Here is a 136,148-nt window from a genome sequence, read left to right as displayed (position 1 = left end):
AATTACTACTGAGGTTTATCTCTGAGTACAATGCGCAGTTACACGCCACAACAGCGTACATACATAGATGAACATACCGTAGATTAAACAGTGGCCTGGAAGGTTTTGCACAATTTTAGTTTTTTAAACGTAATATGCTATGCAGACATGTCTAAACGACATCTATTTGTTTGTAAACGATCTGGCTTGAGACATCCTGATATCGTTGACATGTAGAGTTTGAACATAAGAATAAAAATTAAAAATGAAACAAAAAGAGAGAAAAAAAAGAAACCAACATGGTATAAACATTTGCAACAGCCTGTGATGCTGTGTTATGATGACCATTGTGTTTGAATAATCAGGCATAAACTATAGCACGAACAAGCTATTTGTTAAACTAGCATATGTTTGTCTCTTCCATTGCTTTTTTGTCATTCACCATAAGTAATTTCCACAAGTTTGCCGTATAACATTATACATTCCAGTCATGTCATCTAACGGGATATTGTCCACAGGACAGTGGCTTGGTGAATGCTTGAAAAGTGTAACCATATATTTCAATAAAAAGATGTGGTGCCTAAAGAGATTAGTTCCCAGTATGGTCATGAGAGAGGTATTCGAATGTGCTAATTGTGAGGGTACCATGGCCACATGGGGGGACCCCCTGTTCGGATCAGCGTTATCAGCGATTAAGTGTGGCACTTATGTAAGGAAGGGGGGAGGGGGGAATGTTACTGTGTTGGAGGTAATTCTGGTCAGCCTGTGGCTACATGCAAGTGGGGCCTGTAGGTGTTGCAGGGATAGCTTTTGGGTAAGGCGGTCCGGGCCAACTGGTCGGATAAGTGTTGGGTTCAAGTTACTATGTGCTGAAGGGTTAAATTCGGCTGGTAGATAATAGCCATGAGCGATGTGCTAATTTAAGGGCTGGGATAGGTATATAATAGATTTGTGGATCTCGGTGTCGGGGGTGGTAAACCTGGCGGATGTCCAAGGGAGGTATGACTGCAGTTCTCATCCCTTCAGGTCGCCCCTCTTGCAGCTTGTTGGCGCTGGAACATGCGGGGGATGAATTCCGTCACAGAGGAGGGATCCATCTGCAACAAGTCCCTGCCATCCGTCCTCGGTGGCGTGGTCAGGCCTAGTTGTTGTAGTTTGGAGTCCAGCTCCTGCAGCGTCTTCACCCGGTGCGAAGTGCCTTGGTGCGAGAAGGTGAGTATTCTTGGGAGGCCCCATTTGTATTGGACATTCTTTTGCCGCAAGATTTGCAGGAGTGGCTGAAGGGCTCTGCGCCATGCGATGGTGCTTCGGGTTAGGTCTGGGAAGAACGAGAGTGTGGAGCCCTGAAACAGGAGTGGGGTCTGTCCTCTTAATGCTGTGAGGAGGATGGCCCTGTCCTGGAGGGATTGGAAGCGGATGATCAGGTCGGTGTGGGCCGCCGGCGGTGCTGTGCTCGGTTTCGGTAACCGGAACATGCCGTCCAACCTTATCGCCTTTGCTTGCTTTGGTGGTAACAGCGTGTTGAGCAGGCGCCGAATGAAGTGCGGCAAGTCAGGTAGGTTAACCGTGTCTGGTACCCCACGGATCTTCAAGTTTTACCGCCATTGCTGATCTTCGGTGGTGTCAATTCTGTCTGTGGTGGCCTTTTGTTGTGCCTGAATTTTAGCCATTTGCTTCTTCAGTAAGGTAATTCTGGAGTCCTGGGTGGTCGAGATGGTCTCCAGCTGCGTTATTCGTGAGGTGGCGCCTTCAATGGCATCTTTGATGAAGGCCATGTCAGCCGCAATATTCGTCCGCAGCTCTGCCAGCAGGCCTTTTAGTTGTTCTACCGTGACTGGTTCACCCGTGTGGGGTGTCTTGGTGTTGAGCCTCTTTGGTATTTGGACCGTTGCTCCCTCACCCAGGTCGGAAGACATTCCGTCTGAGAAGCAGGAGGATTCATCCTCTCCCGCCGCCATTTTGTCCCATGGTATTTTCTGGCTGCCCCTTAGCATTTCTCCGATGTCGTGGCTCACCAGATTCTTGTCCGCTCTCGTTTTTTTTTATTTTTTCGTCCCATTACTTTATCCTAGGCTGTTTAGCCAATTTTCAGCTAGTTGGCTGCCTGTTTTTCACCGTTAATCCACCTTTTTCAGGCTGTAAAGTACGGAGCTCCCAGGAGCACGTCTGTCCTGTTGCACTGCTGGCTCCACCCCGAGTACCACTCTCTTTAAAGACCCAATCTGCGATGATGCACTGTATCCAATTACCATGTTTAGTAGTGTATGTCCGTCTATCAAGAGAGGGCTTTGATGTTATTCAAGCAGAATTCTGCTTTCTACATTTTTTTAACAGGTAAAGGGTGTCCAACCATGGCCCTCCCAAGCTGTTGTTTGACTACCATTCCCATCATTTACTTCTAGAGTATATGGTGTGGACTTTGACTAGTGTAGAGAGCAGGTAGATGCAAATGCTGACCATTAAATTGCAGGTTTGTATTGGTAACACAGATGGCATCAATATGATAAAAGATTTTTTTTAATTTTATTTTTAACCTGTATACAAGGACTTGTAAAAATAAAAATGGCAGAGTTGAGAGAAGGTGGCATTTATAGACATGTATCGATTCTGTACAGTTCTAATTTTCTATGCTTTTATTGTCAGACCTTGCTTCCCCCCTACTAGTCTAAAGCATTTTATTCACTAAATTGTGAATTGAAAATCATATTCCAATTTTTAAGCCAAAATAGTCATCAGAAAAAGTTAAATTGGAGATTTATTTTTCATTGTAGCTATATTAAGCCCATTATAAAAGGAAAAAAAATGGGTTTTAGTTCACCACAATTTACGGTTTATAAACATGTAATGGTTTTTTTTTTGGGTTTTTTTATTATAATTTTTTTTAATTATACACAACCACATCACCATTATCCATGGTTAGTTGTCAAAGAGATACTTTCTCCATTTACTATATTAAAGGGACACTGTAGGCACCCAGACCTCTTCAGTTAATTGAAGTGGTTTGGGTGCTGTGACCTTTTTGCACTTAGTGCTGCAATGTAAAATATTGCAGTTTCAGAGAACTGCAATTTTTAATTGCAGCTCTAAGTCTGCCCCCAGTGGCTGTCTGCCCCCAGTGGCTGTTTACCAGACAGCCACTGGGGGCGCTTCCGGAAGCCAAACTGACTTTTGGTCCGTTATCTGACGCGGGACGTCCTCATGGACCTCCCGCGTCAGATCTTCTCCATGGGAAAGCATTGCTGCACATTCGCTGATGTCGGCGGGCAGGAGCGTGGGTAGAGCCAGACCCGGCACTGAGGGACATCGGCGCTGGATTTCAAGTAAGTGGCTGAAGGGCTTAATTCATGCAAGATGGGGGAGGAGGCACGAGAGAGGGACCTATTAAAGCTATACCAGTTTTCCTGACACTATAGGATCCCTTTAAAGACCCAAAACTGAGATTTTGTGGCTGGGATTCTAGATGGGAACGGACTGTGGCACTTTTTATCGATATTAAATCCATTTCTTAGAACAGGAGAATTTTTTAAGAAGCACAGAAACTAGCCATTTGACTGTAGATATGGACCTTTCTGTTCTCCTTAATGACATTTAGCTTTGTGAAGCATGGTTAATTAATGAAGCACTCTCAGCACCCAAACTACAACCAGCAAAAATTATACTCTGCTTATACTATGAGCAGTACATACATCTACATATTAATGCACATATATTAATATACATGTATAATACTCTACCAAAATGTAAAGGAAAAAACATGCATTCCCAACGCAACAGTGACCTGTAACCATTTAGTAGTCCAACCATGAAAATGCAGTGATGCTTACCTTTTCTCCCTTGTCGCCCTGCCCTCTCTATGGCTGAGATCATCAATCTTAATAATTTCAGCCAATCCGTTGCTTCCCAATAGGAAAGCATTGGGAGGCTATTGCGCATGCACTGTAAAATGCTGTACTGTACTCCAGGTGGTGTTCAATGCTCTAGACAAAAACATGCCTCCATTGTGTCCTAAATCACTAGACAATTTTGCCTGCTGTACATTAATTCTTAACTGCCAATGCTTAACTGCTCTCTTTTTTCACAGTGAAAATGCTTAGATCATTTAAAGAAACACTTTACTAAAGAGTGTAAGTAATCAAACTATTATAGCACAGTTTGGCTTCTGACAGGAGGTCACCCGGGCACTGCTCCCCACCTCCACTGCAGCTACAAGAGCTTTTGCTAGCTCTCCTAAGCCAAGTCTTGCAATGCGGGGCTAGCTGATTGGCTGAGATCACTCTCGGCCTAATGCGCTAATGTCTTCCTTTAGCTGTAGTGGAGGCAGGGAACAACAACCAGTCATCCCAGGTAAGAAGTATGTAGTGGTTATGGTACTTTAAAACAACGTGCATTAACCAGCTAAACTTTAAAATGGACTGTAACACATGACATTTCAGCGCCTTTAGCATACGAAGGTTCTCTCCGCAGTTACTTACTTGCTAATTGGGGATTCACAGAGGAAAAGTAAGCACAATATTGCAATAACCTGCTTTAGCTCACTAGACATTGGATTGCTAACAGAACACTAGAATAATGTAGCTTGATGTTACTCACTATAGACTGGATTATTTTACTCCAACAGTTCTGTCATTGCTATTCAATTATCAGAGGTGTGCTTCTATCTCACAATACAATGTAGCCATACGTAGGATTTACTGTACACATTGTCTACATGTGGCAAACGGCAACAGGCCCATTTGTTGAGAAAGGGACATGTATGTAGGGATCACCTAGTTTTCCCGGAAACACACTTTATATTGTTCAACAGTGCATGATAAATGCTGCCATGCAAAAATTAGGTTTTATCCACTAAACTAAAGCTGAAATGTTTTCCAAATCCTCTATTTTTGCTTAGGTTTTGCTATTTGGGTTTCAGTTCTCTATATTCCCAGATTTTATAAAAGGAAATTTAAAAAAAACAATCCATTAATCCATAGATTTGATCCCGAGTAAATCGCCTTGATTAGTCTACGTTACCTCCAGAAACTCCTACATTATACGTACTTCAGGACAGCACTTTTCATGCACTGACCATTGGTATTAAGCTCTGAGCGTGTCTTGGAAAACCTTTGTGTACATTTTCACATCCCAATTTTTTACATTTTTTTTTTTTTTTACTGAATTATTATCTTCAGAGTCTTGCAAATCGAACTTATGCAGTTTTTTTTTTTTTTTAGGGGGGGAGGGGGTATTTATTAATTATAATTATTATTAAGCAACGGAATGCTGGTTTCAGCCTGATGGGTTTGTCTGATGCAATCATGAAAATCTAATAACTACTGCTTGTTGCTGTTACATTAAAATAATACTTTACTGACTCTTAAACTGATTGTGGTTTAAATTCCTGCTTAGACTGCACGTCCTCTTTAATTCTAATAGAATGATATGCTTTATAATAAAAATAAATCTGTATTCTATATTTTGTACATTATTTGTTATTTTGATATGATTGCTTATTGTATCACAGAATATATTATGATCAATTATATTGTATTATGTATTAGATCAAAATGCACACATGCTTTAAATTTGCAAGCTGTTATGTTTTACTTGAATTTTGTTTTTTGAACATTCTACCGGAATGTTAGGAGATACACCTGTGCCTTTTTATGGTCCTTCACCTACACTTCTGCCACATTATCTTCATCAGCCTGTATTCTGTCAATGTAGTGGTTATGGTTCCAATAGGCTATAGGCGCTTCCTTGCAGTTGAACAGTTTGTAAGTTATGAAACCAAATCCAGGAGTCCTTGAGGCACCCAGTGATTTACATTTAAAATACTGATAAAGCTGACATCGATAATGTGGAAGAGGAACTTCTGGAGGTAGTGGAGGCCAGGCTTGCACGTTCCTCTAGAACTCCAGTTTTGGTAATACTGCTCAAAAACAGTTTAACCAAGAACATGGGATGGTACCATATCCACTACACCAGCATGTAGTAGTTAAGGTACCTAGACTTCTCCTCTAATTAGTTCCTCCATAATGGCCAATAAATGTAGTCAGTGTATTAGATTTAATATTAAAATTTAAAAAAATGCTTAATTTACTTTATTATTTTAAGTTCATCTGAAAATGAGATTTATACCTACCCATTCACAAACTAAAAATGAACTGTTGGTTGTACCATTTTATTTATTTTTTTCCCTTAAAATTCTCCTTGGTTTTAATTTATGTTGTATGCGTGGCTGTCCTGGCAAATGTTGGCACACACAATGCAAACTAACTGCTCCTTAGCCGTACACCCCCATAAGGGCTTCAGTAGCATTCACTGGAATAAGGAAATGAGGGAGTGTACCTTCCAGAGAATTTATACATTTTATATGCTCCAGGAAGGATAATCATGAGTCAACGAGGAATAGAAAAATAAACTACTCTCACGTCTTATTACATACTACAGGGCAACACTTTTACATGCTATAAAATCCAAAGGCAAAAAAATTACTTGTGCATTATCCAAAATCTCTATTCACATTTAAATGACTGGAGGTCATTCAGTATCACTCCAATGGCCATTCAAGTATAAGCTCACCTGCCATGTCAAGGCAAAACATCTTAAATGCGTTCTACACTGAGTCCACTTTGCTGGTTTCAGCAAGAAGATAACATTTCTAATGAGGTGGCAAGTGAGCTTACACTCAAATGGCCATTGGAGTGATACAAAAAAACAAAGCGAAAAAAAAAAACGCATGCCACGTGTGAATCAGTTTGAAGTATTTCTTTACATTGCTCTTATACGGGAAAATATACATTCCGTAAGCAATGATGGTATGTCTCATCTCCAGAGCTCTTCATTTTTGTGCCCTCCTATTGTATAAGATTTAAGTAATATTTGTGGTTGTTTGACTGGGTAGAAACAACCCCAACCCTCACCCTCCGTAATGGGAACACCCTCTTTTACCATATGGGTTTCTCAAAACACTACCTCCAATTAGCCTTACTGGCTTTCAAACCTTCCCGATTGCTTAGTGTTGCATCACTACCACCATATTAGCCTGTAGTAAAGAAGTCACTCCCATGAAGCAACAGCGACTGGGGTAAGAGAGTCCAGAAAAAAGAGCAGTAATAGAAAACTGAGGAGACCTACAAAAAGACAAGGAGAGAGATCAGACATAGAAAAAAACTGTGTGTGCCAAAAAGTCCACAGTGAAGGAGGCCTGTCCTAACGAATCTAATAGAAAGGACCCCCGTCACCTGAGAACAATATACAAGCACCCTGCACACTGGGTAGACCTTGGTATCCAACCTCCAAGACATGTAATTCAACACGAGCTACCCAACCACCGAAAGACTCCCCACAACCCACCGATGATTAAATCATAAGATGACAGAGGTCGAAAAAAGACGTGTCCTTCAAGTTCAGGCTTTCTCTTGTCTCTTTTTCTTGTTGATCCAAAAAGGGCAAAAAAAAACAGTTTGAAGTGCTTTCCAATTTTGCAACAAACAAAATAAATTCCTTCTTGAACCAACAATGGCTGTCAGATCTCTCCTTGAATCATGAAGAGGTTACCCAGCATATCAAAAATGATATCCCTGAATACTATTTATTAAGATGCATTAAAACACAAATTACAAGCATTATATATGGTAATGTATATGTAGATATACTGACCAGTTGCGTATTGTAAAAGAGAAAACGTCACGTGATCCTAAAGAGAAAACAAAATGTTTCCCCTATCCCAAGAAAATCACCCCCACCCCTCCAATCTGTAGATATTGCAACATAAACCTCATTTACACCCGAAGAACAGTGTACCATCCCAAACATAAAGTAGACTGGAGAAAGCAGACAATAATTTGAACACTAGTAAGGAAACACGAGCATAGTGTATTCCGATATGTCAAAGTATTTAGCTACAAACCATTATACTGCCCACCTCCTCCCCAACCACTTCACCACCCTATCTGAAAGGCAAAACACCTAAACAATATCCCTCTTACCCCTGTCCCACAGCCAAAATTGCTTGCTTTCACTCCCTGGATATGGGGGGATACACCCCCCCCCCCCATATAATTAACACATTTTCTCCTTCTGTTACTCTTATTTTATTTCATCATCCCCAGCACACCCACCCATCAGTCTCCCTCCAAATGTTGCACGAAATCTAATGGGATCCGGTCCCTACGGGGATCTCTCTGCTCATATGTAACGAAGCATTCATATTCCAGAGTTTGAACTCCATATTCCAACGAGGTTAAAGATGGACATCCTTTTTCCTAATTCCCCGATGCAAAAGTGTTGATCCTTATTTTAAATATATTAATTAATTGTAGTATTTTTCCTGATGAGTCACCAACAGGGAGGAAGCACCTACCTACCGAGCTCCAACTCCTTTTTTGTTTTCTCATTCTCTCTCTACCTATTTATCCATAAATCCCCCTCTGGTTGTTGCTCTAAACCCATTTTTTTTTTACTAATTGCCCGTCTCTTGTCTTTTCTCCTGGCCCCTTAGTCTTCTTATAATTTCAAAACAGTTTCAACGTCAGAAGTGTACTCGAACCTTTTATTTATGTATCAGCCAAACACCCACACGTTCTTTTCCTTTAAAACCTCATAGAGATTTGGAACTTACCCATTATAATTCGATTATATACAAGGAAAGGTTAAAGGATCTTAACATGTATAGCTTGGAGGAAAGACAAGACAGGGGGATATGATAGAAAAATGTAAATACATAAAGGGGGGGGGGGGCCTGACAGCCAAGATGGCCGGTTGTGCTCTCTGAGAGCTCCTGCACCAGCTGGCACATAAACGCGAATCCCATCAAAACTAATAATGCCAACAGCACACGATGCCCAGAGAGTGATGCAGGACCACAAGAGGAACAGACAGATACACGTCTGGCACCGATACGCACTGAAACCATCTGAACCGGCCACGTGGCCTACTCTGGAGCAGAGCCTGAAGCCTGGGGGAGACGGACGATCTCCTGACACGGGATCCGCTCACAAGCGAGAAACTAACACAGCCCTGCTACCCCCCCTACCCCCCTCTGGACCGGCGGGGGTCATCCCAGTCCTCGCTGGGGGCAATTACCCCCACAACACAGCCTGAAACCCAGCGGTATCAATGTGCCCCTGGGTCTGCTGCTATGACAGCACTCAAGCAACCCGGGGAGAGCACGGAGACAATGAACACAAGCCTTACCGACAAAGCTGACTACAAAGCACGGCTGGACGAAATCTTCGCAGCATTCTGGCTCAAGCTAGAAAGGCACCTGCAACCACACGCAGAAATTAAACATGGCATCCCCTCACCACCACAGCCACGAGGAAGGCACAAAACGGCCGCTCCAAAACAATTGCGACGCACACAAGGCCAACGAAACCGCCCAACCCAGCATAACCGACAGCGATTCCACTTCCCCGCTCGGAACAACAAATCTCCTTCTGGGCAGGGAGGCATACCGGAACAAAATCTGACCCACTGTCCACACACCCAAAGGGGCTTCGGGAGAGCGAGGCTCCGGAGGGCCCATGGTCCCACCACGTATGGTATAGGGACCCGAGGACACAGGGAAGGGCTTCCTGCAACACCCCGGGCTGGAGGATCTGAGCAGGTGCAGCCCCAACGCAACAATTTCCCGGGACCGACCAAAGAGCTTTGAAATAGACAGCGGATGCCACACGGCAATAACACCAGCATAGCCGGCAAGAGGGGTTGGTTAAACGAGGGTGAGATACACGGCCCGCGGCACGAACAGGGCACAGGGACATTCTGTGTATTGCCAAACCGAGCAGCAGGACACAGCTTACAACGAGACAGCTCTCCGCAAGTGGTTCATCAATATGTGACTGTAATAATTATATGCCAGTGGTAACCAGACCAATCCGACATGAAACATATATGACTCACTGCCTAGCTGACATGTTCACCTGAATCAGCGTAGCATTCCCTCATAGAGGTTACATGCCTGAATTGCTTACTATTTATTTTTTTTTTTTAAATGCTCGGTGGTGCAAGGTAGGCTAGCTGAGGGGTGACGCTTAAATATCTCGACTTAAGGCTGCAGACAAAAAGCCCAACAACACTAGCCTGACTGCTTGCTTACTATAGTGCCGCAGCATGCTTCCACACTATACCACACACCTGTGTTATTTTCATTGTCATGCAATGTCTCAACCCACTCTTGCTTGTGACTGTGATTTTTATCAATATGCAGCAGTTAAATAATCATAACGCAATAGCTTGTTATAAACTACCCTAAGGATTGGCAGAGGCACACCAGTTGACTCATGGTTTAACCTACTCGGTATTATACTGTTGGAATATTAAGATTAGTTCACGCACTGTTAATTTAGCATGTTACATACTGGATCTTAGAATCCATAGCCTGAATTTCCATGCTACAGTTTAAACTTAAAAAATAAGGCATTGTTACCCTTGAAATGATACGTAATGAGGGCTCATAAGCCGCAGATATGTCTATTCTGCACAGCTACGTTTACGCATATTTTGTTAGTTACCTTGAAATCGCATGTTTACTACCTACATAGTGTATCAGCAGGTTGCTTTGCACTGAATAGCTACCTAACAAGTTTCCAAACCTGCGGCACTCAGACGATTCCAACGTATTAACTAGTGTCCAGGTGAATAGCATGACTGTATTTGCACTGTATCTACATTGACTGCAGGGCTCCAAACGTGGCTGCAGTATTATGGTAGTAACTTAGCATAACCGTTGTTTGCTTACCTTCAAAATGCTTTATATATGTTTTCGTTAATCGACTTCACAAACAAAAAATGTGTCATTACTAAACAAGGAAATGTATCCACCTAATGCTAACGATGTATTAACCCCATCCTGTGAACAAACCGTACATTATCCTTTTCTCTCTTCTGTATCCCATCTCATATGCCGCAATAAAACAAAGATTGACAACAACAACAAACAAAAAAAATACATAAAGGGAATCAACACTGTAAAGGAGGAGACTATATTTAATAGAAGAAAAACTACCACAACAAGAGGACATAGTCTTAAATTAGAGGGGCAAAGGTTTAAAAATAATATCAGGAAGTATTACTTTGCAGAGAGGGTAGTGGATGCATGGAATAGGCTTCCAGCTGAAGTGGTAGAGGTTAAAGGGAAACTCCAGTGCCAGGAAAACAATCCGTTTTCCTGGCACTGGAGGGTCCCTCTCCCCCCCACCGCCCAATCCCCAGTTGCTGAAGGGGTGAAAACCCCTTCAGTCACTTACCAGGGGCAGCGACAGGTCCCACGTCGCTGCTTCCTCCTCCCCCGCCGCTCCTCCTTCTGGTTACGTCGGCCGGTGGGCGAGACTGATCTCGCCCGCCGGCCGAGGAGACCTAATGCGCATGCGCGGCAATGCCGCGCATGCGCATTAGCGCACCCCATAGGAAAGCATTGAAAATGAATTTCAATGCTTCCCTATGGGGAATAGAGCGACGCTGGAGGTCCTCACACAGCGTGAGGACGTCCAGCGACGCTCTAGCACAGAAAACCTGTGCTATGAAGCAGGAAGTGTCCTCTAGTGGCTGTCTAATAGACAGCCACTAGGGGAGGACTTAACCCTGCAAGGTAAATATTGCAGTTTTAAAAAAACTGCAATAATTACAGTTGCAGGGTTAAGGGTAGTGGGAGTTGGCACCCAGACCACTCCAATGAGCTGAAGTGGTCTGGGTGCCTGGAGTGTCCCTTTAACACTGAGGGGGTTTAAGCATGCATGAGATAGGCATAAGGCTATCCTAACTATAAGATAAGGCCAGGAACTAATGAAAGTATTTAGAAAATTGGGTAGACTAGATGGGCCGAATTGATCTTATCTACCGTCACATTCTATGTTTCTATATTATGTTCTCTATCATCTTGACTGCATACTGTCTATATTGTCTTATACCTTATATTCCTTTTGCATTTTTCTACCAGTTTGTGCTAACTATGTTTCTGTGTTACTCGACATGTGATGATACAAAAAGACAAAACAAAGACACTACTAAATGAAGAACCTCTGGAAAGTCCTGACCATAGGCAGCCTACATCTCGGAAGAAAATGATAAACTGTCGTCTTGACAGTTCTGTTCACAGTCAGTATTAACCTCTCTTTCCTGGCTAATCATGGCAGCATCACTTATGGCTAGTTCCACCCTCAGCCAGAGCAGGACAGCTAATAACTAATTAAAAAAAGAGACTGCTCTAACACATGACTTATATGTTTGTTTTAATAATGGATACTATTCAACATGGAAGATCAGTTGGCCCTGAAATTGATACGGTGTGTTAAAGCAGGTAATACTGTTACATCTCTGCACTGTAATCTAACCTTCATATTTCCAGGCAGACCTCCTAGTGTTACTTAACACGACCTGAGGCAGGGTAGCAGTATATGGTGGGATCTAATATCTGAAGGCCATTGTGGTTTATTAATGTCTGGAGAAGACCTCCGCCTCTTGGTCCCAAAAAATTTAAACCGTGAACCAGATTTACATGGCAGGTGTCCCTCCCACCTCTGAATACAGTTCTCTGTTGCTTGCGACAACCTGGAGGACCTACAAGATGGCATAAAACATGCAATTACTAAAAAAAAGTATATCAAAACATTAGATAATGTATGTTTATATTAACGTAAAGTGATATGGGCTCATATTTTTTAGAGAAAAGGGGAAATGTCACCTTTTGTGTCCTTGTACACATGCTGATAACAAACATACCTTACCTTAGGGTGCATTAAGGATGTCTCCAATTTGTCTGCTAGTTTACCTTGACAATAGTAAAGTATATCTGTTTGTCAAACTCGTTTTCCTGATGCTATATAACCCTTAGTTCCCCCCTCCTGCTGGGCTGAAGGGGTTAAAACCCCTTCAACCACTTACCTTAATCCAGCGCCGGGGTCCCTCGACGCTGGTGACCTCTCCTCTCCCTCCGACGTCAGCTCCCGGGTGGAGTGTTTATTAAAAACACCCATAGGAAAGCATTTCTCAATGCTTTCCTATGGACATTCTGCACACTGAATGCGATTTTCGCATCCAGCGTCGCAGAAGCACCTCTAGCGGCTGTCAGGAAGACAGCCACAAGAGGCTGGATTAACCCTGCAATGTAAACATAGCAGTTTCTCTGAAGCTGCTATGTTTACATCTGAAGGGTTAAAACCTGGGGGACCTGGCACCCAGACCACTTCATTGAGCTGAAGTGGTCTGGGTGACTATAGTGGTCCTTTAAATTTAAGGCCAAAGTAAATGAACTGGGAGTATAACTGACTTGGTGAATTTTTCCAATATGGCTATTTTCGACTTAAATTTGAAAAGTTACTTTGAATTTACGTTGCATTCCCAGCAATTCTCAGCTTAGTGACTAACCCAGGTCTATACTCACAGGGTTAATAACTAAAGTGAGAATGCAAAATAAATTCAAAGTGAATCTAAAATTTAAGGTCAAAGTAGCCGAGATGGAAACATTGTCTAAGGCAGCTGTGCTTTCAATTCGGCTACTCTGGCCTTGAATTTTAAATTCACTTTAACCCCTTAAGGACACATGACATGTGAGACATGTCATGATTCCCTTTTATTCCAGAAGTTTGGTCCTTAAGGGGTTAAATCCCCAGGTTAGTAAGTAACCATGTAAGCATATTATTCACCGACGTGGTTATTTACTGGAGTGAGAATTGTCGTAGATTCAAAATGAATTCAAAGTGAAGTTTAACATTTAGGCCTAGACAGACGAATTAGAAACATTCTCCTAGTCAATCCTGTACTCAGTTTCGGCTATTTTGGCCTGACATTTAAAATTCACAGTGAATTCCCAGAATTCTCACTATGGCGAATAACCTTATGAAGATTGAATTTTTGGCAATTTTAAATAAATTCAAAACTTAAAATCTAGCCCAAAATAATTAAACTAGAAAAATTCTCCAAGTCAGCAATATTTCCCCCCGTTTACCTGTCTTGACCTAAACTTTTAACCCCTTAAGGACACATGACGTGTGTGACATGTCATGATTCCCTTTTATTCCAGAGGTTTGGTCCTTAAGGGGTTAAATTCATTTTTAATTTATTTGAAATTCCCAACAATTCACCCTTTAGTAAACACCCCTGATAATATACATATATATATTTTTTTAATTTATATTTCTTTACTGACAATATTTTCACATTTAATAAAAATATGAATAAAACTGCGTATATTTTGTACATAAATAGGCGATAGTGTAATTTTAGTGTCTATAATCTTACATAAATAGTGACAAATGTTCGGGTTAGTAACATAGTGGTTAGACTAGAAACAGACATTTATTCATACTTCATACATACTATGGGACCTTGGGAGAGAAGGAGATTAAAGATTTTTATGTGTCGAGTATTCCAATTTGTATTGCTTAGTAGTTTAGGTCATTTTTTTTCCAGAGTTGCCGGTAGCTTTTGAATGTTTCCACTATATCTAATAGTGTTTAACCCCTTAATGACCAAACTTCTGGAATAAAAGGGAATCATGACATGTCACACATGTCATGGGTCCTTAAGGGGTTAAGATGGAACGTTTATGGGTCTGACAAAATGTAATGAACATGCCCTTCCCCCTGGACTCTCAGAAGATTATCTAATTAAGATCATGCTAGTGAAACCTGTAGACTTGACCTGTTCAACATTCTGCTGCTCTCTGTGCGGTGATGTGATGGTAAGACTCCAACTTGAGTGAAACTGATTTGTGATCATACATGTGACCCTTTAGATTTGTAAATGCACATTTGTAATCCTTTCCATTTAAAGTCATGCTTCCTTAAATTTTGCGATTTTTGTATCCTCGGTCATTGAACACTTTGAATTCTGTAAGAGCATTCTCAATTCTAAACGTCTGTCTAAAAGACCTGGCCCCATCACATATTGCTGAGTTTGTTCTGCTGGGTGTAGGTAGGTAGATGCAGCAGTACAGGTGTGTGAGATACTTGATACCACTTTATAGTACGGCTCAAATTTATTTAGCAAATTCTTCTTTTATAGAATGTGTATATAGGCTTGATATTGTAGAGTGACGTATAGGTATTGTAACGTTTTTGGTAATGATTCAAAGGACCACTCTAGTGCCAGGAAAACATACTTGTTTTCCTGGCACTAGAGTGCCCTGAGGGTGCCCCCACCCTCAGGGACCCACTCCCGCCGGGCTCTGGAAAGGGGAAAGTGTTTAACCTTTTTCCAGCGGTGGGCAGAGAGCTCTCCTCCTCCGATCCTCCTCTTCTCCTCCCCGTTGGATGAATGTGCACGCGCGGCACGAGCTGCGCGCGCATTCAGCCGGTCACATAGGAAAGCATTCATAATGCTTTCCTATGGACGCTTGCGTGCTCTCACTGTGATTTTCACAGTGAGAATCACGCAAGCGCCTCTAGCGGCTGTCAATGAGACAGCCACTAGAGGAAATAGGGGAAGGCTTAACCCATTCACAAACATAGCAGTTTCTCTGAAACTGCTATGTTTATGAAAAAATGGGTTAACCCTAGAAGGACCTGGCACCCAGACCACTTCATTAAGCTGAAGTGGTCTGGGTGCCTAGAGTGGTCCTTTAATGTATCTGGGTGGTAATCCGTACCCGTGACTTTTAAAGCAATTCAATAACTGTGCCATATTAATCCAATCACAAAAAGTTGGAGAAGGTAGACACATACTGAATGGGTTATAAAATCTAAAATAAATAGTTACAGTTTGTTTGCATGACAACATACCAGTTTCCTTGCAATGTATAGTCCTCTAACTTGGATAACCAGAAGAAATAGTGCTATGGCGGACATGTCTGATCTACCATGTTTTTTTTTTCCCTGGACAAATGTCAAACGGTGGTTAGTACATGAAAGGTACTTCCCAGCAGTCTGTAAACCGCATATACCGAAGGAATGAGTATTATTATGTTAATTAATGTGGAAGCCCAAAGCATCTGCACCTATTTGAAGGTGGTTATTCATTAAAAGGACATTTCAGACCCCTAAGGCACTTTAGCTTGCTGAAAAAGATTTACGTGTGAAGTGTGTCCGATTTTATTTCATTTTGCAAAAAGTAAAGCTTTCAATAGAAATTGACCATTATATAAGAAGTTAACCTGGTTACAATCTCTTGCCTTTCCAAGCAGCCAGCCAGTAATGTTTCTTCCTGGTTTGTTTAGCTCAGTAGAGAAATTGCCCAGAGCAGCTGCCTTACAGAGACTTCAAAATGAAGAAGAAAAAACAGCCCTGGAAATATGCAGATATACAAGTGGAAAGAAAGACTTGGCTTGCTAGAGTGCTTTAGGGGCAATCTGTGTGCCCCCCAATTCTAAAACTGGCAATTTCAAGAAAGGTCTTCACTTCTGTTTATAAATTTGGGAACACCCCCTTGCAGTCAAACTAGTAGCCAAATAAGGAGCTGTCTGCTCAACAGCTCCTTAATTTGGCATCCTTAAATATGGCAATCCAACATTAGGGTACCAATTTAGGGAGTTATCTATTAAACGGATGAGAGATCAAAATGAAAATAAGCAATTTTCTTAATTTTGATATTTCAGCAGCTTAGTAGATAGCTGCCTAACTTGCTACCAGTATGTGGGAATGCCATATGTAAAAATGTCAAATTAGGGCGCTGTTTACTAAACCCATACACACATATAATAACAGACATGCTCAGCCTCCTTACCTGTGCCTGGGCTGGGAGAGCTGAAATAGATCCACTCGCTTGGGTTTAATGGGGCTACAGGGTTCACTGTGCTCTTCCTGCGCAGCCCCCATACTCACCTTGTAGTGATGCCGATGCTGGAGTGACTTAATATACCGGCTCCTGGCACACTTCAGGGTGTGCGAGGGAACTATGCAGGAGGAACACAGTAAGTACATAACTCCCTCACTGCCCATTCATCCCCCCTACCTGCCAAGTGACAGCTACCAAAAGGTGGGCAGTGGTGGTCGCTTGGTTGCCATAGGCTTCTGCCAGTCCTGCTTGGGACTGGCTGCCCATGTCTTTAACTCCAAGACTTAGTAATGCTATTTGTAATTTTATTAAAGACACGGAGGCTCCTATTATGCTTCTCTTTCTTTTATTTTCCCTCAGCAGCGAAGAGAGAAATGAGTGAAAAGAGAAAAAATATATCATTAACATATATACATATTCAACATAATCCACAGTGCTACATAGGGAACCTCCCCCTTTCAGTATATAAGGTGTAGCACTCTCTTCCTCTTCCTCTTTCTTCGCTGCTCCCTCAGACCAGCTAAGTACATTTATTGACTATATCATTATACTGTCATCTATACCTACTCTGCCTGCAGTTTTATCTGCAAGGTTTGGTTTCTAGGTTTTATTCATTCCTTATACTGTTTCTTCTTTTCTGACCCGACCCGTTTTCACCCGGGTCCCTGGGCTCCTCTGGGCCCCTGACTATCCCCCCACCCCACCCTTGCCGTTTTCGGCAATCATTATATCCCGCCTACCTTACTCCACGGCGGTTTTTCACACCTTCTCGGTTCCGCCGCGGGCGCGTTCTGCGCATGCGCGGACACTCGCGGCGGCCATTTTCTTGGTTTCCCGTCGCCGATACTGCCGGCGGCCATTTTAAGCCTCATTACTCGGCGTGTTTTTGCTCCGAGGAGGCTGCTTGACCCCGCTCCTGCTCTTACCGGGTATTTTTTTCTCTCCTGCTCTGTCCTTTGTGCGTGGGTTAAGCAATCCAGCACCTCTGTCCTTTAGCCTACACTAACTGCTAGCCTGTTACCATGCAGTCTGCCTGTGGTGATTTGAATCCCCACCCTGTCCCACTTAAGGGTACCACAGCATCTGATTCCCAGGCCGACTCCAACCTTATAGGTTCAGAGGAATTCCAATCCCTCTTGGACACTACTATGTCCACCTCTATTAACAAGGCTATCTCCTCGGCCATGGGAGCTATGTCATCCAGTATCTCCCTATCTATTTCTCAGGCCCTTAGACAGGCCCTTCCCACCCAGTCGGACACAGGGCCCTCTCCCAACTCCCCTGATGAGATTAGCCCAGGGCGCAAGGCATCTGCCAAGCGCAAACATACCGCTGACCCTCCCCACACCCAGGTACAGCCTGGTTTGAATGACACGCCTCAGGCTGTCGATGATGGCGCGCAACAACCGCGCAGTAGAGCTACTGGCCGGGCTACGGCGGCCAGGGTATGGAAACGGGCACGTGCCCATGATTTATTGTCCGATTCGGACGAGGACGGGGACGAGGAGTCAGACGACCAATTCTCGGATCCCTACGGGGACGAGGTTTCAGGGGACGATGACCTGCCAGGGTCACAATTCCCTTCCAGACAAACCAAGGCCAAAACCCCTTCGGGGACCCATGATGCAGAGCTAACCTCTGACCAGAAAGATGCCCTGGTCTTTGACCCAGACGACCTCAGGCACCCTCGCTCCGCGGAATGGGAGCCCGCGACCCATATAGCCCGATACCTGGCCCTTAGGGTGCGGAAATCCCTCTCACAGGAGGGCCGGAACAAGCTGAGGGCAGAATGCCCACGCCCGATCATACCCGATGCGGTAGCCAAGACCCCTGAGGTAGACCCCCAGATTGTGCAGTTTCTGGGCAAGTCGGGTTGGAAACCCAAAAAAGGCCTGGACTACTCCATGCGGAACTGCCAGGATAAGTTCCTGGACACCCTGGGCCCGGTCACCAAATTGTACGAGCTGCTAGAGACGGCTCAGTCGACTGGGGCTCCAGTAGACTTTGAGGTGGCGTTCGGCTGGCTCCAGCGCCTGATCTGCATGATTGGCAACGCCAATACGGCCATGTCAACTGAGCGCAGGAAAGCCATCCTGCTTAAGATTGAGCCCAAGCTCGCAAGCATGGCCTCTAATGAGCCCGGTGCCTCCGCCAACGGCCTTCTATTTGGAGAATCCTTTGTAAAGGACCTAGGGTCTTACGTAAAGACATTCACGGCCTTGGACAAGGCCCAATCCTCCATTAAGAGGGTTTTTAGCCCAAAGGTTTTTGGCGGGGCCGGTAGAGGTAGGAGCCGTCTACCCGGCCGCAACCCCCGGGGTTTCTCTAGACCCGACAGAGGCTCCTTCAACCATCAGAGACCGACCCAGGAACGGTCCTTCACCCCATTTTTCCCCTCGCGAGGACGGGCTTGGCATACCCGAGGCAGTCGAGGAGTACCCACGGCAAAACGCCCTTATGGTGAGTACCATGTTTCCCCTTTCTTCCCGTATACCGGTAGGGGGCAGGCTGACCCGGTTCGCCCGGGCATGGTCACGTGTCACGTCAGACAGTTGGGTATTACAGGCAATAAGGGGCTACCAACTAGAACTAACCGCTCCCCCCATTCAGCCATCGCCCCCAAGGGCGATTCACATGCCATCTGCACACTTAGATCTCATCTCTACGGAGATCAGGGAATTACAGGCCAAGAAAGCCATAGAAGAGGTCCCTCTAGACACACCGGGTTTCGTAAGCAACCTTTTTCTAGTGCCCAAAAAGGGAGGCGGGGTGCGCCCGGTTATCAACCTGCGGCCCCTGAATGCCTTCATACAATACAGGCACTTCAAGATGGAGGGCATTCACTGCCTCAGAGACCTACTCCTACCCGGAGATTGGATGGTCAAACTAGATTTACAAGATGCTTACCTAACGATCCCAATAGCCTCGGTTCACAGGAACCTACTCCAGTTCTGCTGGGAAGGCAAGAAGTGGCGTTTCACATGCCTACCTTTCGGCCTGTCCTCCGCCCCGTGGTGTTTCACGAAGGTCCTAAAACCGGTGGTGGCCTTCCTCCGATTACACGGAGTCCGCCTTATCATTTACCTGGACGACATCTTAATACTCTCCGGGACTCGATCCCTCTTACTAGAACACTTAGGCTGGGCCCTACACCTCATACAGAACCTAGGCTTCCTTGTAAATTGGAAGAAGTCGGTTCTGATTCCCTCTCAACAAATGGAATTCCTCGGATTCCGTATCGACTCTGTACTACAGGTTCTCTGCCTCCCAACAGAGAAGATGTCCAACATCAAGAGGGAAATAAAGAAACTGATGCAAAGGCCGGACATATCCCTACGCCAATTGGCGCGGGTAATCGGCCTGTTAGCGGCCTCTATCCAGGCGATTTTCCCAGGCCCGCTACACTACAGAGCCTTACAACGGCTGAAAGCGGCCTGCCTGAGAAGTGGCCACTCGTACGAATCTCACATTTCCCTGGACACAGAGTCGAGGGAGGAACTGAACTGGTGGCTAACCCACATGGAAGCTTGGAACGGCCGAGCGATCTTCGGGTCCACCCCAGACCTGGTGATCGAATCGGACGCCAGCTTACATGGCTGGGGCGCGCGCTGCGGCAATATATCCACAGGAGGCAGGTGGTCCACGGAGGAGTCCTTCTTACACATAAACTCTCTGGAACTGCTGGCGGCCTCGTTCGCCATTCGCAGTCTGTCTCCCAGAGGCATCTCATGCTCGATCCTCCTCAAGCTGGACAATGTCTCAGCCGTAAGATACATAAATCATCTAGGGGGAACCAGGTCTCGCATCCTAGCGGTTTTGGCCAGAGACTTCTGGAACTACTGCTTACAAAACAGCGTGTCCGTTACCGCGGAACACATCCCGGGCCTAGACAACTACACCGCGGACTGGAACTCCCGCTACCTGAGGGACTCGGGAGATTGGAAACTGCTACCGAAATTATTCCGCAGAATCTCGTCCCTGTGGGGACCTTTGAGCATGGATCTGTTTGCATCCAGACTCAACACACAACTACCGAAGTTCTGCAGCTGGAGACCAGACCCGGAGGCAGTAGCGACAGACGCTTTCCTCCAAGATTGGTCCGAGGGCAGGGCCTACGCCTTCCCTCCGTTCAATCTGATAGCTCGTTGCCTGGCGCACCTCCGGCGCTTCAAGAGCTCATTGGTACTGATAACCCCGTGCTGGAGATCTCAACCTTGGTTCCCACATCTGCTGGAGATGGCAATAGACCACCCACGGCTACTGCCGGAACATCCATCACTACTGACCAACCCAGATGGGGAAAACCACCCCCTGGTGGAACAGGGCCTTCTCCGCCTCATGGCGTGGCTCCTTTCCGGGGACCCTGGGAGATCACGGAGGTTTCGAACACGACTGTGCGGCTCCTGGCAAACGCATGGGCACCTGGTACACGACAAGCCTATGCTGCAGCATGGAGACAGTGGGCCAATTGGTGCTTGGGACGATCATTGGATCCGGTATCAGCCCCTGTGAAATCGGTACTAGATTTCCTTACGCACCTGTTCGAATCAGGCAAAGCCTTCCGCACGGTCAACGTTTTCCGCTCGGCCATCTCGGCCGGACACGACCAGGTGGACGGCCTCCCACTGGGTCAGAACCCTCTGGTTTGTCGTTTGCTTAAGGGAGTTCGTTTCTCACGGCCCCCCACATCCAGATACGGGTCCTTCTGGGACGTCACCTGTGTGTTCAAGCTCTTAGATGGCTGGCCCACTAACGTAGATCTCTCTCTTAAGCAACTGTCAGCAAAACTACTGATGCTGTTTTGCCTTCTATCCTGCAAAAGGGTATCAGACGTGAGAGCCTTGGACTGGCGAGCACGTTCATTCACCCCGGAGGGGGTGTCATTCGATATTTCACGAAGAACGAAGTCGGCCACCAAACAGGTCTGCTATCCACGGATACCGGGTTTACCTAACTTATGCCCAATAGCGTGCCTAAAAGAATACGAATCTCGCACCTCTGCACTGCGCCCGTCCAATGACGGGCCCCTGTTCATCTCCCTGAAAAAACCCCACCTGCCGGTATCCACACCGACGCTGGCAAGATGGATTAAATGGATACTAGCTACGGCCGGAATAGACGTCTCTGTTTTCTCATCTCACTCGGTTAGAGGCGCCATGGCCTCTAAAGCTTCGGCGGCCGGTTGCCGCTTGGAAGACATTCTGAAGGCTGCAGATTGGTCTACGGAATCCACATTCAGGAATTTTTACTTTAGACCGATACAACATTTTTCAGATAAAGTCATTGCTCAGCTTTAAACAAGCATAATAGGAGCCTCCGTGTCTTTAATAAAATTCCTAGATTTTACTAGTAGCATGACGTAAAGTCATGATTTTATTAATGACACGGAGGCGAGTATTATTCCCTCCCTCCCTCCCTGGGTTGGAGTTGGTGATATGTTCTCCTGCTACACCCTGTCTTTAGTTTACATTAACTTTTAATCGATCATGATTATCACACACTTTATGTTATGTCTAGTTAATATGACATTTATTCCTTTTCAGTAGTCTAGATTACTATATATAATGGATATATTACACCCAGTTGCAAGTTGGGATTTTACCATATTTCTCCTCTCCTTTTTAGCATGATTCCAAATACTCATGGAACTTAAAGGAGCTTCACAGTTGACTCCGCATTCCCAGGAAGATATGTTCAGCTTCCCGAGTTTACAGTTCGAATGCAAGTTCTGGTTCGGTTTACGGGTCTTCGGATCACGACGAAAGAGGAAGAGGAAGAGAGTGCTACACCTTATATACTGAAAGGGGGAGGTTCCCTATGTAGCACTGTGGATTATGTTGAATATGTATATATGTTAATGATATATTTTTTTCTCTTTTCACTCATTTCTCTCTTCGCTGCTGAGGGAAAATAAAAGAAAGAGAAGCATAATACTCGCCTCCGTGTCATTAATAAAATCATGACTTTACGTCATGCTACTAGTAAAATCTAGGAATTTTTATTCAATACAATTTCTGAGTGTTTTATGCATATATACCGGTATATTAATGCATATGTATATTAATATTTCTGTATAAATTAGAAGCATAATGGTTACACAAATTATGTATATAATTATTAAGTAAAACTATTTGAATTTATTTAACCTTTTTTATTCACACTGATCTCTCCACATAGACACTGACCAATGGACGAGAACAACACAGACACACATAAAGTGACACATACACACATAGACACATATACAATGAGACACACACACACACACACACACACACACTACAGATGCTCTCTCTGCACAGTCTAATTACCTGCTGCTGCCCAGGGCTGTCATTAAGTCTGTAGCTTGGGTGAGGATTTTCACTGTCTTTCTCCTGCTGCATTCAATGATTGTCAGCTGCCTGGACAAGAGGCGTCATTTTAGTAGCGTTATGTGTCACGGTTGAAGCCGAATCACATGCAGCATCACTAAGGGAGCTGGAGTGACGGTGTACATCACTAACAGCTCAGCATCTAACTGCCAGACATCTGGATGACCTACGTACCATGGCAAACATTGACGCTGTTCAGAATGTTGAACACATTGGTGCGCTGTAACCATTTCTGTGCCCTTTCCTCTTATTCTACATCTTCAGATTACAGCCCCACGTCTTGGTGCAGACAACTACAATATACTATCTGTGAGTTTAGTGGTAACCTGTGCATTGCATTCATCAGGTGAGACAATTCTAGTTGAAATGCTTCATACCAAAGTTTACTTGTTCCACACCACCAAAATTTATATATTTATATACCTTTTTGTTTTTTATTTTACATTTAGGTCAATTTAAAGTGTCTGGGTGCTGTGTCCCTTTTGCACCTAGTGCTGCAATGTTAAAAATTGCAGTTCCAGAGAAACGGCAATGTTTACATTGCAGCTTTAAGTCTGCCCCCAGTAGCCACTAGAGGGCCCTACTGAATTGAATCGGACATTTTTTGTCCGGTACCTGACGCTGGACCTCCTCACGCTCTGCATGAGGACTTCCAGCGTCAGATTTTTTTCCCCTTAGGAAAGCATTGATTCAATGCTTTACTGTGGAGGAGGCCAAGTGCGTGTGTGGCACTAGCTGCACATGGGCATTACGTTTTCCTATTGCCAGAGCAGAGGAAATAAAGTAAGTGAAAAAATATTCTTTTAACCCTGTAATCACTGGGTTGGGGGGGGGGGGGGGGGGAGGGGGCTGACAATAGCTTTAGGGCAGAGGGACACTATACCGTTTTGTATTCCTAACGCAACAGTGTTCCTTTTTAAGTTGCGCAAGTAATCCATATATCTGTACACTAATATACTGCACATTGTAATGAAACATGTATATAAGTAAATATTAGCATGAATATAGATAGGGGAGAGTACAAAACTATCAATGAAAATAAAATAAACATCTAAGGTGACGGAGGGGAAGCTCTGTTCTAATCAGCACTCTCTAAAAACTAAAATTATTAGACAGCTGAGCTGTGTAACCATTCACCAACAATGTTCCATGTATATAGATAACTGACTGGGCTGCCCCGTGTTTTAGTTATAAAGAAAAATTTGTAATTTTTTTTTTTTTTTGGCCACTCAGTTTATTTTGTACACTTTTCATGATAGTGTGTTATGATTGAGAGGTACTTACACTTGTGTGGGAGCAGCTTCTGTATTTGCATTTTGCACATAAAAAATAAAATAAAATAAAATGTGTTTTATTTGTTTTATAAGTAAAGAAAAAAAAAAGCAGGGGTACATAAAGCAAAATGGAGGGTGGGATACAGGTAAAAATCCAGCAGAAGATTACATATCCGCAAAATAATACCATCCATGTCATTAAAATGACCCCATAGTATGGGCCGACTGAACACTTGAACCCTTTATAGTGACAGGAGCATGCAATTTCAATTGGTAGGGTCAGGTATAGTGCTAGAGCGAGGGGGATGAGCCTCATCGCATGTATGTATCTGGGCCTCAATAGTCATACCCTGAGGTGCCCATTTTCAGTGTTGCTTGTACATTAAATAATTTCTGTAATTAATATGACATTATTTGGTGGTGGTGGTGGGGCATCACCCAGATATTCTGGCGTCTTCAAGGAACGAATGTGATATATATGGGGTGGTGGGAGGGTCAGGGTAAAGTCAACTTGGATAGGAGGGTGTGTTACATTAGATAGATACAAGTATGCACATCTGTGTTCATCTGGTATCCATAGTGTAGAAATAAGATAGGTGTGAGTCACCTGTTCAGTACAATCCCAACATTGTTTTGTTTTCCCTCATATAGCAGAAATTTCCCCAGTCAACATTAGGGTGCTTCATATGAAGTAAGCTTACAGTACCTATAACACTTGTATTACAGCCAAGGTCATCAGCCCGTGGCGATATAGTTTGTGTTGTAGCTAGGTGGAGCTGGGTTGTTGGACAGGGTTGTGGTTGCCCATTGGTACTAGCCATGGGCTCCATATCATGTGCAGCAGTTTTGCCTTATTGTGTGAATCAGTAGACAGTTTTTCATACATATAATGTTGGCATATTTTAGCATCAAGTTCTGCTTTGGAGGGGCAATGTGTTTGTTTCCACCTTATCGCTATTACATTTCTGGCAGCTAGAATAATAATTGCTGATACCTTTTTTTTTTTTTTTGCTGCTAGGGACACATGGTCCCTGTGGTGGGTGGTATAGGGCAGTCAGTAAGAGTTTTGGAAATGATGTGTGTACATTCTCCCATAGGGGCTGTATATCTGGGCAATCCATCATATATGCATCATGTTGCTGTCATCTAACATTGGGGTAGATGTTGTTTATTCGGTAAGGTGTAAGATACCAGAGAAACGCCGATTTTTTTTTTTTTTTTTTTTTTTTTATTGGTTTCTATATGTGAGTAGCATGTTGTCAACCCCTTAAGTGTGTTTAAGGACTGCAGTCATTGTTCAGTGATGATGTTTGTCATTCCATCTTATCTTTTTCCCATTGACTAATGTTAGAGAATGTTTCTGAGAGTCTAATAACATAGTAATGTAGCACAAAGACAGAGCTTTAGGTTTTTTTTGGGTTATGGCAGCATCTATTGTGCAAGAGTGAATGATGGATGCTGACTGTGTTTGTTGCCTCACGGTCTGGGAGAACCCAGGCGTTGATGATGCTTTTAAGTTGTAGGTATGATAATATAAACGAGTTAGGCAGCTGAAGGTCTTTGACATGAAGAATGCCCAGGGCCTTAGGGACAACCATGGGGAAATCGATTTTAGCATTATGAGAGGATCAAGGGGTTCAAATTTGGATGTTGAGTTTTTAGATTTGTGGGCTTCATCCCAGGTCCTCAATGTAAGTAAGGTGGTGGGAAAGATTTCCGTCCATTTCAGTCTTATCTATCTCTGGGTCCATAGGGCATCTCAGGGAATCTCTTTGGGTCATGGCATTCTCCATGCCTACCCATTGGATGACACCTTTTGGGTTATGGAGTTTTATTTCTGACTCTAATGGGGACACTTTGCAGTAGGTTAACAATTTTGGGAACCCCAGACCTTCCTCTTGTGGTGGTTGTCACGAACGCACCCTACTTCAAAAGTGTGCGTGATGTACTTGTGATGGTGAAAGGGTTAAAGTACGCTATTTGTCTGCACTAGACTGGAAATAATGACAAAATTCCTCTTAACACCACCCACACTTAGGCATAAATATATAACTATTACTATTTTAACGCTACCACCACCAAGACAATTTATAAATGGGGTACCTTGGCCCTCCGGGTAAATCAATAATAAAAACCCACCAAATATTATTTAGCACAATATCTATGTAATTGCACAATACTAATTAGTCTCTTCAGGTAATGTGATTCTTAACCAGACAAAGGCAGAACTTAATAAATGAATGTTTATTATGAGCAAAAAATAGTCACAGTGCATACAAAAAAATAGACGATAAACAAATTATTTACACCAACAATAGATAAAAACAAAACAGAAGTCCTAATTACTCACTTTTTCAAAGTAAAACTTCTGCCCAGGGGGTCTCTGGCAAGGAAGGATGATGGTGACTCACTCAAAATTAGATCTTGGCCCCAAGCAAGTACACCCACTCCCCTTCAAATCATTGGATATATGCCCTGTGGATCATCAAGTGTTGCCCAGGGGTGGAGTTAAGGTGTACCTATAGAAATAATACGTGACCACCTCCTTTGTTCCAGACCAACGTGAATCCAGATGGAAACATTTGGCTGCTGATATGCGGTCCACCATTTGTGTTAAATGGAGCAGGTGTTCCTCCCAAGTATCACTGAATACCGCAATATCATCCAGATATGCTACCGCATGCCCCTCCTGTCCCTCTAGCAGTAGTTTTTTGTGTTTTCCCTCATAGGAGAGTCGAGTGACACATATTGATAGCTACTAACGGAGTGTATAACTCCCCCTGGAGGAGTACGCCTCTCTCTTAGTGTTGCATGTGTGAGCAGAGGGTATGCTAGTAAGTACCAGGTGAGAGGGGAGATCTGTGTTAGCTAGACATTAACATTGTAAGCAACAGCTAGTTGTGCAGATCTATGTTTAGAGGGATGTAGAGAGATCTTTGATTGGCGTGTTGAAGGCAGGTAGCTCATAACAGTTAAACCAATATTACGATAAAAATGAAAAAAACGTAAAAATTATTAAAATATGCATCTATGAATAGCCTCTAGTGAGAAAACTGTGGTCTGCGGTCATGTCCCTTGTAGGACAGGTAAGTCCAGGGATTATCTCTGCATTTCAGGTCTTCTCCCCTGGAGGTGTTGGACGCCGGGATTGTTGGGGAACGATTTCTGCCACTGTTGAGAGGTCCAGTCGAGACAGACCTGATGCTTCCATCTGGGGGGCTTCAGCAATTCCCATTTTACGTAGGTGGGTCTCCAGCTCTGAAAAGTTGCGTGCTCAGTTTATTTATTATTATTACTGCTATTTATAAAGCGTCAACAGATTCCGCAGCGCTGTATAATTAGTGGAAAACGTACAATATACACAGACAAATACAAGAGGTAAGAGAGCCCTGCCCGTAAGCTGATATCTAGCCATTGGAGCTCTTTTATACAAAGTGCTTGGCTAGGTGGCCCGTGAGCTTACAATCTAAAGGATACCAAGGGGATTTGAGACAGGAGGTAGCAGGGGAAGTTGTGAGGTGATGGCTGAACGAGTAAACAGAGAAGCAGCTATTGGTAAGATGTTAGGGGAATGAAGAGGTAATTGGGTGAGAATCTCAAACAGCTGGAGGAGCATGCTATATATTTAGGGGGAGTCTGGGTGGGCGGGAAGAGGGGTGGGAAGTGGGGGGAAAAATGCAGTCTTTCACTGAGTTGAGTGAGGCCTGAAGAACAGAGAATGGGAATGAACAGTTTTATATGGAGGTATTTACAACTGGAGAGGGGTAGAGTATCCATGTGTTCTATACTATTGAAAAGTTTAGCAACCAAATTCTATCACCCATGACTGGTGTATAGTCGCCATATGGGCAGTCAGAATCTAGGACAAACCCCCCACATACCTACTCCCAATAACACGCTGACACTAAGGTATATGGGTCAAATTGTCCACAGCTTTATTAAAACAATCTCACTTTAATAACGATAACAATAATAACGATCATAATAATGATAATAATAAATTAACATATCAACATGGGTTCCTTCTTTTAATATAAAAGGCAATGACCCCACATAAATAACACACATATATATATATTTTCAACATTACTCCAACATAAATAAACTCAAAGTGCCAAACATAAATTAACCATGGCAGGGGTATACCCGGATACCCCTACGCCACCAGATTCTGAGCCACCTCCAGGACTCGAAACCTACCAACCACCAATGACCACAATGTTCCCTGTCTATCACGTTCTTCCTGGGGAGCCTCTTTCCTCTTCTTCGGCTCCCTATCCCGCCACAAGCTCAGACCTTGACCCCTTAAGCTGTCTGAGCTCCGCCACCCAAAAGAAACAGCGCCTTCTGCATCCCCTCCTGCCAACCTTCAGTAGGTCCCAACCCACAGCAGAAAGATGCACGCCATCCGCATGGTAGTATCCCGGCAACCTGCCTTCTAGTTCCCCGTGCCATACCACAACGCCCCCCAATTTTCTCACGAAGCTTGCCATCAAGCTGTTAACCTTATCCCTGCACCTGTCAATGGCCCCCGGGTCCCTTGCATGTCGCCAACGCCGTCTCTGCACCATCTCCGACCATACCAGCATAACCCTGGGAAACAGATCCATCAGCTTATTGAGGTCCTGCTTCATCCATTTTACCAATCTCCGCTGTGGTATAAGGCCCAGATCGTTGCCGCCCGCATGAAGGACCAGTAGGTCAGGCCCCTTCCCGCCCGCTATCATTCCGAACATTGCCCTGCATACTTCCCCCCCCCCCCCCAACAAAATCCCCTATACCTGAACCATCTCACAGCCAACTGGTCCTTCGGAAAGCCCAGCTGCTGGCCCAGAGCTCGAGCTGCAGCCCTCCTTGCGGCCCAGAAGACAAAGGAATGGCCCACGATCCATGTGACAAAATTGTCAGTACCCGGTCCCCCCACCATAGTCCCCCCCGGCTCGCCTTATAAATCCAACAAACCCAAACGTACATAAGATCGGAACCGATTTGATTCCCACCTATCGGTCTGTTTCACCAGGTCGACCCCCCAGCCCCAGGCGCGTTGCCTCCGTGGCCGCCCCGATGCGGAAGGAGTGTGTCTCGCAGCTACTAGCCCGCAGCCCCGACTTGTCCAGGCCCAAGCGGAAGACCTTAGTGAACTAAAAACGAGAAAGTGAGGAGCCGTCTGCGTGCACCAATAAAGGCCCCCCAATTGTCTGTCTCAGAGCCAAAAACTGCGTCACCGCATCCACCGGGCACAATGCCAAACCTGGCAGGGCGCCCAAAGTTACGTCGCGGCCCACACCCTTAATGTCCGTCTTCGACCTAGCCAGCTGTACCATCAGCCTCCCCTCCAGCACGCAAACTCCCGACACCTGTAGGCCACCCGATGCCGCCCGCGTGGCACTCACCAGTTCTCGTATGCGGAAAGCCCCAAAGAAAGCCAACAGAAACGCTGCTTGAAACAAAGCCACCTCGAAACCGTCAAAACAGATGTTGGGCAGCACCCATATTAGGTCGCCCGACACCCGTACCGACACGGGGCTCCTACTATCCTGTGTCCTACGACCCTTCCTGTACCCCTTAAGCGCTTGCCTAATGACAAAAGCCTTGGTAAGATCCTCTTTCCCATGCAGCTTGAACCAAAAGGCCATCGCCGCCATGGTCCTGTCAACCACCGCCGGGGACTCGCCCGACGACCCTAGGTCCATCCCTTCCCAGGAACGTTCCCATGTACTCCAGACCTTACTGTAGGCGGCCCAAGTGGCCGGTGCCAGCGAAGCCTTCGCAAGTCCGCCAAGCAGGACGCTCCCAGTTGCCACATCTCGTCTGGGCACTCCTGGCCCACATCATGCGCCTCCGGAGCCACCGTCCGAAATCGGGACCACTGAAAACGAGAGAGAGCGTCAGCCACTTCGTTCAAATACCCTGGCACATGGCGCGCATGAAAGACTATATTACGAGACATGCACAGCAAGATGAAGCGCCGCAGGAGCCTCACCACTGGTTTAGATGCTGCCGGCTGATTGTTGACGGCGTGCACCAGTGCCATATTGTCAGAGAAAAAGACCACCTTGCGGTCCAGAAGCCCCTCACCCCACAGGGCTAACGCGACCACCAACGGGAACAATTCCAGGAAGCCAAGGTTACGCATGAGGGGGCTCTGCCCCCACACCTCCGGCCACCTTTCTGCGCACCACCTCCCTCCGAAGTACGCCCCAAAACCCACGCTACCTGACGCATCGGTGCTCAGCTCCAGTTCGGCTGCCGACACGCCCCCCTGCCGGAAGAACACCGTCCCGTTAAAATCCCGTAAAAAGGCGTCCCATATCTCCAAATCAGCGCGCATGTGCGACGACACCCGGATGAAGTGTTGCGGGGAACGCACCCCCGCTGTAGCCGCTGCCAGGCTGCGGCTAAACACCTTGACCATTTGTATGACCCTGCAGGCAAAATTGAGCATCCCAATTAGTGACTGCAACTGCCGTAACGTCACCTTGCGCGCCCGTGCCACCGTGGCCACTACGCCCCTCAGCCCCTCCAACTTAGCCAGCGGAAGCCGACACTCCCCATGCACCGAATCGATTTCCAAACCCAGGAAGCTAAGACATTCGGTCGGGTCCTCAGTCTTGTCCGCTGCCAGCGGCACCCCAAAGTGGCCTGCCACCCATTCCATGGTCCGCAACAAGTGCGAGCATTCGGGGGAGTCTGCCGGTCCCACGCAGAGGAAGTCGTCCAGGTAGTGTACGACCGCTTTGCACCCTGCCTCAACCCGGACTACCCATTCGAGAAATGAACTGAAGTAGGAGCACGAAATGGAACAACCTGTTGGGAGACATAGGTCCACAAAGTATCGTCCCTCAAAGTGCACTTGCCTGGTGTCCCTGGGGTCTGCTCCGTGCAGACCTGGCGACATCCCCACTGGGCACGGCCTCCGATGTAGGGGGCACCCTCCTGGGCCGCAGCACCTTCCCGCCCGGCACTCCAGTGGGCCGTCCTGCCGCCTCTGCAACCTCCGAACCCGGCCGCACACGGGGAGGCGAGGCCTCGACCACGCTGTCACCGGGCCTGCCGCGGCTACCACCAGCCGCCTCGCATCCGCCGGTCGGGCCGTCTCCAGGCCCTGCGTCTGGACTCAGACACCTCGGCGGCCTCCTGGCTCGCGCCGGGCGGCCTCTGCCGCCGTCCCGCTCCGCTGCTGCTGCCAGGACCGGCCCCAGCTGAGCCCTCACCCAATCCGCACCCTGTTGCCGCGCTGCCGTTCGTATCCCCCAGGAGTCTTTCCACATCCTCCATGGCCCTGCAGAAACAGAAAAAGGGAAAGCCATACCCAGCTAAATATGCAAGCACAGGAGTGCACACAAACTTAACCAGGTAGGAGATTAAAAGTGATACTTACAAAATGGCTACCTATTTAAATAGCCAATCCCCTTACCCACAACCCACCAGTCCTTGCTGCTTCCTCCTAAGCCCACCTCCTAACCCCTGTCAAGGCCCTTTTCCACTAAGCTGTGCTTTGGCTACATGGGGCTACAAAATATTAATAAATGTCTACATGAAAGATTGGTCAGAAACATTACATTACTATAGTACATACTGCATGCACAGAATATTACAAACTACAGGCAAACTACAGGTAAAATGGTTACAAATCTTTAGTAATACATGAGAATGTTAGCAATCCAGGAATACAGGAGGTGGAGTATCTTCCAGCTTCAGTCAGTACCTGAGAGTGGTAGGTGTTTCACTGCAGGATGGAAAATGCAGTCTTTCACTGAGTTGAGTGAGGCCTGAGAGTGGTAGGTGTTTCACTGCAGGATGGAAAATGCAGTCTTTCACTGAGTTGAGTGAGGCCAGTGTGTTGTGCTCTGGTGTTGGAAGGGTAGCTTTCTCAGTGTCCCCCACTGGTATTGGATTCCCTTGTCACGGGGCAGAGGCAGTAGTGCTCGTAGGGCCCTGAGCCACTCGATGGTGCCTCTGGTTAGGTCTGGGAACTGTAAGAGAGTTTTCCCTCGGGCAGCTGTCAATAGGAGGGTCTTATCTTGTATAGACTGGAATCAGACTATCATGTCCGTGTGAGCGGACGATAGCGCCATTGACTGTTTCGGCAGCCTGAGCCTGAACATGCCGTCAAGCCGTACAGCCTTGGCCTGTTTGGGTGGAAACAATGTGCCGATCATGCATCTTACAAAATGAGGTAAGTCTGTCGCACCTACTGTGTCCGGTATGCCGTGGACCTGTTGTTGGAGCTCCGCTATCTCCATGGATAGAAGTCTGTGGTCCATGGAACTCGATGAGGCCTCCAGCAGTGTGATCCTTCAGGTGACCACTTTAATTGCTTCTTTTAATGCCGGCTATGTCAGCGGTGATGTTCGTATGCAGTTCTGCTAGCATGCTCTTTAATTGAGGAGCGGTGACCGGCTCTCCAGTGGTGGCATGCTGGGGTTGGGTCTAGTTAGTGGAGCACACGTCCCCTGCCCCCGTGTCAAAAGCTGTGTCTTCTGAAGAATAGGAAGATCCTTCATTCTCCAATGCCATTTTGTCCCACAGAGGTGTTTGCAAGCGTCGCAACAGCTCCCCTTTATCTCTGCTTGTAGGACCCTTGTCTGCTTTTGTTTTTTGTTTTTGTGGGACCATAGCTGTCTCCTGTGCAGGATGAGGGGTGATTTAGCTGGGTTGAAGCCAGATTTCAACTCCAAAACTGCATTTTTACTCTCATTAGGCACAGAGCTCGAGGTAACACGTCTGCTCAGCCGATTTCCCCAAATTTATGTGCATTTGCTAGACATGTGTACAAGTGAAATTTTTGTTTCATACGAATGAATTCGTACTAAATAAAAAATGTATTCGTCCATTCCACTGTTTATATGAGACCCTAATGGAGAGCCCGAGAGCTCACACGTCCATCTCTGTGAGCGGTCCAGCCACTCCTTGGGGGAGACAAGGATTTGTTGTTGTCTGTCACTTCTTGGTCAAGATGGCAAACACTGAAAAATAGTGATGTCGCGAACATAAAATTTTCCGTTCGCGAATGGCGAACGCGAACTTCCGCAAATGTTCACGAACGGGCGAACCCGGCGAACCGCCATAGACTTCAATAGGCAGGCGAATTTTAAAACCCACAGGGACTCTTTCTGGCCACAATAGTGATGGAAAAGTTGTTTCAAGGGGACTAACACCTGGACTGTGGCATGCCGGAGGGGGGTCCATGGCAAAACTCCCATGGAAAATTACATAGTTGATGCAGAGTCTGGTTTTAATCCATAAAGGGCATAAATCACCTAACATTCCTAAATTGTTTGGAATAACGTGCTTTAAAACATCAGGTATGATGTTGTATCGATCAGGTAGTGTAAGGGTTACGCCCGCTTTACAGTGACAGACCAAACTCCCCGTTTAACGCACCGCAAACAACCGCAAACAGTCCATTTGCACAACCGCAAACTCCCCATTTGCACAAGTTTGGATACCAAGCTAGCCATGTCCTGTTCCTTGTCCTCACTGATGTCATTGAAGGTCTCTTCCTCCACCCAGCCACGTACAACACCAAGGGTCCCCAAAAGGTGACAACAAGCCCCCTGTATTTTTTTTTAAAATGTACACTACTGTTACACCAGATATGAGTTGCACTGGTGTTACACTGTGCCCTGGCAGGCCCTAAAACGTACACGTGTGAAAGAAACTGACTGCTATTATTTCACAGTCAAAAAAGTTTTTTTTTTTTTTAAATGCAAGATATTGTGCCCCCAAAACGTTCGTGTGTGGGGGTGCTGGAATGACATGGGCCAATGGGAGCCTGAATCAACTTTTGGCTCCCACTGCCCCTTTAAGAGCGAGCTCGTGACTCGAGCCATGCTCCTAGTGCCAGGTGGGCCACGTGACCGATCACTGCGGTCCGTGCACGCGGCTAAGTCAGAAGAGGAGATCAAGCCGCATACGGCTCGTGTGGAAGCAGGAGTGATCCAGCCACGCGCGGCTCAAGCTTAGGAGCCAGGTCGGTCCCAGGATAAGGTAAATACAGCCACAACCACTTATCCCAATCACACACCTTTCCTAACGTCCTATCCCATTAAAAGCATATTACCGCGTATTTAATAAAACAGACCCCCTACTTCATCCAGGTTACCAATCGTTGGTTCAATCGTTGGTTCTGAGCCCTCTCTGATTTACTGTACACGACTATTCGATATTCCCACAAATTTTATATAGCATTTTATGTTTGTTTGAGACCACCTTAAAAATAATGGATATCGCTAAAAATCATGATCACTATATACTTTCTCTACAAACCTCTAAAACGAACCAAACTACTCATCCATCCGCTATACCACTTTATCCCACCTAGAACTAGTGCCCAGTTAAAATACTTGACTCTTACTTACCCACACTCAGTCATGCCACACACATTTCACCACTACTCTCACTGAATCCCTCTGACTACGGCTAAATTAATCTTCTACATCAGAACACTACTCCTGAGATTGGGTTGTATCCATGTCTCGGGTCTTTCATTTAGAATAGGGGCAGCTTCGGTCTCCTTCAACACTGACACTCCAGTGCATATTATTAAAAGATTGGGCAGATGGAAATCCTCAGTCTACAACCAATATATTCCTCATCCCGAGAAAGAAATGAGGAAAGCTTTTAAAAGTTTAGCTTTGTAAATTTGATGCAATAAGTGTGTTTTTCTTTAATACCTTTTCACCCTCTTTGCATGAACCCGATTTACATATATTACTAATATGTTTCTGAACATATATATTCTATTATTCACTCACTCACTCACTCTCTGGGCCGGCCTAAGACATCATGCTGCCTAGGTTCAACGATCAATGACTATGGGGGATAATGTATAATAAACACAGGCTACTGGCTATGGGGGGGGGGGGATAATGTATAATAAACACAGGTTACTGGCTATGGGAGGATAATGTATAATAAACACAGGTTACTGGCTATGGGAGGATAATGTATAATAAACACAGGTTACTGGCTATGGGAGGATAATGTATAATAAACACAGGTTACTGGCTATGGGGGATAATGTATAATAAACACAGGTTACTGGCTATGGGGGATAATGTATAATACACACAGGTTACTGGCTATGGGAGGATAATGTATAATAAACACAGGTTACTGGCTATGGGAGGATAATGTATAATAAACACAGGTTACTGGCTATGGGGGAGATAATGTATAATAAGCACAGGTTACTGGCTATGGGAGGATAATGTATAATGAACACAGGTTACTGGCTATGGGAAGGATAATGTATAATAAACACAGGTTACTGGCTATGGGGGATAATGTATAATACACACAGGTTACTGGATATGGGGGATAATGTATAATAAACACAGGTTACTGGCTATGGGGGGATAATGTATAATAAACACAGGTTACTGGCTATGGAGGATAATGTATAATAAACACAGGTTACTGGTTATGGAGGATAATGTATAATAAACACAGGTTACTGGCTATGGGGGATCATGTATAATAAACACAGGTTACTGGTTGTGGGAGGATAATGTATAATAAACACAGGTTACTGGTTGTGGGGGGATAATGTATAATAAACACAGGTTACTGGCTATGGGGGGATAATGTATAATAAACACAGGTTACTGGCTATGGAGGATAATGTATAACAAACACAAACACACACAAAAAAAAATTAATACAAAAAAAAAAGAGTGCATCGAAATTGTATGCTGTCTAGGAGGTGGGAGGGTCTGGGAGGGAGGGTCTGCTGTTGATTGGCTGGAATGTGTCTGCTGACTGAGGTACAGGGTCAAAGTTTACTCAATGATGACGAATAGGGGGCGGACCAAACATCGCATATGTTCGCCGTCCGTCGCGAACGCGAACACGCTATGTTCGTCAGGAACTATTCGCCAGCGAACCGTTAGGGACATCACTACTGAAAAATACTCCTAACCTGGAATTTTAAGCAGTAGAGAAGACTGTGTAGATAAGCATCCTTTTTACAGGACCACAAAAGTCACCCAAACCACTTCATCTCAATGACGTGGCCTGGGTGTAGTGGTCCTTTATGTTTAACCCTTCAATTGGATTAATTACTTTCCTACGAGAAGCATTGGAAGTGCACACCGCACTTCCTGTGCATGCGCATTAGGCCCCCAGTGCTCCTCTGTTTATCGAATTGGGCTAGCAACATCAACCAAGTCTCCGTACTGGAAAATAAGTAAAACTTTTATTTAAAAAAAAAAAATAATAATAATAATTTTATGGCAGGGGTGGGGGGCTGACTGTAACTAGAAACAGGGTCACTATAACATTAGGAATACACTTTTGTATTCTTAATGCCATGGTGTTCCTTTTAATAAACCTCTGTGTGTGTGTGTCTTATCTTACTCTTATCTTGTCATATTGTGAGCTACAAGACAGCAGCCATTTACTTCCCGCTATTAATTTGGCTCAGGAAGGGGCTGAATTAAAATGGCGGCAGCTGCCTCTGGAAAGGCTAGCTCCCACTAATAACCATTTTAAACATATTTCCATTCATATATGAACTCTAACCTGGAGTGTCTTTTGAATATTAAAGTTATCCCCTTATGCCCACAGTAGTTAAACTTCGCAGTAACTGGATAACCTTACTACAGTGGTTTCCATCCCATCCTCAAGGCACAACAAACCTCTAGGGTTTTAGACGTTTCCTAATTCTGTTTCTGTGAGGATACTGAAAAAGCACATGGAATAGCCTTCCAGCTGAAGTGGTAGAGGTTAACACAGTGAGGGTGTTTAACCCCTTAAGGACACATGACATGTGTGACATGTCATGATTCCCTTTTATTCCAGAAGTTTGGTCCTTAAGGGGTTAAGCATGCGTGGGATAGACATAAGGCTATCCTAACTATAAGATAAGGCCAGGGACTAATGAAAGTATTTAGAAAATTGGGCAGACTAGATGGGCCGAATGGTTCTCATCTGCCGTCACATTCTATGTTTCTGCTAAATGCTGGCCATTTTAATAGGATGTCTTATTCATTTCTCACATGTCTGTACCAGAATGATCTTCTGAAATATTTCTTTCATTTGTGCAACCGATGTCAGGTTCGACACGGACATTCTGTTTTGTGCGGATTTGTATTCATAGTCTGTTTGTACAGTTTTGTCGTTTTAAATCTTACACAAGGTGTAAAATGTGACTTTCCAACGAGCAGTATACGAGCAGAGCTTTTATGCTTCAGTGAGACTAATTGAGTTGAGCAGAACTGGCATCATTCGACCTTGAAATATTCTTGCAAGGAAAAGCAAAGCTAACTGTCTTAAAGCATGGCATGAATCTAATTAGTTTTTTTGATTGATTTACCAGCAGTAGTGTGAAACCGTATGAAAGGGAACTCTTTGATATCGACAATATGCCAATGGGTATAGTATAAGGAGAGGAACATACTGCATTAAAATGTAATTTCTTTGCACTTCAATGACTTGGACTGAATGATAAAGCGGGAGGTACTTTGATTTTTGTTTCATAGAGAGCCGGAGCGAAGGTGGCGTGTAGCTAAACCAATGCATGACAAACATAAAATGCAAAAAGGACCTGTGTGTATGATTGACATAAAGGGTTTTGTGGTATGTTTGTGCATTCTGCATTGTTGGGCGGTGTATAATCAATTAAAGGAACACTCTTAGCACTGGTGTAGGGAGGCTGCACCCACGGCAGACCCCCTGGTAAGAAAACTAGCGGTTCTAAAATGGTTTGAGTACTTACAATAGGGGATCATAATTATTACAGTGCATTGTAGTGGTTATGGTGCTTAAAGTGTTATTTTTATTCATGGCGGTTCCTTTGGTAACTCGGCTGTGATATAATTGATAAAAGTGGGTAGGTGAATTCCACGGACCAGGCATGCTACACAAACCTGTTTTTTTTTTAGTTCCACCTAAGAGGTTTGCCTTGACGTGGCAGGTAGGCTTGCATCTAATGGCCATTGGAGTTACTAAATAACCTCCATTTATATAAATACGCACAGGGATTTGTGCTAGTGGACAGGTAACTTTTTGTCTTTGCTTGTTTTGTATGTATTGGGGCTGATGTGTGCTATGGTAATTGCTGACGCCCAGGAGTAGAAGCAATGTGGAGCAATGTGCCACACTCGCAGGGTGGCCTTCATGAACATGGAGTATGTCTCCTCCACCACCCCTGGCATGTTGGGCAGCCACAGCAGGTGGGAAATTGATATTATTAAGGGGAACTAACGCATGAAAACAGGTGGGCGGGGGGGGGGGGGGGGGGTGGGAGGGATGGGCTGTGGGTGGCGCATGCTGAGGATTTAGTCAAACCACTGAAAGTGTTGATCCAGAACCAGTAGTAGTAGCATAAATATTACAACGGGATATAGTGTTTATGGCGCTTAGAGTGCCCGTTTGATATACAAACTCCAAGCATATTCCAAAGTCCTCCATGATTTGGTTGCGTACACACTAAACTGCTAAAAGTAAACATGAGCTAAAGGCTTTAAGGGACAAAAATGTCAAATATACATGCACAAAGAAATTGTATTTAGAATTAAACAATCCACCTGTGACTACATAAAAAAAAAAAATTAAGAATGTAAAGTGTGATAAATGCATTTAATGTTTTGCAGTATAATAAAAACATATACCATTCTAATAACATTCTAGAGCAGGCACAGGCAACCTTTGGCCCTCCAGATGTTTTTTTTTTTTTTTTTATAAATTCTTTATTTTGAAAGATTTTTGTTTTATGGGGTGGGGGTACAGAAAAGAAAATTGGGAATTGGTTTGTGGTACAGTGTTTACATATCAATTAAAGCCGGTTTCCTAACACTGTCTCGTTGTTCATGGTAGTGTTGCTGTTGCTAGCTGCTGAGCCTAAACAGTTCACAAATTTATCCCATGTCCACTCTGATTGATTTGTGTACATTATCCTTTTAACCGGGTAGGGGTGAACTGGGGTACTTGGTCCCGGGGTCTATGAGCTTCTCTTGTTGGCAGTATCTCTTCCTGTTTCTGTTGGGGTTGTGGGGGAAGGGGGTACCGTAGAGGAGGAGGGAGAGAAAGGAGGGGGAGAGGAGAAAAGAAGAAAAAAAAAAAAAAAAAAAAAAAAAAAAAAAAGAGGGGGGGGGGGGGAGAGAGAAGCCAGGGTCAGTGATTTGTTGTGGTGCGCTTGGCTGTCCGCCTAAGCGTGTCGGTGGTGGTGGGGGGGGGTATTCTCACTGTTTGCTTCTTCCTTGGTTGTGTGTGGGGGTGTTTGAATGTGTAGTCAGGGGGGGCCTAGGGTGGAGGCCTAGTGTCTTCGGGGTTCTTCCCGTCGTTGTGCGGTGCGGGATCCCGCCTCTGGCCTCGGTATCTGGTCTTTGTGGACCATTGCCATGCCTGTTGTAATGGTTGGGGCCGTGGAGCTGTGCCGTGTTGGGTCCGGCCCTCCAGATGTTTTGAACTACACCTCCCACGATGCTTTGCGAGCATTAGGGTTGTAGTCCACAACATCTGGAATGCCAAATGTTGCCTATCCCTGTTCTAGAGCATGTAAATAGGTGGCTGGTTAAATAGAATGACTCGTATAATAATATTATACAAACCGTAAATGATATATTATGGGAAAATAACAACATTGAGAACTTCTAGGTTACATCGTAATTAATTAAACACAGCATTATTTTGCCCTATGTATCTTTTTATTACATGATTATTTTAGGATAGGGTTAGTTTAAGGTAGTGTAGGGGTTAATGGTTGGTGTAGTGTACTAAAGTGATTATTGTATAGCATAGAGGTTAAAAGATAGTGATTTTTATATACAATATTTTTTCCAATTCTATTTTTAATGAAAGCGTTAGAGAAGCATAAAATGGATAAAAACATGGTGGAAAAAACACACATTTTAAGGTCAAATTAGCGGAACTGGAAACATTTTCAACTATGCTTCTATTTCAACTACTCTGGGGTTAAATTTGAAATTCACATTAAATTCACTTTGAATTCTCACTATTATTAGTATTATTTTATCATTTATAAAGTGCCAGCAAATTCCGTAGGGCTGTACAATAGTGAACGATCCTGTAAATGTTCCAAGTGTAGCAGAAAGGAAAGCCGATTCATGTCCCTCCCACCCAGTGGACCTATAGAAGAAAACGGTATCTTCGAAAAAAAATGGAAACCAAAGCCCTTAAAGGGAGAGATATCATCTTAAAGAGATAACAACATGGCACTATTTGGGGGGTGCAAACAGGTACTCAAACAATCATCAGCATATAGTGCCAAGAGTAAAATAAATGTTATAAATAAAAAAAAATATAAAATGGAGAAGCTCTCCAGCAAAAAGAAAAATGTTTAAAGGACCACTATTGTGCCAGGAAAACAAACTTGTTTTCCTGGTACTATAGTGCCCTGAGGGGCTGGATGGAGAGGAATGGGTTAAACACTTGCCTTTCTCCAGCGTCGTGCTCCCTCTGCGCTGGGGACTCTCCTCCTTCTTCTGCCGCCATCGGCTGAATGCGCACGTGTGGCAAGAGCCACGCGGTCATTCAGCCAGTCCATAGGAAAGCATTCTCAATGCTTTCCTATGGACGCTGGCGTCTTCTCACTGTGAAAATCACAGTGAGAAGCATGGAAGCGCATCTAGCGGCTGTCAATAAGACAGCCACTAGAGGTTGGATTAACCCTAATGTAAACATAGCAGTTTCTCTGAAACTTCTCTGAAACTGCTATGTTTACAGCAGAAAGGGTTAATCCTAGAAGGACCTGGCACCTAGACCACTTCATTGAGCTGAAGTGGTCTGGGTGCCCATAGTGGTCCTTTAAAGTACAAGTGGCATAAACATATCCAATTCCCTCACCATCTCCCGACAAAACCCAGTTGGTTTTGTTGGGCAAGCAAAGTGAGCCTCAGGTCCGCAAGGTCTTCTTCTACTGCTCGAACGTGTCCAGTCAGGATGTGCCTTTCTTCTGGCATTCTGCTTGAAAAAGCTTATGGATGTCTCACAACTTTGGGATTAACCTTGGTTGAGGGAGTTTGGTCATTATCCATCCTACAGCAGGAACAGGGCTGAGATGTTCGAATTCAGTGTTTCCCAACCCAGTCCTCAAGGCACACCTACCAGTCCAGGATTTAAGGATTACCCAGTTTTGTCTAAGGTGTTTTTTCTTTTTTTTCTAAAAACACCTTAGACAAAACTGGGTAATCCTTAAATCCTGGACTGGTAGGTGTGCCTTGAGGACTGGGTTGGGAAACACTGTTCTAATTCATGTTAAATTTAAGGGACACTATAGTCACCAAAACAACTTTTAGCTTAATGAAGCAGTGTTGGTGTATAGATCATGCCCCTGCAATCTCACTGCTCAATTTGCTGCCATTTAGGAGTTAAATCACTTTGTTTATACAGCCACACCTCCCTGCATGTGACTTGCACATCCTTCTTAACCCCTTAACGCCGTTACGGCGTTCTATGCCGTCGCGGCTTTAAAGGGCTTTAAAGCCGTTGCGGCGGCATAGAACGCCGTAACGGCTTGCAGCCCAGGAGGTCCGGCGGTACTCACCTCCGCCGCGATCCTCTTCTGGGGGGCTGCCTCAGAGCCCAGGCAGCCCCCCCACGGCAAATCAGGCCCCCGGGGGCCATGTGATCGCTCTCAAAGAGCGATCACATGGCCCCCTATAGCTGGCTGTGGATCTGCCAGCAGGGGGGCTGTCTGAATTATCAGACAGTCCCCCTGCTGGTGGGAAGAATTAAAAAAAATAATTAGACATGTGTAAAATTAAAATAAATGCATTTTTATATATATAATATATGTATATATATTATATATATAATATATATACATATTATATATATGTAACGTCATGCGTAATGTATTTTAATAGTAATATTAGTATATATATTAGTATTAAAATACACTTAGAGTGACGTTACATATATATAATATGTATATATATTATATATATAATAGATATATACACATATATTATATATATATACATATAATTACAATAATAAATAAATAAAATTATTAAATAAATAAATAAAATATTGAAACAAAATTTAAAATAAATTATATATTCATATGTAATTTTATTCTAACTGTATTTTGTTATTAAAAAATATATATTGGTAACAAAATACACTTAGAATGACATTCTATATATATCTATCTATATATAAAATACAAATAACCGCAAATATATATATAGAGAGATAAATACATATAATTACATAATAGATTACATTAGTATACACGTAGAATTTAAATACCTATAAATGCATATATATTAAAATTCTACGTGTATATTTAAGTAATCTTTTAACATAATTATGTCATTTGATTAATTAAAATTTGATTGACATGCCTGACAACACAGGGAGAAAGTGCAGAGAATTTAATTCGCAAGCACTATATTTGACCCTGTAACTCTCCAAGACATCATAAAACCTGTACATAGGGGGTACTGTTTTACTCAGGAGACTTCGCTGAACTCAAATATTACTGTTTAAAACTGGTAAATTATATTACAACGATGATATTTTAAGTAAAAGTGAAGTTTTTTGCATTTTTTTCAAACAAACGGCACTTTTATGGACTATATTATTGTTGTAATATGTTTTACTGTTTTAAAACACTAATATTTGTGTTTAGTGAAGTCTCCCGAGAATAACAGTACCCCCCATGTACAGGTTTTATGGTGTTTTGGAAAGTTAGAGAGTCACATATAAGGCTTGCATTTCATTTTTTTCACATTGAAATTTGCCAGATTAGTTATGTTGCCTTTGAGACCGTATGGTAGCCCAGGAATAAGAATTACCCCCATGATGGCATACCATTTGCAAAAGTAGACAACCCAAGGTATTGCAAATGGGGTATGTCCAGTCATTTTTAGTAGCCACTTAGTCACAAACACTGGCCAAATATTAGTTTTTTGCTTTTTTCACACAAAAACAAATATGAACGCTAACTTTGGCCAGTGTTTGTGACTAAGTGGCTACTAACAAAGACTAAACATACCCCACGTTCAATACCTTGGGTTGTCTACTTTTTCACATGGTATGCCATTATGGGGGTAATTCTCATTCCTGGGCTACCACACCGTCTCAAAGGTAACATTACCAATCTGGCAAATTTCAATTTGAAAATGGAATGTTCTATATTTGACCCTGTAACTTTCCAAAACACCATAAAACCTGTTAATGGGGGGTACTGTTGTACTCGTGAGACATCGCTGATTACAAATATGTGCATTTTTGTGCAGTAAAACCTAACAGTATTATGACATTTACAGCTAAAATGTGAGGCGGAACTACAAATTTTTAAAAAAATTTAAAATTTCTCACAGTTTATTTTATTTTATTCATAATAAATTAGGTTTCATATATAAATATTTGATATGGAATGAAAGCCCTGTTTCTCCTGAACAAAATGATATATAATAAGTGTGGGTGCATTTAATATGAAAGATGGGAACTACGGGTGAACAGACATATAGCGCAAATTCCAGTTTTTGTTTACGTTTTGTTTTGATCAGAACGTGCACTATTGACTCCGTCCTGAAGGGGTTAAACACATTCTGTAAAGAGTCATTTAATGTTTACACTTCCTTTATTGCAAATTGTTTGGTTTAGTTTTTTTTTTTTTTCTTTTTTTCTTTCTTTTTTTTTTTTTAAATACTTTATTTTTGCATCTTGGCGGACAAGGTGACATGACAGCAGTGTGCGGGCTTACGCAGAAGCCACAAAACATATTCAGTGTAGGTACATACAGTTATTCTGTAACAAGTCCTCTCAAGCATTGGTGCCATCGTTGTCACAGTCCGTCAAGGGTTTTTTCCTTTATTTCTTCTTTACTTTGTGTAAATGTAACCATGACAAAACATAACATAACGGAACATAACATAACAGACAGGTTCGTCTTGTCCCTCAACTCGTTAGCTTAACCGTGTTTGTGTTATCGTGTACCTGTCTTGCGACTCATTTCGAGTACAGATTATGTTTTGAGTTGTGTTGTGTGATTGGTCTCTAGTGCACTGGAGTTTATGGGTAGGACCCTCATGTTCTCCCCGCCCCTAATGTCTAGGGACGGGAGGGCTTAGAGGGGTATAGAAAGAAAAGAAAAGAGGGAGAGGATAGGTAAGATAATTTTTTTTTCTTTTTTTTTAATTCTTTTTTTTTGGAGTGCATAGGTTAGTTAACAAGCTTACAATGACATTTTAGGTGTAAAAATACAGTGAAGTTGAGAGCAAGTTTGTCATAAAATGTCAGCCATACAGCACTTTAAAAAAAAATAAAATAATAATAACAGGGAAAAACAGTGATGAAAGCTATTCAGTGCGTAGGGGTTATAGTGAGAAAATGTATGTTATTGCAATTGTAGGCACTGAAATGGATTGCTACCAATAATAACAAGCTTAGTCAAAGTAAATAACTAGATACTGAGAATCAAGCTAAATAAGAAGCATAAGATAAGAAAAGAACAAGTTTGATTATGATTACCACCGGGTGTTGGCCGCAGGTTTGTGTATCACAGCAGGACTGCCCAAAAATAGTGCAGCAAAGAGGCTAAAATAGTACAGCAGGGTGGCTAAACCGAGGCGTAGAAGGTGTTACTGAGTAGATAGGTGAATTAGCCTATGCCTTACATTGCTATATTAGCTGTACTAGTGCAGTTAGTGCTATATGTTGTGTTACATATGTGCTCTCTCCCCGGTTGGCTGCAGATATGTTTTTTGCTGGTCAATCGCTGATCTTGCTACAGTGTGATTCGCATAGCTGTAGGCTCTGCCAGTACCTCTATGTTCGATCGTGCTTTGCAGGACGGCTGTGGCTGGGAGGTGGGCTTGTCGGGCACGCCGGCTGGCTCCATTCTGGAGCGTGAGGGCACGTGTGCTGCTGTCCGAGGAACCCTGCACCGTCTCCTGCCATACTGCTCCCCGGCTTCGTTCCATTCGGGAGGCTGTGCCGGAGCCTCGTGGGGGAGACCACCGCAGGCCACGCCAGACCGTCGGGCGGATCGACGCCGCCACTGCCTTCATCGCCATTCTGAAGGGTTGTCTCTTGGCCTTAATTTTCGTCCAAAAGTAGGTGCAAAGTCTGTCGAAGAGCTCTAGTGTATGCTTGGGTGGCTTGGTAAGCGTGTGCATTGTTCTGCACCTCGTCTGTGCCGTCATTTTAGTTGGGCCCCGAGGCTCCCGTTTGGGCGAGGGTTTTGTCGTTCGGGCAGGTAGGAGTGCTGGGGTAGTCCTCTCCAGTGGGGACCGGATATCCCCTGCCGGTCCAGAAGGGGGGGGTGGGGGGGTGGGTAGCAGGGCTGTTATGTATTCTTGCTTGGGTGATCGTCCCACGCCAAGAGATCGTCCGCCTCCCCCAGACCACGGGTTTTGCTCTGGTTTAGGCCACATGGCCAGTGCAGGTATTTCTGCGGCGCACCAGTGCTGGGCATGTATCATTCGATTGTTCGTGTCATTTTGTGCTTGTACCCGGGCACCGTTTGGCGGGGTCGCTTTTGGTTCGCTCTGTAGCAGCGCTTTTTTGCCAGTCATTGCAGCAGATCCTAGAATGTGTGACCGGCCATTTTGGCTGTCAGGCCCCACCCCCTTGCTTTGTTTTTTTTAATGCTGCAAATACACAACAACTTTAAATCCCTGCTACTCCCCATGACTTCTGCTGGTAATTATTGGGAATTAGAATCTACTCTGTTCTGGCACAAAAAGATAATAGTCGTTTTTAGAGCTTGATACCATCTTTAACCCCTTGGATCCCAGTAAGGCTGAATTATTTGTGGACTTAACCGTACTAGCAGATAAGCAGATTGTGGAAAAAGATGGAGACGATGTAAGATAGAATAATGCGTGTTTTTGTGCAATTTTAGTTTTTACTTTTTGAGGCTTTTTTAATTTATATAATCCCTATTGCTGGGAACGCTGGCTTGGTCCATAGTCGTTCTATTCTGTCTTCTGGATATCAAGGTTGTTGGTGTGTGTGTGTGTGTGTGTGTTTCCTTCTGATGTGCCACCTCTGTAGACATAATGTCAGGTGATGCACAGCTGGCTGAGGTCTGATAAAGAGATGGTCTGAAAATTGCCTCCAATTCTTTCATCCAGGTCATGTAGCAATTAATTAAACCGAGTCCCTCCAGCACTCCTGAGCTTTGTATCGAGCCGGTGTACTTCTAAAGCAGTTTCATATCTCCTTGAGCTTTGTGATGTACGAGAGATTATACCAGAATAAGAGTTAAAGGCACGCACCGCATGGATATTGTCAATTAACATTTACATAGATTTTTAATTGAGATTTCAGCTAATCGGTACTATACATGCACACTGCATCATATGTATAAAAATTATTCACCGTACAAAGAATATCTCACTACTCTAGCTACAGCTGTGCCTCCTGTCTATGTATAGGTCCATTTTCTCCAGGTGTATCGGCTCCTAGCAATAAGTATATTCTTTAAGCAGGTTAGCAATAAAGAGAATGGATGATCTTGCACAGATCAGAAATGAATAATTACAGGAACACTTGAGGTACTGTAACCCTTTCATCTTATTGAAGTGGTTATGGTGTCTGGAGTCCCCTGTTGTCCTTGTTCCTTTCGGTGTTAAACCATTTCCCAATACACTGACTGAGGATCGCTGGCCTTTTCTTCCAGCTAAACGAGAGTTCCCATCGCCTTTAGCTAACCACTTTCAGCCTCCTAGTGTGTCAATTGCTGGTATGAATTGGTATGGCTAGAATAAAGTGTGTAATCTCTGTATTTGTCATACCTCCAGTGGGGGCTGGGCCCCCATTGTGTTAAACTAACAAAATAGTTTAACAGTGATTAAAGGGGCAAGTTACTTCCAGCAATATAATCAAGTTAATGAAATGTAATATTTATAAAACCTACTGTGTGACTTCTAAATATATCTCCCTGATTACTCTTGCACCACACTAAAAAGTATGTGTCCAGGGGCTTTAGTGTGTGTACTTGGGAGGATAGAGCCTTCTTGTCTTTATTGTTGAGGATACCGGATGTATAGGGGCTATAGTGTGAGAGTTTGTGAAACTGAGGGTGTAGAGAATGTATGGCGGAGATCCGGTCTGTAGTGTATGTGTGCAGGGAACTGCACCTCCAAAACTAAATAAATTACCCTGGTTTATCGAATACACAAGAAGCACATTTAAGTGATAATTCCATTTTCATTTCATTTGAATTGACCCCTATATGATACAGGAAGCCAGTGTAAGGATCGACAGAGGGGCAAGGTATGGTAGGAACGAAGGGTGAGAAAGATCAGCCTGGCGGCAGCATTCATTACCAACTGTAGCAGGGCAATTCGGCTTTTGGAGAGACCAACTTGGAGAGAAGTACAGTATTCCATGCAAGAGATTCCCAGACCATGAACAAGCTCCTTGCGTGAGAAATTATTTGTTTTGAGCATGGAGCCATTTTTTTATTAATGTCCAGACCTTGTCTGTCTTCTTCTAAACAGTCTTTTATTGATTATTATTTTTTTTCTATTTACACACTGTTGCAGAAAGACCTCTGTGTATACTTTGGTGGGGATCATATTAGTAGAGGCATTCTGACCTTGTATTTGCTCATCATACGGAGTAGAAACATTTATTATAGTCTCCACTTTTGTCTTGTATATTATCCTTGTTAAAATTATATAATCTCTATATTTATGTATTACTTGTCATTAGTGTACGCAGAGTATAGCTATTAGCACAATGTAACGTTGAATGTAAATGTTCTATAGAAGGAAAGTGGCATTTGTACGATAACACAAACACTTTGCATTTCAAAACTTAAATGAAAACATGACACAAATATGAATGCTTTAACATTTTATTTACGGTCTGTGTGCTCTAATATTCAGACCAGGCCTAGGGCAGCTCATATATGCGTGTGTATATTTATACATATGATTCCAGTTGCACCAAGCCGGCTTGGTAATCTTCATTTTTAACAATAACATACAAACCAAAATAAAAATGAATCCCATTAGCTTCTGGCTCCAATTTAAATAGAATAAACATACAATAATTTAATTTTTAAAAAAATGGTTATATACACAAAATGTACTCACATAAAATGGGAAATGAAAAACAGTAGAATTTGCACGATCAATTGGCCCATAATTTTATTCCCTTTCCAAAGAGGTCCGATGCGCTCATTCTGGAACTTTAGGGAAAAAACGTGTGTGTGTGTGTGTGTGTGCGCGCCCTCATACAAAAGCAGAGGGGGGCATTACACTATTGACTAGTGACAGTATACGCTTTTCATTCAGGTGATATTTTTAAATGAACAAAGTTCCCATGAACTAAAATCAGACTGTTTTGGTCGTGTCTGTCAATCAAAAATTAAGAATACATGTCTGTAGTTAGAACAGACAAATGAGGAAGTACTCAAAGTAAACCTATCATGTACAAAGCAACTTGCTATTTTTACAAGCGTTTAGTCAATTTTTTTTAATTTTTTTAAGTGTATCTATTATCACTTTGAAATTGCTCCATCAAACAGCATTAAAAAGCCATTACCCCTTACACTGATTTTTTTTTTAATTGTGAAAAGCTACATAATTTAGATAATTAGAACACTGCACACCATTACATTGACTACTGGGTATTTAAATTAAGCATGGGAATCACAACAGGAGTGGTGAAGAAAATGGCAAGTTGAATCTACCAGGTTTGTAAGAAAAACAAAATACCTTTAAACAGAATGTTGTTTTAAATAGTTATGTAAAAGAAAAGTCAGGCCAGAGCCTATGTCAAATATTTAAGAGCCGCTAGATAGGGGACAGTCTAAAAGGCTTGACAACCGAAGTCTCATAACTTGGCCTCTGAATACTGCCCATTAGAAGTGAGTGTAGGCCAGTCCCACCATAAGTTCAATGCAGATCCCAATTACCAGAAAAGATCTCTGCATGATAGCGGTAGCAAACCAAAACCTGTTGTTTTTGCTTCCACATCCTTCCTTTGGAGTATTGCGGGTAGCCCACTAGGTTACTGAGCAAAAGGAGGTCAATTTCTTCAAATACTTATAAATGGTCTACTTGGGATATGTCTACTTAAGTGTCCTTTTAAGTGTATTATATAGATTTTGGCCTCATAGTTTCTGTATTTTTCTTACTGTTCAAAATTAAAATAAAATTTAAATGTAGCTTGTTACCCATGGTATTGCCATAAGTATACAATGTAATGACTTATAGTCGCAAATGAGCTGGTTATTCCTGCTCCTCCCCGCCCCCCCTCCATATTGAAATGCTAGCAAATGTATAGATAGATCTTATGTAATTTAAAAATGTAATTCTTTCTATTACCTATCAAATTGACAGCATAAAGATGTATGCCAACAAATAAGTGATGGGTAGAGTAGGAGAACCTCCTGCAGGCTGTTATTTTGCTTATCACAACAACTACAGCACACACTGTAGATGCTGTGACTATTCCTGTAGCACTTAACTACAGAACTGAGTGACATGTCAAATTAATACTGTGCATGCATAGTGGGGGAGGCCAACTTTGCAGGGGGGTTGATTCCATGAACCTTTCATAAACATGGTGTGGAAGTTAATTAGTGAAGCGTTACTATGATAAGTAGTCAGTTTTTTGTACAATTTACAATTCAATTTTAGTCCACCAGATACCTGCCCCACATCTGGACTTCTTCCGCAGGAGAAGCCCAATGTCTCTATAGAAAATAAAGAACATCTAGTCCATTAGACTGAGGACTCCGATGACGCTCTCAAACAGTGAGCGTGGTCTTCTATGGCCCCGCTTAGCTCTGTAACGCTAATCTTATTCACCTGCAGATGAAACCAGAATCATGTGCTTCAGCCATGGGTGCCTAGTGGGACCCAAGTAGGCTGTCAAACCATATTAGAATTGCATGACCACGTACTATAAGATGGCGCAAGGCATTCCTGGCACCATAACCACTACAATGAGCTGTTGTGTTTATGGTGCTAGGAGTGTTACTTTATCCTAGAGATAAGGCATATATTTGTTAATGGATTTATTCATTGCCAACATGCCTTTGCAGTTAATGCAGTCATGGCAGATTCACTGTAAGGTTTTAGATTTCTCTAGAGATATGAGCATAGTGGTATATAAAATATGCCAATGATACAGTCAGTTGCTATTAGGCACTTCCATACTACAATCCTAGAACCTACTTCACTCTAATTAGCATAGACGGACATTGTTGAAGTGTGCCAATTAAACATAACATGCATAAAAATAACAGTGTAATGGACTATTTCACTTAGAAATCCTCAGTCCTTTTACCGCAGACAAAAATATAAGTTCAAGAAGACTGCCTCAGCACGCACGTAGTGGTACATGCTGGTCCAGTCAGCCATCAAACAGAGTGGCCGAATAAACCTCCATTTATCACTACACTGTGAGCTGAGGCGCTCTTCTTGAAATTAAACAAACATAAAACACAACAGAGAAGTAAACTGAAGAATATTCTATACTTATAATGTTTGAATTTTGTAAACTAGAACGTAACACTCTTTACAATGACAATTTCCAGTTAAATGTTTATTTTTAACACAGACCAACAATGGGCAAACCTTGTAACCCCTTAAGGACACAACTTGTGGAATAAAAGGGAATCATTTATCTCTTGTTTAAGTAAGTGGTTTAACAATTATCACCCCATCATTGCAATCTAGTGTATAATGCATCAGTAATGTTCTATAAATTGGCACTCTTTGGCAAGTTCTAGGATTGCATGGTAGTATTTTACTCCTAACACAATCCTTACATTTTAAAGAGAGTATAAGAAACAGGGAAGGGAAGAAACACCTTAATGACTTGAGTTAATTTGGCCAAGTGGATGGCAACTAGAGTCCATATAAAAAGAGTATTTCTAAATCAATACGACTTGACTTGCAGAAAGTGGGCAAGTATATACCCTCACAGTTTTCGGGTTTTGTTGCTGCTTTGTCAAATCAGAAAACAAGAGATGTGCTAGTTTGAAATGAAGGAAATAAATAAACGGCCCCCAATAGTTAAATTAAATGAGATAAAAGAAAATAAAAAGGCAATATTCAGATCTTGGCGTGCGATCTGATAATACATAGACTAACACCAAAGCTCCATTCTATTCTATATGTGTTTTATATTAATATTAACTTAAAGGGACACTCTAGGCACCAATACAACTTTAATAGATGTCCTTTTGATAAGATTTTGGCCTCATTGATATGCAGTATTTTTTGCAAGCTCTAATCCTTATAGTTTATGCATAAAATAAATGTTTTTGAAGAATGCTGCACCATAAGCCTGCCTCCTTAGCCACACCCCCTCACTCTAGAAAAAATACTTCCTTATCAAATGTACGCATATAGCTCAGCCCCTGCAGCACTGCGTGAGCTAATTTTCAATTCACAGACTGGCTGCAAACAGTCAGAGAAACTACAAACAGGTAGTAATATCCTTACTGTATGCATCCCTGGGTGTCCTCTCCTTCTAATGTGGGCTGTTCTGTTGGTCAGATCATTCAGTGCGGTCAGTGGCTGAGCTGTGTACATACATATGATAAAGAAGTATTTTTCTGGAGGAGGCATTTGAGCATAAAAAATACAGCATATTAATAAAGCCAAAGCTTATGGTACAGCATTCTGCAAAACATTTATTTATTTTATACAAAAACTATAAAGACTTGGGCATGCAAAAACAAAAAAAAGGCATATTATTGAGGCCAAAACCTATCAAATGCATTAAACTAGTATTGGTGCCTGGTGTGTCCTTTCAAACCACTACTGCCTTTTTATAGACCACATTCCAGTAATGTAGGTTTGACGCATTGATAGAACCTTTCAGCATTAACATCCTGTGTCCAAAAGTATAAGAAGTAAATTGTGTAAATACAAGATGCTGTTGTTAATGCTTAAGGTGTTGGGTAAATCCCTTTGCTGCACAAGGTAAATATTTTTAAGACTGTTTCAGACAAGTACTTTGAGCTGTTTGCTCAGCTCATCCTTACGTTAATGACATGCAAACACTGTGCGGCTTCACTGATTGTGGAACTAAAATCGCCCATAATTTAAAACATTTCCAACTTTGTGGCCATACACTATTAGCAGCCCCCTAATTGAGGCTATTAAATACTGATATGTCTGAAACATATGATATCATGAACGTGCATTTAGAGCTGTAGAAAGATGGAAACTCTAAGGATGTGGCAATATGAATACAGCTTTTAAAATACCGGTGAATGGCATCACGTCTAAGTGCTATGGGACAGTGTTTATACAGAGTATGAACTGCTAACAGATGGCATTGAGCGAGGTAGCTATGGCACTAGACTTGTGTTTAGTGAATAAACCCTGACTGCAATAGATAGATCTTACCAACCACCACATTATAGTGAAGGAAAAGCAACTTGTCATATTTGATAATACAATTTTTATTTTTATTTTGTTGCAGTCACGGTTTATTCTAGCATAAAATGTGAAATTTGGTTTTCAGTTCCATACAATTTGGTGTTCAGTGAATTAATGTATAAGTGTTGGCTTTTAAAGTCAAGGGGGCAGGCCAACACCCCCTGACTGCAAATTACAAGCCAATCACTTATACATATAGATCATGATTCCCAGGGACTGGCAAACACGGCATTATTCCTATATAAACACAACTTACAGGCTGATTTAAAAATGGAGAACTCACTGGTTTGGCTCTAGATATTGCCGGTCTACAGTCACTGAGTAACTAAGGGTGGGTGTGCATAAACATTAGGCCCCTATGGTTTTGCCGATTCGGAGTAATTTAAATGTGGGCTTCCCTGTAGTAATTTATGTTATTTGACATAATGGGGTGCTACTGATTTGATTGGCAATATCTATATAAAAAATTACCATGCTATGGCAAAGTGTCCAATCAAACCTAGCAAAACCCAATGTAGAACATTCTTAAAAAACAAAACTGACATTACCCTCTTCTCTTGCTACACTAGTATTTAAACAAAGCAGTCTCCTGCACACCCAGTGTACATACAGTAGTTAGGTTAAAGGGACACACTACTGCCCAAATAAATAGAAAATCCCTTTTCAGTAGATATACCCCAAGTGAAAACGTGCATGCATTTAATTATGTATTTTTTTCTCTGGAGTTAAATCTAAAGACAATGGCAAAACCTTTATTTCTCTTGCCTGCAGCCTTTGCAAACCCTCCCCTTCTAACCCCACCCAGACTTTCTGTGGCTGTCCAATCACAGACTTCCCATTGCAGCTCAACGAGAGGTCTCTGCAAGGCAGGTGCTCTGGGAAATTACTGCCTCTTGAGTTTAGCTCCACTGAGCTAAACAACCAGGAAGCAACATGGTCTGTTGTCTGCTTGAAAGCCAAAGAGGTGTAACCATGTTAAATTATAAAAGTGTAAATTTCTATTGAAATCTGCACTTTTTGCAAAATTAAAACAAAGGGGACACACTCTTGATGCATTTCAGCAAGCGAAAGTGCTTTAGGGTATGGAGTGTCTCTATAAGGTGGCAGTCGGGAGGATATGGGTCTTATACAGAATCTTACTATAAGTAGTAGAAACTGTAAGTTAATGTATATACAGTTACTGCATTGTAGAAATACATTATCATTTTATTTATGAAATACTGGATAATGGTAAAACAGAAATATAAAACCAGAAGAAAAAAAAATCATGCTTTCTTTTACACTAAAATTATATTCAGCTTTTTACAGACTTCTGCAGTCACAATAACAAAAAATAAAAAAAGGCTTTGCTTTAATCCCTAAGTATATATTAAAAGGTTTAAACTACTCAGGACAGTTTTTCTAGATTCACAGTCTTAGTATTTTCCTCCTAAAACTTTTTAATGGGTTTCAGCGTTTATTTTCTGTCCTTCCAATTGTTTGGCTCAGTCTCAGGAATATATATCGCTAGCTGCCTTTAACCTGGGTGTGGATTTAATTGGCTGTTATGGCACTTAACTTATTAATAATGTAATTGTTGGTTATTTTCCAACTCCATTAAAATCCGTGCCGTCCCACTAAGTGGTAGCAGTGCTCTACTTCATTTTAAAAGCACCGTACTCTTTAAAAAACAAAACAAAAAAAAACAAAAAACAGTACTCATAATCCCCAAATTTGGCAAAGCACCCACCCCTTCACTGTGTGGCATTTTTGTTCTTAATTAGCCAACCTTTAAATCCTTTACGACAGAACATATTTTCAAAGTAGGGAGAGCAAATAATCTGAAAGTAGAGTGATTATGGATTTATGAGCCGCAATTATTTTACACCCCACACTGTAATTTATTGGTAGCCTCTATGCACTAATACAATTACAAAGCATTAAAATACCTTACATTGAATAAATAATCTATTGTTCTGGCTTATTACACACAAAAAAAACAACTGCATTTTCACTCAATTCTAATACTGTTATAATTCACTAATCTTAAGGGGGTGGAACAAAGGAGGTTGTTAACTTTAATGCTACGGGTGAATCAATGTATTATTTAATTATTATTATTACCTGGAATTTGACTTATTTGTGATTGCAGTATGTACAAATCATATGCTGCACTTAGTCATATTCTTAAATCTAAATGGAATAATGCGGGATATAAGCATACCGTAGGACATGTTACAAACTGGGTGGAGAAATAGATATGTGTCTTGGAAAATAGGACCTGCAAAACCTATTGTAACCCCCATACGCTATGGGTAAAACCCCACAAACTGTCCAAAAAAAAATATGCCATGTTTAACTTCAAGGACCACTCCACAGTCAAAAACATGAGGTGGGGAAATACTGTTTAGCAGATATACCCCCAGTGAATACATGCATGTATATATTGAGGTATATCATATAAGAGCTTGCAAAAAACACAGTTCTTATGAAATGCAGCTTTGCAAGTCCTTTTTCTCACAAAGAGACTAAGTTGCTTTACAGGGAAATAACTAATCGGCAGCTATCTTCCCGTGCATGTGTGCGGGAAAGAACACTGAGAACAGGAATACAGGGGGAGTAGTAGAGCACGCCTGCCACTTCCATTAGCTCAGGGGACCTAACAGAAACAGGAAGGATCCTCCCTGGCTCTAACTATAGTGGTTATGGTGTCCTGCCTTCCCTCATTGTAAATAGTCAAACCATTTTTAGAACAGTTTGACTTATTACCTGTGGTCCAATGGGGGCAGCTTACCATCTCCACCACTGCTCAATGAGAGCTGGAAGATCTCTCACTGAGCTACACCCAGTAGTGCAGGGGTTTGTTAATTTGCTGAGAAAACTTAGCTGTATTGATAATGTGGAATTAACAGTTCTGCTTTATTATCAATTATGTCCAACCCCAATGGTGTTTACTGTCTAACTAACATGCCTAGAGTGCCTAGCTAACATGCCCAGATCACTTTTCACCAGTCACCTATGAATGGGGAAGGTCTTTGGGCACTGTGAAGAGACCAGGTTTATAACAAACCAGTTAGAGTTCCCTGTGAGTGTTCTGGTACTCTCCACCAGTTTAATATCAAGCTCTGGCCCCACAGATATTAATAGCCTACAATTCCCAGACCTATTTGAAAGCAATAATGGCCAGGGAGTAGTCCAGCAGCATCTGGGAGGGTCAGTTTGAGATACCTTATTGAACAAATTTCTAGTCTCTGTAAAGTAACAATCCAGAATGCAATCAATTCTAAAATAGGGAGAAAACACAACACACTTTTATTCCAGGACTCACATAAAGAAGCAGTGTAGTTCTGCATACTTGTACTCGTTTCAGATCCATGCATCAAAGGCTTACTAGTGATCAACACCTTACATTTATTTCAGTGCACAAAAGTATAAGAATAACTACGATGTTAAAGGAATGGGTATATAAACAGGAGTATGAACAAAAACAAAGCCTAAACCCCCCACAAAAATACTTGTGATTGGTCCGAAAGGTAAATTACATTACAAAAGTATTTAGTTGTCTTTATTATAAATGTTATAATGGTGATGCTAACTGTCTAATGGAATGTTCTGGCCTTTAAAATTGCAATCATTTCCACTTCATAGCTATTGATTGACTATTTTGGTCACCAAACAAGTCTACATAACTGGAAAATAGTATTTGAATATAAAGAAGCATAGAAAGGGCACACATAGGAGTATTGGTCATGGCGTAAACTACCAAGATTGAAAGGATGTCAAAATAAAATAATCTACAAGATAAATAAGACCTTTTTTTCCCGACATTATCTCCCGTTCAATGGGGGAGACCTCGAAACTCACTACAAGAGTAGGACCACTCATGTATGATTGATACAGCATTGTTGGAAAAAACAAATACATATTTTACCCCCCCCCCCCTCCTCCCCCTCCACACACACCACTCCCCTCCCACCATGCCCTAGTCCTAAAGTTAACACTAAATTTTATAACATGACAGGTTTTACTCTGATTGGTTCTTTCTTTAAAAGTTTTTTTCTTTGCTGCTATGGAGCTAGTAAAGAAAGTTAATGCAAATATCCGCCTCCTGTCATTATTAAAATTAAGATTATCAGTACACTGCGCTAGCATAATCTTCAATTACTGTGCATAGAGAACAAGGGATGTCTGAATAAATGCTGTCTCTTATTTAACTATACATTCTGGATTTCTAGAAATGCAATTCTGGCACAAACGCTTATCAATAAGCACATAACAAGACATTACGTTTAGGGCACATGAGATGCAAATTCATTTTTGGCTAGCATATGAATGTTCACTTGGACAACTGATCCTATGAACGAGGAACGGAATAGAAATATGTTATACATTAGAGAGCAAGTTTGCTAAATTTTGTGATATATAGAATAGAAAACATCCTTAATTATACCTGTTTTTTGGATTCAGGGTTGGTCATTCACATAGTGCGATGTCTGTTCACTGAATGCTATTGCTTATTCAACCTTGAATTTGATCAATAGCTTACATTTTTTGAAATTACATCACGATAAGCAAGATGACACAATCTGGAAATTAGCAGGAGAGCATTGAAGTATGTATATTGTGTTCTAAAGACTATCTGCAATTTTCCCTTAATATTTTTGTTTTTTTACCATTTAAACATGTTGGGATTGAGTGATTATATGGGGGAAGTCAAAACTGAGGAACCACCCCAATATCTTATATTCATGGTTAAAAGGCAACATGTTATAGGTACACCCATTGCTGTAAATAACATTCACAGTGACATTAATCTTACAGGTGTTGGGGTATCCTGAATTTTGACCTATCTTGTATTAATGCAGCAAATTTATGTCTTTTATTTAATTTTGCAGGACAGACCAGGTAATAGGACATCCAGAATATTTGAATCGCCTTGGCTTATCAGTGGCATTCATTCAATACTCTGCAATATTTTTTTGTCTCTTTTTTTTTTGTTTCTTAAAGGAAAAACATAATCAAGTAAAAATGAAAAGTACAATTGCCTCTTTCAGGAGAACATATTTCACAGAAACATCAAGACATATGAAAGCTAAGAGGGTTGAAATTTCATTCTAAGTTTGCAGGCAAAATGGCTCATTATAAAGTAAAACCAATAGCTGAAAGGAAATCGCCCACGCGGCCACAAATATCTCACACCTAGAAATGTGAGACTTTGTGGAGGCAAAGTGTCCATGTGTAATACAGCATTAGTAGAAGTCTATTCCATATATAGCAATCCCGTATTATCCATAGAACACTTCTAACATTGATAATCATGCAGTGGAAGTACTTCCATCAGCTTCATGGTTTAATTGGCCCTGAGGCAATTAAAGATGGTTTGCTATTTTAATATATCCATGCAGATATGTAGATTAATTAAAGATACAGAGGAGTTGCCATTTTATAGGCAATTCTATAATCCCAGTCTGAACACTACAGACATTGAAAACAACGGCATGACTGTGGATCGGAGAAACAGGTTTGAGATTAGATTTAGAGCAGCCGAGTCCTCCTACACATCACTTCCTTCTATTAATGCCTGTTATGGGGTGGGTCCAGTGTAGAATTCATAATTGAATTTGACATAACTACAACAAGGGGAAATCAGTGGGCAGGACTTTGACTAGGAAACCTAGTCACCAGTGTTAGCAACTTATTCTGTAGTTAGCAAAAAAAAAATGTGTATATATATATATATATAATATATATATAAAAATCTTAATTCAATGAAATGGGATCATGTCATGCATTCCATTTGCATATTCCAGAGAGTAGTCAAGACAAGAGCACAATGGCTGCAGCTGGGGAAATGGAATTAAAAAGCTTAGAGAGCTGCTGCTATGATGTCATCAGCTGACAAAATAAATTGGTTCTGAAAATTCTAGGAGAAAAAGATAACATGAATACATATTTAAAAAAATAAAATAAAAGTGAAAACATAGAAATCCGGACTAGATCTGGTTGTGTAACATAAAATTCTCTTAATACAGATGAATGAGTTATTCTAGCTTTTAAATGGTAAATGGTTGGAGATTATAACCCATCTCCAAGAAACGACAAGTTGTATTTAAGAATTAGAGTGAGCAGCATAATAACTACATTGTATATTGCCTTCCAGTGATTTCTTTAATCATCAAAGTGCATTCAGTGCAAGGGTTGTGGCTGCATTTTGTTTCCTTTTGATCACATTTGGCATGCCATTTTAAGACCAGAACTCCTGTTTTTGTTCACAGGCTGCAGGTTTGTAGTTTTTAAGTTTGGTTCTGCATAGAGGAACAGTGCTATCTTGACTTTGACCTTCTACATCCACATCCAGTAGTGTCCGTTCAACCATTGGGGTTGCCACCGGCAGTGGGATAAAGCCGGAACAACCGGGTCTTTCTTCTACAGTGCTCCCACTGCTGCTGGCAAAGCAAGAGTCCACGTTGCTTGGGGTTTCAGTGCATGAGCTGTTAGCAGGAGAATCGCTGCGGTTCTTACTCGGTGACACAAACCACCAAGAGTCAAATCTTTGCCTGTTTGTAGAGGGCCGAGGTCTTGGAACAAACTCCAGTGTTTTAGGTCTTTCTAGAGCAGAGTCTTGTTGTGAATTCCAGCGTCGCGGGGTAGGAGGGAAGACTAGATTTGGGTCAGGAAGGCGTGGAAATTCTTGAGGGTCTCTGCTAGGCGATATTGTATCTGGACAAAGAAAACAAAGCATAATTAATTATTTATTTGGTTATTCCTGAAGAATCCCTCACTACAGAAAACCTAGTTTGCTCTTATTTGGTGCATGCCAAACACCAGAGGTGCATTTTTGGGCAAAAAAATATTGAAATAGACACAACCAACTTGGAGGATTATATTTCCTTTGAGTTTGGCTTTTTTTTTTTTGTCTATACATACATTTTATATGCATATGCGGTTATTGACCAAGCAGCTGCTTTATTTGGAAGGCACTACATATATTATCTGCATAATGCTATGAAAAAAATATTATTCAAAGACCCCTTAAAGAGGGAGACCCACTGCGATTAGGTCTCCCTGCCAATAGTGATACATACATGATGCATCCAATATAAGATATTAATTTATCATTCCTCCAATCTATTGCCACCATGTCCTCACAGAGGTGGGTGTTAGTCTTTTATAATACCTACCTCTGTCTCCATCCTAGGTCCTCCCACAGTGTTTTGTCATTTGCCCTGCTTGAGGACATTTCCCCATGCAGGGCAAACCTCCTCGTATGCCGACATGCGTCAGTCACTATGTTCCTACATTACCCAGCAAACACTAGTAGTGTCTGCTAAGGAATTACCATAGCAACGATAGCACATGTGCTGTAATTGCTCTATCTGGAGAGCAGAAGGACTGTTTGTGGGAGGTTTCTTCAGCTGCTCATCAGTCACTTATTTGGCACAGCGTGTATGTCTAAGAATTGACTGACAGGTGGGAGAAGGACCTATTTTAAAATAGGTTTTTCTCCCAATCTGTACCTATGCCAGCTAATCTGCTAGCACAATATATAGATAATTTCACGACTTTTCAAAATAGCATAACTTGCAGGTACAGTGACAGGTACCCTTTAAGGAGTTATAATGATTTTGTATCAAACTTCAACATAACTTTCAGCATTTCTTATGGTCAGTTAGTTCTCCTGAGCAATAACCTGCAGTGCAGCACTAGCTCAATGGTTGAAAAGAAGCTAAACCCAGTACCGCCAGGCTTAGCTCAATGAAGGGAGCTTACAGCAATGAGTAGCTGTTTAAGAGCAGCGCCCAGTTAGAAATCAAAAAGTTGCTAAACTTTTCAAAGGCACTCTATGGCGTTAGAAATACGAAAACGTATTCTTAACGCTATAGTCTCCTAACAGTTTAATCATCCATTGCTTTCCAATAATCAAGCATTCTCCCTGTCAGTCAATTATTTGGCATAGCATATATGTTGAAGAATTGACTGACTGGTGGGAGAAAGACAAGGTTATAACGGGTGGGGAGGGGGAGAGGTGCCAAGGCTCTGCTAGCACCATAACCATTACAGTGCTCTGTTGTAGTGAAAACGTTTGGAGTGTTCCTTTTAAAATACACTACATGAGTTAAATAGGCAGCCAGGGATAGCGGGTAATTGAATGTATAGGAGAGTGATAAACTGAACGCAGAAAGGGAGGAATTGAAAGAAATAAAAAAATAAACCTTCAACCTATAGAGTACGGCAAGTGTGGATATCTACCTGATCAAGCCTAGGGTTACAAAACATAAAATAAGACTGCCAGGGTTATCCACTACACTATAAATTGCAGGAATTTTATGTCAATGTTACATTTTAGGACAATATAGACAAACTTTTTTAATCTCTTCTCTAAAATGTTAAAATTCATTGAATCCCAACAATTCCCAACAATTCACATTTTAAGTGAACAGGGTTAGTGCAAAGCCGGTGTATTTTACAGAAAACCTTTATTTTAAAAGCAGTAAGTCAATACATTATCACTGTAGTCTTTAACAGGGTATTTCACTAAAATGAGAAGTGTCAGGAATTCAGTTAGCCGGACTGGAAGCATGACTTTTTTTAGGTTGGATACTTTGGTAGAAATGGTCATGGACGGTGGAGAAGCCCTTTAATGCTTGTTAAAAGCAAAGTTGTTCAGTAACATGTACCTACTAAAACATTTCTGCATATATGCAGACAACGTGTACGGTCTTGCAATACATAGCAGGAGTTTGAATATAAAGCAGACCTGACAACTAGTCTGATCATGGGAAAATTCTACATACAAATGCGAGGAAAGTGAATGCATTTGATATACAAGTGATTATATCAATATATCGGATGTATTTTTTAGAGGGACTCAGATACACGGTGTGGAAGTGAGAGAGTGGAGGGGGGAGTGTGAGAGAGCAGGGATAGAGATTGAAGGGTGAGTGACAGATAGTGGATGGTGATTGTAAGAGAGCAGGGATAGAGAGTGGAGAGTGAGTGTGAAAGAGCAGGGATGGAGCTTAAAGGGTGAGTGACAGATAGTGAAGGGTGAGTGTAAGAGAGCGAAGGGTGAGTGACAGATAGTGGAGGGTGAGTGTAAGAGAGCAGGGATAGAGGGTGAGTGACAGCGGAGAGTGATTGTGAGAGAGCAGGGATAGAGATTGAAGGGTGAGTGACAGATAGTGGATGGTGATTGTAAGAGAGCAGGGATAGAGAGTGGAGAGTGAGTGTGAAAGAGCAGGGATGGAGCTTGAAGGGTGAGTGACAGATAGTGGAGGGTGAGTGTGAGAGAGCAGGGATAGAGAGTGGAGGGTGACTGTGAGAGAGCAGGAATAGACATTTCCCTCAAAAGCCCAGCAAACTTTAATACAAGTCCCTTCAACCATGTTGAGCTGGTGGAACTCTTGGGTGGGTTCCCACACTTTTTCCCCCAGGACTTGATCCCTGGATACAACATACATTTGAAAGAAGAAATCCATGAGCTTGACTTACTTGCTGCTGTACAGTTGCTGGGTGATGTTCCATTAACAATCACTGGGACTGCCTTAATTGCTCCATCAGAAGGGGTCCTCCTGTGTTCCTGGAGCACCCTTGAATTTACAGTCACATGTGTTGGTGTGAGTGACTGGTTAGGATCGCGTTTAAAAGTCTCAATGTGAACATTGACCAGTGGATTGCTGACTACAGGCGGCTGTTCCTCTACTGGAGTAGTAGGCATCTCATAGACTACTATCTCATCGCTATCTGAACGTAGCAACGAGCGAGTGGAATTACATTCAGAAATGGAAGACAGGGACTGCAGTGTGAGTGATGGGGTCGGTTCAACATGGTGTGATGGAGACTCCTCTTTCCTGAATAGTTTTTTGGAAGGTGGACTAGTACTTCTCCGGGGGCGGGCAGCTCGTTGGAAGAGGCTCTCCTTTTTCTTCTTCTCTTCCTTTGGTTCAGGTTCTTCTTGGCCTATTTGGCACTTGCCTGCTTCTAGGAGGTCAAAACCCAAGCCTACAGTGGCAAGAAGAGCTCCACAGCCTAGAAGAACCAAAGAGCATCTCTTGTGCTGAGATCCACGCTTGAGGCTATTTGTAGGGGTTAGCTGTGGGGTACTTGTAGCAGAGTTCACAGGAGTGGGATTGTTACTGGTATCAGTGAAGGGACCTTCCACATCTTCTCCTCCTTTATGGAAAGGTATGCAGAGGTAGGACTTGTTGGGTGTAGGTGTTTGGGACTCTTTGTTGTCCACGTTGTTCACATACACGTCCATGACATTCTCGGCTTCTATACAAAGAATAGGAGGGGGAAGGGAGGAGGGGAAAGGGGGGAGGGGAGGAGGGGAAAGGGGGGAGGGGGAGAGGGGGAAGGGGAGAAAGGGGGGAGGGGGAGGTAAAAACAATACATTATTCTTCAAGAAATCTTCCAATAAGACTTATGAACTTGACCATTTAAAGTGACTATTCTAATAGTTAGCTGTTGAGATTGGTGTGTTTCTTCTTTTACAAATAGGTACAACATTAAAATCACATTTGAGTTTTCATTCACTGTGAAGCCTGTCATTCTATACTACTGGAAATATCCAAGGGGGTGTTTGCAGACCACTCCGCAAAGCTGTGTACAAACAAATACACTTGAGTGCAGTATCCAACTACCTGATAGGATACATTCTCATCATTAAAGGGACACCAAAACTACTCTCCCATTAAAACAGTTTTGGTTTATATTTCATGCCTTTCCAGCATCACTGTGTAATTCTCTGCCATTTACGAGTTAAATCACTTTTTTTTCAGTTTATAAAGCCCTGGCTGTAGGAATTGTCAGCAGCTCAGCTCCTGAGTACATACTAAAAATACATCTAAAAAGAAAGTTGCTTTTTGAAAAGAGAGCATGCCTAAAAGTACAGTTCAATACGGCAAAAGCAAAACTAATGAGATTTGAATGTGAAGAAACTCCCACCATAAATATGAGGACAAAATCTACCGAATACACACCAGTTATGTTGGTGCCCAGTGTATAATGGCAGTGTCCTTTTACATTTTTAATATTCAGACATGCTCCACTATTTTCCCTTGCTTAGAGTTGGTCTATCTCTACTATAACCTACATCATTCCGTTCTCTGACAGCAATTGTATTGCAACAACACTAGTTTGTATGTAGAATCAATATCTGATCTTATTGTAAAACATATTTTATGGGACAAAAGTATAAACTGAAGGGGCGGGGCCGGACCGCCGAGCCGGACGGTCGCAGGCAACAGAGGCTCCTGCTACACAGAACGAAATATAAGGAAAAAACGATTATTTTCTTCAAGAAGCTGACCGAAACCACACTGCCCAAAGCAGAGGATCCGCTGGTGCCAGGGTGAGGCTGGCTTTCCAGGCTACAGTCCCCTGGAGGAGAGGGCTCTGTCCCGACTGAGGCTTCCTCCGGCGGTGAGCGGGGCGGACGGCCGCCGCACTGCTATCCTGCCACACAGCACCCAGACTGGGGCTCGAACTTGAATGGAACCGGTCCTGTCCCCCCCCCCTATGGACCGGGGGGGTTATCCCGGTCCTCACCCGAGGGCAGGGCGGCTGAAGCACCAAGGCGCCGCCGGCACACTCGAGCGCCCAACAGCACCGCATAAGATGGCTGCTGCCACGTGCGCCGCAGACAGCAGAGAGGAGCGCATAACAGTGGAGCGCAGAACACACAGCATATCCAGCGACACGACCAGATTCAGGCCCGAGGGGCCAGAGGAGTTGGTGGCTCCACTACATCGATGCTCATCAAGCGATCTCATACCTGTGTCGGCAACCTGCCACGAGATAGGCGGGCAACAATGGAGGCCTACCAGACCCAAAGCGGCAGCTGCACCAGTGCGCACCACACTCACGACCCTGCCACCAAGCGAAGAGGGCCACATAGGGACGCGCTAGGATCAATATTACTATCGGAGAACACCCTCCCCTCGGTCCCCAACAGAGGCTAGCCCAAGAGTCACCCATGGAGAGACGTCGCCAGCACCTCAGCCTAAAAGAACGCTAGCACCGAACCACGCCGACAAGCTGGAGCAGGCATTGGCCGACCGTCTTTCCTCTACCACCCACGAAGCATCGGACCCACCAAGACGGCGGTTCCTGAAAGCAAGCTGCATAACAGACAAGAACCGGCGTACAGCCAGCTGAACAACAGAATATAAGTTTATTTATTCGAATTTGCTAAGCTCCTGTTTTTTGTCTTGTGTATCTTAAATGGCATCCATTATGGAACTCAACCTGTGTTCTGCTTTGCTCTGATTAAATGCGTAAACTAGCCAGGGTGACATTATACACTTAGACCCAGCATGATTTCACTTTAAGCACCAGATCTTACTCACCTTATATGTCGAGGCAGCTTTAATGTTTATTATAGTCACTCATGTGATAGTTCCAGCCTCACATAAGTTACAACCACTCTCTCAAAGCTCAGGTAGCCAAGAAGAGTTGTCTACTCATTGTTTTAGTTAGCTTGAGAAGAGCTTAACTGCTAGCATTCAGAACTGTATTATTAACAATCATCAACTACTTAGATAGTACTGTTTTTACCAGCGTAACAACCACTTATTTATGCATGTAGTTTAATTAAGCCATATCAATGTTACTCATCCTAAGAACCCTAAGCGTGGCATTATACAAAAATGTGCTGATAACTCTGCCATGATATTGTATACCAATGTATAGCTTGTACTCGCTGTTGTGGCGCTACAAGCCTGTTTTGTAACCGTATGCACAAGAAAAATAAAGAATTAAAAAAAAAAAAAAAGTATAAACTGAAAAATACTTTCGCATGTCCATTCTGTACTATTGTTTTTTCTTTTTATGAAGTGGCGAAAAGGTATTGAGGTGAAGGAGTTGTAGATGGGAAGATGTTGCAAAACATTATTCAGATAATTGATTAAATATTAAAATGGAATATCCCATTAATTTGATTTTGCTAGTTTATCAGTTATAGCTATATTGTGCCAACAATAAAAGTACAGGTTTTTTTTTTCCCCTTCATTTTTTTTGCAGAACTACAGTCTGAAGTCTAGAGCAACGAGGATACTACTGGAATAGTTTAACGTAAAACTGCCCTCTGTTTCAGACCACTGGAAAAAGCACGCACAATAAATCTTAATAGAGGCCAATTTAACACGCTTGTGTACACTCCTGCTAGTATCATATCAGTATGTTTCCTTTTTCTAAACAGATGTTTTCCTTTTTTGTTAATCCTAAAAAATTTCACTATGTATATTAATGGTAAACTTTAAACTGAGCCTGTTATCCATAGAATCATTCTCTGATATGTCTGCATGTAATCTATTATAACTTTTTGTATTAATTATGTAACATAAGTAAATATAATCACAGACTACATGCCTTAGTACCTTACTATAAACCCATGACAAATCTTACCCGTCACAGTGGTGAAGCTAGGATTGACAGACGTTTTCTGGGATTTCCCATGATTTGATGTACTAGATGAGCATGACTTTGACCCTTCTCCAGATATCCTACCACTTGTAAAGAGAAGAGATCATTAGAACCTTCATACAGATGTAGCATAACTGGTATTCTCAATAAAAACCATATCCTATTACAATTCTTCCAGCTGGCTCGGTGTTCAGTGGTGTACATACAGGAGAAATAGATGGGGTTGTTAAACCTTTCAGTACCCCATGGACATAAACATTTTTCCCCACATAAAATCTCTGTATATGCATACATTTAAATTGTGAGGTTTTTTTTTTCAGGGCACTGCAATATTATTTCAAATTTGGCATTTATGAAAATCCAGTCACGCGACACCTCAAAGCTACAGAACCACCCCTTCACTTGAATTGTGGGAAACGGTTGAAGAATGGCAATTTTAGGCCAATTAGCTGAGCAGAAAAAAAAATAGCAGATTTTTCCAAATTCTGAAGTTCTGGCCTCTAATTTGTAAATTCACTTCTCAAGACTCCACAATATCAAAAAGTGGAGTGCTAATTATTTTTTTTTTAAAAAAGTGTGTTGGATCTGTTTGGGTAAATAGCCAGATTAATGAGAGATACAAGTAACATTATACCGTCTTGGAGCGGTTGCAATTTTAAAGGGACATTATGGTCACCAAAACAACTTTAGCTTAATGAAGCAGTTTTAGTGCATTATTCACGCCCCTGCAGTCTCACTGGTCAATTCTCTCTCTCTACACTAAAATTGCTTTGGTTATTAACATATCCCTTTAACTTGTTGTCTCAGCAGCCCACAGCCCTTTCAATCTGAGTTGGTATGATAACATTATCATAGCAACACATAGAAGGTTTAGACAGTTTTCACTGGCTAAGAGTGTCAACTAAGAGCTCTCAACCAAGGAGTACTGCCAAAACCTACGATAATGATGGAGTACGAACAAATTGAAACCAGAAGGAGTGCGGACACCTGAAGCAGTTTGACAGATTACCGGTGGATAGCACTTGTGGAATCCTTGTACCATAAACACTAGTGTGTGCTGTAGTAGTTATGGTGCCTGGAGTGACCCTAAAGTGATCATATGATCTTTTACATTCTTATGAGCATTGCGTAACTTAATGCTTGTTTTAAATGCTTATTCCTCTTTGTACCCCTCTTTCCTGTGTGTGAAGAGCAAACACAAAAAAATAAATATATAAAAATTAAAGTACTGTTTGAATTCTAACCTGTCCTCCACAGGCACATAATCTTTGTTACCAAGAGTACTCGGCACCCAGGTGCGAACTTTCTTCTTCGGATCTTTCTTTTCATCATCTTCGCTTTCATCTTTTAATCCCCCAGTGCTCCGATTTCTGGATATGCTTGAATCCCCTGGTGTCACTGTGGAGAGGGAAAGTAAGAAAATAGGGATATCCAATCTTGGCTCTCAAGATTTCCTATAATGATCTGCTTGTCCTTTCCATTTAGTCAAATGTCTGCTACAGAGTTTAGGTTTGATGCCCCCACTTGCACATGTAATTTCATAAATGCTTGTAAAAGAATTGTTATGCATGACACTTTCTGTAATAAATAGTTTATCAAGGTAATCTAATTTTTAATTTGTCCATCAAAATGGTGGCTGGAATAGTACAGCTACTCCTTTGGGGGTAGGGGTGTGTGGGGGGGGGGGTTACTGACTTGATTATGGAGAACAGACAATGGATCAGCAACATTAAACCAACATAGCCAAGCTGGCAAAATAGGTAGGTTGGGGAAAATTTCAAATACAGTGGTACCTTGGTTTACAAATTTAATGCGTTCTCCGGGACGTTTTGTATTGCAAAAAATGTCTAAACCAAAATGTTTTTTCCCATAGGAATGCATTGAAAACCAATTAACCGTTCCGGAGGTCAGAAAAAAGTCTGGCATGGAAACCAACCCACAATGCAGAACACACAGTAAAATGCACGCAAACGACATAGCTCAGCTCCCTAGCTTTCCGCCGCTTAAGAAACGCACCCAAAAAGTTTCAAAAAGTCCCAAAACCGCTGCAAATAAATTCCAGAATGGCTCCAAAACTCGATGCAAAAACCGCTCCAACACCTCCCACAGACACCATCATGCACAGGGGCGGTGCTATAAACCTTCCAGGGGTGGTGCTATAAACCTTCCAGGCGCAATGCATCCTGGGGAAACTTGCTTCGTATTGCAAGAAAAAAAGTTTGTAAACTGAGGCATTATTTTCAATAGATTTTCATTTGTAAACCGAAAGTTATGTTAACCAAGACATTTGTAAACCACTGTAATCAGATCAGATGTGTGCAATTCCAATGACAATTATCCACAGTTTAGCTTTTAGTAAATAAACCAAAAATCTTTACACTACATTTTTCCAGTATAGTCTACATTAAATATTAAACGTTCTCCATTTGTGACTAATTGCTAGAATACAAAAGCAAAAACAAACAAAAACTTTATAAACAGAAATGCAATGACTGAGCTTTATAGAGCAAACTTAAGTGAACCAAGAACATGTACATTTTCTATGGCATCCTGTCTAGAATTACAGGTCATGTTTTGTGGTTTTATCAAGTACATCTGAAGTGGTTCTCGACATGCGACTTACACTGAATGGCTCTGAGTCGTGGAATAATGGTGGGACTTGCAGGAGGGCTGAACTTTGTGTTAATTACACTCTTCCTTTTGTCCATGGTTGGGGAAGCTTGCACTGTGAACTTGTGTTGGAAATCTGCAGAGCGAAGCACAGAACATCCGAGAAGGGAACAAAGTCATCTAGCACTATCTCAAAGGTTCTCCTTCAGCAATTACCAAACTTTTTTTTAATTTTACGTTTTTATGAGCAGCATAACAATTCTTACAAAATGCACACACCTTTGTTTTTTCTTATATGGGAAATGTGTGGCACATTGCTTGACAAACCTTGTTCTCTTTTTTTTTTTTTTTTAGCTACCATTCCACAAAATGTGTGTTAAATAGACATTGTTTTGTGGTGCACACAGGAGAATAAAGAGAAAACACATACAGAGTTATTCAATAAAGTTAGAGTTTCTGTGAATCTAAAGTGAATTTTAAGTTTTTAAGTTTAGACCAAACTAGAAAAATTCTTGGTCACTTCAGTTTTTAGACTTGCTATGTTGACCTTTAGGGAGTAGCACCTGGCCACTATTGCAAGCTCTAGTGGTTATGGTGCTTACCATTCTCCTTTAGTTAATGAGCAATGCCTTTTTACTTTTACTGTTATATACACATAATCCCATTAAATCTATGGTACGAAATCTAAGCATTGAAATAGAGCAATATGGGAACGAATTGTGCTGAAGATAAAAAGCAACGTGAGGAAGGACTCACCCGAGGGAAGGCTGATAATGTTGCCATCCTTCATTTTCAGTCGACTTCTCTTAAACTTGCCCTTGCGCTTTTTCACTTTGGGTTTCTCTTGGCACAGCTGGTGGATGATTATGTTCAGTTCCCGTTCCAATATGTCAATCTCTCTCTCTGCAAGTTCTTGCTCCCGCCTGCGTAAAAGTTCCTCATGATTTTTCTGCTCTAGAGCTGCCCTAGAAAGTTCCTCCTCCCAACTCCGCAGCTCCTGGGTTAAAAAAAATAAATACCATTTTTAATTATTTAAAAGTTACTTCACTCCACTGGGATGACGGTCCTACTAAATTAAATGGTTGCAAATAGTCAAATTTAATTAATACATGTTTTCCCATGAGGTAATTTCTATAAACCAAATGTGACCCAAATAATTAGGTTGGTAATTTTATGCCCTGTGCATACTAGGTACTGCCTGTGAAATTCCATAAAATACTGCAAATCAGCACTGTTGCTTTCCTACTGCAGTTGGGGTAGTTAGCTACACTAGTGAGGAAAACAAGTCAGGAAATTAAAATCTGTCACTGTATACTTACTTTGAAGGCCACATAAACCTCTGTTTATCAAACAATTGATTTAAAGCACCATAACCACTGCTGAGCGCTGTTGAGATTATGGTAGCAGGATTGTAATGGTTAACCCCACATTATGTTAAGTAGTCAAACCGTTTTAGTACAGGTCTGCCACTCAGTCATCCCTGGTCTTCTGCATAGGAGGTTTCATTAGCTCTGTTGATCTAAGCCCTGCAAGAAAGGTTCACACATTGGCCGAGAAGGTCAGTTGATTGCCATAAAGCTAGAAGCTGTGCAGCGCTTAGCTCATTGGCTGAGAGCAGAGGTAGTGGAGGCAAGGACCAGCTCCAAGGGGACCCCAGGTAAAAAGTCAAGCCATTCTAAACCAGTTTGACTACTTACCATGGGGGTAGGCCACTCCTGTAGTGCTCTGTAATGATTATGGTGCTTGGATGTTTACTTTTAAGAGACATTCAAAGAAAATCCGTTTTAAACATTGTTTATATCAGCAGCGTTGAGCTCTGTTCAATCCAGGAAATATCTTGGCCACATTACGAACCGCTGATTTCGGTCTGTGGCAGGAGTAGGAAACCTTCGGCACTCCAGATGTTGTGTACTACATATACTATGACCCTGCATCTGTGTCTCAATCATCTATTAATCCACCAAACTGCCTATTTGCATACATAGCATTTAGAAGAGTGGCTGACTAGCAGATTTTAAACCTCTGTGTGCAGTCTTGGAGCTGGGAGTTCTATGATTTATAGCTCAATTATCACACTTCTGCTTGTGAAGACTGATATACAACTGCCGGAAAGCTTTCCAGTACTTCCTGATGACACATACAATTAAAAGCGGCACTGTCACACCGAACATACCTTTCTCCTATTGTTTGCTCCTCTCTTACTCTCTCAGAATCTGTTCTACTTTTCTTTATTTCTGAGCTTTTCTAGGGACTACTTTGTCTTATATATTTTTCCTATGCCTGACATTCTCTGACACAAGGAGGAGCTTAAGTCAGTTCCATTTCCAGTGTCAAGAAGGAGGGCGAGTCCTTTCTTTGACCACAGTAAATGGAGCGGACTTAAGCTCCTCCATTGGTCAAAGAAAGTGAAGCGCAGGAAAAATACAAAAGACAAAGTAGTCTCTACTTTGCCTTACGTTTTAAAGAAAACTAGATCAGAAATACAGAAAAGAATTCTGAGAGAGGAAGAGAAGAGGAAACAGTAGGATAAAGGGAAGTTTGGCATGACAGTTCCGCTTTAAGTTGAGGGGGTAAATACAATAAGACATGCAGGTTAGGAGGGAAATAAGTGTGCTATTACATACACAGGTACAGTGAGCAGTGAGAAGGAAGAATTTTAGTATAGCGAAGTGGGACAGAGGAGGCATAGATAAGATTCAGTATGCAGCAAAATCAATGTTAGGGGATTTTTAAAAAAATTTTTTTAGTAAAAACTACATAAACTAGAGTTTGGAAACTTCAGCTATTTATTTCGGTTAAAATGCATAGTCGTCGTTTGTGCCAGGAGAGTCCTTTTATTACATTCTCAGAACGCAACCTTGAGTTCCAAGAGTTACTTGGGTGATAGCAATTTGTGCACCTTGTGCTGTCATTGTAGAAAATGTCTTGCAATGACATGGTGCCCATTCATTAATAAACACTAAACGCTTGGGACTAAATATGACACATGCGAATAGTTTAGTAGAGACAGAATGACACTTGTACACAACACACTCGTGTATTAAAAGATCCCCATAGCGTCTATTTATTCCAACTTGGCTGCATTGCTAAATAGGCAAAAAGTAAATGTCATACGTTTTAAGATATGTATGGTGGGTGTCTCTGTGTAGCACAGTGCAGGTTACCCCAGTTACACTCACTGCCTGTAGACTATTGGATCAATAGATGGGATCCTTAGCTAGATCCCCTAAAATGAGAGCCTCTTACTACAATAGTAGTGACCGACTGTCCTCCAGCAGATATTCGAGGATTCCGATCTAAACTCTCAGCACAATCAGATGTCAGAAGAGAACACGAGTATTTATGAAGATACATTTCGTCTTTCTTAGCAGCAATATTTTGATTTTGTTTTAATTAAGCAAATTTTAAAAAACTAATTTGTTACTGTAATTTCCAATATAAATACAATTTAGTTCATACCTTTTCCTTGGCTCTTAGTTGGCCAAACATCTCTTGGATTTCCTGTTTCCAGTCATCCTGCAGTGAATGGAAGGAGTCTTCTGGCATCTCAAAAAAGCCAGACTCCTCTATGGTGGATAGTTGGAACAAAATGTTGGTAAAGGAGGGACGACAATGAGGGTCAGGATTCCAGCAATCTGGAGAAGGCAAAAACATGTTAGCATTCTCACAAATATCTAATATGGAAAGCGTACTTGACATGCAGAAATAATATGGCGGGTATAGGATTATCAATACATTGTGCTAGCCAACTTGTAAACAAAGAGATAAAATATCATGTAATAGGCTTACAGCTATATAACTCTGGCAAACCTAGAATGGTGAACAGTGTGTTACTGGAAGACCAGCATGAGCGGAATGTTACATCTGTTACAGATTGGGTGCATGATGTTAAATCGGGTACATGCACCAGCAATTAATTAGTAGCCAAGGTTAATCTGACTCTGCCTTGAGCACAGAGGTATACATTAAAGCTATGCTTTTTTCAGTGAGATGCACAAGTATTCAAAGACAATGCTCTCAGCATAAAGCCAACGGGCAGTTGGGTGCGACCACACCTTTAGCGCTCTATGACTAAGAGGGTGCTTTGTGAAAGCACACAGATGTGTGTACATCAAACTGTGTACAAGAAAGCATAATTTGGTTAAAGGGACACTATAGTCACCAGAACAATTAAAGCTTAAAGTAGTGGTTCTGGTGTGTATAACCTGTCCCTGCTGGCTTTTTAATGTAAACACTGCTATTTCAGAGAAAAGACAGTGTTTACATTACTGCCTAGTAACATCTCTAGTGAAAGTCACTCAGACGGCCACTAGAGGTGCTTCCTGGGTCAGTGCTGTTCAGTGTCTTCACACTCTGCATGGAGCCACTGATTACTCACCATAGAGATGCCTTTATAATTAATTCAATGCATCTCTATGAGGAGATGCTGATTGGCACAGCGTGGTGTTCTGCTGTGTATGCGCAATAGCCTCCCAATGCTTTCCTGTGGGAAAACATTGGATTGGCTGAGATCAAGTTTGATGATCTCAGCCAAGGAGGTGGTGCCAAATACAATAAGTACGGTGCTGGAAATAAGGAGAGTAAAAACCCCTTTTTAACAGGGGCAAGTGGTCCTGGACACCTAAAGAGCACTTTTAGAACTATAATGACAGGAATATTCCTAGCACTATAGCTTCCTTGTGCCACCGCCCTCCCCCCAAAAGTGTACTCCTTACTGTACTTACCCGATTCAATCACCAATGTCCCTGGACTGGTGCTCCGCCTCTTTGCTGTCAACATGCAGAGTGTGAGGACTTCCAGCGTCAGTCAGGTGACCAAAAGTCACCTAACCACCAGGAAGTGCCTCTAGTGGATGTCTAACTGTCAGCTTTCTCAGAAACTGCAATAATTACCTTTGCAGAGTTAAGGGAACAGGGTCACTGCACCCCAACTACTTAAATGAGCTGAAGTGGTTTGGTGCCTATAGTGTCCCTTTAATTATATCTTTTCATCTATACATTTTCTAACATTGTTGAGGATGATACACACAGATTTCTGGATGACGAGTCATTTTTAACAAAACAGACACAGTTTGAAACATTTCACAGAGGCTGATTGAGCTGTTGTCCATTCTCAGCACGCTCTTGCGACTTATTTTTTGCTCTCCATAAGCTTAAAGGGTAATTCAGACGTGGACCCTGTATTTTGGATCTGTTCTGCCCTTTTGGCTGGAATCAGTCTGAGATGCATGGTCTGGTTCTCACTGTAATGGCACAAGATGAGCTAAAACCAGCTTGAGAACTGAGTGGGAACCCACTGAAGGGCAGGCTAATTGAGCTGTTGTCCGTTCTCAGCACTCTCTTGCGACTTGTCTTTTGCGCTCTGTGGTGTATAACAAAATCAGTTCTGATGTAGCTGTTAAAGGAACACTATAGTCACCTAAATGACTTTAGCTAAATAAAGCAGTTTTAGTGTATAGATCATTCCCCTGCAATTTCACTGCTCAATTCACTGTCATTTAGGAGTTAAATCAGTTTGTTTCGGTTTATGCAGCCCTAGCCACACATCCCCTTTCAAACAGATGTAATTTACCTTAAATAATTGTAACTCAATCTCTAAATTGAACTTTAATCACATACAGGAGGTTCTTGCAGGGTCTAGCAAGCTATTAACATAGCAGGGGATAAGAAAATCTTAATTAAACAGAACTTGCAATAAAGAAAGCCTAAATAGGGCTCTCTTTACAGGAAGTGTTTATGGAAGGCTGTGCAAGTCACATGCAGGGAGGTGTGACTAGGGTTCATAAACAAAAGGGATTTAACTCCTAAATGGCAGAGGATTGAGCAGTGAGGCTGCAGGGGCATGTTCTATACACCAAAACTGCTTCATTAAGCTAAAGTTGTTCAGGTGACTATAGTGTCCCTTTAAACCATGGTTCGTCAACCTGGTCCCTACCGCCCACTAGTGGGCGTTTCAGGATTCCAGGTGGGCGGTAGGGATTTCCAGGTTGATCGGGTGCGAGCCGGCGGTACCCGTGCGTCTGGGTACCGCTGTGACCATTTGCGGCTCCGGCCCGCCCAGTAAACCGCCGGGGCCGCCTTCCAAAGTGTCCATCGAGTGGCCCATGCTGTCAGGGCCACCCGATGGATGCGGATTGTAAGGGGGCCCGGTCAGCGCTGGGCGCTTTAACAGCGCGACCGGGCCCCCTGTGATGACATCAGAGCTGGGAGGAAGTGATTCCCCGGTCACTCCTCCCAGCTAAAACTGAGAGCCGCGCGGGAGGAACACCAGGGAGTCAGAGTGGGAACTCTGACTCCCATCCACCTGAGCCACCACTGGACCCCAGGGAAAGTCACCCTCCTGCACCTTAAAGGTAGGAAACAGGAGGGTGACTTAAATATAATGTGTGTGTGTGTTTGTTTGTGTGTGTCTTTGTAGGTATGTCTTGTGTGTGTGTGTGTCTGTCTGTATGTGTCTTTGTATGTATGTCTTGTGTGTGTATGTGTCTGTCTGTGTATATATGTGTGTGTGTGTCTGTATGTATGTGTGTGTGTCTTGTCTTTGTATGTATGTGTCATTGTATGTGTCAGGATCGGGTCAGGGATCCAACACGCAGAGTACAAAGAGTAGCAGATACGTATACCGGTCCTTAGAATGGCCGGACTTAACGTAAAACTACGATAGAATGGTCAGAGACAAGCCGAGGTCGAGGGAACGAGAAGACAGGTAAGCGAGAGACAAGCCGGGTCAAGGATAACAGAAAGACAGGAGAGTAAATACCAAAGCCGGGTCAGAACCAAAAGGCAAGAGAATAACAGAGCACTGTGTGACTAGGCAGACTAGAACCACGACAGGGCAATGAGTAAATGAGAGAGCCACTGTTAAGTATCCTGGTTAGGAAGAGAAGGCACGCCTCCGGCGAGTCCTGATTCGTCTCCAGAGATTTGAGTGACAGGACGTTCCGGGTTGGCGTCATGACGTCGACCTCCGGTCCTCCTGCTATAAAAGGAAGTGACTGCCTCGCGGCCGGCGTTTGCAAGACCGGGTGAACCGCGAGGAACCGAGGAGACATGCCGTCCGGACGGATAAACTTCTAAGTCTCTACCTCTCTCAGAGGTAGAGGCTTCAGGTACCCTGACAGTACCCCCCCTCTCAGATACGCCCACCGGGCGGAAGGAGCCGGGGCGAGATGGAAAGCGGGAGTGAAATGCCCTGCGAAGGCGAGGAGCATGAACATCCTCTTGTTGTACCCAACTCCTCTCCTCAGGACCATAACCCTTCCAGTCAACCAAATATTGTACTCTCCCCCGGGAGACACGAGAATCAATAATGGAGTTAACCTCATACTCCTCCTGACCCTCCACCTGAACAGGGCGCGGAGGGGCGATTGTGGAGGAGAATCTGTTACAGATTAGAGGTTTCAGCAATGACACGTGAAAGGAGTTCGGGATGCGTAAAGTAGCTGGGAGAGCTAGACGATACGCCACTGGGTTAATTCGAGTCAAGATCCTGTAGGGACCAATATAACGAGGAGCGAATTTCATGGAAGGAACTTTAAGGCGAATATTCCTAGTACTCAACCAAACTCTATCGCCTGGAACGAAATTCGGAGCCGCCCTTCTACGTTTGTCAGCATGTTTCTTAACCAGCATAGAATTGTGTAGAAGAATCTGTCGAGTCTGATCCCACAACTTCCTCAAATTGGCCACATGGACATCAACCGACGGCACTCCTTGGGAAGAAGAAACCGAGGGAAGAATAGATGGATGAAAGCCATAGTTCATGAAGAAGGGGCTTGAATGCGTAGAGTCACAAACGAGATTGTTGTGCGCAAACTCCGCCCAAGGAATCAAACCGACCCAATCGTCCTGGTGTTCGGAAACAAAACAACGTAAGTACTGCTCAATCTTCTGGTTGGTTCGTTCGGCAGCTCCGTTAGACTGAGGATGATAGGCGGAAGAAAAATTCAGTTTGATGCCTAATTGAGAACAGAATGATCTCCAAAAACGTGAAACAAATTGGGAGCCTCTATCAGAAGTGATCTCCGAAGGAATCCCATGCAAGCGAAAAATCTCTTTAGCAAATATCTCCGCCAATTCAGGAGAAGTCGGAAGTTTAGGCAAAGGTACGAAATGTGCCATCTTGGTAAACCTATCGACTACGGTGAGGATAACAGTGTGCCTTTTAGAAACAGGCAAATCCACAATAAAGTCCATTGCCACACAGGACCAAGGTTTATCAGGAATTTCCAGAGGTTGTAGAAGGCCACAAGGAAGCGAATGCGGTAGTTTAGTTTTAGTACAGACCTCACAAACTCCGATAAAATCCTTAATATCCTTCCGTAACGAAGGCCACCAGAAATCTTTGGAGATCAAAGAATACGTCTTGCGAACACCCGGATGACCAGCCACCTTACTCTCGTGAAGACACTGTAAGAGCTCCAGTTGGAGTTCAGGAGGAACGAAATGTCTGGAAGCAGGAGTCAATCTAGGTGCCAGATGCTGCAAGCTCCTTATCTGCTCAAGTAGCGGAGAGTGGACTTTGAGAGTAGTGTTAGCGATAATGTTACACTTGGGTACTATAGAGGACAAAACCGGCTCAGATATGGCAGCAGGTTCATATTGGCGAGACAAGGCATCGGCTTTAGAATTCTTAGAACCTGGCCTATATGTGAGTACGTAGTTGAAGTGAGTGAGGAATATGGACCAACGAGCCTGTCTAGATGATAGTCGTTTAGCCTCTCCAATATAGGATAAGTTTTTATGATCTGTCAAAATAGTAACAGGATGCAAAGTACCCTCCAATAAATGTCTCCACTCCTTTAAGGCCATTATAACCGCTAGGAGTTCCCTGTCACCAATGTCATATCTGCTTTCAGTACCTGACAATTTTTTGGAAAAGTATCCACAAGGATGTAATGGTTTATCTACACCCAACCTTTGGGACAGAACGGCACCTATACCTGTCTCAGAAGCGTCAACTTCGAGTAGGAAAGGTAGTGTAGTATCAGGGTGAACTAAAATTGGTGCGGAAGCAAACAGCTCCTTGAGTGTCTTAAAAGCCAGAAGTGCTTCAGTAGACCAATTCTTAGTATCAGCCCCTTGTTTGGTCATATTGGTGATGGGAGCAATGATAGAGGAGTATCCCTTAATGAAACGTCTGTAGTAATTGGAGAAACCAATAAATCTCTGGATAGCCTTGAGACCCTTAGGTAAAGGCCAATCTAATATGGATTGGAGCTTCTCCGGATCCATTTCAAACCCCTCTCCAGAAATCACGTAACCAAGAAAGGTAGTTTGGGATTGGTCAAAGCTGCATTTCTCTAATTTGCAGTATAAGCCATGCTGAAGAAGTTTGTGTAAAACCCTTCTGACTTGTCCGTGGTGAGTTTCAATATCCCTGGAATGTATAAGTATATCATCAAGGTATACAATCACACAGTCATCTTGAAACTCCCTAAGAACCTCATTAATAAGGTCCTGAAATACCGCCGGGGCATTGCAGAGACCAAAAGGCATTACAGTATACTCATAGTGGCCATATCGAGTATTGAATGCAGTTTTCCACTCGTCTCCGTCGTGAATTCTCACCAAATTATAAGCACCTCTAAGGTCTAACTTAGTGAAAATCTTAGAACTTTTTAATCGATCAAAAAGCTCGGTGATCAAGGGAATCGGATATACATTTCTAATGGTTATCTTGTTAAGACCTCGGTAGTCAATGCAGGGTCTTAAAGTACCATCCTTCTTTTTAACAAAAAAAAATCCAGCCCCAGCAGGGGAGGAGGATCTTCTAATGAACCCCTTGTCTAGGTTTTCACGAATATACTCCTCTAGAACTAAGTTCTCATTCGTAGACAAAGGATATACATGACCCCTGGGGGGCATAGTACCAGAAAGTAAATTAATTTTGCAATCAAAAGGCCTATGTGGTGGTAAGGTATCAGCCTTTCCTTTGTCAAATACTGCCTTTAAATCTTGATACAAGGACGGTATCTGTACTTTGGTAGAGTCGGTAGCGTTATTAAGTGCGTTGACACTACAGAGAGGTGACACTTTCTTTAAACAATTCTCTTGACAATCCTGACCCCACGAAACTATTTCCCCTGATCTCCAATCTATAACGGGGTTATGTCTCTTAAGCCAGGAGTATCCCAGGACTATGGGAACAGAAGGAGATGAAATGAGTAGTAGGGATATTTCCTCCTTGTGTAGAATACCAGTAGTTAAGTTAAGAGGTGTGGTCTCCCGGAAAATCACAGGCTCAACTAAAGGTCTACCATCAATGGCCTCAACAGCCAAGGGTGTCTTCCTTAACTGGGATGGGATAGTGTGTTTGGTGAGAAACTTTTGGTCGATAAAACTCTCAGCAGCGCCGGAGTCTATCAATGCCATAGTCTCTAAGGTTCCCTTTTCCCAAGTTAAAGAGACCGGTAATAGGAGTCTATGTTCTTTGTAGTTATGAGTAGAGGACAAAATCGAAACACCCAAGGTCTGTCCTCTAGAGAAACTTAGGTGCGAGCGTTTCCCGGACGACTGGGACAGCTCAAACGTACATGACCTCTGGCTCCACAATACATACACAGTCCCTCCCTTCTCCTGTACTGTCTCTCCTCCTCTGACAGACGAGTAAGGCCTAACTGCATAGGTTCTGAAACCTGTGGAGTTTTGGTTTCAGAAATTTGAAATGATGGTGCTAGTCTAAAGGAAGACCAGTTCTATCTCGAGTATTCTGCCTCTCCCTTAGACGTTCGTCAATACGAGAGATAAAGGAAATTAAGTCTTCCAGGTTCTCGGGAAGCTCTCTTGTCGCTACCTCATCAAGTATTACATCGGATAATCCATTTAAAAATACGTCTATATAGGCCTGTTCATTCCATTTTACTTCTGCCGCCAAAGACCTGAACTCTAGTGCGTAATCCACAAGTGTTTGGTTGTCCTGTCTAAGGTGCAACAGTAATCTGGCTGCATTGACCCTCCTGCCAGGGGGATCAAAAGTTCTTTTAAAAGCAGCTACAAAGGCATTATAGTTATAGACTAATGGATTATCATTCTCCCACAACGGATTAGCCCATCTCAGAGCTTTCTCAATGAGTAAGGTAATAATAAATCCCACTTTTGCCCTATCAGTAGGGTAGGAACGGGGCTGTAGCTCGAAATGGATACTGATCTGGTTCAAAAACCCACGACACCTCTCAGGAGAACCAGCATAACGTACAGGTGGGGTAACTCGGGAAGAAGCACCTACAGTAGCTACCTCTAGCCCTGAACCCACAGAAGAAGCAGACGTATTACGCATCTCCTCGGGTGGATTAATAGGACGTGATAGCAGCGCCTGTAGTGCTAGAGCCATCTGATCCATCCTATGATCCATGGCGTCAAACCTAGGATCAGGAGAACCAAGCTGACAATTTGTACCTGCAGGATCCATGGCCCTGTCGTAATGTCAGGATCGGGTCAGGGATCCAACACGCAGAGTACAAAGAGTAGCAGATACGTATACCGGTCCTTAGAATGGCCGGACTTAACGTAAAACTACGATAGAATGGTCAGAGACAAGCCGAGGTCGAGGGAACGAGAAGACAGGTAAGCGAGAGACAAGCCGGGTCAAGGATAACAGAAAGACAGGAGAGTAAATACCAAAGCCGGGTCAGAACCAAAAGGCAAGAGAATAACAGAGCACTGTGTGACTAGGCAGACTAGAACCACGACAGGGCAATGAGTAAATGAGAGAGCCACTGTTAAGTATCCTGGTTAGGAAGAGAAGGCACGCCTCCGGCGAGTCCTGATTCGTCTCCAGAGATTTGAGTGACAGGACGTTCCGGGTTGGCGTCATGACGTCGACCTCCGGTCCTCCTGCTATAAAAGGAAGTGACTCCCTCGCGGCCGGCGTTTGCAAGACCGGGTGAACCGCGAGGAACCGAGGAGACATGCCGTCCGGACGGATAAACTTCTAAGTCTCTACCTCTCTCAGAGGTAGAGGCTTCAGGTACCCTGACAGTATGTGTGTCTGCATGTGTGTGTGTCTATGTATGTCTGCATGTGTGCCTGTCTGTTTGCACGTGTGCCTGTCTGTTTGCACGTGTGCCTGTCTGTTTGTATGTATGTGTCTTGTGTGTATGTGTGCCTGTCTGTGTGTCTTTGTGTGTGTGTCTGTATGTGTGTATTGTGTGTGTGTATGTGTCTGTCTAAAAATATATATATGTGTGTGTGTGTATGTGTCTATCTGTATTTATATATATATATGTGTGTGTGTGTGTATGTGTCTATCTGTGTATATATATATGTGTGTGTGTGTGTATGTGTCTATCTGTGTATATATATATGTGTGTGTGTGTGTATGTGTCTATCTGTGTATATATATATGTGTGTGTGTGTGTATGTGTCTATCTGTATATATATATATGTGTGTGTGTGTGTATGTCTCTATCTGTATATATATATATGTGTGTGTGTGTGTGTCTCTATCTGTATATATATATATGTGTGTGTGTGTGTGTCTCTATCTGTATATATATATGTGTGTGTGTGTGTGTGTCTGTCTGTCTGTATGTCTTGTCTTTGTATGTATGTGTCATTGTATGTGTGTCTGCATGTGTGTGTGTCTATGTATGTCTTATGTGTGTGTCTGCATGTCTGTTTGTATGTGTGCCTGTCTGTATGTATATGTCTTGTGTGTGTGTGTGTGTGTATGTGTGCCTGTCTGTGTCTTGTGTGTGTGTGTGTCTTGTGTGTCTTGTGTGTGTGTGTGTCTTGTGTGTCTTGTGTGTGTGTGTGTGTGTGTCGTGTGTGTGTGTGTGTGTCGTGTGTGTGTCGTGTGTGTGTGTGTGTGTCGTGTGTGTGTGTGTGTGTCTTGTGTGTGTGTGTGTGTCTTGTGTGTGTGTGTCTTGTGTGTGTGTGTCTTGTGTGTGTGTGTCTTGTGTGTGTGTGTCTTGTGTGTGTGTGTCTTGTGTGTGTGTGTCTTGTGTGTGTGTGTGTGTCTTGTGTGTGTGTGTGTGTCTTGTGTGTGTGTGTCTTGTGTGTGTGTGTCTTGTGTGTGTGTGTGTCTTGTATGTGTGCCTGTCTGTTATAGTGGACTATAGTAAGTGGGCTACCTAGCTCAGCCTTCCTACTGGGCACAGTTACGTCATTCCGATTTAATTTGCAATTACGTAAAGTATCAGCATCGTATTCACAACATGCATATTTAAAAATGTATTTTTAAACAATTAAGAATTTATATTTGTATTCATCACATAGCACACCAGACAGTATTTCCAACTCACCTTCCATGAGTCTAACAAAGGGTTCTGGGCAGGTGGAAGGGATGGGAAGTGAAAGTTTATTCATGGCTACACCATATGCAACAGCAAGACCATCAATTCCCCGGAACGGTACTTCCCCTGTAAGTAGTTCCCACAGCAGCACTCCATAGCTTTAAAAAAAAAAAAAAAAACAACAGCAGAAAATATTTTACTAAATTGTAGTTATGAGTTGTGCTTTTATATTTTTTTAACCTTTCCAGTTTTAAAACTGTAAACATCACCACCTTGGAAGGAATACCCAAAACCTACATAAGTTCATTCTGCATTTTTTAGCCAGGAGTCATTATCTCACGGGGGTCCCGCATATCAGACTTCATATTTGACTCCACTACAATAGCATTTACTGCAGTTAGGAGCAATAACGTTCAGTGTAGTGACTGCTCCTTTTTATACACATATGGCTTAAAAAAAAGATTACAAATATAAAAAATCTGAAAGCAGCCTTTTCTTTCTTTCTTTCTCTAAAAACAAAACCTTTGTAATTTTAAGAAAGCGACTATAGATTATCCTCTAAATGGAAATGAATACCTTTGTCTGTTATACAAGGGGTGCACTTACTCTGCTTCCTGTAACCTTGCCTGCATGACTCCTGGAAACACTATGCTGATCCACTGTGGCCCTGAGTTGTAGGATATCAGCACACAGTGAAATGTCAGAAGCACGTAACAGTTTGTGTTTCCAGAAAATGTGCAAGAATGGAAACACAGGGGAATTCCAGAAAAGACAAGAAAGCCAGAAAGAAGGGATTAACATAATGGATAAAACAAGTACAAAACAAGCTAGAGGGTGAGAAATTTCATAATACACACACTGTCACGAGGTACAGAGGAAAAGGGTAAAACTTGACAGGGTTCCTGAAAAGTGGCAGAGGACACAAACTTGACATGGAACATAAAGAGGGGCACAGGAAAAAAAGTGTACAATCTTGGCAGAGAACCTCAAGAAGTAAATAGAAAGAGGACACACACTGGACAGGTAACATCAAGAGGGATGGGTGGAAGAGGACACACACTGGACAGGTAACATCAAGAGGAATTGGTGGAAGAGGACACACATTGGACAGGTAACATCAAGAGAGAGGGTGGAAGAGGACACACGCTGGACAGGTAACATCAAGAGGGATGGGAGGAAGAGAACACACCCTGGACAGGTAACATCAAGAGGGATGGGTGGAAAAGGACACACACGGGACAGGTAACATCAAGAGGGATGGGTGGAAGAGGACACACACTGGACAGGTAACATCAAGAGGGATGGGTGGAAGAGGACACACACTGGACAGGTAACATCAAGAGGGATGGGTGGAAGAGGAAACACACTGGACAGGTAACACTAAGAGAGATGGGAGGAAGAGGACACACACTGAACAGGTAACCTCAAGAGAGATGGGAGGGAACATCAAGACAGGTAACATCAAGAGGGATGGGAGGAAGAGAACACACCCTGGACAGGTAACATAAAGAGGGATGGGTGGAAGAGGACACCCACTGGACAGGTAACCTCAAGAGGGATGGGAGGAAGAGGACACACACTGGACAGGTAACATCAAGAGGGATGGGAGGAAGAGGACACACACTGGACAAGTAACATCAAGAGGGATGGGAGGAAGAGGACACAAACTGGACAGGTAACATCAAGAGGGATGGGAGGAAGAGGACACACACTGGACAGGTAACATCAAGAGCGATGGGAGGGAAGAGGACACATACTGGACAGGAAACACCAAGATGAATGGGAGGAAGAGGACACACACTGGACAGGTAACATCAAGAGGGATGGGAGGAAGAGGACACACACTGGACAGGTAGCATCAAGAGAGATGGGAGGGAAGAGGGCACCCACTGGACAGGTAACCTCAAGAGGGATGGGAGGAAGAGGACACACACTGGACAGGTAACATCAAGAGGGATGGGAGGAAGAGGACACACACTGGACAAGTAACATCAAGAGGGATGGGAGGAAGAGGACACAAACTGGACAGGTAACATCAAGAGGGATGGGAGGAAGAGGACACACACTGGACAGGTAACATCAAGAGCGATGGGAGGGAAGAGGACACATACTGGACAGGAAACACCAAGAGGAATGGGAGGAAGAGGACACACACTGGACAAGTAACATCAAGAGGGATGGGAGGAAGAGGACACAAACTGGACAGGTAACATCAAGAGGGATGGGAGGAAGAGGACACACACTGGACAGGTAGCATCAAGAGAGATGGGAGGGAAGAGGGCACCCACTGGACAGGTAACCTCAAGAGGGATGGGAGGAAGAGGACACACACTGGACAGGTAACATCAAGAGGGATGGGAGGAAGAGGACACACACTGGACAAGTAACATCAAGAGGGATGGGAGGAAGAGGACACAAACTGGACAGGTAACATCAAGAGGGATGGGAGGAAGAGGACACACACTGGACAGGTAACATCAAGAGCGATGGGAGGGAAGAGGACACATACTGGACAGGAAACACCAAGAGGAATGGGAGGAAGAGGACACACACTGGACAGGTAACATCAAGAGGGATGGGAGGAAGAGGACACACACTGGACAGGTAACATCAAGAGGGATGGGAGGAAGAGGACACACACTGGACAGGTAACATCAAGAGGGATGGGTGGAAGAGGACACACACTGGACAGGTAACATTAAGAGAGAGGGTGGAAGAGGACACACACTGGACAGGTAACATCAAGAGGGATGGGAGGAAGAGGACACACCCTGGACAGGTAACATCAAGAGCGATGGGAGGGAAGAGGACACACACTGGGCAGGTAACATCAAGATGGATGGGAGGAAGATGACACACACTGGACAGGTAACATCAAGAGGGATGGGAGGAAGAGGACACACACTGGACAGGAAACACCAAGAGGAATGGGAGGAAGAGGACCCACACTGGACAGGTAGCATCAAGAGAGATGGGAGGGAAGAGGGCACCCACTGGACAGGTAACCTCAAGAGGGATGGGAGGAAGAGGACACACACTGGACAGGTAACATCAAGAGGGATGGGAGGAAGAGGACACACACTGGACAGGTAACATTAAGAGGGATTGGGAGGAATTGGACAGTGAACATCATGCAGGACAGATAAATCAACCTGGAATTTGACAGCGAACCTCAAGGAGGACAGGAAAATAGGACAAATATGACAGGGAACCTCAAAAGAGACAGGGGAAGAGGACATTGAACTATTATACATGCTTGGTTATCACTAATGTTTGAAGTCAAAAAAGTTATAACTATAGTGTCCCTTTAAACATCTCTCCAGTTTATAGATGGCCCTCTCAGGCTCTCTCTAGCAAACTAGCAGAAGTTATTTAAAACCTAGTTATTATTTGCTCAGGATGATATCCCTATGAAAGTTTTACTGATGACACTGAAACATTGACTATTTTACTTTTTTATTGGACTAACATTGTAGCGGAGAGCTGATATTCTACAGGTTATCTCCACTTAAAATTCCAGGGAGGCTCAGGAACAAGTATTACAAATCCATGAAGCAATAATTACAGCAGGCAAGAAAATCCACGAATATCTCAATATAAATCCCAATGACTGCACGACACACAGCATCAGGAGCAGAACTGAACTTTTAATCCACACAACCTTCTTTTAAAGCTTTCTCCCATGCAAGGGAGGGATTCACATTAATTAGTACAGTATCCAATAGTGTAACTTACCTCCCACACATCTCCTCCCCTCAGTGTGACACATAATCCACTTATACATACTGTAGTACCCCAAAACAGTCAGAATTATATACTGGGTACCCCCTGGTAGCCCTGATCTGGGTGACTAACATATTCAAAATTCACCCAGATCGGACTAGGGGTTCGGGAGTTAGATGGAAGGTGAAATTAGACCGACCGCACACGAGGTAGTATCCGAAAAAGGCTCCATGTGTTTTGGCCTTGCGGTCGGTCTCCGTTCGGGAGTTAAAATACTTGCCATCCACAGCTAATCTTACATTCGTATTAATTCCCTTGTTCGGGACATTTATTTTACCGAACGCGGGGCTGGTTGGCCCCTCTGTTCGTGAGTTACGGAGCTCTGAAGGTCTCAGCGGTGTTCGGTTGTTTGAGTGTCCGATTTGAGTTCCAGATACTCGACGACCAAACACTGCTGAGATTTTTTTGAGTAAGATAGCCGCCGCCACGCGGTTCGTATGCTGAACGGCAAAGGCAATTTCATGGTCAATTAGTTTGCGGTTACAGAGTGTGAAAGCTTAATGAGGTGCACACTTCTCGCTGGGGTGGTCTGATGGTTCGGTATTTTCATTCGTATGAAAAACGGAATGAAAACTACTGAACAATTAGACGATAGCTACATACAATACTGTTACACATGGCCATAATTACACAAAATACATTTTTAAAACGAATTCTTGAGGACAGCCCAATGCCATCCGCTACAAACATAAAAGTATTGCTTCACACCTGAGAAGAGAAGGAAACTCTCAAAAGCTCATCTTAAGTATAATGTTGGTCCAATAAAAAAGTTATCATTGCATACTGCTGTACTCTGGTATTTTGGCATCTGTTTCCAGGAAAGTAATAAAGATCTGTATCACCTTGTCTTGAAGGAACACTATTGGGTCAGGAACACAAACATGTATTCCTGACCCTATAGTGTTAAAAACACCATTTAGCCTCCCTACCCCCAAAAATATAGTAAAATCCTACTTTTATTCGACTCTGCTGCTGCTGGCAATGCACCTGATCTGCTTGCTTGGCTGACATCATCAGAAGATATGATCTGAGCCTATGAAAGCATTGGATTGGCTGAGCTTGTCAAGAAGGAAGATCAGGGGCAGAGCCAGCACAAGCCAAACACAGCCCTGGCTCATAGAGATGCATGGAATAAATTCTATGAGGAAAGTTCAGTGTCCTAATGCAGAGGGTGGAGACACAATGTCAGTGATGCACACTGTGCAGCACTGCCTCAGGAAGCACCTCTAGTAGCCATATGAGGAGTGGTCAGTGGAGGTATCACTATGCTGTAATGTAAACACTGCCTTTTCTCTGAAAATACAGTGTTTACGGCAAAAAGCCTGAAGGGAATGATGATATACACCAGAAGAAATACAATAAGCTGTAGTTGTTCTGGTGACTATAGTGTCCCTTTAAACAGGCCAGGCTAGAAAGCCGCATGTGCATCAGATACATACAGTATAAAGTATCATGCTGAATCACTATTACTGGAGGTGTTCACATACAGAGAAATAGTGCAATGGCTATAAAGCAAACAACCTTGCAAAGTGAATAACATCCTCTGAGGTGATTATGCTAAAGGCGGTAACGATCTTTATTAAGTATTGAATGTTGTGGAGTCATGCAGATACCCTAATGTATAGCACAGAATGTCACTTGTAATTGAGAATAATTGAAATAAGTAGCATTTTATCACATACTGGAAAATATGCAAAGACTAGGGTTTCAAGAACACATACCTCCATACATCGCTTCCCTTCGAGAACATAGAAGAACGAATAACCTCTGGCGCCATCCAGGCATAGGTCCCTGCAGCACTCATTTTGGTGGTTCTGTGCCATTCCCTTGCCAGGCCAAAGTCTGTGATCTTAAGGACTTTATTACTAAGGTCGCCGTTCTCTACCATTTCCGATATTAAAACTGTAACAAACATAAACAGAGTCAAATAGTAAAAATGTGGGACTTTTTTTGTTGTTGTAATATATAAATATTTATATTGCATGAGAAAAATGTCCCACAATGCTCCAGGTCAGGTTGCAATGAATGTTATAAGACAACTTTGAGCCAGTACGTACATGTGCTTATGAACTACTGTAAACTAAAGCATCACATTGTAGACAATAAAAACCATGTTATGTCAAAAACATTTTAACTTGTGAATAGGATATTCCATGGGCAGTTTTATTGACCTGTATAAAACTCAATAACAAAATAGATTTAAAACAACAGAACAAAATCAAAACCAAAAAAACTATAACTGTGTAAAACAACGTAAAACTCTCACTGGATTCTTTATTTTGTTGATATAGTGTGTGTGGTCTGGTCTTATAAAACGTGGTAAGGGAGATGTGTATTGTGCATGTTAGTTTATCCATTAAGTGGTTTTCTTCAATATTTGCTTTTTACTTCAGTAATTCTCATTTCGCTTTGGATCTGTATAACATATACCTTGCTAGTATGTGCCTTTTGTTGTTCCAAATAAAGTTATCTATTAGTCTCCACGTACCTTCGAGGTCCCTCTTTGGGAGTAGCAGTGGTAGGGCTTGTAATAAAAAGAGTAACCCCCATCCAAGAAATTGGTTCATCCCCCCATGTTTCCAGGACTATTTTCCTTTGAAATAGGATCAGATAGTTGGCTCTGTATCAAGTTTTATATTCATTAGTAACGGTTATCCCTAGATATTTTATGCATTTGCTAGGTATGTGGTAGTCGGATCGAACCCCGTCCATGTCGGAAGCTGATAGGTGCATAGGCATGGCATTGGATTTATCTACATTTACCTTGTAACCAGAGAGAAGTCCAAAATTCAAACAAGGTGGGCAGAGATGCTACCGGCTCTGAAACCGTAAGACTGACATCATAGTCGTTGGAGATCCCTACCGTTATACCTTTCACACTAGGGCTCTCTCTTCTCTTGGTTCAAAGGTCAAGGAAAATGTGTCAGGCTCTGTTCTATCCCCTTTCTTTCCCCAAATGATTTATGTTCCCCTGGCTCTATACCTTCCCTCTCCAGAATGTCATCTGTGGTACTTAGCCATCATCACCATGGAACTGGAATTGGCCACTCTATCCTCCCTTTCTCGGCAACCTTTACCCCTTGTGTTTTCCCCCTTTTCCAACCAGCCAGGAGAACGCTCATTAGATGGAAGGTACTATGGACTATGAGAAATACTCGCTCCCTAAAAGCCAGGGGAGCTCCCGATATTCAACTGGCCAAGATCACTTTCCCTCTGGAACTATTTTGGGCTTAGTCCTCGTGTGCGGCCAGTCAGAACTTTACCCCAGTGGCAATTGGACAATTCATTATGAATCCGGGGGCACTTAGATTAACTCGGGTGCTCGGAAAAACGCTATTCATGGATGCTTGGCATGTGGGGTTCCTGTATGGTTTTACTGTGTTTTGTGATTTTCTTTTTTGGATTTTTTTTTTTATATACATACATATAAATGGTGTATCCGTGAGATAATTAGTGTGCAGGCAGCAACTCTATTTCCGAGTCACAGTGGCGCCTGGGCTGAATAAAGACCCCATGCTGGGGTCTGTGCATAAAAAGCCACGTTTGGCTCAATAAAAAATCAGTTATACTCCCAGAAATGTGTGTCGTCCAGTTACTGGGGGGAAAGGGCTATATTCACTAACTAGCGCTTTGTTCAGGCTCGAAAGGATTTCAGCAGAGATATTCAGTCTCAGGAATGCAGCTTTGATACAGAAAATAATAGAGGGGTGATGGGACACCCCTGTCTGGTCTCATTCCAAATTGGGAAGGGTGAGGATCCTGCTCCCGGGAGAATCAGATGGGCCCTCATGTCTGTATATGGTGCTCTGATGGCCTCTGTGAATGGCGGGGGAAACCCCTAGTGTTCCAGCAATTGAAACAAGCATGGCCACTCCACTCTATCAAACGCCTTCTCCAAGTCCAGAGATAGAAGCAGAGAACACGTCCGAGAAGCTTTCATAGGCCACACCAGGTCTGCCACTCTTCTCGTATTTTAATATAGTTTGGGTTCAGAGATAAATCCCACTTGGTCTGTCTGACAGCCAGAACATTTACTAACAATTTGATCAAATGATGTTTCTATAGGATACCATGCTTCTTTACATTGTAATAGGATGTTAGCCAATGTCATCTCAGGTGATAAAGGGTCATCGTTCATTGCTGCATTGACATCAAGTGGGGAACGAAGCAATACCTAAATGTTTTATAATATGCGTCACTAAAGACATCAAGACCTGGGGGTTTGTTGCCCTTTAAGGAGGATAGAGCATCTGAGATTTCATCTTCCGTTCTATTTTCCTTCAACTTCTCTACAATATTGCTCGGTATAGAAGGTAGAGATAATGTGCTTAAGAAGCTCTGTAAGGAGTGCTGATGCTTACCATTCGAGTTGGAATGTGTAGGTGAGTGTTTGTATAATTAGTAATAACAGTTTTGGAACATTAAGTATATAACTTCCATGAATTCACCACTCTTTCCCCAGGGCTAATTATTCCTACTATAGATTGGAATTGTATGCAAATGGTTGACAGACATGCATACAATTCCACAACAGCATGCATTCGACAATCAATAGGAATAAAAGCATGGCATGAGTTAGAACTGCACATTTTCAATATGTTACTCAGACTTAATATATCAGTAAATCGAAAACAGGAGCGGTACACGTAAAATACTATGTAAACCGATGGCATAATAAAACAGAATAATAAAGTATAACATAGGAACATGCTTGGTCTATTATGCTTCTATAAAATACTGACATGCTAGAAATAGGAAGAAAAGGTCGCTTAACTGAGCTAACCTTGTATTAGCAGGATCGTATATGAGTGAAACAGAGTGTAGTTATTTGCCAATAGTGCTTTTCTGCATGCCCAAGAGTATTGAGGTCTATAGAGGATCATGAGAGATCCTCCACTGAAAGAGCTTTTTTTTTTTTAACCTTACCACCGTCACTGGTGATGGCTGGGAAAAATAAGCTTGACAGAGGTATCTCCATGTAGGAAATATACGGAGATAAAGTGGTCCCTAATTTGTCTCTTTATATCTTTTGACTGTGAAATCCCAAGTCATCCTGAGCATTTTGATAAATCTCCAATTATCATGAAATACTCTTTTTTGATCTGGGGAGTGAGGAGAGGGTAACAGAGCTGCTGGAAGTAGAGTTAACTACAATATCAAATAGTTACTTTCACAGCTGGGTGGCTTGTTACACTGTGAATACTTTCTTTCACGTTCTTCATTTTGTTACATGATTACAATCTATTCTATACACCAGACAGGATATCCCTGTTTATCAGTGAAATCTATTTTCTTTGTTGTTGTGTTTAATAATAAGATTGTAAAACCCAAACAGTACTGGTGCTGCACTGCTGGCTGGGAGTCACAAGACTCATGTTGACCTCAGCACCCCCATTAATTCTGTTGGGACTTCAAATTGTAAGTCCTTATTGTAGTAGTGTTCTTAGATAGGGCCAAGGTCGCTCAGAATTCCACATCAATAGGACGCTGCCAGACCTTTTGATAGTTATAGTTGCCCAAGACGAATTAGAAAATAGAAATAAAGATTTTGAATGATTTCTTACCGCCCACCAAAAACAAACAAAAAACCCTATCTATTGCTTCCTGTATTTCAAAAATATTTGCCAGCATCAACCGGCTACTACTGCAGGGTACTTTCACTAAATACCCAACTGCAGTAAATTTCACCATATTCAATGCTTTCCTATATGGAGGTCTAATGCACGTGTGATGCTTGCCATGCATGCACATTAGCACCCGCTCGTCGTGTGAGTTCGAAGTGGGCGGTGCCACAACCCAGTGTCGAGGCACATCAGTGCTGTGATCAGGTAAGTAAAGGGTTTTTAACCCTGTATTAACCGGGGAGGGGGAGGCAGAGGGAGCTATAGTGCCAGGAATACAGCTTTGTATTATTGGTACTATAGTATGCCTTTAATTCAGCAGTCTGATTTTCAATTCTCTATATTTCAGAGAATCATGAATACACCCTTCTCGTTCCTGATTATGGCGGTTTATTTTATATATCCATACATCTGTGCTTGGAGGATATTCTAAATATACATTCAGAGCAGGGGAAATGTTTTCTTTCCATGTCAGTAACATTGTTAAAAGAAGTTGAATCCCCCCTTTTCGCATAGTTGTGGCCTGCAGGTTTTAGAATATCTGTAGCTTGTGTTGTATGAAAAATACATAACTTCCTACAATGTATAAATGGCCCATCTTTTTATATTAAAACATTACATATGTGTGTAAAATTAGAACGGACAAGACAATAAATCTTGAAACCAGCATGTTTGATCCAAACAACATTTCCTTAATACCTACAATCTATGAATCCAGTGCTGTGGATGCATTGACACTATGTAAATAAATGATTATATAACTTGCCTTTTTAGTCTGCCCTACACACTGGCCGCCCTCAGTCCGTTTTCATTTATTGTGTTGATGGATCTGAACTCTTCACAATGCCAAAAGGGATTAAGGTCAGAAAAGGGGTTAATAGCTGACTTCGCAGATCGTTCATGGACTGCAAAGGAAGTCTGACCTTAGCAGATAATGGGCTTCCTGAGGAAAGGTCTCAATAATAACAATTTACTGGTAAACAAAAAAACAAAAAAAGTGTCCTTTTCCTCAGCTGTGCCATTTGTAGATGTATGTAGTAGGATTTCAAATGCTTTGTTCTGTTACAAATATTTCATTGCTCTACCAACACAACAATAATTTTTTTTTTTTTTGAAAGTCGTTTTTATCTATTTTTTATTTCCATATAGCCCTGTTCTGGGTCAGGCCTCCCTCTAATCCTGCAAAAGGGTAGCTAGTGCAAGACACCTTAAAAAAAAAAAAAAAAAAATTTAAAAAAAAAACAAAAAAAAACAAAAACACACAAACACTTATCTGTACAGAGCCGATAGCCATGAGGCAATCAACACACCATAACCACTAAAAGAGTCCTGTAGTAGCTATAACGCCAGGAGTCCCTGAACACTGTCCCACTGTTAAAAGTCAAAGCATTTTCAAATTGTTTGACACTTACCATTCCAAATTTTATATAGGGCACTTCAGAAAAATGGGCAGAAAGTGCCAAGATGGTAACAATTTGAAAGATCTAAAGAACATGGACACGAGGTGGGTATATGAAATGAGCTCTCTTTCCTTCTAGGTCTTAATTTTGCTTTTGAGTTAAAAAAAAAAAAAAAAAAAAAGTAGCAGGATTTTTACAGTCGCCCTTCCCACCACTTTTTGTTTTTTATTTGAATATTCTTCATGAATATTTTTCATTTAACATTTTCTATTAAATGTTAAATTATTATTTGTGCTAATCAATCTTACTCTTTTTGTGTGCATCTCCTTAAAAGGAACACAAGAACGTATTCCTGAGAGTCTATATAGTGTTTAAAAACACCACCTACTTCCCCCTGGCCTGCCCTTACCCCCCTAAATATAGTAAACTCTTACTTTTACTACAGTCTCCTCCTGATGGCTCTGACCCTGATCTGTCTGCTTGGCGGACTGCTTTTCCATAGGATTGTCAAGAATTAGATCAGGGGCAGAGCCAACACAGCCCTGGCCAATCATCATCTCCTCATAGAGATGCATTGAATCAATGTAGCTCTATGAGGAAAGTTCAGTGTCTCCATGCAAAGGGAGGAGACACTAAATGGCAGTGCTGCACACTGTGCATCACTGACCCAGGAAGCACCTCTAGTAGCCATCTAAGAAACTGCCAGTGGAGGTACCCATAGGCTGTAATATAAACACTGAATTTTCTCTGAAAACACTGCGTTTACTGCAAAAAGCCTGAAGGGAATTATACTCCTCAGAGCAAATACAATAAGCTGTAGTTGTTCTGGTGACTATAGTGTCCCTTTAAATAACTTAAATTAAAAGTATTCCAATGTCCATAAAACGTTTTCATGAACTCATTATAGGAGGCTATAATATTTCTGGAAATGACACCACTGAACAAAAAAACATTGAAAATCACCTATAATTTATTTTATATATTTTTTTTAATTATAGTAAACATTTAGAAAATTACATCACAAGTCAGGCTAGTCGTGGGCACACATTGCCTTTAAGAAAGAGAAATAGAAAAAAGTTTTTTTTATTGTCCGCTTCTTGGTATTCTTTCTATGCTGACTGCCAGGTATAACGTTGTTGGGGCAAATAGATTCTGACACTTTTCAAAAATCCTTAGCATCAGAGTTTCCAAAATGTCAAATTTCACAAGTGAGAAAATTTGCGGACCAGGAAGAATCTGCTTTGGATAATGAAGAGCTTGTAGAGGTATATAAAAGCTACCCAGCAGACTTTTAATGTGCACCTACAGATCTACCTGTTGAAATGTGTTGTGTTTGGATGTGTCCAGTACCCGAGAAATCTACATAAGATTATTCACCTCACTAGAAAAATACTTTATTAAATAAATACTGGCACTGTTATACTGGACTTCTGTCTAATAGACATTACACGGGGATAATTTTTGGAGATTGTTTTTGTAAGTTACAACTTATTTTTAATGTTTCCATTTATACCACACCAAGTTGTCCATTTTCTCTTTGGCAGAATCTTTAAAAAGAATAATGGTCTTATCTATGGCTGAGCACCTAGAGGTGCATCTTACAGGGCCAACTCACGGCTCTTCCACATGTGAGTGGCAATGATATTTTTGTGTACTAATTAAGCTACCTTTGGAGAACCCTGTGTTTTTTGTATTTATATTTTCGATTTCAAACTTGTACATATTTTTTCTAACTTCTAAAAAGTATTATACTGTATTTTTTTATATGTAACATATCGTGTCTAATTTGACCATTACTTTTAAAACATTTAGTGAACAAGTCCTACAAGGTCCTCAATAACTCCACTTCACTATGTTTCCTCTGTCTCATCAAATACACCGCTTCTCATTCCCTTTGTATGCAAGTGAAATTCTGCTTGTTCCTATACTGCCAAAACATCTGCAGGAATTGTCAAAAGCAACACTATATCCTGTACCATCAGACTGCGGGAATTTTCAAGGGCAGACACGTACTCTGTACCATCAGACTCTGCCCTAGCATCCATGCCTCTAAGAAAGCACTGAATACACCTCTTTAGGAAATCCTACCATCTTCCTTGTTCTCCTCGGTTGCCATGCCTCCACAGCCCAACTCATGCTCTCTCCTTCTACAAGTTTATTTCGCCACGCATTTTATCTATGAAAACCTCCTCCTCTCTGTCATGCCTTGTGTGTGTACCCCTTCCTCATAAGATTATAAACTTGTTTGAGCAGTACCTTCTTCAACTCTTGTCTTAATATTTTGTATGTCAATTATATAATTGTACAGCGCTGTGGAATATGTTGGCGCTATATAAAAATAAAAATAGTGAAAATAATCAATCCAACTATACCTCTAAGCATAGGGTTAAATGGCGCAGTATATTGCCTATTGTCAATGGAATGGTTATTACTGATGTGTGCTTAGTTCGGAATTCACTCTGAATTCTCGGAAGGCTGCAATGGTACGAGTTCATGCTGAGCAATGCATTAAATAATTCAGGCCTGCAATTTGTACTTGTAACGGCTACCCAGATAGAGAGAGGGTTTCTGCCGTTGGGGACGTCCTTTTTCCCTGCAAGCTGCTGTGGAGAGGTAGGCTGATGTAATCCCATCCACGATATCCAGAGCGAAGATCAGGTTCAGCTGCAACAGGAACAGAATAACCTTCCCAAACAATCCCCTTTCAAGAACGAGACGAGGCTACGTTATGAAGGGTCAAGATGAACTGAGGACTGGGACACCCAGCCTGCTTTTTATTAGAAAAGGGTACACACAAGACACTCCCAGGGGGAGGATGAAAACAACCAATTATGCACAGGGTAACACCCCCACGTCTCCTCCCCTCAGATAACCACATAATACAATTAGAACATACAATATTTTACCCCAGTTCTGGATGTACCCCAAAAACAGGGGGTACACCTTTAAATCCGGCACCGCTTGAGAGATCTTAATTAGGGGAACACTCTGTCCAAAAATCAGCCCGATTGGATGAACGGTTCGGGAGTTACAGAGTTTCAAAGTTTTGACCGACCGCACAGACCAACTAGCCGAAAATAGTTCCATGAGTTTTGGCCTTGCGGTCGGTCTCTGTTCGCACGGTAAAACGGCATGAAAATCTTGTCATCCATCCGAATCGCGGGGTTCGCTGAAATCCCCATAGATGACTGAGTGTAACTACCGAATGGTGGAGTGTTCGGTAGTTTCTGTGCGAACTTATGGAGGTCTGGAGGACTCAGCGGTGTTCGCCTGTTTGCGTATCCGTTTTCAGTTCCATGCGGTTACAGGCAAACACCGCTGTTCGTACACAAGATGGCCGCGAACACGTGTAAAGTCCTGAAATGGCGGCCACCTATATTTCACATACGGACTTCGCACGAAATCAGGCGAACAGAGGTATGAACCGAACAAAAGAAAGGACTAAGTAGAAAGGATCTGTTACACTGCTCCCCTCTTGTGGAACACTCCGGCAGACCCGGATTGATCCTTTTCGGGTCAACTTGGGGCTGTCCGGTCCCTTGTTAGGGTAATAGTTCTGTTTGTCTGGACAGACCATCGGCATTCCCGTTAAACCTGCCCGGGCGGTATTGAATGGAAAAGTTGTAGGGTTGCAGTGCTAGGCTCCATCTCAACAAGCGTCCATTATCTCCAGCTACTCGGTTTAACCACACCAGGGGGTTATGGTCGGTGATTAATGTAAATTCCTGTCCGTACAAATATGGGGTGAGTTTCTTTAATGCCCAGACCAGGGCTAAGCATTCCTTTTCCACTGCCGCGTAGCTCACTTCTCTAGGTAACAGTTTCCTACTGAGATACGCGACAGGGTGCTCGCCTCCATCTTCTCCGACCTGGCTTAGAACTGCCCCCAGTCCATACATGGATGCATCTGTATGAACGACAAATCTTTTGTTAGGGACGGGGGCAGACAGGACAGGTGCATGAATCAAAGCATTCTTTAGGGCCTGAAAGGCTGTTTCACAGGCGGGAGACCACAGGACTATCCTAGGCAAGTTCTTTTTGGTTAGGTCTGTTAATGGTTTTGCGATGGTACTATAGTCAGGGACAAACCTCCTATAATATCCTGCGGTCCCCAAAAATGCTAATACTTGAGTTTTGGTGTGGGGTGTGGGCCAGTTAGCTACAGCTTCAATTTTAGCGGGTTCTGGGCGCTGCTTCCCACATCCCACTCGATGTCCCAGGTACTGGACTTCTGCCATGCCGAAGTTACACTTTTCTGGTTTCAGAGTCAACCCTGCGGCCCGAATCTGATCCAGTACGGCCTCTACATGCCTTAAGTGCTCTCCCCAGGTTTCGCTATAAATCGCAATGTCATCCAGGTACGCGCAGGCGAAATCCTGGAAGCCATCAAGGAGGCGGTCCACTAAGCGCTGAAATGTAGCCGGGGCGTTCTTCATCCCAAATGGCATGACCTTAAATTGGTACAAGCCAAATGGGGTGACAAAGGCCGACTTAGGGATAGCCTCCTTGGCCAGGGGAATCTGCCAATACCCTTTACACAAATCGATAGTGGTCAGATAACGTCCCCTGGCAATACGATCTAATAGCTCGTCTACTCGGGGCATGGGATATGCGTCTGTCAGGGTTTTGTCATTGAGACGTCGATAATCGACACAGAACCGGGTAGTCCCATCCTTTTTGGGGACTAGGACCACCGGTGAGGCCCACGGGCTGTCAGATGGCTCTATCACTCCTAGTCTTAGCATCTCCTGGATTTCCTTCCTCATCTCATCTTTTACTGCCTCAGGGATCCTATAGGGAGTTTGCCGGAGAGGGGGTTGACCTGGGGTCTCTACATAGTGAGTTGCTAAGGGGGTGTATCCGGGCTCTTGGGAAAACGTCAACCTCTTTTCAGTCAGCAGTTGTCGGATCTGTCCCTTCTCAGCGGGGGTTAGCCGCTCCCCTAGCTGTATGGTATTGAGCAGGGTCTTAGGTTCCGAGTTAGCTAAAAGGTCGGGTATGGGTAAGCTGTCAGGGTCTTCAGTGGCTGGTATACATATGGCTGCTATATCCTCGGGCCTTTCTTGGTATTCTTTTAATAAATTTACGTGAAAGGACTTCTGGATCCTTTCATCTTTGCTGCTGGCAATTACATAGGTGGTGTCACATACCTGTGCTACCACTTTGTAAGGGCCCTGCCAGGAGGTCTGGAGCTTATTCCCTTTGACAGGTCTAAGCACCAGCACCTTCTGGCCTACTTGGAACGTTCGCTGGCGGGCGCCCTGATCGTACCAACGTTTCTGCCGGCCCTGGGCCGCATGGAGATGGTCCCGTGCCATCCGGGCTAACTGTTCCATGCGGTCCCGCATTTCTAGTACATATGGCACGATGGGGACACCCTCATGTTCTGTCTCTCCCTCCCAGTGCTCTCGGATGAGGTCGAGAGGGCCTCGTACTCTCCGGCCATAGAGCAGTTCAAAGGGAGAGAACCCTGTGGATTCCTGTGGCACCTCCCGATAAGCGAACAGGAGGTGCGGCAAGAATCGTTCCCAATCTTTGTATTCCGCTGTAAAGGTCCGTAGCAATTGCTTTAGGGTACCGTTAAAACGTTCACAGAGACCGTTAGTCTGAGGGTGGTACGGGGAACTAAGTAGGGGTTTAATACTACAAACCTTCCATAGCTGCTGGGTTAGGTCTGCGGTAAACTGGGTCCCTCTATCGGACAAGATTTCCTGAGGAAATCCCACTCGGGTGAATATCCCGACTAGAGCACTGGCGACAGTGTCAGCCTGGATATTCGTCAGAGCGACAGCTTCCGGGTAGCGAGTAGCATAGTCCACTACGGTAAGGATGTATTTCTTACCAGAGGGACTGGGGTTAGGTAGGGGTCCCACTAGGTCGACTGCCACCCTGCTAAATGGTTCCTCGATCACAGGCATAGGTAACAGTCGAGCTTTAGGGTGATCTCCTCTCTTCCCTACCCGTTGGCATACGTCACAAGTGCTGCAGTAACGTCGTACATCCTTTGAGATCCCCGGCCAAAAGAATGTCTGGGTGATCCGGAAGGTGGTACGGTTACCCCCTAGATGCCCTGCCAACGGAATGTCGTGTCCGATTCGGAGAAGCTCCAACCGGTACTTTCTGGGTACCACTAGTTGGCGCTTCTGCGAAGGGGGACAGCCTCTCTTTTTCCCTTCCGTCAGTCTGTACAACCTGTCCCCATCCCATAGGAAACGTTCCTGTTTGCCCTCCCTACTGTCTGCTAATTCTCGATACTTTTGGAGGGTGGGGTCCTCTCTAGTTTCCCTCCCAAACTCCTCTGGGGTGTCCCAAGCTATGGGCCTGCTTGTTGTAGTGGGGTTACATGTGGGTGCTTGGCTTACCTGGGTCTCCCGGCCTGTATTAGGGTCATCTGTGACACGGGCCTGTGAGCGGGTGGTTACGGGACAAGCGGCAGCAGGTGTGGGCAAATATGCTGAGGTCAAGGGGCCAATGTCATTTCCCAAGACGACCTCGGCAGGCAAGTTGTCCATGATGCCAACTGTGGTTTTCCCCGATCCGACTCCCCAGTCTAAGTGTACTCGGGCAGTGGGCAAGCGAAAAACAGCGCCCCCTGCGACCCGAACAGCAACAGTGCGGGTAGACACATTCTCTGGCTTTACTAGGTGTTTTTGGATCAACGTGATGGTAGCCCCGGTGTCTCTTAGGCCTTGTGCTGTTTGTCCATTCACCCGAACTTCCTGCCGATGATGCTGTCGGTTATCTGGCGAAGCAGCTTGTATGGGATCTGCTTCATACAAAATCCCCAGGCATTCCTCAGGGCCCATTTCAGCTTCCACACAGTGAGCTGCAGAGGGTCGTGATGCAGGGGCCTCTGCGTTGGGAGTTGTGCGTCTCCAATTGTTACTAGTGGATCTTAGGGGACAATATCGAGCAATATGTCCGAGGTTGCCGCAGTGATGGCACGTCACTTTCGACAAATCTCGGGGGTAGTTGGTAGGTCCCTGAGGACGGGGTGGTCCTGGTGGGACTGGAGCTCGAAACTCTGGGCGTGAGACAGCGGCTGGGGTACGTGGCTCTATCTTATGAGCTGGTCGTGGAGTACCCTGGCTTACTCTCCTTGTCTCGGCGTATTCATCGGCCAGCCGAGCCGCCTCATTTAAATTAGCGGGGCGCCGGTCTCGTACCCAGTCTTGTAGGTCCGCAGCCAAATTTTGGAAGAAATGTTCCATTAAGAACAATTGTAATATCTCCTCTCCGGTGTTGGCCTTACACCCTTGGACCCAATGTGATGCCACTCTTTGTAGTCGGTTGGCCCATTCCATGTGGGAGTCCACAGCTTTCTTTTTGGACTCCCGGAAGCGGCGACGGTAGGCTTCTGGGGTTACCGCATACCTGGTGAGCAGTGCCTCTTTTACTGTTTGGTACTGCGTGATCTCCTCTGTAGTGAGCGCTCGAAAAGCCTCACTAGCTTTTCCTGATAGTTTTCCCGCCAGGATAGTGACCCATTGCCCTGGCGGTATTTGATGTAGCGAGCACTGTCTTTCAAAGTCCGCCAAATACCCATCAATTTCCTCTTCATTTTCCGCAAAGGTTTTAAATGCATTGAAGGGAATTTTCTTTACTGTAGTAGTGGGTAGCGGGGTAGGAACTGTCTGTGTAGTGAGCTGTCTGGCTCTTACCAGTTCCATTTCTTGATCCCTCTTGGTTTGGATCTCTTCCCTTGTTTCCCGGAGTAGTTGGGTTATTAGCTCTGTAGACGTGACTGGATACAACGCTAATCTCCGCTGCACAATTGCCGTAATCACATCGTCCTCACTGATGGGTGCCCTGGGTTCCGTTACCTCCATGGACCTATCCATCTCGTCCAGCTCCAGCAGGTCAGCTATCAGCTCCCTCCGTGGTCTGTTGCTGGCACTCCTACCACGATTCTCCAATAAATCCTTTAGTGTGGGTCTTTTCAGCTTGGCATACTGAGACTCCATTCAGCACTTGCTCCTTGGATAAAAGGACCATCCCACCGCTTGCCACCAATGTAACGGCTACCCAGATAGAGAGAGGGTTTCTGCCGTTGGGGACGTCCTTTTTCCCTGCAAGCTGCTGTGGAGAGGTAGGCTGATGTAATCCCATCCACGATATCCAGAGCGAAGATCAGGTTCAGCTGCAACAGGAACAGAATAACCTTCCCAAACAATCCCCTTTCAAGAACGAGACGAGGCTACGTTATGAAGGGTCAAGATGAACTGAGGACTGGGACACCCAGCCTGCTTTTTATTAGAAAAGGGTACACACAAGACACTCCCAGGGGGAGGATGAAAACAACCAATTATGCACAGGGTAACACCCCCACGTCTCCTCCCCTCAGATAACCACATAATACAATTAGAACATACAATATTTTACCCCAGTTCTGGATGTACCCCAAAAACAGGGGGTACACCTTTAAATCCGGCACCGCTTGAGAGATCTTAATTAGGGGAACACTCTGTCCAAAAATCAGCCCGATTGGATGAACGGTTCGGGAGTTACAGAGTTTCAAAGTTTTGACCGACCGCACAGACCAACTAGCCGAAAATAGTTCCATGAGTTTTGGCCTTGCGGTCGGTCTCTGTTCGCACGGTAAAACGGCATGAAAATCTTGTCATCCATCCGAATCGCGGGGTTCGCTGAAATCCCCATAGATGACTGAGTGTAACTACCGAATGGTGGAGTGTTCGGTAGTTTCTGTGCGAACTTATGGAGGTCTGGAGGACTCAGCGGTGTTCGCCTGTTTGCGTATCCGTTTTCAGTTCCATGCGGTTACAGGCAAACACCGCTGTTCGTACACAAGATGGCCGCGAACACGTGTAAAGTCCTGAAATGGCGGCCACCTATATTTCACATACGGACTTCGCACGAAATCAGGCGAACAGAGGTATGAACCGAACAAAAGAAAGGACTAAGTAGAAAGGATCTGTTACAGTACTGAATCCTGCTGAATATGCAGGAGTCATCAGATCCTACAAAATGAACACAAGCGTCAATTATGCTATTCAGATGCACAAATTGCAAAAATTACATTGCAAGCCAGCTGTCCAGTGTTTCAAAAGGAATTTGCAGTATGTCTTCATGCTATGAAGAATCTTATTATAGCTACAGAATAATACAATTTTCCGCACATTAGGTGTCCTAAATAGCAGCTCACTCCATCTTTAAAATTACTAGCAAATACTAATATAACTACCGTATTTTCCGGCGTATAAGACGACCCCCAACTTTTCCAGTTAAAATATAGAGTTTGGGATATACTCACCGTTTCTGTGTATGTGTGCAAAGGATGCATTGTCTTTATGTGTAAGGTTTGCATTGTGTGTGTGTGTGTGTGTGTATAATGGATGCATTTTGTGTCTCTCTGTGTGTATAGGGATGCATGTTGTTGTTCTGTGTGTGTATAGGGATGCATTGTGTGTTTCTGTGTATGTATAGAGATGCATTCTGTGTGTGTTTGTGTGCGCGTAGTGTGAAAGAGCTCCCTGTCTTATAGAGCTCCCTCTTCCGTCCCTTAGAGCTCTCCCATGCCCCTTAGTGTTCTCCTCACTCCCCCCCTCCCTGTGTTCTCCTCACCCCCCCCTGTGTTCTCCTCACTCCCCCCCTCCCTGTGTTCTCCTCACTCCCCCCGCTCCCTGTGTTCTCCTCACTCCCCCCCTCCCTCCCTGTGTTCTCCTCACTCCCCCCCTCCCTCCCTGTGTTCTCCTCACTCCCCCCTCCCTCCCTGTGTTCTCCTCACTCCCCCCCTCCCTCCCTGTGTTCTCCTCACTCCCCCCCTCCCTCCCTGTGTTCTCCTCACTCCCCCCCCCCTCCCTGTGTTCTCCTCACTCCCCCCCCCTCCCTGTGTTCTCCTCACTCCCCCCCCCCTCCCTGTGTTCTCCTCACTCCCCCCCCCCTCCCTGTGTTCTCCTCACTCCCCCCCCCCTCCCGGTGTTCTCCTCACTCCCCCCCCCTCCCGGTGTTCTCCTCACTCCCCCCCCCCTCCCGGTGTTCTCCTCACTCCCCCCCCCCCTCCCGGTGTTCTCCTCACTCCCCCCCCCCCTCCCGGTGTTCTCCTCACTCCCCCCCCCTCCCTGTGTTCTCCTCACTCCCCCCCCCTCCCTGTGTTCTCCTCACTCCCCCCCCCTCCCTGTGTTCTCCTCACTCCCCCCCCTCCCTGTGTTCTCCTCACTCCCCCCCCCCTCCCTGTGTTCTCCTCACTCCCCCCCCCCTCCCTGTGTTCTCCTTACTCCCCCCCCCCTCCCTGTGTTCTCCTCACTCCCCCCCCCCTCCCGGTGTTCTCCTCACTCCCCCCCCTCCCTCCCGGTGTTCTCCTCACTCCCCCCCCCTCCCTCCCGGTGTTCTCCTCACTCCCCCCCCCTCCCTCCCGGTGTTCTCCTCACTCCCCCCCCCTCCCTCCCGGTGTTCTCCTCACTCCCCCCCCCTCCCTCCCGGTGTTCTCCTCACTCCCCCCCCCTCCCTCCCGGTGTTCTCCTCACTCCCCCCCCCTCCCTCCCGGTGTTCTCCTCACTCCCCCCCCCTGCCTCCCTGTGTTCTCCTCACTCCCCCCCCCCTCCCTCCCTGTGTTCTCTTCACTCCCCCCCTGTGTTCTCCTCACTCCCCCCCTCCCTCCCTGTGTTCTCCTCACTCCCCCCCCTCCCTCCCTGTGTTCTCCTCACTCCCCCCCCCTCCCTCCCTGTGTTCTCCTCACGCCACCCCTCCCTGTGTTCTCCTCACGCCACCCCTCCCTGTGTTCTCCTCACGCCACCCCTCCCTGTGTTCTCCTCACGCCACCCCTCCCTGTGTTCTCCTCACGCCACCCCTCCCTGTGTTCTCCTCACGCCACCCCTCCCTGTGTTCTCCTCATGCCACCCCTCCCTGTGTTCTCCTCATGCCACCCCTCCCTGTGTTCTCCTCATGCCACCCCTCCCTGTGTTCTCCTCACTCCCCCCCCTCCCTCCCTGTGTTCTCCTCACTCCCCCCCCTCCCTCCCTGTGTTCTCCTCACTCCCCCCCCTCCCTCCCGGTGTTCTCCTCACTCCCCCCCCCTCCCTCCCGGTGTTCTCCTCACTCCCCCCCCCTCCCTCCCGGTGTTCTCCTCACTCCCCCCCCCTCCCTCCCGGTGTTCTCCTCACTCCCCCCCCCTCCCTCCCGGTGTTCTCCTCACTCCCCCCCCTCCCTCCCGGTGTTCTCCTCACTCCCCCCCCCTCCCTCCCGGTGTTCTCCTCACTCCCCCCCCCTGCCTCCCTGTGTTCTCCTCACTCCCCCCCCCCCTCCCTCCCTGTGTTCTCCTCACTCCCCCCCTGTGTTCTCCTCACTCCCCCCCTCCCTCCCTGTGTTCTCCTCACTCCCCCCCCTCCCTCCCTGTGTTCTCCTCACTCCCCCCCCTCCCTCCCTGTGTTCTCCTCACGCCACCCCTCCCTGTGTTCTCCTCACGCCACCCCTCCCTGTGTTCTCCTCACGCCACCCCTCCCTGTGTTCTCCTCACGCCACCCCTCCCTGTGTTCTCCTCACGCCACCCCTCCCTGTGTTCTCCTCACGCCACCCCTCCCTGTGTTCTCCTCACGCCACCCCTCCCTGTGTTCTCCTCACGCCACCCCTCCCTGTGTTCTCCTCACGCCACCCCTCCCTGTGTTCTCCTCATGCCACCCCTCCCTGTGTTCTCCTCATGCCACCCCTCCCTGTGTTCTCCTCATGCCACCCCTCCCTGTGTTCTCCTCATGCCACCCCTCCCTGTGTTCTCCTCACTCCCCCCCCTCCCTCCCTGTGTTCTCCTCACTCCCCCCCCTCCCTCCCTGTGTTCTCCTCACTCCCCCCCCTCCCTCCCTGTGTTCTCCTCATGCCACCCCTCCCTGTGTTCTCCTCATGCCACCCCTCCCTGTGTTCTCCTCATGCCACCCCTCCCTGTGTTCTCCTCACTCCCCCCCCTCCCTCCCTGTGTTCTCCTCACTCCCCCCCCCCTCCCTCCCTGTGTTCTCCTCACTCCCCCCCCTGTGTTCTCCTCACTCCCCCCCTCCCTCCCTGTGTTCTCCTCACTCCCCCCCCTCCCTCCCTGTGTTCTCCTCACTCCCCCCCCCTCCCTCCCTGTGTTCTCCTCACGCCACCCCTCCCTGTGTTCTCCTCACGCCACCCCTCCCTGTGTTCTCCTCACGCCACCCCTCCCTGTGTTCTCCTCACGCCACCCCTCCCTGTGTTCTCCTCACGCCACCCCTCCCTGTGTTCTCCTCATGCCACCCCTCCCTGTGTTCTCCTCATGCCACCCCTCCCTGTGTTCTCCTCATGCCACCCCTCCCTGTGTTCTCCTCATGCCACCCCTCCCTGTGTTCTCCTCATGCCACCCCTCCCTGTGTTCTCCTCACTCCCCCCCTCCCTCCCTCCCTGTGTTCTCCTCACTCCCCCCCCTCCCTCCCTGTGTTCTCCTCACTCCCCCCCCCTCCCTCCCTGTGTTCTCCTCATGCCACCCCTCCCTGTGTTCTCCTCATGCCACCCCTCCCTGTGTTCTCCTCATGCCACCCCTCCCTGTGTTCTCCTCACTCCCCCCCCTCCCTCCCTGTGTTCTCCTCACTCCCCCCCCCTCCCTCCCTGTGTTCTCCTCACTCCCCCCCCCTCCCTCCCTGTGTTCTCCTCACTCCCCCCTCCCTCCCTGTGTTCTCCTCACTCCCCCCTCCCTCCCTGTGTTCTCCTCACTCCCCCCTCCCTCCCTGTGTTCTCCTCACTCCCCCCCCCCTCCCTGTGTTCTCCTCACTCCCCCCCATCCTCCCTCCCTGTGTTCTCCTCACTCCCCCCCATCCTCCCTGTGTTCACCTCACGCCACCCCTCCCTCCCTGTGTTCCTCACGCCACCCCTCCCTCCCTGTGTTCCTCACGCCACCCCTCCCTGTGTTCTCCTCACGCCACCCCTCCCTGTGTTCTCCTCATGCCACCCCTCCCTGTGTTCTCCTCATGCCACCCCTCCCTGTGTTCTCCTCACTCCCCCCTCCCTCCCTGTGTTCTCCTCACTCCCCCCCCCTCCCTCCCTGTGTTCTCCTCACTCCCCCCCCTCCCTCCCTGTGTTCTCCTCACTCCCCCCCCTCCCTCCCTGTGTTCTCCTCACTCCCCCCCCTCCCTCCCTGTGTTCTCCTCACTCCCCCCCTCCCTCCCTGTGTTCTCCTCACTCCCCCCCCTCCCTCCCTGTGTTCTCCTCACTCCCCCCCTCCCTCCCTGTGTTCTCCTCACTCCCCCCCCTCCCTCCCTGTGTTCTCCTCACTCCCCCCCCTCCCTCCCTGTGTTCTCCTCACTCCCCCCCCTCCCTCCCTGTGTTCTCCTCACTCCCCCCCCCTCCCTGTGTTCTCCTCACTCCCCCCCCCTCCCTGTGTTCTCCTCACGCCACCCCTCCCTGTGTTCTCCTCACGCCACCCCTCCCTGTGTTCTCCTCACGCCACCCCTCCCTGTGTTCTCCTCACGCCACCCCTCCCTGTGTTCTCCTCACGCCACCCCTCCCTGTGTTCTCCTCACGCCACCCCTCCCTGTGTTCTCCTCACGCCACCCCTCCCTGTGTTCTCCTCACGCCACCCCTCCCTGTGTTCTCCTCACGCCACCCCTCCCTGTGTTCTCCTCACGCCACCCCTCCCTGTGTTCTCCTCATGCCACCCCTCCCTGTGTTCTCCTCATGCCACCCCTCCCTGTGTTCTCCTCACTCCCCCCCCTCCCTCCCTGTGTTCTCCTCACTCCCCCCCCCTCCCTCCCTGTGTTCTCCTCACTCCCCCCCCCTCCCTCCCTGTGTTCTCCTCACTCCCCCCTCCCTGTGTTCTCCTCACACCCCCCCCCTCCCTCCCTCCCTGTGTTCTCCTCACTCCCCCCCCCCTCCCTCCCTGTGTTCTCCTCACTCCCCCCCTCCCTGTGTTCTCCTCACACCCCCCCTCCCTCCCTGTGTTCTCCTCACTCCCCCCCTCCCTCCCTGTGTTCTCCTCACTCCCCCCCTCCCTCCCTGTGTTCTCCTCACTCCCCCCCCTCCCTCCCTGTGTTCTCCTCACTCCCCCCCTCCCTCCCTGTGTTCTCCTCACTCCCCCCCTCCCTCCCTGTGTTCTCCTCACTCCCCCCCCTCCCTCCCTGTGTTCTCCTCACTCCCCCCCTCCCTCCCTGTGTTCTCCTCACTCCCCCCCCTCCCTCCCTGTGTTCTCCTCACTCCCCCCCTCCCTCCCTGTGTTCTCCTCACGCCACCCCTCCCTGTGTTCTCCTCACGCCACCCCTCCCTGTGTTCTCCTCACGCCACCCCTCCCTGTGTTCTCCTCACGCCACCCCTCCCTGTGTTCTCCTCATGCCACCCCTCCCTGTGTTCTCCTCATGCCACCCCTCCCTGTGTTCTCCTCATGCCACCCCTCCCTGTGTTCTCCTCATGCCACCCCTCCCTGTGTTCTCCTCATGCCACCCCTCCCTGTGTTCTCCTCATGCCACCCCTCCCTGTGTTCTCCTCACGCCACCCCTCCCTGTGTTCTCCTCACGCCACCCCTCCCTGTGTTCTCCTCACGCCACCCCTCCCTGTGTTCTCCTCACGCCACCCCTCCCTGTGTTCTCCTCATGCCACCCCTCCCTGTGTTCTCCTCACTCCCCCCCCTCCCTCCCTGTGTTCTCCTCACTCCCCCCCCCTCCCTCCCTGTGTTCTCCTCACTCCCCCCCCCCTCCCTCCCTGTGTTCTCCTCACTCCCCCCTCCCTGTGTTCTCCTCACACCCCCCCCCTCCCTCCCTGTGTTCTCCTCACTCCCCCCCCCCTCCCTCCCTGTGTTCTCCTCACTCCCCCCCTCCCTGTGTTCTCCTCACACCCCCCCCTCCCTCCCTGTGTTCTCCTCACTCCCCCCCTCCCTCCCTGTGTTCTCCTCACTCCCCCCCCTCCCTCCCTGTGTTCTCCTCACTCCCCCCCTCCCTCCCTGTGTTCTCCTCACTCCCCCCCCTCCCTCCCTGTGTTCTCCTCACTCCCCCCCTCCCTCCCTGTGTTCTCCTCACGCCACCCCTCCCTGTGTTCTCCTCACGCCACCCCTCCCTGTGTTCTCCTCACGCCACCCCTCCCTGTGTTCTCCTCACGCCACCCCTCCCTGTGTTCTCCTCACGCCACCCCTCCCTGTGTTCTCCTCACGCCACCCCTCCCTGTGTTCTCCTCATGCCACCCCTCCCTGTGTTCTCCTCATGCCACCCCTCCCTGTGTTCTCCTCATGCCACCCCTCCCTGTGTTCTCCTCATGCCACCCCTCCCTGTGTTCTCCTCATGCCACCCCTCCCTGTGTTCTCCTCATGCCACCCCTCCCTGTGTTCTCCTCATGCCACCCCTCCCTGTGTTCTCCTCATGCCACCCCTCCCTGTGTTCTCCTCATGCCACCCCTCCCTGTGTTCTCCTCATGCCACCCCTCCCTGTGTTCTCCTCATGCCACCCCTCCCTGTGTTCTCCTCATGCCACCCCTCCCTGTGTTCTCCTCATGCCACCCCTCCCTGTGTTCTCCTCATGCCACCCCTCCCTGTGTTCTCCTCATGCCACCCCTCCCTGTGTTCTCCTCATGCCACCCCTCCCTGTGTTCTCCTCATGCCCCCTCCTTGTGTTCTTGTCACTCCCCCACCCTCCCGGTGTTCTTCTTACTTCCCTCCTCCCTCTCTCCCCATGTTCTTTTTAATCCCGCTCCCCAACCCTTCCTATGTTCTCCTCACCTCCCCTTCCCTGTGTAGCGTGGCCGAGCTCCTCTTCCTCCTGTCAGACCGGCCGGGAACAGGAAACTGAATCGCCTGTACCGCGCAGTACCCGGCCGGACTGACAGGAGGAAGAGGAGCTCGACCACATTACACAGGGAAGGTGAGGTGAGGAGACAGGCAGTGCTGCAGCCGCCTGAGGCTCTCTATAGAGCACTCAGGCGGCTGCTGTGCCTGCACCCAGCGTATAAGCCGTTTTGGCCAATCAGCATCTCCTCTTAGAGATGCATTGAATCAATGCAACTCTATGAGGAAATTTCAGCTTTTCCATGCAGAGCGTGAAGACGCTGAACGCTACACCAGGAAGCACCTCCAGTTGCCATGTAAGGAGTGGCCACTTGGAGGCGTCCATAGGGGGAAATTTAAACACTGCCTTATCTCTGAAAAGGCAGTGTTTGCCTGAAAATGCCTGAAGGCAATGATTATGCTCACAAGAACTACATTAAGCTGTAGGTATTCTGGTTACTATAGTGTCCCTTTAAAGACTACTATAAATACCATAACGTGGCAAAAAATGTCCCTTAAAGGAGCCTGGTAAGCACCATCACCTCTAAAGCCAGTAGTCCAATAAGAATAGTTTAGAAAAAGAAAAAAAAAAAAAAACACACTTGCCTGGAGTCCCTGCCTCTTTCAAAGCTAAAGCTTTTGACAGTTGTTTTAAAGTGATATTTGGCCCTTTGATGCAATATGCATGAGGACACCAGTAACTACAAAGACTCCTTGGCAGCTCCGTCTGCACAGTTAAGTTTTTTTGGCCAAGGACTAAGAAACATTTCCTGACACATGGACTCAGAGGAAGTCCTGTCTAATACTGTCAAAGGTTCAGAACACTTATCATATTACAGACTACTTTAATGGGATATTTCAAGCACTATAGCATTCCAACGATTTTTATTTTCCAATATTATTTTCCATTTAATATTTCTTTATATTTTCCAGTTTTCTTTTCTTTTACTGGTCTTGGCTTCCAGCAAAACAGCCAGCTTACCATTAAAATACAGATTTGATCATAATCATTTGCACAGTTTCTGACAAGGAAGGGCACGCACTCAAAGCCAATACTGGAGGTACGTGGTCAAAAACTGGCTTGCCAAATAGGACACTTTCATCTCTTACAAACAGACTGGAATAGAGTGATGTGATACAAGTAACAGCAGTCTGTTACAAAGCCTAATCTAACCTATATGTTGCGTGAAGAATGTTTTTACATACTTTTAGGTTATGCAGTCCCTTTAATCTCTTAAGGACCAATTTTATTAAAGGACACGGAGGCTCATATTATGCTTATCTCTTTCTTTATTATACCTCAGCAGCAAAGTGAAGGTATAAGATATTCATAGAAAAAAAAAAAAATCAATAAGAACAGGTTCTCAAAGGGTTAACATAACATTCTACCCTTAACCAATAGGAACAGTCCTCTTGTCCATAACCACCCATGTGACCTTTCCTCTCCCTCTTTCTTTGCTGCTGCCTCAGCTAAGTATCACCTAATTTTACTTCTCTCTAGTCAGAGGAATTTATTGCTTCATGTGCTTGCATTTGTGTACTTGTTTTCTGTATTTTTTTCCACAGTTTTCCCTTAGGTATACCCCTTTAAGCCAGCGTGTCCAACACGCTTTGGGGTTTTTATTCACTCAGCGGTTTGCCGCCTCAGACGGTAAACTCACCCCTCCCCCACCGCTCCGGGTAGTTTATTACCCGTTCCATATCCCCATCCTCCCCCCCTGAGCGCTCACCGCGACCGCTTTCTCCGGCGCGAGCGTTTCCCGGCTGGGAAACTCTCGCGCATGCGCATTGGCAGCCGCTCAGAGCGGCAGCCATTACCGCTAGCGGCGGACAGGATTTCCCGCCTTTTTCCCGACGCCCTCCTGTGTTCTGAGGGGCGGGCGGGAGTGCGCGGATTGGCTGCTGGCTGGGGCTTGCAGCTTACCAGTGCTCCCTTGCGGCCATTCCGGAGGGAACACTCGGTAAGCTGACAGCCTTTTGATTGTGCCTTGTCCCATCACTCCCAGCCAGCCACATTAATCAGAATTTCTTACAGGGAATTCTGTGAATAACTCTGTGTATAATTCTGTGTTTTCTATACAGTCTGAGTGTACACTTATAATAGTTACACATACACCCTGTGGTTATTCAGTTGCTTGTGCAAACTGAATATTAACCAATTGCTCACATTCCCTTCAGCCAATATATCTAGCATGCTGAACACCAGAGCCCAGGAGACTGGCACTCCTACTACTGCCAGCAAGGACACCAAACTCCGGGCGCCCCCTCTCACCACAGAGAGAGGACGCGGCTTCTATGGAGCAGCTGAGGAGGAGGAGTTCCATATGCTCCTGGACGCGACCATGGCCAAGTCGGTCACACAGGCTATTTACACGGCTATGGGGGCAATGTCAGACAACCTGACTCAGTCCATTAATAACGCCATTTTGGCGTCTAGTCACAACCCCAGCGGCCTCCACCCTAAGGCCCAAGATGACAAGCCTGCTTCCCTCACCGGTCGCAAGGCCACTGAAAAGACCCACCACGTGGGCAGACGAACCTCCAAAACATATATGACGGACAGGTTGCGCCCTGTCACTAACGAGGACGTGGGGCCCCCACGTAAACGAGCCTCCCACCGGGCAAAAATGGTGAGGAAATGGAAATGGGCAAAAGCCCAAACTGAGACATCCGACTCTGATTCGGAACTGGAGGAGGTACTGAACGAGTCTGAGGAAATAGACTCTGTTGAATCGGAGAACTCCTCTCCGGAGCGCAGCCTGGCAGCAAACCCTACCAACACGGGTAAGGCGGCTAAGGATGACTCCATCATCCTAGACCCTCAGGGCGAGCCCCTTTTTAACCTGGACGACCTACAACATCCTAGGTCTACCGAATGGTTTCCAGCTGACCATGTGGCCCAGTATATTGCGGCCAGGATAAGGAAACCCCTGGATAAAAATACCAGGAACAAGCTAAGGGCGGAATGTCCATGCCCGACGGTCCCCGATATGGCCTGTGCCACACCAGAAGTGGACCCAAAAATTGCCCAGTTCCTGGGTAAAGCTGGCTGGAAGGCCAAAAAGGGTTTGGATTATTCGCTGCGCCACTGCCAGGACAAGGTGCTTGACTCCTTGGGCCCCAGCGCAAAAATCTTCGACATGGTCGAAGCGGCACTCTCAGGTGACACACCTGTAGACCTCCTGGCTATTCGAGAATGGGCACAGCGCTCTATTTGCCTCATCGGCAATTCCAACGCTGCGCTAAGCACAGAGACGAAAGGCGATCCTCATGAAGATCGACCCGAAACTGGTCAACATGGCCATATCTGAGCCTGGTACACAGGCAAAAGGCCTCCTTTTTGGAGACAATTTTGTGAAAGAGTTGGGTACCTATGTGAGTACATTTACAGCCCTGGACAAGGCGCAAACAAATCTCAAACGAGTGTTCTCACCAAAGGTTTTTGGGGGGGCTGGCAGACATCGGGGCCGTCTGTCCAGCCGCTCATCACGGGGCTCCTACCGGGGCTACCGAGGCCCCACTACATCCAGGTTCCCTCAGACAGAAGCCAGGAATCCTACACCCTTCTTTCCTGTCAGAGGCAGATCATGGCAGTCCAGACGACACAGAGGTGCCACATACGGCAGACGGCCTTATGGTAAGTTCTCTTCCCCTACCTCATTCTGGTACAACACATGTGGGGGGCAGACTATCCCAATATTTCGGGGCATGGCAAAGACTCACGTCCGATGCCTGGATCCTCAACACAGTTCTAAGGTACCACATAGAATTTGTGAAAAACCCAATACAATACACTATGCCAAGGCGGATGGTGTTTGCCCCCCAAGACAGGGAACTAGTGTCGAGGGAAATCGGAGCATTGACGGAGAAGGGCGCGATCTACCAGGTCGCGCCTCACTCCCCAGGCTTCCTGAGCAACCTATTCTTGGTTCCCAAAAAGGGCGGCGGCGTGAGGCCGGTGATCAACCTACGCCCTCTCAATACATTCCTACGATACCGCCACTTCAAAATGGAAGGGATCCATTGCCTTCTCAGACCTTCTCAGGCTGGGGGATTGGATGGTCAAACTGGACCTCCAAGATGCCTACCTCACCATCCCCATCGCAGAGGAGTGTCACCACCTCCTCCAGTTTCAATGGAACCAACAGACATGGAGGTTCCGGTGCCTACCATTTGGCCTCTCATCAGCACCATGGTGCTTTACAAAACTGCTAAAACCGGTAGTGGCACTGCTACGCAGCAGAGGGGTGCGCATGATCATATATTTGGACGATATGCTGATCATGGCACAGGATGCCCTCCTACTTCAACAACACGTATCCTGGGCACTATCCCTCCTTCACAACCTGGGATTCCTAATCAACTGGGAGAAATCGGTTCTAATCCCCTCCCAGTCCATGGAATTCCTAGGATTCACTATAGAGGCAGTCCAAGGGACCCTAAGCCTACCACCTTCAAAGATCAAGACTATCAAGGAGATTCGCAGAACGCTGGCCCGTCCAACGCTCACCGTGAGACAACTAGCCAGAATAATCGGACTCCTCTCAGCCTCCATACAGGCAATCTTCCCGGGCCCCCTACATTACAGAGCCCTACAGAGACTGAAAACCGCACAACTACAATCAGGTCACTCCTACTCAGACTCCGTGCCACTCGATCACACAGCCAAAGAGGAGCTCAGGTGGTGGCTCCAACACATGGAAGCATGGAATGGCAGAGCAATCTTCGGCACCACCCCAGATTGCATAATAGAATCCGATGCCAGCACGCGGGGCTGGGGAGCGCGTTGTGGTCCTATCTCCACGGGAGGAAGATGGTCCCAACCAGAAAAGACACTGCACATCAACAGCCTGGAACTTATGGCAGGCTCTTTCGCGCTGAAGAGCCTCCTGGGTCCCAAGACGCACTGCTCCATCATTTTGCGGATGGACAACATATCAGCAGTCCAATACATCAACCGCCTCGGCGGCACCAGATCCAAAATCCTGGCAGACTTAGCCGCAGACTTCTGGCAGTTTTGCTTGGAACGCAACATATCAGTTCAAGCAGAATATATTCCGGGACTCTCGAACACCGTAGCAGACTGGAATTCCAGATACCTACGGGATGCCAGCGATTGGCACCTGAACCGCACAATGTTCTTAAAACTTCAGACATTATGGGGCCCGATGCACATGGACCTGTTTGCGTCGAGATTGAATACTCAACTTCCGAAATTCTTCAGTTGGAGACCGGACCCAGAAGCAGTAGCTACGGATACATTCCTCCATCCCTGGCCGGTCAGAAGACTATACGCTTTCCCTCCATTCGCTCTACTGGCACGAACATTGGTACACCTCGACCGCTCGCGGACGTCCATGGTCCTCATAACACCATTCTGGACAACTCAGCCTTGGTTCCCTTCACTCATGGAGATGTCCATAGATGTTCCCAGATTGCTACCAGAGCATCCACACCTCCTTTCGGATCCCGAAGGGAATCCACATCCACTGGTGATGCAGGGTCAACTCAAATTGCTAGCTTGGCTCCTCTCAGGGGACCCTGGATCATACCAGATGTTCCACAGACAACTCTCGAACTATTGGCGGGAGCCTGGGCTCCAGGAACACGGAGATCCTACGGTAGGGCCTGGAACGCCTGGAGTGGTTGGTGCATGGAACAACAAGTGGATCCCGTATGTGCCCCTGTGAATTATATGTTACGTTTCCTCACACTCCTATATGACCAAGGCCTGGCGTATCGGACGATAAACGTTTACAGATCAGCGATCTCCGCTGGACACAAAGGCTGGGAAGGATCCCCAGCGGGCAAACACCTACTAGTGTGCAGACTTCTACGTTGGGTTCGTTTTGCCAGACCCCCACAACCCCGATACACATCAGTGTGGGACGTGAATCTAGTATTAAACTTATTAGAAAGATGGCCACAGAACTCTACTCTCACATTAAAGCAACTATCAGCGAAACTGGCCATGCTCTTTTGCCTGATTTCATGCAAAAGAGTTTCGGATGTTCGAGCACTAGACGTTGATGCACGCTCGTTCACCCCAACGGGAGTAACATTCAACATCTCCAGACGTACCAAAACAACGATATCTTCAGTATCATACCCAGCATTCCCTCATAACGTAAACCTATGTCCAATAGCCTGCCTGAAGGAATATGAAAAACGGACACAGGCATTTAGAAACCCGAGACACCACGAACTGTTTTTGGCCATCAACACGCCACACCAACCAGTATCCTCGGTGACAATAGCCCGATGGGTGAGGGGGATAATGACCACCGCTAATATAGACACGTCCATATATGGCGCACACTCCACCAGGGGAGCTATGGCGTCCAAAGCGTTCACTTTGGGATGCAGGTTAGAAGACCTATTGCGGACAGCAGATTGGTCTCATGAGTCCACCTTTAAAGATTACTATTTTCACCCTACAGACCACATATCATCGACAGTCATTGCACAGCTTTGAACTAGCATAATATGAGCCTCCGTGTCCTTTAATAAAATTACCAGATTTTACTAATTACATGACGTAAAGTCATGATTTTATAAAGGACACGGAGGCGAATATTCGCCCACCCGGTAAGTATGTCATTTCAAACCAGTTTTAAGTCAAGAATTGTATGCCCACCCGATATATCCTGACATGCAGGTAAGGTTGAGTTTGTCTAGATACGACTCGATTATGTATCATAAGTTATATTACATACCATAGCACATACAACAGGCAAGTTAGTCTGTACAGATAACGAATACATAGAGTTAAACAACACCAATGTGGCAAACAGTTACGAGACCATATTTTACCACTTCTTTTCTCTATCCCATTTCAGCCTGAAGATCAAATATCGAAACCTTCAGATGATCAGTTGTCAGCACAGTTCAAAAGGATAACTTCTACAGTTCAGATGCATAGAAGAGTTCGTTACAAGGGATAAAGTTTCCAAATCGTTCTTCTCAAGTTATGATGATCCAGCTTCGGCATGACCAAAGAAAGAGGGAGAGGAAAGGTCACATGGGTGGTTATGGACAAGAGGACTGTTCCTATTGGTTAAGGGTAGAATGTTATGTTAACCCTTTGAGAACCTGTTCTTATTGATTTCTTTTTTTCTATGAATATCTTATACCTTCACTTTGCTGCTGAGGTATAATAAAGAAAGAGATAAGCATAATATTCGCCTCCGCGTCCTTTATAAAATCATGACTTTACGTCATGTAATTAGTAAAATCTGGTAATTGTTGCACTTTTCCCAATGTAACAATCTGGTTCCTCTGAACAAAAGAAACAGGAACTCCAGACAATAATTTCTGCCTTCTTTGGGTATGGTTAGTGAGGTAATTGTGAATACCCCAATATCAAAAACTGCAATAATTACAATTGCAGGGTTAAGGGACCTGGGGCACTGCATCCAGACAACTTCAATGGGATTTTATACATTTGCTAAACAATAATTTACCTCTTTCATATTAAGTGCACCCACACATATTATAGAGATCATATTTTCATTCAGGAGGATAGGGCTTTCATTTCACTTCATTAAAATATTTATATATTAAACAACCCATAGATGATAACCCTTATTTAACAAGAGAATGATCAGATCCTACACAATCTTGCCATTTGTGCCCACATAAAAATGGCATCCTGGTGGGTCAAGATGAATGAATCCGAAATGGTCATGTATAGCCAATGGTGGAAACACATAAGATATCAAACCTGATGCCATATAATGACCTTTAAATTTCATAAGGGATTCAATACAAATGTTATGGTCTGGGATAGAACTTTGGGGAAATTTGCCAGATACAAGTTGGAGAAGGGGCCAGATTTTGTGGAGCCTGTCAAACAATGGGTCGTTTATAAGGTGACAGTGATACTTGGCTTTTATACAATACCCATTACAAGGGTTATAGCTCAAATTGTATTCCTTGTTACTACATCAGTTTTCTTTCTACTGTAATGTAATCCTGGATTCGCAGAAAGGTACTGGCTGACAAAAGTTGGTTTGATCAATCATGACCTCAACTATGTCACCCAACATTGTGATGCAAGGTGTAGCCGTGAATAGGAGTATTTCTGGGGCAGTCAAGTTTGAGGGTACCCAGTTTTCCTCTGGAACTGCGCGGCGTCCTAAGCTCTTTCTTGGAAATGGTGGTGGGACACTATTACTTGAGGACTTATTTAGGATCTCAATGACAGAGGCTGTAATAGTGTCACAGTGTGAGAAAGTGTCAGCACTACAAGTGTTAATAAATAAATACAATTTTTAAAAAAAAAACTCCCCCACCATCCAGCACAGATACTGGACAGTACAGTGTTCAGGCAGCAGGAAAGGGGTAAAAAATAATAAAAAAATAATAACTGCTGCAGCTGTGTTAAAAACTCTTTTTTTTTTAAACCCCAAAAATATATATAATACACACAACCACAGAACCAATGTACTAAATCACCCTAATAGGTGTTAATTCTGTGATCATCACTGAAAGGGTTACAAAAAATGTTTTTATGTATTTGTGTTACCACTTTGTAGCACAGTTTAGTTAATGATCTTGTTGCCTTTCTCATCTCAGATAAAAGTGAGGAGAAGAGAGGGGCAGAGACAAAGTATCTGCCAATGTTACGAATCATTGGCTGAGGCATTGTAACAGGGATCGCAGCAACAGCCTGTCACTGCAGATTGCTGTCAAGGTCTACAGGGGGACCCGTGGGTTGCCAGGCAAACCCCTAAACGGCGACTGGCAGCATGGTTATGAGGCGGGCTGGTGGGTGAGTCAATATGCAAGGGCATTCTATGCTGCCCTGCGGCATTTAAACCCATCTCCTGCAGGACGGCATAGCACACCCACCATCCTTAAGGGGGTTAGCTTAAGGAGACGATAAGCAAACGCAATGAAGCAAAATGTAAAAAAAATGTATTACAGAATAGATTGTTGTGATGGCATAAACCAGGGGTGGGCAATCTGCGTCCCTCTAGAGGTTTTGGACTACATCTCCCTTGATGCTTTGCTAGCATTATGGCCCCTAAGAGCATTATGGGAGATGTAATCCAAAACATCTGGAGGGTCGCAGGTTGCTCACCACTGGCATAGACGATCACTGGTCTTTTAGTGCTTACACAAAAACAACTGTAAATCAATTAGATCAAATATACAGCCTTTTTATTCCTCATTCTATTTAGATTAGTATTCAGAATTACAGTGTGCAGACATGCAGTTTTTTTTTGTTTTGTTTTTTAACAGCTCTCGGCCATCTAAAAGATAAACCTTTTTTTAACGTATTCCCACTTATAAAAAGGCCTTTAAATATACTCTGTAGTTATTCTAGGCGTTGAAGTGTCTAGCTCAACAATGAGATGCTGGTTTAAATATCTGGCCTGCTTTCTGCTGCACCTCCCATCATATGACAACTTATTGAGCGAGCAGATAACATAGTGCAGAGTAAGTCAGTCAGCAGGACAGTGCCAGCAAAAATCTTCATCTCTACAAACTACTGACCGCTGTCTGCCACAGTCACATTATTTACTAAACACCAACTTGTAGTGGACTGAAAATAGGGTTATTTATATAAGTGAGAATTCAAACTGAATTCAAAATTTAAAGTCAAATAGCTGAGCGTACCCTGTAAAAAGTTCACACTGAAATACCCATGATGCCATTACAGACAAGTTGGTTTATTTTTCTCAAAATGTTTATTGTTGCTTACTTTTTCTATTTCAGTTATCAATTCAATACACTTTGGTGTTTAGTGGAAAACCCCATAATGTCAGGAATGTGTTTTCGTAAGAGTACATGGGCCTGTCACATGCAGTTTATAATGTTTTGTTAAGATGGTACAGTAGAAGTCAGTGAATCAAAATAAAAAATAAAAAAAATCAATCAATAAATAAAAAAAATAAAAAAAAAGGAACAGCTTTGATGGATAACAACACCTGAAAAATTCTAAGCTAGTTCCTGGTGGATGCAGGACTACATAACATGCATGTGACTTTTAGTACAACTGTAAACTTCTGAAAGTGACATTTCCTTGTTGGCTCACCCCAGTAAAGAGTTTTCTGGCGTATAGTGATACAGAGGTAAGTGGCAAAAATAAGTACAATTCTAAAACTCGCGCAGCATCTATGTGCTCAGGACCACTTAACCATCTCAAGATACTTCCAGTGTGCTCAGGCATTTCTTAAATAGTGCCACAAGCCTGTGTGTTTGGCACTGAAAGGGTTAATGGAGTTTACATAGTATAACTGTGCACTGCACAGCATTCCAATATTGCCACACATTTATAGTGCAACTATAATTTACATTTTGGTGTCACCTGACTGCTATTACTCACTGATGAGATTGTCCCTGCTTGGGAAGGTATAATCCTTAAAGGAACACTATATGGACAGGAACACAGACATGTATTCCTGACCCTTTAGTGTTAAAACTTCCATCTAGTCCCCCTGGCGTCCACCTTGCCCCACTAAATATAGTAAAATCTTACTTTTGTTCAAGTCTGCAGCTGCTGGCTCTGCTCCTGATCTGCCTGCTTGGCTGACATCAGAAGTGTTGTTTTGAGCCAATCACAATACTTTCCCATAGGATTGACAAACTATCAAGGAGTCAGATTAGTGATTGCCTCAGACCACCACTTCTGATGATGTCAGCAGACGGGGCAGGTCAGAGGCAGACGGGGCAGGTCAGAGGCAGACGGGGACAGAGCCAGCAGCTACAGACTTAAACACAAGTAAGATTTTAATATATTCAGGGAAGCAAGTGGGTGCCAGGGGGTTAGGTGTGGTTTGTGCTCCAGACCCTATAGTGTTACTTTAAAGCTGCTATTCGACTGCAACAGAAACCAATGTTCAGTGTTACATTTGTGATGATTCCATTATTATTATTGCCATTTATATAGCGCCAACAGATTCCGTAGTGCTTTACAATATTATGAGATGGGGGATGTAACTATAAATAGGACAATTACAAGAAAACTTACAGGAACAATAGGTTGAAGAGGGCCCTGCTCAAACGAGCTTACAGACTATAGGAGGTGGGATTTTAGAAACATTAGGACAGGAAATATCAAATAGGGTGGGAGTGAAGCAGAGCTGGAGGAGAGAGTAAAGCACTGTCCTATAGGAGAGAGCAAGAGACAGGTATGTAAGGTAGAGATTCCTCTGGGAGGCCATAAGCTTTCCTGAAGAGATGGGTTTTAAGGCTCTTCTTAAATGATTGAAGACTAGGGGAGAGTCTGATGGCAGTAGGCAGGCTATTCCATAGGAAAGGAGCTGCCCGCGAGAGGTCCTGCAAGCGTGAGCAGCGGTCAGGAGGTGGTCACGGGCAGAGTGGATGGAACGAGGAGGGGCATACCTATGGATCAGTGAAGAGCTATAAGAGGGGCTAGAATTGTTCAGAGCTTTAAATGTATGGGTTAGCACTTTGAATTGACTCCTATAGGATACAGTGAGCCAATGTAAGTACTGGCAGAGGGGTGAGGTGTGAGAGGACCGACTAGAGAGGAAAATCAGTCTAGCTGCAGCATTCCAAAAGAGGCAATAAGTTTACCAAGAGAGGCAGTATAAAGAGAAAATAGAAGGGGACCAAGGACAGAGCCTTGGGGAACTCCAACCGAGACAGGACGAGGGGAGGAGGTATCCTTGGAAAAGGAGACACTGAATGAGCGTTGGGAGAGATAGGAGGAAAACAAAGAGAGGACAGTCACAGAGACCGAGCGATTGAAGAGTTTGAAGGAGGAGAGCATGATCAACGGTGTTAAAGGCAGCAGAGACGTCAAGGAGAATTAATCTGGAGTAGTGACCTTTGGATTTAGCGGAGATTAGGTCATTAGTAATAGTAACTTTGATAAGAGCAGTCTCAGTATAGTGGAAAGGGCGGAAGCCAGACTGAAGAGGGTCAAGGAGAGAGTTGGAATTAAGGAAGTGAGACACACGGGTAAATACAAGTCTTTCCAAAAGCTTTGATGAGAAAGGGAGCAGGGATATGGGACGATAGTTAGAGGGGGAGGATAGGTCAAGAGATGTTTTTTTTAGGATAGGTTCTACAGTGGCATGTTAAGGTCAGCAGGAACAGTGCCAGAAGAGAGAGAGAGTAGTTAAAGATTTGTGTTAGAGTAGGCACAAGACAAGGGGAGAGAGATCTGATGAGGTAAGATGGGACAGGATCGAGCGGGCAAGTGGTGGGGTGAGAGGAATGGAGAAGCGCAGCCACCTCTTGTTCAGTAGCCGGGGGAGAAAGTCTGGAGGGTAGGGAAAGCATGATTTACGTGTGGTTGAGAAAGAGAACGGCAAGGAGGGGAGAATTGTTTCCTTAGCTGTTCAATCTTGTCGGTAAAGTAACATGCAAAGCTATCACCTGTAAGGTTAGTTTGGGGGGCGGCCACAGCAGGGCAGAGAAGGGAATTAAAGGTGTCAAAGAGACGTCTGGGATTGCGGGAGCATGAACTAATGAGAGAGGAAAAGTATGACTGTTTGGCGCAGGCAAGGGCTGCTTTATGAAAGCAACATGAATCTATAATGGAGAAAGTCTGCCTGGGTGCGGGACTTCCTCCAGGAGCGTTCAGCACAACGGGAGCAACTCTGCAGATAGTGTGTTGATTTAGTATGCCAAGGTTGGGGTAGTGTCCTCCTTGAGGTGCATGTTTGGATTGGGGCTGCACCGTTCAAGGCAGATGTGAGAGTAATGTTATATGTGGAGATGGCCAGTGAGGGACAGGAGAGGGAAGGGATGGATAGCAGTTGTGAATCAATGTCAGCTGACATCTGCTGAAGGTCAATAGAGTTAAGGTTCCTCCTGAGCTGAGGGGGGTTAGGCTGAGGTTGTTGGGTGAGGGGGTGATCAGAGAGAGGAAATGGAGTGTTGCAGATATTAGATAATGTACATGAATAAGAGAAAATAAGGTTGAGGGTATTGCCAGCTACATGAGTGGGAGAATAAGCCCACTGCAATAGTCCGAGGGAGGAAGTAATTGAAAGTAGTTTAGAGGCTGCTGGGGTTAAAGGTGGGTTAATGGGAATATTAAAGTCTCCAAGAATTAGGGATGGAATGTTAGAAGAGAGGAAGTAGGGTAGCCAGGCAGCAAAGTGGTCAATGAAGAGGAGAGGGGAACGATAGATAACGGCAATGTTAGCAGAGAAGGGTTTGAAAAGGCAAATTGAATGAATTTCAAATGATGGGAAAGAGAGGGAAGGGGGGGTGGGCAGGGTTTTAAAGGAGCAGTAGTGTGAGAGAAGAAAACCTACACCGCCACCTTTAATCTCTGCTTGTCTTGGATTGTGGGTAAAGTGAAGACCACCAAAGGACAGTGAGGCAGGGGTAGCAGTATCAGAGGGAGAAAGCCATGTTTCTGTTAGTGCAAGTAGGTTTAGGGAGTGTGAGATAAATAGGTCATGGATGGAAGTAGATTTAAAAGGTGCTGCACACAGAGCGTGCATTCCAGAGGGCAGCTTTAAAAGAGGAATTATAGTGAGAATTACATGGAATGGGTATTAGGTTGTTGTGGTTTCTGGTGTTTGAACCAGGTGGCTGAGTAGTGGAGGGACCAGGGTTTGGAGAGACATCACCAGCTGCTAGGAGTAACAGGATGGATAGGAAGAGAAGGTGGGAGTAAGATTTAAATAGGGGGGGCTGTAGTGGTTTCAATATTGTAAGGGGCCCAGGCTATAAAGGAGAGAATCTGGGGTTAGATAAAGCAGATTGTGGGTGGAGAATCAATGGGGTGTTAAAAAAATCAAGGAAAAAGCAGATGAAAGGGAATTTAAATTTAAGGATATGAGGGAATGGCAGAGATAAGATCGGTAAAAGTCATAAATAGGGAACATCATAAATTAATGAGGCATAGAGTGCAATAACTAACACTAGCAAAACAAACATGTAACTAAACAAGAGTTAAGGATGGAGGGTACAATAGTCATCAATTAAACAGTAATACTGTGGGGGGTGGATAAAGAAAGAAATACAATTTAAAAACAAAAAGTAGGAGAAATAAGAAGTCGAGGTATTCCATGTGAAATTTACATGAAATGAAAAGGTTTAGTCGCCAGTAGTGCATATACCAAGTGTATAATAGCCTGTACTTTTTTTTTTTTTTTTAACTCTATAGAGAACATATTAAATAACAGTGACATTTATTTATATGTAGTTGTGTTTTTTTTTTTTGGGGGGGAGGGGAGGAATTAAAAATAAACGACAACTGCATTAGGGAATCACCTGTGCAGTCAGCATGATACTTTTCAATTGAGAGTTACTGATAACGAGCACGTATACACAATCCAGGGGATTACATTAGATTAGGCCGGGAATTAGCCAAAGACTTCCTACTCACTAACTGCTTGCAACAAAAGAAGTGGTTAACCCTACCCAGTAAAAAAATACTGTAGAAAAGAGGTGGATAGCAATACAAAGTAAAAATACTGTAGAAAAGAGGTGGATAGCAATACAAGGTAAAAATACTGTAGAAAAGAGGTGGATAGCAATACAAGGTAAAAATAAATACTGTAGAAAAGAGGTGGATAGCAATACAAGGTAAAAATAAATACTGTAGAAAAGAGGTGGATAGCAATACAAGGTAAAAATAAATACTGTAGAAAAGAGGTGGATAGCAATACAAGGTAAAAATAAATACTGTAGAAAAGAGGTGGATAGCAATACAAGGTAAAAATACTGTAGAAAAGAAAGGAATTGAGAGAAAAGCTGCATGGCATCATCATCAGGGAAGATTGCCCTTCTTGGGAAAGTATCCCCAAGCAGGGACAATTACTGCACAGGGAGGCCAGGAGGATAGGTGTTACCGTAGTGTAGCACCTATAGACTCCTCAAATTCTGGTCCTAAAGCAAGGAGCTACAGGTAAGTAAAAAGATATAACATCGTCCAAAGCAATCAAATATATAGTTTATTATAATGAATTTGGTTATGTCGGCAGTTATAAAAACTTAGATTAACTCCTAATGCAAGACTAAGAGTTTCCCTTGTAGAAGCCTGTGCAGGATGGAGACCCTTAAATTCTTGCCATTACCCACAGTAGCACCTTCTAACACCTTGAGGATTTGGGTGTAGTATCCATACACTACACAATTTACTTCTCCAGGATACAGTCTGTTGTATAGTTTTAAGATGATACCAACTGTTTTATACTGCTGTTAGAACACAACGTATCCTCTGCAGACTCATTAGATCATCACTTAATGTCCACCATGTACTTGACAACACCTACCAGAAATTTAATCCATTAAAGTGACTGAGAAATTAGAGACTAGTCAGCCCATTACAGATGCAGCCACCTTGTCAAATTGAATTTAACATTCAAGCTGGCAAAGTCATCTGCAAGGTGTTTTGTGAACACTTGGCAGAGCTGCACACGACATTAAGTTGTACACATTTCACATCTCAGCTTGGCTAGAAGATGAAAAGGAAGAAGGTTCGACAGAAAAGAAGCAGGAACATTACTACCCTGCAGGCTTTTCAGATACAACTTCTATTATGACACGGGTGGCCGATAAGGTAAATCAACAGCTGATATGTTATCCCATGATCATAATTGTGTAGCTAAATATAGCTGTAGCCAAGCACCATAATCACAGCAATAAGGTGATTACATATTTTTAATTTTTAATATACAAACTAAACGTTAAAACAAGATTGTCTAAAGTTCTGCTTTGCAGTCAGGGTTCCAAATGAGAAATTTTACAGTCTAGCGGCTCATTTGCAGTTAATACATAGTGAATACAGACCAATTCATTCAATGAAACTTTATTCAACATAAAGTTGCGTTTTATGTGCCTCCATCAGGCCGTGCAACAGTTTCCCTTATAAAAGCAAGAGGAATTGAAAGGACCTTTAAAGGCACCCTGACCACTTCATTTCAATGAAAAGGTCCGGTGTGCCCTGTAGCTTTAAATGTGCAATATAAAACATTGCAGGTTTTTTTTTTTTTTTAGATACCGCAATGTCTCTATTGAAGGGTTAAACAAAACTGACTTATTTCTGACCACCATAGTCTCTTTTTGCCATTACTGTTACAACATCATACACTAATCAGTCAAAACATTAAAACCACTGACAGGTGAAGTTACTAACATCAATTATACCATTACAAAGTGGCGCAAGTGGTGTCAGGGTCAAGGGAGCCCAAGGCTGATTGATGCACATGGGGAACGAAGGGTAGCCCATCTGCTCCAATCACACAGAAGAGTAACTGTAGCAGAAATTACTGAAAAACTTCTGGACATGATAGAAAGGTGTCAGAAGAAACAGTGCATCACAGTTTACTGCTTACTGGGCTGCGTAGCCGCAGACTGGTCAGAGTACCCATGATGACCCCTAACCGCTGCTGAAAGTGCCTTCAATGGGGACATGAGTGTCAGAACTGGACCATGGAGCAATTGGAGAGGCTGTCTGGTCTGATGAATCACGTTTTGTTTTAGATCGGGTGGATGGCCGGGTGAACATCCGTCGTTTACTTGGGGAAAAGATGGCAGTAGGATGCACCGTGGGAAGAAGATAGGCCGGGGCAAGGAATGTTATGCTCTGGGCAATGTTCTGCTGGGAAACCTTGGATCATGGCATTCATGTGGATGTTACTTTCCCATGTACCACATACCTAGAAATTATTGCAGACCATGTACAACCCCGACATGCAGATTTTTCATAGACCCCAAGATTGTACTATCAAGCATGCGCGAGAATGCAACAATGATGGCAGCACCAGGAGCTGAAGAATTAGATGAAAGGAGATGGTAGCATTCAGGTTAGTTCACCTATTTGTACAGTACCTATCACACCTCACTGACAAGACCCACCAAGGCTGAAACAGTCATGTGGGTTTGCTGCATGTCAAGCGCAGAGAAAGCAAGCCAGCATTTTGGATCTGTATAGTCCATTAGCATGAGATCAGTACGATATGCAAATTGTTATTTTCTCTCTGTATTGACACAAAGTGAGCTAAAACTATTTCAAGGACTGAGTGGGGATTGCACAGGGGAAAAAAATTATTTGTGTGTAACAAGTCCTGTGTTCCTAATTACAGATAAAATACATTGAAACGGGGGGCGGAGCTAGCTCTCAACGGCATCGGACGCACATCCCTTGAGCTCTGACAAACGGGCACGAAAAAAGCCCAAAACCAGCTAAAATACGGGGTGTACTACCTCCCAACAAGCACCGGACAGCTCTACAAATGATGGGGAGAAAAAACAAAAAAACCCGTCCTGATCGACCCAGATTCTGTGCCGATATTAGCGACCTCCTGAGAGGGCGGCATGGCGCGGGGAGAACAGACATGGCGGCGGACCTAGGAGACTTCTCCGATGACTCGGATGACTATTCCCTCCACAAAATAGAGGAGCCGGGAATCAAGCCTCCAAAACCTGGCCAGCCTACCCAGCCAGCAGCCACAGGGTCAGAACCGCTCACCACAGGCATACTTACCAGCCTCCTGGTGGACCTCCGTCAAAGCCTCTCCTCAGAAATCTCACAGGTGAGAGAAGACCTCAAGGGGTTCAATGGGTGCCTAAACACAATAGAACAGACCACCACAACACATGCAGCCCACATTCTGGAGCTACAGAACCAAATAGGCACCTCACTACAGCTCACACCACTCTGAGCCACCAGCTTGCAGCAATGGAGGATAAGAGAAGGTGGAAACACCTGAAGATCAGGGGCCTCACAGACAATATTACACAGGCAGAACTGCCACACTGCCTGCGCAGGCTCTTCACAGCCCTTCTTTCTCCCAAACAAGCGAAGGGCATCATACTGGAGGAGGTGTTCCGGCTCCCCAGGCCTCCTGCAGCAGCCGCCTCCAACACCAGCGACCTACTGGTCAAATTCCAAAATGGCCAAGATAAAGCAGCCATCATGAGCGCAGTGAGAGGGAACCCCCCGCTCTGCTTTGAGGAAATGGACATTACCTTTTACTCAGATCTCTCCCGCCCGACCCTACAGTGGCGGAGGACACTACGACCCCTCACATCCATACTATCAACGCAAGGAATCAAATATCGCTGGGGTCCAACACGAGTGCTAATTATTCAGCACCAGAACACAGAGATCAAGGTGGCGGAGCCAACGGAGATAGAGGCAAACCTAACCACTCTGGGCCTGGACCATACTGCAACGTCTGCACCGACAGCATGGGACCTGGCTAACACTGTCCCGTTTATCCCGGCAAACCGGAGCATACCCAGCCGGGCAACTACCTGACTCTGGCAATCATCAAGTTTATTTTGTATATTTTTTACTTAAAACCTGGCCTTTCCATTTTCAAGGCACAGGCACCTCACAGGGCCAGCCTCACGCAGATGACCTGTTGACACAGTATAAGTTATTGTATTCCCCTCTGTTTATGTTTCATGCACCACTCAGACAACATGCTACATACCACGGAGTGTACCGACAGTGGGGAAAGGCCATACCTATCTCCACCACCTACCTGGCCTAAACGGGCCGAGACCGGGAACACTAGCTTCTTAAAGAACACCTACCCACCCAGCTCCACGCTAGTAACCACATACACCCACTCCACCAAGGGGAGCTGTATCCACACAACATCCAGTCCGCTCTTGACATACACCACAATACATCTCATTCTCTGCTAACACACAACCATACATGACCGTAACACACTTACACCCACTACAACCACCGCTCGTGGCAGGATTATGGCGGTATCAAGCCACATCACTATAAACAATAAAAACCGCAGGCAACATCTTACCAAATGCATGCGAAAGGTTAAGTGTAATGCTATGCTTTATTGAATGTACTACACCATGTTGACTGCCAAAATAAAGAATAAAAAAAAAAAAATTTGTAACACATCTTGCTTAATGAGAGACTCTTTTTTTGTGTAAATGATGTGCACTGATACGTGGCAAAGCAAGAGGCTGCTTTAAGACAGAGGGACAAGAATATTTATAGAAAAGGACTATTATTTTAACCACCATGAAAAAACTAACAGCTATGTATAAAAGTTCTCTTAAGATAGGAATGCTTGTACATAAAGATATGTAAATTATACAAAGTGTTCTTTCTACTGCAATAACACCCATTTTTTTTATTCTAAATTTACATACACTTGTTTCAATACAGCTCTACTTACTATTGCTGGATTTCAGATCACGATGTATGACGGGCACAATAGCTTCATCATGCAAGTAATTCATTCCTCTGGCTATCTGTACAGCCCAATTCACAAGAACATCCGGTGGAATCTTCTTGCCAGCTAGCACCCTATTTAATGATCCCCCTCGGGCAAATTCCATTACTAAACAAAGATTAGGTTCCTTCAAGCACACCCCCTGTAGTGCAATAATGTTGGCATGATCCAGCATTGCAAACAGTTTAGCCTCCTGTCTGACATTCTCAATGGTTTGGCTGATATCTTCATCAGGATCATGACGGGCTGCTTTGACAGCCACCTCCTCTTCTCCCCAAATAGCACGATAGACCTTCCCAAAGCCTCCAATTCCAATGATTTCCTCCAAGACCAGCTCTGTAAAATCGATTTCTAATACTGAAAGAGAAAGTAGAAAAACAAAGATTTTCAGAACACACATGATCTGTGAGAATCTACCATTTAATGGAACACTCCAAGCATCATAACCACTATAGCGCTATGTAGTGGTTATTGTGCCAGGATTTCCAGGCACCTTCCATTGTAAGCAATTAAACCATTTTAGAAAGGTTTAAGTTCTTATTGGGGGTCTGCCAGGCATTGCTTACAATCTCCACTACTTCAGTTGGAGAGTCAAAAGCTCCAAACAGAAGCTTGCGTTCACTCTCTTGAGCCAAGCCCTGCAGTGTGGAGCTAGCTCATTGGTTGAGAATGTCGGCTGATGAATAAAGCATTAAGACATCACGAAATGTATTTGCCACTCTTACAAATAAATACATGGATTGCATTGTGTAGTCATAACAAAATAAATATCACGGTTTCCATCCTATCTTTAGATAAGAAAATTGTGCAACCAGTAATCAGTCAATTTAAAGTAAGTTGTATTAAAGAAACACTCCATGCACCATGATCACTACAGTACGCTGTGGTTATGGTGTCAGGAGTGCCTTGGCACCCCCTACTGCCAAGCTTGTCACAAGCAGACCTCATGACTACTTACAATAGGGGGTGTGGAATCACTGCACTCCTGAGACCATAATCACTGCAGGGCGTTGTAGTGGTTACAGAGTTTGGAATGTTCCTTTAAAGCCACAATATGACCTTTACCTGGCAATGGGTAAATAGTGTGGGGTGTGGGGAGAGGGGGATTAATATATATTATATATTTTTATATTACAGGCACTCCACTGTAAATTACAAAAAGGTGCTGATTTCAGGGCCACCCTTTATAAACTGCCCTTAAAAGGACAATCAAGGCACCAAAACAACTTTATCTAAATTAACTTGTTATATGGTGTCTGGAGGCACTTTTACCGATGTAATGCTTCTCTATGAGGAGACGCTGACTGGCGCAGTGTGGCGTTTGTGCCACACATGTTTGATAGCCTCCAAATGTTTTCTTATCTTATGGACAAACCTGTGGTTGACAAAAGGTGGAGCTCCACCATCAACTGTTGACCAGTAACAGCAGCCATCACGAGCGACAGATGTGGGACTCTGGCATTGACCTATGAGCAAGAATACAGCACTGTCGCGGCTCCTGGCAACTGAAGTGCCAGGAGCCGTGAAATGAAGATGGCAGTGACTGCAAGTGACAACTTGAGATGAGTAATATTTACCTTCCCCTGCACCCCATGGCCATCCGACCCACACGGGATCTGTCACTTTGAGGTGCTTGCAAAATAAGCAAAGACCTATGAAAGTTACGGATGTGTGTTAAACTCCTTCAAAAGTTTATAAACATTTTTTATTTTTTTTAAAGGCACAAAAGAAAAATGATCCAGATTTTCAAATGCAAATGTGATCTAGTCCTCTACAGGCACAATGAACATGGATTAGATCACACAGTAATTCCTGGAAGTCTACTCATTGTTCAAACCATGTGAAAATGCATTGCACCATCTAGACACCTTATTGTTCTGTAAATATTTATTTTTAATGTTACATTACATACTTTCCAACATTTCAAAAGGACAAAGAGGGACACTTTTATTCTACGGGTGTGAATAAGAATGTAGCCAGGTGTAAGGCAATTCTAATTAAATTTCTAATGACTATTTACACATCTAAAATTTTATTTAAAACAAGAACAATGTATCCTATTTACAAAGACTGAATTCTAGACACACTTATTGTAGTTTAAAGATACATTACTGGGAGTATTATTACTGTGGAGCTCACACATCAACAATAAGGAGCTCCTAAAAAAAGAGAAAAGAAAGGAGGGACAGATGGATTTGGGCCCAATATAGCAACTGTCCTTTTTCTAAATAGGGACAATTGGAAGGTATGACATTATAGATACTAAAATTCTTAAAGAATCGTGGAAATCACAAAATGTTGAAAGTTAAAAGAACACTATAGTGTCAGGAAAACAAACATATATTCCTGACATTATAAACCTGATATGGCTTTTTAGGTCCCCAGCCCTTGCTTCCTTTTGTAAAGATGATTTTACTCATCTTTTCTCCACCGCCAAACCTGTCTTGCCACAGCTCGCTCCACCTCCAAGACGGAGATGAAACTCTGATTTCTCTCCCATAGGAAAGCACTGGAAGGCTTTTGTGCAAGTGCAGGAAAAAAAAAAAAGCGCTGTGCCAATCAGCATCTCCTCATAGAGATGAATTGAATCAAGGCATCGCTATGGGGAGTGTTCAGTGTCTCCATTCAGAGTGGGCAACACTGGACTAAGAAGCAACTCTAGTGGCCGTCTGAATGACTGCCACAAGGGGTGTTCCTAGGCAGCAATGTAAGCAGTGCCTTTTCTCTGATGCAGACTTTACATTGCAGGGACAGGCTATAGACACCAGAACCACTACATTAAGCTAAAGCTGACTACACTGGATAGCACCCGCTATAATAGGAGTATCAAAAACACAAAGTAAAATTTAAATTTTCAAACAATTCACTAAGTAAATCCAGTGATTACAACGACCATATTAGAGCTTTTCTCAGGTTTATTCAAAGTACTGTGTACAGTTTGTGAACAGTATCATGGTGGCCTGAGGGAATGTCATGTACCGAGTTCTCAGGGTACATGGGTGTCTTGGTTTCTTTCATGCCACACGGTTGACATGTTCATGTCCACCACGGAGCAGGCATATTGTCAGTGTCAATTGGTCGCAAAGACACAGAGCCATGCAGTACTGATGCCCCGGGCATCACTGCTGTTGTTAATGGTACCAGCATGACACCAGCGTAATCAGCACCCTTTAAGGACTCATGTGATGCACAACCCACATGAAAGGGATGTTTTCATGACCAGGCTGCACCTTTAATTCCCAATAGCATGCTCACAGCAGTGGTCAGCTACTCTAACACCTCAGACCCAGAGCTGTCCTACTCAGACCCTCTTCCGAGTTCCTGACCCTTTGTTCCCTGTACGGACTTGTCCAACTTCTTGACTACACCCTCTACCTTGCTCTTCTGGATTTGACACAATGGACTCTGTCCTTAATTCCAGTTAACTAATAAAGCCCCAGTGCCATCACAGACCTCCAAGGCATCTGTTCCAAACCTGAAGCCACCAAGGAGGTTGTCTGCAACTGGTTCCCAGCTCTCCTTCTGGGTCATGAAAAACTGCCCTGTTAAAAGCATTTATCTAGACTGCCAAAACATGCATGAACACAACTTCAGTTTGGAGTGGAGAGGAGAATATGAGGAACTTGCCTAGCCTGTACATTCTATATGCATAGCAGTGACAGCTTTTTAGTGCCAAACGATTAAATTTCCTTTAACATCCATGTCATAAGGGACACACTCCACAATCTGTGGAGATTTTTGCAAACGAGTGCAGGGGACCTTCTTGGACCAAAACATATGCAATGAGCATAGATCATGGTGTTTAGAGAGTCCCCTTTATGAGCACATAAGGTTGCTTATTTGAAATGAATACTCTAAGAACCAGAACCAGAACCACTAAAGCTTAAAGAACCAGTCTGGGCAACATAAATGTTGATAAAGTTGTTATGGTGCCCAGATTGTTCCTTTAAAATGTTGGTTTTGGTACAAGGAGAATGCTCCTACAGTCTCAAGTGTAAATGCTGCCTTTTCTTTGAAAAAGGTAATATTTAGATTTGTCCCTAAGGACACTTCTTGTGCCTGTCACTCAGACAGTCACTAGTGGTACTTCCCATTATAAACCTACAATCTTCATTGTGAGAAGATGTTGATGATGCAAAGAGGCAATTTCAATGAGCATTAGCCTCCCACATAATTCTCTATGGAAAAGTATTTGATTGGTTGATATCATCGATAATGGGGGTTGAGCTAACCAGAGGGCGCAAAAATGGCTCACATTTATGCCTACAAAAAAATTCTGATTATCACATCAAAAATATGGAGGTCACTTAATAGAACAGGCTCCCTATAACTTATGTTCTCTCAGAGTATTTAAAACACCATAGATGGTGCAAGTGTGCCTTATCACCATTTATATTCACTAGGCCTGTGCAAATATTTGTTTAACCAGTGCATCCAAATCAAAATACTCTTAATTCATATGCTAACTAATCAATTTGTCTGGGATTCACCTGCAGAACTTATTCAATGAATAAAACTCAACAGGCTAATCTTGTTCTAATTAAATTTGTTTGGGTGTAGATTAAAAGGATTTTGAATCGGACAAACATTTTAAGTCTAACATTCACTAGCACAATTCTCCAACACAACTACAATTATAATTAGTGTACGAGACTCTGCAAGTACACTGCAAAGAACAGTGCCAGCTTAAAAAGGTCAGTCTAAGATCCATAACTAGCACAGGGTACTGTAATAGTTATGGTGCTTAGACTGACCACACTTGGAGAGTCTGTCCCTGGGCCCCTTGAATCAACGCTCATGAAAGCCAGAGAAGATTAAAGATCTCGACAAACTCGACAACTTTTTTCAGGTACTCACTTTACTAAAGGCAGAGTGCCCTTAAAGGACCACTATAGTGCCAGGAAAACACTTGTTTTCCTGGCTCTATAGGGTCCTTGGGTCCCCCTCACCATCTAGGCCCCCCTCCCGCCGGGCTCTAGGGTGAGGAAAGGGCTAAATCCCTTACCTTTTTTCCAGCGCCGGGCTCCCTCGGCGCTGGGGACTCTCCTCTTCCTTTCCCGTCATCGGATGAATGCGCATGCGCGGCAAGAGCCGCGCGCGCATTCAGCCAGTCTCATAGGAAAGCACTCTCATGGACGCTGGCGTCTTCTCCCTGGGAAAATCACAGTGAGAAACGCCTCTAGCGGCTGTCAATGAGACAGCCACTAGAGGCTGGATTAACCCATTTGTAAACATAGCAGTTTCTCTTAAACTGCTATGTTTACAGCAAAAAAGGGTTAATCCTAGAGGGACCTGGACCCAGACCACTTCATTAAGCTGAGGTGGTCTGGGTGCCTATAGTGGTCCTTTAAAGGAACACTCCAGATCACAAAAAAAAAAAAAAAGGAAAAAAAAGACACCTTTATAAAATTAACCATATCACAACCCCTCATCCTCTTACTTTCTGGTTTGCTTAGCTCATTAGAGTTGAAACTCAAGAGGCAGCCAATTGTACAGAGTACCTGCCTTGCACATACTTCTTATTGAGCTGCATTGGCAAGTCTGTGATTGGACAGCCACAGAAAGTCTGGGCATGACAAGAAGCTTGCAAAGGCAGCAGATGAGATATGCAGTTATTGCAAGCTGTTTTGAGATGTACCACATATTTTAAAAAAAAATTAAAATAAAATAAACAAACAAATGCATGCATGCATGTTTACATGCATACCTACTAAACCGTGATTGAAGAAAAAAAAATATTTGGTCACTGGAGTATTCCTTTAAAGCTGCACGGTCACCCATGGAACTCATATCTGCAGAGGAGCAGTGCAAGAAAGATGGCAGCGCCCGTGAGGGACATGTTCAGGTAAGTAATTTCACCTTTACCTGCCCTCATGGCCACAGGACCACTTGCGGCCATTTCACCGTGTGGGGACTTTGTGAATTTGGCAAAGTTGCTAGATGGTGACAGTACCCATTTGAGTTACAGTCAAGTGACACCGAGTAATCCCTGAATTTTAGGATCCTAAAAATTTACTAAAATTAGATTATTGTAAGTAAAACCATAAGATAATATTCTTTAACAAGCTGAAACAGAAATATGCACATACTGTGAACCATTAGTAACCTAAAATTATTGGTTATCTAACGGACATGATGCAGTAAAATTTAAAAATAAAAGATAAAATTAATTTAGAATAATTTTGTGTCCAACTGCATTATATATGCATCAGAAATTCCGCAATAGGTTAAGTACTCCTCATGAAATATATTTTTCATTACACAAAAGTGGCACAATAGGTGTGTAAAAGGACAGAGTTTAGGATAATAGTGTTGTAGTGTAAAAACGGTCATACTGATGCTCTTTTGAACGCAATTAAAATAAAACGTATTATCACATTATCCAAAGTATTACCAAATAAAATCACAAATTCTTACACTGGATTGCAGAAGCTGGGTAGCAAGGTAGCTCTTCTACTCTCTTGCATTGTAGTTTGCTAGAGAAGCTTTGTGTCGTGGTGACATAATTGCTGGGAAAGATGCCCACACGGTCTTGAATCTTTCCTGTCCACCAGCCTTCATCCCCAGACACCCGAGAGTCCTTGGAGAGCACCTGGACCAGATCGCCCAACCTTAGGGTCAGCTCATCTTCTGCAGAGGCCTCATAGTCAAATACAGCAGTCCAATAGAATGGGTTAGATGGGGAGGATGAAGGTTGGCTTCCAATGACTCCAGGGACATCATTGGCCCCTCCTCCCCCAGCTTCATAGTCTTCATCCAAAAAAACCTGTCTAGTGGGAGTGCTCTCTCTGTCCTCTTGCTCTTCATCTTCCTCTGTAACCAGTGGTACTGGTAATATTGACGCATTTGGTGCTCCTCTAGGTATGCCAAATGAAGATTTGCTACTGCCAGGCAAGGAGAGCAGGGATCTGAGGGGCTCCATTGAACTGATCCATAGGTGAGGCTTGGGGTATGGTGCCTTTTACTCATGCACTTACAGTTTAGGGAAGCAGAAGTCCATACACAAATCCAAGAAGTCACCTACAAATGCGTGTAACTGTATATGGTAAGAAAACCACAGTGTACATGACTGAGTCACCTCTACAGACCAACCAAAAACCTAAAGTTTTAGCTTTACAAGAGAAGAGAGCAAATCCAGCAGTTTCAGACAATTCAAGGATAATGGAATACAACTAAGCACCTACAAGTTCATTGATGTCACCATAAGGAGGTATATCAGGAGCAAACTAAAGCAGGGTATCATACCATAACCTTAGCTTTCCACAATTACATTTAGAAGAATTCGCAAAATCCTGGGGGGAGTAGTTATTGATTCCTTAAACATAAAGAGAGAAGGTAAACACTGGGGCTTTAATAAGATGAGCAATCTAGAATGTAGAATGTCTCCCAAATTTTTTATATAAGAGTCTCACATTAGATACCAGATGCAGAGCTTGCTGAATGGAGAAATACAAAAAGTAGCATCCAGGGTACTAGAACAGCAGAGAGATATGAAGTAGCAGCCGTAGAACTAAATGAGCAGAAGCCAGCAGCAGAGGTTTCTGAATGGAGGAATGTAAAGTAGCATCTGTGGAGTGATAATAGCAAATAGCAGAATAGGTTTCTGAATGAAGGAATGAATATGAAGTAGCAGAGGTTGATGAATGAAGGAATATGAAGTAGCAGAGGAGGTTTATGAATGGAGGAATATGAAGTAGCAGAGGAGGTTTATGAATGGAGGAATATGAAGTAGCAGAGGAGGTTGCTGAATGGAGGAATATGAAGTAGCAGAGGAGGTTGCTGAATGAAGGAATATGAAGTAGCAGAGGTTGATGAATGAAGGAATATGAAGTAGCAGAGGTTGATGAATGAAGGAATACGAAGTAGCAGAGGTTGATGAATGAAGGAATACGAAGTAGCAGAGGAGGTTGCTGAATGAAGGAATATGAAGTAGCAGAGGAGGTTGCTGAATGAAGGAATATGAAGTAGCAGAGGAGGTTGCTGAATGGAGGAATATGAAGTAGCAGAGGAGGTTGATGAATGAAGGAATATGAAGTAGCAGAGGAGGTTGCTGAATGAAGGAATATGAAGTAGCAGAGGAGGTTGCTGAATGAAGGAATATGAAGTAGCAGAGGAGGTTGCTGAATGAAGGAATATGAAGTAGCAGAGGAGGTTGCTGAATGAAGGAATATGAAGTAGCAGAGGAGGTTGCTGAATGAAGGAATATGAAGTAGCAGAGGAGGTTGCTGAATGAAGGAATATGAAGTAGCAGAGGAGGTTGCTGAATGAAGGAATATGAAGTAGCAGAGGAGGTTGCTGAATGAAGGAATATGAAGTAGCAGAGGAGGTTGCTGAATGAAGGAATATGAAGTAGCAGAGGAGGTTGCTGAATGAAGGAATATGAAGTAGCAGAGGAGGTTGCTGAATGAAGGAATATGAAGTAGCAGAGGAGGTTGCTGAATGAAGGAATATGAAGTAGCAGAGGAGGTTGCTGAATGAAGGAATATGAAGTAGCAGAGGAGGTTGCTGAATGAAGGAATATGAAGTAGCAGAGGAGGTTGCTGAATGAAGGAATATGAAGTAGCAGAGGTTGATGAATGAA

General features: G+C 44.2%; 2 protein-coding genes across 3 annotated transcripts; one reads left to right on the top strand and one right to left on the bottom strand.

Moving 5' to 3' along the window:
• Nucleotides 1-18,578: 18,578 nt before the first annotated feature.
• LOC134582575 (uncharacterized) lies at nt 18,579-21,186 on the top strand. Its single transcript, XM_063439251.1, has 3 exons — nt 18,579-18,954; nt 19,175-20,025; nt 20,341-21,186. Exons 1-3 carry the CDS (start codon nt 18,579-18,581, stop codon nt 21,184-21,186), a joined length of 2,073 nt encoding a protein of 690 aa, XP_063295321.1.
• A 37,243-nt stretch (nt 21,187-58,429) lies between these two features.
• Nucleotides 58,430-135,193, bottom strand: MAP3K9 (mitogen-activated protein kinase kinase kinase 9). 2 transcript variants are annotated; one of them, XM_063439760.1, is made up of 11 exons: nt 133,985-135,193; nt 127,511-127,924; nt 87,412-87,592; nt 81,917-82,065; nt 72,133-72,308; nt 69,430-69,670; nt 68,687-68,809; nt 67,308-67,461; nt 66,046-66,149; nt 62,131-62,913; nt 58,430-59,358 (listed from the first exon to the last, which is right to left on the bottom strand). In XM_063439760.1, exons 1-11 carry the CDS (start codon nt 134,487-134,489, stop codon nt 58,883-58,885), a joined length of 3,306 nt encoding a protein of 1,101 aa, XP_063295830.1. In that variant the 5' UTR covers nt 134,490-135,193; the 3' UTR covers nt 58,430-58,882. The 2 variants fall into 2 exon arrangements, with proteins under 2 accessions (XP_063295830.1, XP_063295831.1); XM_063439761.1 differs by having other exon boundaries at nt 62,131-62,910.
• Between the last annotated feature and the right edge of the window lie 955 nt (nt 135,194-136,148).

This window comes from Pelobates fuscus, chromosome 13 (assembly GCF_036172605.1).
Source record: "Pelobates fuscus isolate aPelFus1 chromosome 13, aPelFus1.pri, whole genome shotgun sequence".
Classification (NCBI taxonomy): Eukaryota; Metazoa; Chordata; class Amphibia; order Anura; family Pelobatidae; genus Pelobates; species Pelobates fuscus.
The sequence above is the reverse complement of the archived record's forward strand: the minus strand, read 5'-3'. Positions and strand labels throughout refer to the sequence as shown.

Coding starts and splice junctions, on each gene's coding strand:
- LOC134582575 (XM_063439251.1), top strand. CDS start 18,579: ATGCGGAACTGCCAGGATAAGTTCCTGGACACCCTGGGCCCGGTCACC. Junction 18,955..19,174: donor AAAGGTTTTTGGCGGGGCCG/GTAGAGGTAGGA, acceptor GTATACCGGTAG/GGGGCAGGCTGACCCGGTTC. Junction 20,026..20,340: donor CCCTACGCCAATTGGCGCGG/GTAATCGGCCTG, acceptor TTCTTACACATA/AACTCTCTGGAACTGCTGGC.
- MAP3K9 (XM_063439760.1), bottom strand. CDS start 134,489: ATGGAGCCCCTCAGATCCCTGCTCTCCTTGCCTGGCAGTAGCAAATCT. Junction 127,925..133,984: donor CCCAGCTTCTGCAATCCAGT/GTAAGAATTTGT, acceptor TTTCTCTTTCAG/TATTAGAAATCGATTTTACA. Junction 62,914..66,045: donor TAGCTTCACCACTGTGACGG/GTAAGATTTGTC, acceptor TTCTTTGTATAG/AAGCCGAGAATGTCATGGAC.